This window comes from Sceloporus occidentalis, unplaced genomic scaffold (genome assembly GCF_023333645.1).
Source record: "Sceloporus occidentalis isolate IW3139 unplaced genomic scaffold, rSceOcc1.0.p SCAF_3, whole genome shotgun sequence".
Lineage (NCBI taxonomy): Eukaryota > Metazoa > Chordata > Lepidosauria > Squamata > Phrynosomatidae > Sceloporus > Sceloporus occidentalis.
The window spans coordinates 60,016,998-60,161,176 of NW_028316983.1; the positions used below are offsets into that span (position 1 = coordinate 60,016,998).

Below are 144,179 nucleotides of genomic sequence, written 5' to 3' on the forward strand. Positions count from 1 at the left end.
CCACTGCACCACCAGGGCCGACCAAAATGCATAAAACACATTGTGCAAGCTTTTGAAGCTTCACCGACTGCTTCATCAGGCAAAAAAATGTTTTTAAAAATCATATAGGAGAAGAAAAGTGAAAGTGTGGGAGTAACAAGCCTACCTTTTGTATCAGATATCATCTCTGTTGAGGTTCAGCTGGTTAGAAGGGATCTCAATGCAGCCAGAGGCCAATGTGAAGTCGAAGGCTTTCACGGTTGGCACCCATTGTTTTTTGTGGGTTTTGGGGGGCTATGAGGCTGTGTTCTAGAAGAGTTTATTCCTGATGTTTCACCAGCAGCTGTGGCTAGCATCTTCAGAGAATGCTGGCATGGAAGAGAGTGGGGTGTATATATACTGTTGGCTGAGATGAAGTCACTTACATGTTAATCTGTGTATTGTTCTGTTGTTGAATGACAAGGTCTCAGGGTGTCCATTTGTCATTAAGGGGTTTCCCACTGTCTGCTGGGAAACCCCTTCATTTGTATTTGCTGTGTTTTGATTTTGGAATTTTTCAGGACTGGTAGCCAAACTTTGCTTTTCTGTTGAAGTTGTCCAGGTGTTTATGGATTTCAATGGCTTGCCTGTGCATTCTGACCTGATAGTTGTTGGCATGATTTCAAACAGCATTTTATGCCCAGGATAGTTTATAACATGTTCTGCTACTGCTGATTTTTCTGGCTGACCCATCTGCAGTGTCACTCATGTTCCTTGATTCTTGTTTGAACACTGTGTTTTGGTGGTCCCTATGTAGACTTGTCTGCAGCTGCATGGTATCCAATAAACTCCTGCAGCTGTGAGAGGGTCTTTCCTGTTCTTCACTGAGCGTAGCATTTGCTGGATTTTCTTGGTTGGTTTGTAAACAATTTGGAGGTTTTGTTTGATCTATGGTAAAAATACTTTCCCTTTGGGTAGTTGTTTGTCTTCACTCCTATAGGTTTTTCTGGATCTGGCAGCCCTTCTGATTTCTGAACGGGAATAATCATTAGCCTGTAGAGCCCAGTCTAGGTGCTTCAATTCATCTTCCAGAAAGTGGGGTTCACAAATCCTTTTTTAACCAGTCTTCCAGTGTTTCTATTGTGCTTCTTTTTTGTCTTGGGTGATGGTTGGAGTTCTTGTGTAGATATCTGTCCGTGTGTGTAGGTTTTCTGTATACTGTGTGGCCCAACCATTGATTCAGTTTGCAGATGACCAGGACATCCAAGAATGGCAGTGTTCCTTCTTTTTCTTTTTCCATCATGAATTGGATGTTTGGATGGATGTTATTCAGATGGTTCCAAAATATGGTCAGATCCTCTTCTTCACGGTTCCAGATGGTGAAAGTATCATCCACATATCAGAACCATATTGTGGGCTTTTTTGGTGCAATCAGAGGCCATTTCCCACTTGGACATGTGGGTACTGAGATAAAATACAGTAAAATTTAAACTCCATTCGTAGCAGTAAAGTAACCCTTCTTGGGATCCAAGGAGCAGCTAGTTTAAGCCATTCATAAAACCAGAACCACATTTTTCTTGTATATGTTTGATTTATGTTTTTTCTTCTTTTTCTTTTGATTAATCTAATCTGATGTATTCCTCTATACTGACTTTTTCCAAGTAAGTTGCCCTTCCACATAATTTAGTAACTGGCGTGAGTTCCAACTTTTCACTTACTTCCCAAATTGAAATTCTGTGGGTAAAATCCAGTTGTGAGTCCTGCTTAGATTAGACCCACTGAAGCAATGAATGCTGATTTACTAAATTTCAAGAATCCAGTAGGTTTAGTCTAGTTGTGACTAAAAATTGGCTTTAGGCCTATGTTGGCATATGTTAAACAAATTATGTAAAATGGGATACCAGTTCTTAGAGTGTCAGCTGAAATCTCATGAAATTAGTATGATTCCATGGGTTTCCACTGCTCAAGGCAAGTAAATTTCAAAACAACCAGAGCTGGAAGAGGGAAAAATGCTTTCTGTGTGGTGTTGTATTATTTATTATTGTTACTTGATTCATTTCTATCCTGCTCTTCCCCTCATACTGGGACTCAAGTTGCCTCACAAAATAGTAGAACCAATACAGATGAAAATATACAAAAAAATTAGTAAAATATATATAAACGTTATTTTAAAATACAATCGAACAATCTGTACAATGTTTGAGCATTGGACTATGACTCTGGAGACCAGATTTTGACCATGGTCTACATGACCATAGAAACCTCCTGGGTAACCTTGGGCAAATCATACTCTCGACCTCAGAAAAAGACCATGGTAAACTCCTTCTGAACAAATCTTGCCAAGAAATCCCTGTGATAGGATCGCTTGGGTTTGCCATAAGTCTGAATGATCTGAAGGCCCACAACAACAAACAATTAAAATCTTTGAAAATTCATTTAAAAAATAGAAAAATCAACAAAATAGCACACCATTAAAAGCCTATTGCAGCCAAGTCCTAAATGCTTGTAAGGATAGAAAAGTTTTCACTTACCATTCTAGCCTCCCTAAGAAGAAAGTTCCAAGTCTGGGGCCAGCTACTGAGATGGCTTTTCCCCTTGTTCACACCATACCCAAATAATATAACTAGGACCAGAGGAGGTACTGTACATTAGTTGCTGGAGAACATTACTGGGAATAATGCTACTTCTCTCCATCACCTTTTGACAAATTTGAGATTGTAGGCTCCTTCAGGGGAATGATGCATCATCTTATATTTTGTAAAGCATCACTCACTTTGATATGTCCCCATGACAGTATTGCAGACAAGCTGATAAAATGTGGACTACCGGATGCCACAGGGAGATAGATTTGTACAGTAGCTGGTTGATGAACTGTGCCCAAACAGTAGTCACCAATTGTACCTTGTCATCTTGGAGAGCAGTGAAGTGGGTGCCGCAGGGTTCTGCCCTAATTCCAGTTTTCTTCAACAGCTTTATAAATGACTTTGATAAAGGAAGAGAGAGAAAGCTCATTTTAAAAATGCTGACGGGGGCCAGTTACAGGGAGCATATAACTCCCTTGTTGAAACAACTCCACTGGCCACAGGTTCATTTTCAGGCACAATTCAAAATGCTGATCATGTGTGTTTTGGTTATGTTTCAAACTTTGTCACTTTAAACTTTTTTTAGCTAGTTGATTTTAATTGTCTTTTACATTTTTTATTGTAAAGTTTTAAAATAGTTTTATTTGTGAGTTGCCCTGGATCCCTTTCTGGGAGAAAGGGGGCACAGAAATGAAATCAAATGAAATAAATAAAATTTGCAGATCGCACCAAGCTGGGAGGGATAACTAATACTTCAAAATGTGGTGGACTTTCTTTTGTTAGAGGTTTTAAAACAAAGCTGTCAGGCCAGGGGAGCTTTTGCTGTGGATGTCTGCATTGGCAAGAGGTTACACTGAAAGATTATTGGGGTCACTCCCAGTTCAACAATTCTGTGATAAATTTCCATGTGCTGTACTGGATGAATTTTTAATGTTGATTATAGGCTGGGGTGTGTGACTTTACAACAGAAATGTGTCATGCAATCTAGATAAAAAGCAAATTATAACCAGTCCCTGCTTATACTAGAAGCTATTACTGGCATGTAAAGTTATGGCGATACAATTTAGAATCTCCTGTTCCAAATTTCTTCCATATCCCGGGGACTCCAACTCTGAAAGTAGTTTGAAAATATCTCCTTTGGTACCTTACCCTCTCTCCTTTGGTACCTTACTTACTTGTCATGCTGATGAATGCTTGCTCCCATCTCTGCAGTATGCTTCCCACATAGATCTATTGCCCTGTGGCTATTTCACATCAAAGACGATGTCAGAAAATAGTCACATCTAGCAGAAGTTTCTAAAGTCAGTATTATTACTCTTGTGCTGCCAGGAGAATTCTACTTCATTCCAGAAGAATTCCTTTATAGCTATTAGCATTACTGTGCAGGGAAGAGACTGTAGCTCTTAGACAGGGTACATGCTTTGCATGTGGAAGGTCCCAGGATGAATCCTTTGTATCTTCCTTTAAAAAACCCAAAACCAAAAAAGAATGTGTGCCTTTTTGGGAGCATGTAACAACTGATGCCAAAAGCCTCCAACCAAACTCTGTCAAATTAGCAATTTTTGTCAGCTACTCTGGAGCCTTTTTGGCTGAAGGGCAGAGTATAAATATTACAAATAAATAAATAAGCAAAATAGGGTTTATAAAAACATGAGTTTCTGCTTATTGTATACAACCAATTGTTTATGGTACAGTTTGGATGTAGAGCCTGGCCCCTCTCTTGTAATCTCTATCCCATCTGTCTCCTTGTCTGGCTGATATAGGCATTTGTTCTTGCCACATCTCCAGTCCCTTTTTTCAATCTCCTTCTTGGGTGCTTCCAAACACAATGAACCATTTCAAGAATCAGCATTTCATTCATCCCAGACAGGAGTGGGGAGAACTTCTGGGAAGCCAAGGATGGAGAGGACAGATTCAGCTTTCCTGATACACAATATTTCCTTAACTGTCATGGCTACATCCCATGGAATATTGTAGCTTGTAGTTTGTTGAGGCATGATACTACTCTGGCTGGGAGTGCTAAATACCTCTCCCTAAACCATATATCCAAGGATTCCATTGGATGTTGCCATGACAGTTAAAGTGGAATAGAATTAGAAGTGTAAATGGGCCCAAATGAACTGTGTGCCCACTCAATCTGCCATCTAGATGCTAAATGATAGACCAACATTAAGGCCTCCCTTCCAACGGTTCTTTATTTTTCAAGGTGACTGGATAGACTATGAAGTAAAGGCGATCTTTACTGTTCTCTGTAATGAAGGATGCATGGCCACCTTAGTGTTGGGAGACTGAGGCGGGTTACAGACCGCCATTAAAGTACAGACTCAGTCCGTACTAGGGTTAAGAAGGGGCGGTGCTTCTGCACCCCCCTAACCCTAGTACGGACTGAGTCCGTACAAAATGGCGGCTCCCCTTCCACAAGGGGGCTGCCATGACGACGTCACGACCGCGCCGCCTCTATACGGGGCGGCACGGACGTGACGTCGTCGGTCCGCGCCAGGGCGCCTAGGGCACCCTTTCTGCGGACCAGGAAGGAGCTCCGTTTCGGAGCTCCTTCCTGGTTTGCGGCGCCACTTTGCTTCGCTGGGCGCAGCCTTCAGACGGCTGCGCCCAGCGAAGCAAGGGAGAAAGGGGCCAAGTGGCCCCTTTCTCCCCCTCCCCGCCACCGCGGGGTGTCCTTGGGGCTTCAAGCCCCAAGGACACCCCTTTTCAGGCTGCGGGGTAGGGGCCTTTTGCCGCTTCCCCGCAGCCTGAAAAGCGGCGGATCGGGGCCTCAGCGGCTGCCACTCTGCACACTGAGGCCCCGATACAGCGGGGAAAGGGGCGGGTGCAGCCCACCCCAAATGGGCGGTCTATAACCCGCTCGAGTCAGTTTAACATGTGCTGTATATAAAACTAATCTTAAGACAAATAGAATGATAATAGTAATACAAATAGTACTCCTGGACTCATCCCTACAGATAACATCTCAAGTAGATGTGATGGCCAGGAGTGCTTGGTACCAGCTTTGGCTGATACGCCAACTGCGTCCCTGTCTGGACAGAAAGGACCTTGAAACTGTTGTACACGCACTGGTAACCTCTCGTTTAGATTACTGTAATGCGCTCTACATGGGGCTACCTTTGTACCAAGTTCAGAAGCTTCAGCTAGTCCAAAATGCCGCAGCCAGATTGGTCACTGGTACCTCAAGGTCAGACCATATAACACCTGTACTAAAATCCTTACACTGGCTGCCAATTAGCTTCCGGGCGCAATACAAAGTGTTGGTGATCACCTTTAAAGCCCTATATGGCTTGGGCCCGAGTTACTTAAGGGAACGCCTCTCCCGACATAATCCGCCCCGCACTCTCAGAACATCTGGGAAGAACCTACTTGAACACCCCAAGGTGAGATTAACATCTACTCACCAGAGAGCATTCTTGGTTAGGGCCCCAACAATTTGGAACAACCTTCCGAAAGAGCTTCGACTCATTCCCACCTTGGACGCCTTCAAAAAGGCGCTGAAAACATACCTCTTCTAGCAAGCATACCCTCCTGATCTTTTATAGGTTCAACAAGTTCGCTACCTCCCGATCAGGAGTCTACCTCAGGCTGTGATAAATTTTTATATTGTACCAATTGTTTTTAGATGAGATATGTTTTATATTGTGATTTTAAATAACTGTTATTAGTATCATTGTATTTGTATAATTCTGTTGTAATCCCACCTCAATCCATCGGGAGAGGCGGGACAATATAAATAAAACTTATTATTATTAATGATGAACACCAGATTGACGTTTGCAAACTAGGTAATCAACAAAAAGCTAATTTTAAAAAATGTGGAGTGGGAGAATTTGCACCCAATAGCGATTTGAGAGAAAAATGGAGGGGACAAGGAGGAGCTTGGATGAATTTTTAAAAACCCAGTTTCTGTACTTTGCCAATACACAAATCGACTTTTGTATCATGTAAATGTATGAATTTGTGGTTTGTTATCAATATTCATTTCAGACTTCAGTGAATGAAAGGGAGGGAGAAAGAGGTAGAAAATGGAAACCATTTGATGTGTGCATGGATTACTAATGTGCTGGGATGCTTTGCCAGCTCTTTGAAGGGATGTTTGTACTACATGGAGACATGGTTGAAAAACACTATCCAGGGTGTGTTGCACAAAATGCTTGATTATTGTGTACCACCATGAAAAAGGAGGAAGGAACAGTGAAAGACAAAGGACCCGTCTGCCCTTCTTCACTGCCAACTTAACCGTGAAATTGCAATCAAAGGGGAAGCACATAATTCATTGTAATGGGCTAGTATCCTTGAATATTCTTGGCAAATCTTTGAAAATAATTTCCTTCTGTCAGTATCTGGTTCTTTGTTTGGTATTCTTGAGGATCCATAGTAAGCAGTAGCAGACAGACATAAGTAAGGAATGTGGCTGTGCTAGGCAGAGACTTTGGTACTGGACTTTAGAAAAGACTAGGATCTCTTTTCAACAAAGAAAGCTTTATAGAACTATAAGAGCAATTCAAGCATGGAACAATCCCAGGCAGATTGTTGGCCTTCCTTCTAAAGAGTGATGCCCAAGAAAGTTGGACAAGCATCTACCACAGATGCTTTAGTTGAAGGGCATTCTGTCCGGGAAATGGATTCATGTATACATAGGCAGGGAGAGGGAGGAGTTAGACTGCAACAGGAATGGCTAATCTTTCAACTTGATAAGTCTTGTGCTCTTCACATCAAAGTCAGTCTTACTGCCGAACATAAAGAAAATAAAAATAATGACCATGGTGGATCTTCACAAATTCAACCTAGATAATGAAGAAATCTGGTAAAAGAGTTCCTGTACCTTGGATCAAACACTGACCAGACTGGGGACTGCAGTCAAGAGATCAGAAAATGACTAGGAATGGGGAGAGCGGTTATGAAAGTATTACAAAAGATTCTAAAGTGTAAAGATACACAACTGAGCATAAAAGTTAGAACTGTACAAGCCATTGTATTCCTCTTTACCATGTATGGATATGAGAGCTGGACAGTAAGGAAAGTGGATAAGAAGAAAATCAATCCATTTGAAATATGGTGCTGGATAAGAGTGCTGATGATACCATGGACAGCTAAAAAGATACACATATGGGTTCTAGAACGGATCAAGCCTGAAATCTCCCTGGAAGCCAAGATGATAAAGTTGAGGTTGTTGTACTTGGGTCACATCATGAGAAGGTATGACTCATTTGAAAAGACAATAATGCTAGGAAAGGTGGAGGGATGTGTAAAAAGATAAGGAGACCACATGCTAGGTGGATGGACTTATTTAAAGAGATCACAAGTATGAATTTTCAGGACCTAAGCAGAGTTGTGGAGGACAAAGAGTCTTGGAGATGTCTCATGCACAGGGTTGCCATGAGTTGAGATCAGCTTGAAGGAGGCAACAACAACAACAAACAACAACAATCACTGAAGGGAGATGGCTGTCAGGGTGCTGATTGACTATGGAGAGGAGGCCACATTTCAATGTGCTGCTGTGGGATGTGGTAATAATTCACCTGATCAGAAATGGTAAACAAATTTTCATTTCTTAGCAGTGCCAGAAGCTTGTATTATCCCTTTCTTGTTACCTAAAGAGACAGAGGTCTTCCCAGCCTGAAATGAATATTTGGGTAGAAGCTACTGGTGAAAAACAGGATGTCTCATCTCCAGTATGGACAGAGGACAATGGGAAAAAGTCATGAATATGGGCAACTAAGGACTTATGGTTTCTCCCAAGCTTCCCATTAGTTGCAGTATGGGAGACTCTTGATATTTGAAATCCAATTGTATGTCATTTCATGTATTAATTGACAGTTCAGAATGATATGTCCCAACACCTTTCTTATAAATTACTCATTCCCCATGGAAACACAAGTCTGGGGTGGAATGTAGCCATTATTCAATGCTGATTTAAATAAATGATGAAAAGTGTGCTGTCTTCTGCTGACAGCACCTGGAGAATGTTAGGTAGGTGGAAAGTAATTACCCAAATTAAAATGTGGGATAATTATTCACAGCCCACATGTTGTCCTACCTTTGGGGAATCCTTTTCATAAAAATCTTATCAACTAGAATTGCCCCCTGAGACCAAGATGCCTGTGCCTTTAATTTTAACTTAGTCAAAGTAGATACCTAGAATTTAAAAAAATAAAAAATAAAAAAACATAACAGTGTGCCTTGTCTCACACTTTCCAATAAGATGAACAACTCTGAATCTGTGTTATAATAATTAGTGTGTGTATATTGTGAAAATGATTTGAAATGTGTGGTTCTTGAAGATTAGTGATGGAAACTCACAATTATTTGGTTGGAATACAAAATTGTTTGGCTTGATTTGCTATGGAGAAATATTAATTAAACATTGTTCCCCAAAAGTTCATTCATGGCAAGTCTGGGCAACTTACAGCCCTCCAGATGTTGTTGCACTTCCCATGAACTCTGGAAAGCATAGCCAAAGAGGAGAGCTGATGGGAGCTGTAGTCTAAAACAACTGGAGGGCCACAAAATTGACAACCATGTTCCATGACATGGCCTTAAAAGCAACGCTGTATATGTACACAGGAAGTAGTTCTAATTTGAAAGTTTCTTTAAAATTCTTTTAACAATGACAGCAACACTAATGGTAAATGAAGTCCATCTGTATAACACTTTTAAGGATTCAAGACACTTGACATTCATTATTTAGATGCTATTCTTACAACAACCATGTAAGGTGAATCAGAATTAATATGAATATGAATTAATATTCATATTACTCTTAGACCAATATACAAAGTTGTGGCTATAATTCTGGCTTCAGAAAGGTTAAAACATGGTGTTATGATACTTTGACTGGTCACTTTGGTGATTTCTTAACTTAATCATCTGGGTGGGAGACTGGAAGGGTACATATGACTAAGGTGATCACTAATGGATCCATTTAATGGATCACTAAAACTATGAGTCAGATTTCTATAAAATTTGCATATTTGTTTAGGAAGAACAGCTACCATTGAACTAAAAACTGAGTGCATTTCATAATGTATTGGATGGGGAAGACTAAGGCCACATTGTCTCATGTACCTGCTAAATCTATTGTTCAGGTGCTACCACTTCTTAATTTAAACTGGATTTAGACTGGAGGCCCCTGCGGATATAGAATACAAAGGATGTATTCTGGCAAATCTTCAAAAGGAGGACTGTCTTCTTTAATGCAGGGCACCTGGCTACCCTCCATATAATCCTCATGATTTCTTACAATTTAGCCACCAGCTATTTTCATTTTTATTGTTGTGACAACCAAGGAGATAGGGATTCTCCCTTATACTGTTAGAGACAGAGATCATCATGTTAAGGTGAATGTGGGAGCTTCAGGACAGATAAAAGCAATTGTTGACACAGCTTGTAGTTAAACTGTAGAATCTGATTACACAAGATGTAGTGATGACTGTCCCTACATCTTTTGAAAAACTTGGGCCCGTTACAAACGGGCCAGAAAGTACGCGTGGAGCGCGTACTAGGGTTAGAAAGGGGCAGTGCTTCTGCACCCCCCTAACCCTAGTGCGTGCTCCGCGTGCACAAAATGGCGGTGGCCGTTCCACATGGCCGCCGCCATGACGATGTCATGACCGCGCCGCCTCTATATAGGGCGGCGCAGACGTGACATCCTCGCTCCGCGCCAGGGCGCTTAGTGCGCCCTTAGCACAGAGCAGGAAGGAGCTCCGTTTCGGAGCTCCTTCCTGGTTTGGTCCACTGGGCGCAGCCTTCACACGGCTGCGCCCAGCGGACCAAAGGAGAAAGGGGCCAAGCGGCCCCTTTCTCCTCCTCCCCGCCGCCGTGGGGTCTCCTTGGGACTTGAAGCCCTAAGGATACCCCTTTCCAGGCTGCGGGGAAGGGGCCTTTTGCCGCTTCCCCGCAGCCTGAAAAGCAGCGGATCGAGGCCTCAGTGGCTGCCGCTCTGGACACTGAGGCCCCGATACCCCGGGGAAAGGGGCGGGTGCAGACCGCCCCAAACGGGCGGTCTGTAACCCACCTTGGACAGCTTTGAAAGGAGTTCAGCTAAATTAATGGAGGTTAGGATCAACCAGTGGTGTCACTAGAGTTGGTGTCATCTGGTGCAGTAACTCATAGTGTCAGCCCCCACATTGACCTCCCCTTATGCCACACCATACAGAATCCTTAGTAATGTTTTTGCAATAATTTACTTATAAATCATAATTCCCATATATCACCAGATGTCATGGAAATAGTTATGACATAAAGAACTAGCAAAATTAAATTTATACTCTTAAATTATATCATACACACAGAATAAATGTGTTTACATGTTTATAGTTTTCAATGGTTAAATTGAAAAATTGGTAAATGTGATTTTTTTTAAATTATTTTTTTTAAAATAAAAATTAAAAATTGAAATTTAATTAAAAAAACCCTTGGGCTTCTCTTTGCTCTTCTCACTGAGCTTCATCCCATTCACATCATCTTTTCAGCATTTTAAGGTGATACAGATGAATGCTGCAACCCATTTTTGCCAAAATGCAGCTGTCTCAGGAGCAGTGGTGTCACACACACACACGGAATCAACAATGGCTACTAATCAGGCAGAATATTTCTGTCATATGAAGTGATGTGGAACAACAGATGTAGGATATGGTTTTGTTCATGTCCTGATTTTGGGCCTCTCATAAACATTTGGTTGGTTGCTATGTGGACAGAATCTTGGATCAGTTAGACCTCTTTTTGATCCATCCAGCGCCCTTATTTTCTTAAGGTTGGTACTGCAGTGGATCAAGAAACAGCAGAGCAATGCTTTGTAGAGCTGGGCCTCATTCACTGTGTGGAGATCCTCAGCTGAGAATAGTATGATGTATGATTGTGTCACTAAACCTGTCCAGCATCACTGTGAAGTTGCTTGTGGAGAGACTGGCTCTTTAGTGACCATGTCATCATCTGGTGGCAGCAGTCCCATCAGTTGTAGCCTCTGAGATGAATTACTCTGGTGTTCAGGCAGCCGAAGATGTCATAGTGATGAACAGTAATGACTGAAAACCTTTAAACCATTATAATGTTGTGGCCTGTGTTACATCATAACACAGGAACAGAGCAATCAACAAAGGCCTATATTTTTAACACTATGCCTGTCATATTCTGGCCCCACTGCTTATTAACTGATTAACTTATTGACAAATGAAAGAGCTGCAGCTTTTGATCTGTCCCTTCCTCTGCCTTCAGCTTCCAAGCTACAGAGAATCAAAATTATTCAGAATAGGAAAAGGTATCATCTAATCATTCAGCACTTGTCAGTATGGATGATTTGGACAGAAGATGTTGAATCCCAGCAAGCTCCAAGGACTGCCAGAACTGTATACCAGACCTTGCCAACTTCAAGGTTTTGGATTACAGCCCACCGAATCTTTCATCCTCACTGAGGGAATCTGGGAGTTGTTGGTAATCTGTTGTTGGACAGTTCTGTGCTATTCTGAAAGGACATTTTGCAAATAAAACTTATTTTCAAGTAAATTTACATGGCATTTCTTTGTAATATAACTTCTGTGTGCCACATGTAATGCCTAGGACACTGAGAAACAAGGGTTGGAATCCCTGCCTGGCCATAAAAACCTAGAGGGTCACATTGGGCAAATCACATATTTATTTATAGCCTGCCTTATAGCCTGAAGGTTATGGAGGTGAGTCCCTCCAGACAGGTATTGCTGAACAAGGACTCAACAAGGCGGCACGGGGGGGGGGGGGGGGATGAATGGGAATGATAGAAGGAGGCAGGGAGAGGGCAAATTCTGACCACTTCCTGTGCTGGTGCCTGAGATATTGCTTGATTGATTGTTGCCTTTACTATTGGGGCTCACATCCTGGATGGCACTGCCACCTTGTCTGTTTTGCATGTTTGCATGTTGAGGGGTGGATGGCATTGCCATGGCTATACCCAAAGATCAACCAGAAAGGGTTGTTTCTTTCTCTTTCTGGACAGTGTGGACACATCATAGTTACCACATCCTCAGGTGACGGTGCATCTTACCAAGGTGGTGGGAGTGTGGCAGGAAGTGGCAATCTTGCCGAGGGCACCGGAAGAGTGGTGGGAATGTGCAGTATTGCCAAGGAAGCTGGAAGTATGGTGAGAAATGGCCATGTTTCCAATGATGAGGACAAAGTGACAGGACTGTCAAGAATACTGGCAAAATGGTAGGAAGTAGCAATCAGTAGCACTCATGCCTGGGGACACTGTGGCTCAGTGGTTAAGATGCTGACTCTGACAATTGCAAGATTGGCAGGTTGACAGTTCAAAGCCCAAGTGCCATGTGACAGAACTCAAGCTTCTATCAACATAGCAGTTCAAAAGTATGTACAAGTGAAAGTAGATAAATAGGTACCACTTTGGTTGGATGGTAAGAGCATTCTGTGCTGTCATGCTGGCATATGATCACAGAGTCATCTTTGACAACTCTGGTTCTTCAGTTTAAAAATTGAGATTAGCACCACCCCCTATAATCAGACATGACTTCACAGATGAAAAACCAGGGCACATCTGGCAAAGCAACACCAGCTAGAAATATTTTCAGAATAAAATTTAGACAATTTTTATGGGATTATTGCCTATCTGAGGTAGCTCCTCAGAATAAGACATCAACTAGGTGGCTGTTCGTGTTATACAAGAGGTGTGTAAAATGCTATGCAGTAAAACAGCTGAGCAGAGTGCTATGCTTTTGCAAATGATTTAACCTAGGGCTTGAATGATAGTAATATCAGTGCCAATCATACTCCTATGGAGACAGCATTCCAAAACCTGGACATCACTACTGAGAAGATTAGCTGTTAAAACTATCATGTTTCCCATGGCTTGAAGTGTATGCTGTAGTTGTTCAATTGTAGTGCATTAGTTGCTTTGTATTCTGCACACTAAAAATAAGAAGCTGATGACAAGAAAAGCAAAATTATGTGATCTTCATGCTTTCTAGGTATTAAACAAATTTGTGCTCCTTTATTTATTTTACATAATTTATTTTTCTTCTACCTAGCATTGAAGAAGAGAAGGCAACTATACTGTGCACTCTCTCTTTGCTCTTTTCACATTTAGAGACTCAAGTGCAAGTCTACATTTGCATTCATTGGGGCTAGAAGCTTTCTTTGGGTTATTTTTTAATATAGGTTTTTAAAATACAGCTTTGTTATATAAAGCTATATAATAATATAGCTTTTTAAAAAAAAATAAAAAAAGCTTCTTTGCAAGAAGTGTCTGAGTGTATTGCTAGCTAAAACTATGTTTGAACTCAGGCAAAGGATTTTAAAGAAAGGCTGGTAAGCATTTTGAGAAGCCAGCAATGTGACAACCATGAGGATCTCATGCTACCCAGGGATTTGTAAGAGAAGCAAGCCTGCCAGACTCCTGCCAGTTGATGCACGCAATAGCTGTTTGTGTTTGCCTCTCCAGCTTATTTTTCTGTTTCCCAGCAGAAGCTTTATGGATTATTTGCAGGTTGCAGGTGGTATAAATTGAAACTCTGCCTGAACTGCAGGACAGTCCTCTGGGGCCCAGTTCAGAAAAATGCACCTGTATTCTGGATTGCAAAGCAACACAGAAAAACACAATGTGATGAAGTAAAGGCAAGCTCTGCTGCTGGCATTTCTCTGTGCTCCTTTCCCATTTAGAGACTCAAGTTCAAGTCATGCTTTGGCTGCAAAAATACCTTTTGTTGGAGGGGGGATGTCTTTAAAATCAGCTTCTTGCCTTGAGAGGGCATAGCAATGACTTAAGTACATATAAAGTATTTATTCCTTTTGTGTGTGGCAATCCAGAAAAGAGTTGAGAATCTCAGGAGGCTGATACAAAAGATAAAGTTTGAGACTTAAGTTGAAGGTCTAAGATGATGGCCCTGGACAGACAGGCCTATAGTGTGCCCTCGTCATGTACTAGGGGTTGGCTGAGGGCGCACCGCCCATATGTGCCTCACCCTAGCATGTGACAAGGGCGTCAAAATGGCGGTGCCCTGTACACACGGGCGCCGCCATTTTGACATGACGGATGCTTAGCGTCTGCACGTCGCACCCCCTTGTGATGTTGTGGGTGTGCCATTGGTGCACTGTGGTGTCACAAAGGCACCGCAGAAAGAACCTGCTTTTTGCGGGTTCTTTTTTGCCATGTGAGGAAGCCGCGCGGTTTGTCCGCTGCGGCTTCTTCGCACTGCGAAACAAGGTGCCGACAGACTGCCCTTTTGGGGTGGTCTGTACCTTGCCAATGTGAAGTGGAATTTGTATACTGTGAGATTCTTGGAGTTGTAGTCTAAAAGTTAACTAATCCAAAATTGCCCCCTCTCTTTTCAAAAAACGAGAATGCATCTAAAAGACAATTGTATTGCTTCTGCATTGTTTCTATTAGACATTGTACTTATTTATTGATACTCTTCCATATACTGATCAAAGCAAGTTGAAATTTAGAAAGACCAGAAGTACAGTGTATTGACACAGGCTGGGTACTTCTTATCTGAAAATCCGAAATGTCCAAAATTTGAAATATGTGGCTAAGATAGTGACACCTTTGCTTTCTGATGGTTCAGTGTACACAAACTTTGTTTCATACTCAAAAGTATTTAATTTTTTTTTATAAAATTAAATTCAGGTTATGTGTATAAGGTGTATATGAAACATAAATGAGTTTAGATTAGGGTCCCATCTTCAAGATTAAGTACATGCATTAAGTATATGCAAATAGTCCAAAATGTGTGTGTGTGGGGGGGGGGGGAGGATGATCCAAATCCAAAACACTTCTGGTCTCAAGATTTTCAGATAAGGGATATCCAACCTGTATATATAAAGTAGAACAGCAGTTCTTCAAGGTTGCCAGGTCAGGACTATCCCAGGCCCTGATATTCAGTGCCAGAGCTTGAGAACCAGTGACAAGTCCTTCTGAAGTCACAGGAGAAGGACCCTGGAGATGTCACTATACATGATACCTTAAGCATCAAATATAGTTGCCCAGGGTATGCTACTTAAATGATCTCTCCATGTTGAACATAGCTACATATGTTGAATTTGGCCAGTACAGATTAGTGAGACAGATTAATTTCATCTCATTTTTGATGAATTTTATCATTATTAAGATGTTAAGAATTTGACTTTTTTTTAAAAAAAAAATGGAGAGCGAAAAGAAAACTGATAGGAGCCCTGGTGGCGCAGTGGTTAAATGCCAGTACTGCAGCCACTCACTCACAAACCACAATGTTGTGAGTTCAATTCCAGCCAGGGGCTCAGGGGCGACTCAGCCTGGCATCCTTCTGAGGACACTAAAATGAGTATCCAGCTTGATGGGGGCAATTAGCTTACAGTTGTAACCCAATTAGAGACTGCTCAGTATGGTATGAAGAAGTATATAAATGAAGCTGCTGCTATTGCTATATCCCCATTTCTCAGTATAATTTCCCCTTACAGATTTTCCCAGATTTTCCTCAACAGCATTTCATAGCATGCGAGCCAGTGTGGCATTGATGGTTTGAATGTTGAAGTAGGACTCCAGGAGAGTTCAAATCCCCATTCAGCCATAGAAATCCACTGTATGACCTTGACCAAGTCATACTCTCTCAGCCTGACAGGAAGACAATGATAAATTTCATTTGAATAAATCTTGCTGGGTGGTGGGGGTGACTAGGTCTGTTTTAGTCACTGGGATTTTTTTCCTTCAAAACTTGGAGGGGACAAAAGGGGAAAGCAAAGCTGGTTTGGTCTTAAAGAAAGAGCCATTCTCTGGGTGCGACTTATTACTTTCAGGACAAAAAAACTGGGGAGGGGGAGCAGAGCAGTGTGGTAATCCTCTAAATGTTGCTGGCCCAGATCTATGTGCTTTCAAATTCCTTTCTGGTTGTAGTGCATATGTTATGTGTGTTTAAGTTGTTTCAGACTTATGCCAACCCTAAGGTGATAATTTAGGACCCTCTTTTGGCAAGATTTGTTCAGAGGGGATTTGCTTTTGCCTTCCTGAGGCTGAGAGAATGTGACTTGCCCAAGGTCACCCAGTGGATTTCCTTGGCCAAGCAGGGAATTGAATCCTGGTCTCCAGAGTTGTAGTCCAACGCTCAAAGCACTACACCACCCTGACACTACTTCATTTCTGTCTACCATCCCACATTTCACAGATAAAAACTGGGATGCATGTGGCCAAGCCATGAGTGGTCAAATTGGCAAAAGTCATTAATAACGAAGAACACACAAGCTAGGAGAGGCTGTAGTAGTTTGCTTTTGGTTGAACCTACTGGGAAGGTGAAGTTGCTGTTTTTTCCTCTCCTTTCCCCCAGAGTTAAAAGAATGCAAACTATTTTTGCATTTTGAACTCAGTTTTCACCAACTGAAGCAAAATGGGGATGAAGGAGCAAAGTGGGAGAAGGAGAGGTAAAATGGGACACTTAAAAGGAGCTGAAAAAGTAGGCAGAAAGAAGATTAACTGGGACTGTGTCTATCAGGACAGTTGGGAGCGTATGTTCTGTATATAGCAAAGTTTTGCAACAGTTAATGGCAGAGGATATTTGGAGAGTTTACTGTGTTTTTCTCTAGTGCCAGGAGGTAGTTTAATATACCAGTCTAAAGAATGAACTACATGGAAAAATTGGACTATACGATATTGCAAGGTTATAATAAGGATTATTACCTGTATCTTTGTACAAATTCAGGAGCATGTACAGGGTTCTTCCTAGCCCTGCTACCTCTCAATAAGCTAATGAAGTTGTTAGACAAAAAGATGGCAACTGGCCCATACAAGAAATGTCAATCAAAGCATCTCCGACAGATGACCATCCAGCCTCTGTTTAAAGACCTCCAAGGAGGGAGAATTCACTACACTCCACGGGAGTGTATTCCACTGTCGAACAGCTCTTACTGTCAGGAAGTTCCTTCTAATGTTGAGGTGGAATCTCTTTTCCTGCAGCTTGCATCTATTGCTCCGACTCCTGTTCTCTGGAGCAACAGAAAATAAGCTTGTTCCTTCCTTAATATGACATCCCTTCAAATATTTAAACAGGGCTATTATATCATCTCTTAATCTTCTCTTCTCCAGGCTAAGCATCCCCAGGTCCCTAAGTCATTCCTCATAGGACATGGTTTCCAGACCCTTCACCATTTTAGTTGCCCTCCTTTGGACATGCTCCAGTTTCTCAATGTCCTTTTTGAATTGTGGTGCCCAGAACTGGACACAACATTCTAGGTGAGGCCTGACCAAAGCAGAACACAGTGGCACTATTACGTCTCTTGATCTAGACACTATACTTTTATTGATGAAGCCTAAAATTGCATTGACCTTTTTAGCTGCCGCATCACAGTTGACTCATGTTCATCTTGTGGTCTACTTGGACTTCTAGATCCCTTTCACATGTAGTCTCATTCAGCCAGGTGTCCCCCATCCTATATCTGTGTATTTAATTTTTCCGCCCCAAGTGCAGTACCTTACATTTCTCTGTGTTGGATTTCATTTTGTTAGCTTTGGCCCAGCTTTCTACTCTATTCAGGTCATTTTGAATTTTGATCCTGTCCTCTGGAGTATTAGTTATTCCTCCTAATTTGGTGTCATCTGCAAATTTGATAAATATGCCCCCAATTCTGTCATCCAAGTCATTGATAAAGATGTTGAATAGCACTTGCCCCAGGACAGAGCCCTGTGGGACCCTACTGATCGCTTCTCTCCAGGATGAAAATAAGCCATTGTTGAGCACCCTTTGGGTTCGGCCAGTCAACCAATTACAAATCCATATACCTTGTCTAGCCCACATTTTACAAGCTTGTTTGCAAGAATGTCATGAGAAACTTTGTCAAAGGCCTTACTGAAATATTATGTCCACAGCATTCACTTCATCTACCAAGCTGGTAATTTTATCAAAGAAAGAGATAAGATTTGTCTGGCATGACTTCTTTCTCTGAAACCCATGTTGACTCTTTGTGATTATGGAATTGCCTCCTAAATGTCCTCTGTTTAATGATCTGCTCTAGAATCTTTCCTGGTATTGATGTCAGACTAACTGGACGATAATTGTTGAGATCCTCTTTTTTTCCTTTTTGAAGATGGGGATGACGTTTGCCCTCCTCCAGTTCGCTGGGACTTCTTCTGTTCTCCAGGAGTTCTCAAAGATTATTGCCAATAGCTCCGATATTACATCTGCCAGTTCTTTTAATACCCTTGGATGTAGTTCATCTGGTCCTGGAGACTTAAATTCATTTGGGCCCATTCTACATGGGCCTTTGAGGCGCCCCCGTCATGTGCTAGGGGTTGGCCGAGGACCTAGCGTCCATACCGGCCTAACCCCTAGCACATGACGGGGGCGTAAAAATGGCCTTACCCTATACACATGGGCGTGGCCATTTTTATGTGCCAGACACTTAGCATCCGCATGTAGCATCGCAAAAATGACACGTCGAGTGTGCCATTGGCGCCTTGTCGCGTCATTTCCATAACGCAAGAAGAAGCACCATATTGGAGCTTCTTTTTAGCTGTGCCGGGAAGCCTCACGGTTTGGCCGCTGGGGCTTCTCGGTGCAGCTAATGACGGCGCAGGCAGAGTGCCATTTTTCGGCGCTCTGTAATGTGCCTTAGATTAACAAGATACTCCTGTACTATGTCTTTGCTTATTCTGTGCTGAAATTCCCCTATTCTGTCCTCTGCTCCATTATCCTCAGGTTGAGCAGCCTTTTCCTTTTCTGAGAAGACGGAGGCAAAGAAGGTGTTGAGTAATTCTGCCTTTTCTCTGTCCCCTGTTAGCTTTTTGCCATCTTCTTCACACAGTGGCCCTACCATTTCCTTTTTCTTCTTTTTGCTGCAGACATATCCAAAAAAGCCCTTTTTATTGTTCTTAACCTCTCTAAGAAGCCTGAGTTCATTCTGCACTTTAGCTTTTCTGACTTTACCCCTACACAGGGTAGCTATTTGTTTGAAATCCCCTTTGGTGATTTTCCCATTTCTGATACATGTTCCATTTAAAAGTTAGCTCAGTTTTAAGTTCCTTAGTCATCCATCCTGGTTTCTTGAGACATCTCTCATTTTTCTTCCTCACTGGAACTGTTTGAAATTGTGCCTTCAGTATCTCTCTTTTGATAAACTCCCATCCATCTTGAACTCCCTTCTCTTTTAGTATTCCTGACCATGGGATCACCCCCAGTATTTCTCTACGTTTACTGAAATCAGCTCTCCTAAAGTCTAGAATGTGTGTCTGACTATGCCTGGCTTCTCCTTTCCACTGTATAACAAACTCCCGGAGAACATGGTCACTTCCACCTACTGATCCCACCACTTGCACCCCATTAACCAAGTCATGCTTGTTGATTAGGATCAGATCTAGAATACCTGACCCCCTTGTTGCCTCTTCTACCTTTTGGACAATGAAATTGTCTTTGAGGCAAGTGAGGAATTTGCTAGAGCTTGAGGATTTGGCTGAGTTTAATTTCCAGCAAATATCAGGATAGTTGAAGTCACCCATCCCTACTACATCTCTCCTTTCTGAGTGTGTGGTCATCTGTTCTAGAAAGGCATGATCAAGTTCCTCCATCTGACTGGGGGGTCTGTAGTAGACTCCCACCATAACATCCTTGTTGTTTCCCTCACCTTTAATTTTTATCCAGATGCTCTCCACCTGGCTTCCAGTACTGATGTCTTGGATCTCTTCACTGGTGTAAATATCTCTGACTTTGTGCTATTCCTCCTCCTTTCCTTTTTGGCCTATTCCTCTTTAAAAGGTTATACCCCTTTATTTCTAAATTCCAGTTCTGAGACTCATCCCACCAGGTTTCAGTGATGCCTATTATATCATATTTGCTTTGTTGTACTAGGAGTTGGAGTTCATCTTGCTTATTTCTCATGCTCTGTGCATTAGTGTAGAGACATCGCAGACCATGGGTCCTCTTTACTTGCTGCCTGTGCAAGTTTTTTTGCCTCCCACTGCTGGGTCCTTGCACCATTTCTCTTGTTTCTTCTATGTCAGTTTGACTTTCTCCATCCCTTTCGCCTTCCTTAATACTGTCTCCCTCCCCCAAGGAAGTCAGTTTAAAGCCCTCCTGATCAAATTCTTGAGACTGTTGGCAAAAACATTTCTTCCAACTGGCATGAGATGCAACCCATCCTTTGCCAGAAGCCCCCCCTCTTGAACCGCAGCCCATGATCAAAAAATCCAAATCGTTCTCAGTGGCACCATCTGCGGAGCCAGTTGTTCACATCTCCTATTTTCCTCTCCCTTCCTGGACCATGACCTTCAAGTGAAAGAAGAGACGAGATGACAACTTGTGCATCCATTTCTTTCAGCTTCCTACCAACAGCCTCGTAATCCCTTCTGATGTTCTGAAGGCTGTGTCTTGCAGTATCATTGGTTCCCACATGGACCAAAAGGAAGGGGTATTGGTCAGTAGGCTTGAGCAGTCTTGTCAGCCTGTCTGTCCCATCATAGATCTTTGCCCCAGGGAGACAACACATCTCTCGAGACATCTTGTCAGGCCTACAAATCACTTCTTCTTTACCCCTCAGCAAGGAGTTCCCCACAACAACCACATGCCTGCTCCGAGGCTTAGCAACAGCTGTTCCCTCTGTTGGCCTAGTTCTCTGTGCAACATTCCTCCAGCTGTCTGCCTCCTGTGTATGTGAAGTGACCTCATTTGCCCCAGCAACTTCCTCTGTGTGGTTGCCATCCAAGACTGCTGCTTCTGTTTTGTCCAAGAAATCCTCTTGCTCCCTAATATACTGAAATGTAGCTATTCTGGACTCTAGCTGCTGTACTTTCTTCTCCAAGAGTGCTGCCAATTTGCACTTGGTGCATATGAAGTTCTCTTCTCCACATCTGTAGGCAAGAAGCCAAACATCCCACAGGTGTTGCAGGTGACTGCAGCAGTTCCGTCATTGTCCATACTGAGAAGTCTTAAGTAATTACTGAAACAGGATTGTGGGTTTCCTCCTCAGAAAATCCTCTGGTAAACACCAACGTTAAGGCCCTGATGACGTGGCCTTTTCACCAAACTCTGGCAGTGAGTTCAATCAACTCAGCCTCTGATGTAGTTCTCTTTGGATGAGAAAAAAAAAATTCACATGCACAGCTCTGGAAGGAGTTATATAGAGCTAGTCTGCTAGCTCCATCCCCTCAGCAACAAGCACACTCTCCTAAAAGTTTTTAAAAAATTCAAACACTCACGACTCAAAAATGGTCACCCAGCTACTTCTCTCCCTCTTCTCTCTGTGGCAGGAACTCTCCTCCCTGTAGCAGGAACTTCATTAAGGTTTTCCCATCTGTGACTTATAGATGCTTGGGGTGGCACTGGAGATTTGGATTGAATTCTGACATCATAGGATGGGGTGAGAGCCCATTATCCATATCCCAGAATATCTTTTTACAAAAAGAATTGCAAACATGAAACTCCAACATGAAATGAATATCTTGCAATGAATACCAAATTAATTATGAGACCAGAGCACCGCTGCCCCCATCATTGGGCAGAGTGGGGCAACTGCCTCAGCTGGCAGATGTTGGGATGGGGGACCTTAGAGCATTTCCTGAACTTATAGCTGGCTTCAGTATGACATTATATTCATTCTTCATAAAAGTAATTCTGTTTATGCCCTGCATAATAGGCTGCTATCTTCAGATTCAGTAGAGGACATATTCTCCCACTGTCAGTGTTGAATTAAGCTGACAATCTAGTCAGCTTCTATATGTGGAAGGGAGAAAAGAAGCGACTGCTTATCTTTTTGCCTTAGGCAGCACAATATCTGGGGCCACCCCAGTCCACAGTGTCAAAATGACCTCTACACGATGCTCCTTATATCCCTGTGAGCTCTGCAGAGGATATAAAATATGATGTCACTCAGCTAGTATTCTTGAATACATTCGGTCTCAGTCCCAGTAGTTCTTGCCGTAGTTGCTGTCCTCGCAGGAATTGCTATGGAAAGCTGTGACTCTTTCAGCAGATGGCTCAGGCCACATGCTGTGTTGCTTTTGACTGCATCCATGAGGACATGCCAGGCAGAGGTGCAATAGGTTGACTGCTGCCTTTTTTTCCTAACTCTTAGATGACACACAGTAAAACCTCCTCATGTAGAAATTATTACTGATACAGTACTGTGATTTCAGGGGCTGTGGTTTCATTTTCAGGATTCAAATACACTAAAAACATGATATTCTGTTGATCTCGGAAGCAGGGTCAGTTCTGGTTAGACTGCCAACAAATACCAGGTGCTGTAGGCTATATTTTCGAGGAAGGAACTGGCAGAATTGGCCACCTTTTAGTATTACTTGCCTAAGAAAATCTTATGGATTCATGGGGTTGCCATAAGTTGACAGGGAACTTGAAGACACACATACACAGTCATTTCAAAATGGTAAACTAACCTTGAAGAACTTTGATTATTTTAATGGGTGAGGGTTTTTTTCTTCCTGGGTCCCTTGAACATTATTTATGTAAAATCTGTTGTTCGAGTAAAACTGGGTATGGTAGGAAGACATTTGTAATATAAATGAGCATTGTGGTCAAGGTAGGTGTTTTGCTTTAGTTTTCATATTTACAGTTGTTCTGCTGTTTGCGCAGACTTTAAATCTGTGACCCTCACTTACCCGCAATAAGCAAACGGAGGGGATTAAAATGGGGCACATGCCTGAGACATGTGCTCACAGGCATGTGCTTCCATTCAAACCTATGAGGCTTGAATATGTGCAAAATTCAATTTTTGGGATGGTGGTGGTCCGGAACTGATCCCCTGTGAAAACGGAGGGCTGACTGTATGTTAAAGTATGACTGAAGTAAGGGAAACCCCGTCTCCTGTATGAAAATACCCTGATCCTGACCATCCATTTATATCAGCATTAAAACAAACTCTGTTTAATTTTTGCAAGGAAATTCCTTGGTTTCCTTGATTTTCTGCGATAGCTGTTGTAATAATGCTCCAGATACTGCCACATAAATTCAGACTGCTGCCATAAGCCAGCTCAGTGCTATAAATAAAGTCATTACCAGTACATCATTCTAGTCACCACAATGCAAGAAGGTGGGCAGCCCTCAACTTTGTTGGCCACTGTGCCTCATTTAAAGGCCATCTTTAGCCCGTGGATTTTTAGCTAAGTCACCTCAGTGGTCTATGGGTCTATGGGTGTGAATTCATCCATATTTTTTCCATCAATTCATTGATTTTCATTTGGCCAGGATTTCCAGCTTGTTTCATTTCAGCTCATTGGACATCCAAGTCCAAATCTTGCAGGACCTTGGCAGAAAAGGAATGGATGATGGCCACTGATTGCTGTACTTTCTGTTGTTCTAATTTGACTATGGGTGTGAATGTGTATTTTTCCCCCATGAAGCTCTTTGTATCTCTGATTTGCCTTTGATAGGTGTAGGGTTGAGAGTGAGGTATGCTAGTGTCAAGATGGTTAAATAATAGGTGGAGTAAGATGTCTCTGTATGTGAAATTGTCTTGTGTAACAAAAGGTGAAATGGTACTGCCTCTTTTGGCTACACCATTCAAATGTTGCTTCAGGCTCTATTTGTTACCCAACAAAACAATCATGCTTATTTCTCATTTCCATATTAAAAAGCTTCTGCTAATTATTCCACCATCATTCTTTTAAAAAAAAATGCTTGCACAGCTGTGCATGAATTGTGCTAAGTAAACAATAACATCATCAACAGAAGCAGAGTTTATCTCAATTTATATTGGGGTATTAAGAGAAGCAGATTAGACTGGGTGTTTTTTTTATCTGGCCCACTTGCAGGAGTGGGGAGGTGGAGAAAGTAACCATAGTCTTGACATTGTTGGAAGGTAGGGGTTTCTTTTGCCTGCTTAGATGGAGGAACATGACAAGGAGGAAGAAACATGATGCTTTCAATGTTTGGAGGAAGGTGTTTCCTTTATCTGGTCTGAGAGGGATAAAGAAACTGAAATCCTGCCATCTGAAGAAGAGTTTTCCTTTGTCTGCTTAGAAGGGTATATGTGGCACAAACTTGTGTGTGTGAAGAAACTACAATCTTGGGACTTTATCTGGAAACAGTTTCCTCTGCATGGTGAAGGCTGAGCAACTGGAATTTTATTGTCTGGAAGGAAGAGGTTTCCCTACTGCCCCCCCTCCCCAATTTATGTAAGTCTGATTTACATTATGAGTCCAGGAATGCAACCTTAATGTAATTTGTACCTCTTTCCTCGAGTGTATTACTTCCACCCATCCATTAAGCACCTGCTCATTTCCAACTGCTGTTGGGGAGTGGGGCCAGTACAAATTATTGGGGCCCAGTTGTCCAAAGAGGGATCTTGGGCCCATCTATGTTGCACATGTTATTTTGGGGATAGAGCAGTTCCAAATCCCATAATTTTTAGTCTGGTGAAGACAGGATGAATAGGCACCAGCCATGCCTGATGCCACAACAAACCAACCTCCCTAAATGGTCTCAAATTACATGCCAAATGCTGTTGGGCTCTTACCATACTTGAGGTGGGCTTTCTATAGGCCTGCCTCATATGTGATGGCAAGCCTTGAGCTGGCCTGGCAATGGAGAGGGCTGTCCCATGTTGTCTGAAAAAAAGGGTCAGTCTTTGAAAAAAAACCACCAGAGCCAGAAACAGCTCTTAGCAACATGACAGTAGTGCAGCCTGTGTTGTGTTGTGTTGTGTCGTTCTCTCTCTCTCTCTCTCTCTCTCTCTCTCTCTCTCTCTCTGCCTCCAGTTTGCTTGCTTGATCAGGGGAAGCTTCCTCAAAAGCATTCTTTGGCATATGTTGCAATAAGGAGATTCAGTTCAGATGACTCTGAACAACAAGAAAAAAACACCAATTCCACCATGGTCAGCTCAGAAGGTGTGAAAACAGAAAGGGTACATACTGCACAGCTTGAGAAAGTTACTGTTTGGACTATGAATCCCAGAATCCCCAGCCAGCATGGCCAGTAGCTATTGTTTTTAGCCCAAACATCAGATTTCCTGAGCTCTTGTCTTGCTGTTGATTACACCTTGCACCTGAAGCAGCTGCCTCACTGTGTCCCATAGTAGGGCCAGCTCTAATATTCAGTAGGAGAGCATCTGTGTAACAGAGGAACAACATTATTTTCTCAGTGCTAAATCAGAATGTGTGAAGCTGTCTTGGATTGTTAGCGCAATCAGTGTTATCTATTCTGACTTGCAGTGACCTTCCAAACAAGGCAAAAATATTTATAGTCCTATTACAGGTCTTTTATGCAGCAGGGATTGAGCCTTGGACCTGATGGATGTAATCCACTCTCTAATATGTGTCCTCTGCTAGGAACATGTCTCATCATCCTCTACAGCAGGGTTCCAACCCTGAACCAAACAGGTATAAGTCTACTGAGCCATCAGTCTAGATCACTGAGCTACATTCTTTGAGGTAGCAGAAAATATACTTTCCCAAGATCTTACAATCAGCAACAGATAAAAGTACTGAGACTAGAATAATTTCACACATGACAGCAGAGTGTTTTTGAGCCTCTCACATTAAAGATGTTGAGTGTTTGATGTGAATGGTATTATTTTGAATAGAAAAGGGGAATTTCCAATTAGAATGTACTTATCTAGCCCATGTGATTGTTTCTTTTGTGCTAATTGTCATAGAATCATAGAATCGTAGAGTTGGAAGAGACCACAAGGGCCATCCAGTCCAACCCCCTGCCATGCAATTTCAATGTCAATTTAAGATGCATATGCAAAATAACCCTGAACCCTATTGCTAGTCTTGAACTGGAGTAGACTTATTGAGTAAATGGGATTTTACTTAATGGTCCACTCATCAACATTTGATTCAGTGCATGTAATGTGCTCAGGATCAATTTATAGGATTCAGAACTGAGTCTCCTAAGCTCAAACAAGAGCAAATGGTTCAACCTCTGAAGGGAGGCCATAGTATAGGGAGTGAATTGTGATGAGTTTGGTATGAAACCGATTTGCTGAGAAAACACCAATATGCCCTTGCTCTAAACCATGGCCATCTTTTCAAAGTTCACCCCAGTGCCACCAGTGACAAGGAACAGGGTTAAGGAAACATGAAAAGGTAATGTTCTTGGTCCATCCTGAGAATGTTCTACATGAGGTTTGCATAGTGTTGGAACCTTACTGCACAGGGCTTCTGGGACGGCCTAAGAATGGTCCAAAAGGGGCCAGGAAGGAAACGGAATGAGTGGGTGATGCATTTTACTGCACACAAGGAAGTCCCTCACTCGTTCCATTCCCCTCTCTTCTGTTCCCATTCCGTTATAGAGGAGATGATTTTTCAGAACCGTTCTGAACTGTTCTCAAAAATCGTGTCCTCTGGAACGGAATGGGAATGAATGGGAAAGGAACCGAATGAGTGAGGGACTTCTGTGTGCGGTAAAATGCGTCCCCTACTTGTTCCACACTTGTTCCAGGTCCCTTCTGTTCTGTTCTCAGGCCGTTCCATGGAGCTTCTGTGTGGTAAGGTCCTTGGTGTAGCACATCTTTACATCCGTATATTCATATTATGCTGAGAGGATGTTGAATTGCATCCTAGGCCAGGGAAGACTCCTTTTTCTCTTGTGGAACCCAAATGGCAGTTACTGGTTTCACATCAGAATTCCAAATGGGGGCTTCCTAGAAGCAAAATAGGGAGCTTATTATAATTACTTAGGAAATATTCTTTTTTAAAAAGGACTAGAAAACAGGGGAGAGCACTCAGAAGTCATGATAAGATTTATCAAGAAAAAAATGTAGTGGAAAAACAGGAAGACCCATATAGCCCTTTGGTGGTACTGTATTGGGTAAAGATCTGGATGGCTCTGGCTATAATTCACCCAGAAAATACAAGATGCAAGAAGGCTCTCTGAGACATTGTTGCAAAGATTGCTGAGGCAAAAGAGAAAAAAGGCAGAAAAATAGAAGTCACCACTGCTAGGGCTTTTGAGAGTTTTACCATATGACCCCCATTCAACCACACTTGTTAATGAAAATTGAATTATACCTGGTTGTGTAATAGCCATTGCTGCATGTCTTGCACCTGGGGATGAGTGTAGTTGCTCATTGACAAGTTTCCTTAACCATCCTTGGGGGATGCAGCAGCTATGAGTTGAATGTGTTGTTGTGTCATAAGTATTACCAAAGCCACTTTTTTCCAGGTCTATTTGAGAGAGAGAGAGAGAGAGAGAGGTGGTAAGAAGGCCTCATGGATCCCTCTAGGAGACCACACATCTTAGAATTCCATCAGCTCCAGACTTGCTTAGGAAAGTTGGGGTATAAATGTAACTAATAAACACGTTTAAAATGCTTTCCTGTTAAATAACACTGAGCATATCCAAGAGAATACCTTCAAATCTTGTGAACCCACTCACCCTGACATCTCTTTGCTCCAGATAAGAACAAAACCTAACATATCAACCCCAATCACCTCTTGCTGTCAGTTGTGCCTCAGTTGTGCCCCTGTGCGTTATGTGTATAGAAAAGGGGCCAATACAATCAGCAGGGCAAGTTGATGGAGGTAACGTTAGATCAGAAACACCGAAAATAGCACCATCTCTTCTAAAAAGAACCTGTGTAGAGGCATCTTGTCCCATCATAGGCTCACTTTCATAATGCCAAAGCATAGCTTCTCTGCAAATGCCAAACAGAAAATAGGTTCTAGCAGTCTCAAACACCAAAACCACTATCTACCTTTTGCTCTGTCCAGCACTTTTGTCCTTCCTTCTGCTTGTTCAGCCTTGAGATTCCTCCTGTCCATGGGATTCCCCCTCCCTTTGCACTGCTGTGTATGCTGCAAGCACAGAGGCAGATGTGTGGAGGACATGGGTTCCGCCTCATTCATTTCTCCCCTCCCAGGAGCATTCTCTCTCTGCCCATAAACAGTCTCTCCTTTCACATTCCATACAACTCTCCTCTCCCTCATTTTCTCTCAAGGTCACCTTTCATGCCTGGGCGGGATTTTTATGTATTGATTACTTTTATCTTTAACAGCCTGCCTCTCAGTGAGCTTCCAGGGTCACACCAGCTTGGCATACTGCTGCTCTTACAGAGAAAAGCATACCCTTTCCAGGTGTCCCTACACCTCCTAGGCTACCATCTCTTTTTCATCTTCTCTGTTTATTGGAAAATGTGCAGTACTGAAAGCCAGAAGGAACATCTTGAATTCCTAGGAACAAAGCTAGTCTTCATTCTGCATTACAGTATATACCAGAGTTTCTCAGCACTGAACATGAATGGAGAATCTGGGTTATTATTGCAATCTTTACAGAAAAGCATAAAGCCAGGATTTTCCCAGGTCTATGTATGTATATGTGTATGTATGTATGTATGTATGTACACACACATTTGCTAGCAGAGATAACCAGCTTCATGGGTATAGAAATCACATGATCACTCACTTACCCAATACTCATTCTCTCCCTCTACTCTTTCCTATCTTCTCTGTCCCCATCTTTTTCTTGAGTAATGGTCTTTCCCTCTCTCCATTCTGGTGGTAATCCAGTCCTCTCTGCTTCTTAACTCCACTTTACCAGGCATTAGGACTCCCCCTTTCAACTGTTGAAAAAGTTTTGGGGGTCCTGCAAAGGGAAGCATGTGAAGCTGCCTAAAGATCCTCTGGAAAAACAGACATCTTACCATTCATTCTCTGAAGATGCCAGCCACAGATGCTGGAGAAACATTGGGAATAAACTCTTCTAGAACATGGCCAGATAGCTCAAAAAACCCACAAAAACCATAGACATTTTACTATTTAGCTTATAGGGAAGGTTAGAAAAGTCTGGCACTTGGTGACTAAAGATGGTACTGCAGGTTACAGACATATTTTAATTAATTTGAATTTCCTTTCAACACTAGCACAATTAAAACCAGGGCACATCTTTGTGGCCAGTTTGTGTCTGGGGGAGGGTAGGTAAGGCCCTTGCACTAAAAGAAGAGGGAAGATGGCATTATATTGTATATCCAGCATACTCACCTATACTTGCTGGAGATCCAAGTGGGTGCTGCCTTATCTCTTCTTCCTGTTGTGAAACCTCAGTTGAATGTTGACAGGGTATTCCCCCACCCTTTACCAGCTACCAATTGGCTATGGTGGGGGGGGGGGGAGACTTCAGTGTTCTTATTTATACTGGCGGGATTATCACACAAGGAGATACTGAATACCCAATTACACAACAAAACTCATGCCCTGATGTAATGGAAGCTACACTATCCTATGTCACCAACAGGATTCCAGACAGACAAATTGACACAAAATGTCTTTATCATTATAGAATAGCTGACATGTACCTGGCACTGCCAGATTCTGCATCTACAGCCACACTCAGTGGGACTGGATTTTGCCTAGAAAATATGTATTCAATTCTTAAGGTGCAGTTAATAAGCCATGGTGTTCATATGTGACTTCTTACTGTGCAAATTTTATATTCTTACCATGGGCTTCTCCTCCCCCCCCCCTCTTTACATACACCCTCCAGTGTGTCTCTGAAATAAGTGCTGAAGCCCAAATGTCTTGACCTCATCCATCCATCCCTTGTTAAGGCTCTATTGCTCCCTTGAGTCTTTTTACCAGAGCTCTGTCCAGTTTAATTTGAACTCTCTCAAATGAGTCCGCTTCCCCCACTTCCCCTGGGAAAGGCTGTTCTATAGTCTAATAGCTTTCATGGCAAGTCAGCAAATGGTTGCTGAAGCCTTGGGTTTTCTTTTTTTTAGGGCAGTCTCTTTGCTTCTCATCATGTGCTACTTGTTTGTTCCTGGCTGCTTTCCCTTGCATACTCAAGCATCTATCTGCGCCAAGGCAGCTGAACCACACCCTCACCAGAAACTAGGCCAGCCACTGGAGTTTCAGTTCTTCTAATCCTTCTCCATAAATAGAGCCCTTGGCTCTATGTAATGGTCCTCTCTTGAAAGTGCCGAGTTTCATTGGGTTTCTATACATTACTGGTTTTCTATGTAATATGTCCCTGAGATTAAGCTGCAGAGATGCATGGCTGTCACTGTATCCAAGCCTCTAAAACATGCTATATAATACGACAACCATGGGAGCATACCTTCCACTGCAACTTTAGTGCTAATTGAAACAATTGGTCAGAGCTCAGGAAAGTTCCTTTTGGTATTACAACTCCCAGAAACCACAGCCAGTATGGCTACAATTTTCTGCCAGAGAGCTATAGTCCATTGTTCTGAACTACAACACCCTATGCATCTATCTCCACTACAGAATTAAACTGATTTATTCCTCAGCTCCAATTCCTTGCACCTTCAATGTATCTCACCAAATTACAGGTCCCAGGATTCCTTAGGATGGTGCCATGATAATGAAAGTAGTATGAAACTGATACAATTGTGTAGTGCAAACACTTCTAGCTGACACTGAAGTTGCACATCTATGTTTAGTAGGATGGCCAGCTTTTCTAATTTTCTGGGGACAGTCCTCTGTTCGAAGAACTGTCAGTGAGCCCATCTCTGTCTGAAGGCATCCTATGCTTGAAGGCTGTCCAGTTCAAGGGGCGAAAAGGCCAATGAAAGAGAAAAGAAGGGACCTTGAATTGTCCATCCTGTTCAGGAAACTGCCTTTTGTATTACAGCCCTGCCTAACAACAACATACAAATAGCTTGAGGGATATTATTGAGGCGTATGCCCAGAAAATACATTGGGAAAATGTATTTTTTGGATTACAACTACAACAATTTCCCATCCAAAATGGGATGCTGCTATATAACACCTGTGAGTTTGGGTGTCTTAGCTATAAAAACAAAAAAGGTCCATGCTATGAGGACCTTAAAGTACAGTATGTTGTGAATAAAAATCATAGTGGGCTATTCTGAATATGGAAATACAAGCCACTTTTCCTTGGTGACAATCATTTCATTTACTATCTGCCCCAAATAATCTGCTCCCAATATCGAGGTGTACGGTACCTACTGCTAGCCAAATTGTATTGGTACCTGAGGCAGAAAATCTCACAAAGAGCTTTACCCATCCCTAAAAATAAAAAATCCATAATAACAGAGTAAGAAAAAATAATCATTTGCTTAATAACAGATTAAGAAAAAATAATCATTAAGAAAAAATAATCAAAATCTGTGGCTTTAATAAATCCACTTTAATCTACCTAACAGTAGGGCAGGCCCTTTGTCTAAAACAGAGCAGCTGTTGGTTTCTTCTCATTTTTTAATGCCTAGTCTCTCATCCACTCTTACCCCATTGACTACTATTTGCCACACTAGACAATGAAGGCAATGTTCAGAAATTCTTCTTTGCCACCATTTTACTCTAGGTTTCTTTTGGCTCCGGTTCCCCCCTCCCCTGTTTTGTCAATCCTGTGGCACAAGCTCCATTCAAACTGTGGGTTTCCCAGCAACCAGCAAGCAGGATATCGACAATGCTGTTAACTCAAGGGCACAGGCTCACGAATCTCATTGATTTAGATAATCAGTTTTAAATGTTCAAGCAGCAGCAGAAGGGAGATAAAACTCTAACGGCAGAGATTAAGAAAGCAGTTTATGTAGAAGTGGAGGAATATTCTGATAATATTCTTTTGCTCCATCTAGTGGCTCAAGGAAGGAAAGCAAACCGTGATTCTTTTAAGGAACTCCTCAAATCAAGGGGTTTAATTTTTGTTCCAAAGATGCATCCTTTTCTAGGTCCTAAATACTGAGTGAGGGGGGCTCCCATTGCTCACTTTAATAAATCAAGACATACGCTATTCTAACAATATGCTTTTAACATTGTTTTCCTGGATCTTTAAAACCAGGAAAAGCTTGGGTGGATTTGCAGCTGCTATGTATTTCCTTCAGAGGAAGGGAAACAGAATAAAAACCAAGGATTTAAGACAAGATCTTTCCCCTGTAAATCCTTACCCATTACCAAATGAATAAAAGTTATTCCGTAATCCCCACCTTAATGTTTCTCCCCAGCCTAGTCCTTAACTCTCCTTTCTATACAGCCAGAGCAATGGGGCAGTTAAATGGAAGTTTAGCTAAGGAGATTTGGTGGCTGTAGATTAGGAACCCACTTAAAGTGGATTTATGTAGTCACCCTTGCCCCCACATCCTTCCCTACTTTCAAGGTTATAGAGAAAATAACTGCATTCATGTGCAGGCAGCATGGCTGTGTGTGTGCTTCTTATCTATCTCTCAGCAGTGATTTTTTGCAGGAGAATCTCCTGGTTGGATAAGAGGAGATCTGTGTTTTCAGACACAGTTAGTGGTTGTTACTGTACATAGAATCCTTGCAGCAGAAAAAACCCACACACACACAAAATATTTTCCCTTTTCCCATTGCTTCCTAGAGCTACAGTGTCCAAGCAAAGGAATTATTTTTTTTCTGCATAATTTCCATCTCATTGGATTTAGCAGAAGGCTGGCATTGATACAGATTTGGGCTTGTTGTTTCTGGAGGCACCTGGCTAACTGAATATATTATTTTTAAAAGAAGTTATTTACAACAAAGAAAAATAAAGATCTGATTTCAAGTCATCTTGGACCTCAGATTTCTAACTTGAAAAAGTTTTCTAACTTGAAAAAGAGAGACTACCTCTCTACAAATCTATCAGGACTCTCCTTAAAGAAGCTTCTGCAGAAGTAGAAGTAGGACACCTTGGTTATTAATGCCCAGCACCTGGACAAATTACTTTTTGGACTACATCTCCTACGCCTAAATCCCAACTACATCCTAATTACAGTTAACCCAGACTGGGTTTCACAATGGTAGAAAATTATGGGCAAAAGGGTTTGGAACTATAATGGTAACTAATTACTTGTTAAAAGTACTTTTCCAAGTTTCAATCCTACATATGGACTTGGAAAGGCTTTAGCAGCCCCCTGTGTGAGAAACCGGGATGTGCACTGACTATTATTATTGCACAACAGAATTAGTATGGATTAGACACTAGATTGGAGTAAAGAGGCAAAAGATTGGGACCCAGATAGGACATCTACAAAGTAGGATGAAAAGGGCTAGAAGCAGTACTGTCAGCATCTGATATGTGGCTTGTGGTATTGTAGAATGAGGTGCACACAAATATCAGGAAGCAGAGACAAAGCTGCAGTGAACCTTGATTGTGAAGAAGGAAATAGTAAGGACTGATCCATTGCTAGGAACCTTTACTGATTTGTACCACATTTTTTGATGGTCACATATTAGGACAAAAAAGGATGCACAGAGTGCATGCTTCAATCTGACATTATATTTAATTCGCACTAACTTTTACATGTTTGTCAGTTCTTCTTTCTGAGGAGGACCGGGTGACGTTTATGCAGCCTAGCCCTACATACTCTTATATAAAGGAGCTAAGGTGAGAAAAGGAAAGAGGGAGTGTTCAAAATATCAGTTCAACAGCATCAACATCTGCCTGGCAGGGAAATGAATGCCAATGCCTCTTTCCCTGGCATGGATTGTGACCAGCTCCCAGCCCCCAGGCTCCCTGCACTGGCTTTACTTCAGTAGAAACGGCCTGTGGGCAGGCGAGGCAGACAGAAATAAGCATTGGGAAAGAGGCTTAGGTTGATGGGGTTGCCATCCAAGCGGATATCCTCCAGGGCCCTGCGGATGTGGCTGTGGTCTCTGCTGTCACAGAATGTGTCTCCATGCAGGGTCTGGATATTGTTATTCTAGGTAGGGAGAGAAAAGAGAAAACAATCCCAAGGGGTCAAATCAGGTGTGACAGTTCTCAGACCTAAGAATTCAAGGCCAAACCTGCCACAGGTATTTACAAACTAATGGGTGGAGAGGGCTGAATGATTCAAGGGAGGGTTAAATTAGGATTGCAAGAGCAGCTCCTTTCTATATCCCCTTTCTTTAAAGGCTCGTTTCCTGTATTGGTGGTGGAGGGTTTGAGATTGAGGGAGTGAGACTTATAGGGAGGATTGGGCACAGTGCACCCAGTGAGCAACATGCAGCATCAAAGCCAGCGGCAGACTGGAGTTTCATTGGTTTTTGCAATTCTTGAGGCACTCTTTAGGAAGATTTTTAATGTGTACAATTACATACACAGAGACACACACAGATGCCTCCAGATCAGTGGTTTTTACATTGGGAATGCAAAGCTTTGCAGGCCAGCTCTGCTGTTCACGAAATCAAAAATGAGAGTAGACATTGGGTCACTTGAATTTCTTTCTATTTAAATCCACTTTTGGATCTGGTATGGCCTGTAGAAAGTGCTGTGGGATAAAAATTTGGCCTTGAGCTCTAACAAAATTGTCCACCTCTGATCTGGAAAGTAGGGGGAAAGTTCTATACTCCTCATTCACACACCCCTTTTGTTCTATAAACAAGACCCCCGCCCACCGTTATATCCTGTATTATGATGACAAGTCATATATTTATCCAGGTCTAATTAAATGCAGCTTAGAGGCAGCTAGTGGCTCTGTTATTTCCATGAAGCAAATTCTCACTGAGTTTTCCAGGAGCAATTTATGAACGATATCCAAGGTACTGAACATAGTCAACAAATAGGTTCAGCACCTTGGATAGCTTTATACAATGCTTCCATTAAACCTGGAGTAGGTCCTGTAAGACCCACCATGGATCTATCACCTTGTCCCTGAACCAACTATGCCATTGGCTACTTCTGATGCAGCCCAGTTTCTTACACTGCAAGGTGCAGGAAAGACACTTCATTTGCAGCCCAGTTCCAAGCAGCATAGGTCAGCTCATATCTAGGCCAGACTCTGGCCACATGTTTTTGTTTTGTTTTGTTTTTGGATTACAACTCCGAGCATCAAGCAGTCATGCTGGTTGGGAGATGCAGTCCAAATAAGTAATGTTGCAAAGCTCTAGTCTAAGCCTGGCTGCAGACAGAAGGGACCTAAGTTTTTGCTGATACAGGAAATATATAGGAGCAAATCCCAACTAAATGCAAATATAGAACTGATGTCATGTCCACTATTATGCATCAGCCTGTTTAATAGCTCCATTACTTTAATAATATCCCCCCTCCAAAAATAAATGGCTGAAAAGGGTTCATTCTTTTAAAGATCCATCTTTTTTTGGCCATGGGTATCCCATTTCTGTCTTTTAAGGGCCACTTTCACCATCTCATTCACCTGTAGATGCAAAGACCTCAGACCCTCAGGCAGGGGCACTGGAATATAGTCCAATTTGTTATCAGACAGATGAAGGAACTGCAGCTTTTTCAGATCCTAAAAACAGGAGAGAGAGAAACAAACAACCAGCCCTTTGCTGCTGTTCTCTTTCAAGACAGGCTTCCTTAAATCTTTAATGCAGTCATTAATGTTTCAGAGGAATTCAGCTTGATTTTGCCTAGTGTAATGAAATTTAGTCAAAAGAGGGACTACAAGAGAAACTGCTGGGGAGGGGTGGGAGTGTTTATCATTGTAAGTGGGCAATTGTATTTCCAGTTAATTTCAAATGTTTAATTTCATCTCTAATTGTTAATTTTTGTACAGCAAAAGGAAAACAAAGAAAGAGCAAATGCTGCTTGCCTAGAAATGATGCCCATCATACAAATGAGCCTGTGGGCTGTGGTAATTAACAGTAGGATATAGAAAAGTATAAGCAGTTGACCTAGCATGTATCACAGAAACCTGGCTGGATGAGGCTGGGGGGCAAGGAGGTTAATCTCACTCAGCTTTGTTCACCAGTTTTCTTTGCAATAGCAGAGGCGATCTGGGGAGTATGAAAGTGGGGTTGCAGTGGTCTATTGAGATTCCATCCCCCTGACCAGGTGTCCTATCCCACAGTTCTCAATGTCTGAATGTGTGTACCTGAAGCTGGGTGGCCAAGACAAAATAGGGATTTTGTTGGTGTACTGCCTAGCCAGGTATTAAACAGTCTTCGTGTTAGCTGGGGTCATCTCAAGGTTGTTGCTGGACTCCACTGGGCTTGTAGTGCTGGGGGACTTCAACATCCATGCTAAGACTTTCTTTTCAGGAGTACTTCAGGTCTTCATTTTTGCTATGACAAACAATGTGTCTGGCCCACATGGTATCTGGCCCTAGTCATACCATTCAGCATACTCTGAACCTCATTTTCTGTAATGGATAGAATGTGATCTGGGAGTGGAGGAACTGTCTATAGCTTTGTTGTAATGGACAAATGATCATATTTAGAATTGCTGGTGATGTTTACACTTGCTGGGACTTTCTGCAGGGATCAAGGACCCATTTAATTATTTTTAAAATCCTGTTGTAAGTTGCCTTGAGTCCTGAATATAATAATAATAATAATAATAATAATAATAATAATAATAATGTCAAAGGGCCCTAGCACTTCGATCACTACAGCAACATTGGTTCTTGACATACATAAGTACATAACCAGAATAGTTACAGAAGAAGAACCAAACAAAGCAGAATGATGGGCTTTAATCTGTAAGCATTTAAAAAAGGAAAGACATTCACCTTGAAAGCTTCAGGTCTAATGCTTGCACTCTGGATCATGTTAAACCGAGCATCCAGTTGTACAAGGGATTTGGGTAACACAGGCAGGGAAGTCAATCTGTTTTCTGGGAGGACAAGCTCTTGTAAAGAAGGCAGCAGCTGGAAAGAGTCTTCATCCACCGAGGAGATAAAGTTGCTTGTCAGGTCAATTCGTTTCACTTTTTCTGGGAAAACAAGTTTGGGATGAAATCACACATAAATTTTCAGGAATCATTTGTTAGTTAATGTGCATTATTTCTGTTCACATGGCATTCATTAACTATTTTATATGAGAGCATACAACGTTTGAAGTGAGCAGAAGATACTGTCCAATTTGCCCACTCACATATATGTATTGGGCATTACTGTCTTGGGTGCATGTGGAGATGCAATATCATTTTTGTGAACAATTTTCTGCCTGTAATGAACCAAATGTCATTACCTTCATCCTCCTCCTTTTGCCCCTTCTGTTGATCTTTTGTGAAAATAGGGCACATCTACATTGGTCAGAATATTCTGGGCTGCTACTAGAGTATTCTGGTCCCAAAACTGCCCCAAATTATCTCTGTTACCTCCACATTCTGGAATGACACCAGATAGATATTTACACAGCATCTTGCTGTACCTCCTCACAGTGCCACCACTAGTGTGACTCACTTCCTCTGAGGCCAAAAATGAAGTGCCCAGCATTGATCATATGGATGGGTACCTCATTGTGACCTCAGAAGGAGTGACCAGAACCAGCAGCAGTCATGCTGGATGGCACAGCTCTTTCGTACCAAGCATCATTCCAGAGTGCTCCTGGAAAATCTGGAGCAAAAGGTAGTTTTTTAAAAATTCACCTTAAGGCAGGGATGACCTGGATTCAGTGAAGAACAAGCCTTTCCACATGAAGATAGTCCATACTCAAACTGGGGCTTTAGCTCTGTGTCATCTGGACAGAATGTTGTGAGAGCGGTGGGGGTTGGGAGAGCCAATGTAAATGGCCTGTGTAGAGATGCCCATAGTTATTGGGATCCCTTATCAATTTAGCAGATAACTCACTAGCTTGTTGTTTTAATCAAAACATTGCTATGCACTAGGGGAAAAATATTAAATCAGTGGATGAAAAAAGGGTTTCCTGAGTGTCAGAAAACCCTAATGAGAATTCCTTGGTGTTCAGAACCTTCAAAGATTGGGACTTCTTTGCATGAGAAATCCCACCTGTTGTTTTTGTTTTGTTTTGTCTTGTTGGTGCAGACATCTTGAAATATGATTTTCTGCTCAGAAAACAAAATTTCTCTGCAGGAAAAAAAATCCCAAACTGAATAGTTTTTGAAAAATTGGAAAAATGCGCAGTTTTCAAGGACTTTAACACAGCAGTGAGAAGAAAATTGCTAAAATCACTTGTTGGCTCTTTGGAGAACAAAATTAACAAAGACTTACATCCCTACTACATTCATAATGTATTTAAACCATTTTATAGTGTTGTATTTTAAATGTTGATTTTATGTGTTTTTAATTGTATTTTTTATTTTAACGTGTTTTACCCTGCCTTGAGCCTTGAGGACAGGCAGGAAAGAAATAACATTATTTGTCGTCATCATCATCATCATCATCATCATCATCATCATCATCATCATCATCATCACCACCATTAAGGATGGATGAGAGGTTTGTTCAATTACTTTTTGGATAAGCATTTTCAAAAATTCAATCATTTTAAATTCTTTATGAATGCAATTAAACAAATTTGAAGTTTGGGGGGGGGATGCTAAACAAAAACAAAACTGTTTCAACCCTTAGGTTCCCTTCTAACTCTATGATTCTATGGTCCACCCAGGCGTTGAATGTGCAGTTTGCATTCTAGTGTATTCAACCATGTTTGTAGTTAAATTAGGATTCCTGCCTCTTTTTGTCTGATAACATTCTCATTCTTAACATCTCTATGACAGGAAGGTGGAACATGCACTCTCTATATTAGGAATGGCTATACTTATTGGATTTGAATGGTGCAGATGAATGAAAATTTTGTAAACTTGGGGTATTTTTTATATAAGAATTTATCAAAAGCAGCAAATTTCTGCAGAAAGAAGATGCAAAGAACTTGAGATTTATTTATTAATTAAAAACCATGAATGTTGGAGAAACTGAAATGGGCAGATTTGTCTAGCCTTCCCTGGAGGAGGAGGAGGAGGAGGAGCAGGAGCAGGAGCAGGAGCAAGAGCAGGGGAGTTGTCAAAGATTCATGCAGCTAATCAGTACAAGCTTTACAAAATAAATACATTCAGCTTTGCCAGATATACTCATATTGCACTGTTGGGGGGCTATAGCTAGAAGCTGGAGAATGTGCAGCCCTTTGGTGCAGAACGCTAGAGAAAATTCACCCCAAATAGGATCATCTCCACCTTTTGATACATTTTAGTTACATTAGCTATTCTGACGGATGCTTCAGAACATCTCTGGGTCTGACTCACTGCCTCAAATTTCTACAGCCTAATAGTAGGCTTTGTGAAAAGAAAATGTTTTTTTCCATCAGTTTCCCCCTAGCATTAAACAACATTAGTTACCTATCAAATGGCAGCCTCTTATTGTAGTATGGGTGCAAATCCTTCAAAGGTGAAAAGCATGCTGCCCTTGAGATTTTAAATTGGCTGAGGATGATGCATTATGAGCTTTCAGCTGTGATCGTGTTTGTCAGAAACAGGCCAGGTTTGATCTCCAAATCCAAAAACATTCATCTGGCATTTTCCAAAAAGGGACAGACAAGCAGAGGGTTATTCATAAGGTTTTGGGGGAGTTTGTTGTTATTGCTGCTGCTGCTGTGTTCCTTCAATTCTCATTTCCAACTTATGTCAATCCTAAGGTGAACCGAACCTATCACAAGGTTTTCTTTGCTAGTTTCTTCAGCGATGGTTTGCCATTACTATCCTCTAAGGCTGAGAGAGTGTGATTTGCCCAAAGTTACCAGGGACAAATCACACTCTCTCAGCCTCAGAGGATAGTAATGGCAAACCATCTCTGAAAAAAGTTCTAGTATTATGCTCAAACCACTATGCCATGCAGCTCATACATGTTATGTGTGAGGCTCCTCCGGAGGTCTCAGAGGATTTGTGTATGTGTGTGTGTAATCATACAGTTACAGAAATACAGGTAAATGCTGCTTGCCAACATCATGCCTTTTTCCAGCCATTAAGTGACTCTTTATTTGTGTATATGGGTGGAGGTGTGTTCATTGGCATCAAAAAGGACAGTTACATGTGCATGGTTATTGTCTAAACAAGGTACTGAATTCCCTTTTCTTGAATGCCCCTAAAAGGAAATACACAGGCATAATGCTTGCATATCCACAAAATTCCAATCTATATTTCTTCATACATCAGTGTGATTAGCACAGTAAACAAAGCTTGGGGGGATGTTTTAAAATTATAGTTTTATTGTAGTTGAAAAAGTAACTTTTCCAAGATCAGCCATGATCAACATAAGTGTCAAATTAATATCAAGATGCATGAAAGAGACGGGGGGGGGGGGGATGAGAGGGACAGTGGAATTTAGCAGTGATATAGGAGCCCTGGTGGTGCAGTGGTTAAATGCCTGTACTGCAGCCATTCACTCACAAACCATAAGGTTGTGAGTTCAATCCCAGCCAGGAGGCTCAAGCTCAACTCAGGCTTGCATCCTTCCGCGGTCACTAAAATGAGTACTCAGATTGTTGGGGCAATTAGCTTACACTTTGTAAACCGCTTAGGGAGTGCTTAGGTGCACTGATAAGCGGTATAAAAATGTACTTACTATTGCTATTGCGATATAGAACCTACTTCAGATCCTTTATTGTTGTGAATATAGCCAGAAATTGAATGGTACACATAGTACACGTGGCCTATGGAATCCAAGGGTCTGTTCACTGGATCATATTAGCATTTGCCTATCTATATTGGATGCATCCAGGCTGAGTTCAGATGAGCAATAAAAATATCTATTTCTAAATGCTTCACCATACACGACCCATTTTATAATGTAACCCAGAGTTATCATACTGAACTACCATATATACTCGACAATAAGTTGACCTCATGTATAAGTCAAGAGCAGGGTTTGTGGGCAAAATTACAGATTTTGATATGACCCATGGGTAAGTTGAGGGTAAAACCAGCGGTTTGTAAGAAAGGATGTAAAGTGTGAAGCAAAGGAAAACAATGCCAAAGAACTTAATGAAATTCCAGCAGGCATAACTGTTTGTGTGCACCCTAAAGCCTGGATGGGTGACAAAGGAACTGCCACCGCTATTTTCCCATCCAGGCATTAAACAGCAAGAAGTGGCACCACAGTGGAGAAAATAGAGGGGGCTAGTGGTTCTTTTAGGTTCTCTTGGGATGGAATAAGCTCTCCCCTTTGGCCAGTCAACTCAGAGAAAGGAATTGTTCCATTTTGATAAGAGTTTAGGTACAGTATTTTCAGTGATTTGTGAATAAGTCGACCCAAGTTTTTGGGGTCAATTTTTTGACTAAAATTTCTAGGCTTATATATGAATATATACGGTACCTATTTTTAGAAGGTGTGTGATGCCACACAATAAATTAAGTTCCATGTAAGGTAAATTGTAAACAGGTCAATACGTTATTTTCTTCAACTACAGCTCTTAGAATCCTCCATTCAGCTGACTAGGCAATCGTCAGAGCTGTAGCCAAAAAACAGATGGAATTTCATACATATGCAGGAAAAAGAGTTTTGCAACATCCATATTCAGCAAGCAGCTGCTGTGACTGATGTGCAACAGGACTGATGCACAATGGAACCCAGTGCACACTGGCTAGCTGGTGTCCCAATTGTGCATTGGGACACCAGCTAGCCAGTGTGCACTGGGCTCTACTAATGCACATCAAGACACTCTTGATGGTTCCCTGATACAAATCTTTGCAATTCACTAACAGGATTTCTTGATGCCTCTGCTATGTAGCTAAGTATACATAAAGTTATGTAATACAGATTATGATAGAGAATTCTGGGCAACATTCCCAAACTCTGAGGGGAAGCAACTATACCCTGCTCTCCATGTGCCAGATTCTTCATAGATACATTCCATTTACATTGTCTAGCACACTGAGAAGCTATTCATACACAGCCATTTCGTATTTGATAGTCATAGAAGTAAATTTGTTGCAGAATTTGCTGTGGCACAGCTTTTTCCCACTGCTGTGATCTTCCTAGTGGTTATGAGAACAGTGCCTAATTTGGCCATGCAAATTCAGGCACAGAGTGGATGCACTGTAAGAACTAATGTACTATCAGTCTTAAAAGAAATAATCAAATTATGACATACAAGATCTAGCATGAAAACAAATGTCAGACTGAGACAAATGTATGGCAAATGGCCAATGATTTCATATTATCTGCAGAAGAAGTGAAGGGTGGTGGTGGAGGCATGATATGCAGGTGGCCTTGCATGTAGCAGAGAGGTTGACTTAATGGGGAGAGAAGCAAGCTGCAAGCTTCTAAGAATTGTAGCTGAAGTCCTATGGAGGAGAACATACCGAGTCCAGAGAAGTCAGTGGCTTCAATCCTGCTGATGCGATTGAACCGGGCATAGAAATATGTGGTCTCCAAGGGGAGAGATGGGATGTGTTCTAGATCAGTGTCATCACAGTACACTGAGGTGCTGATGCACACACAGATCAAGCAGGTGGGAAGACCTGGTAGCAAGAAAGAAAAAAGTCACATATACAGACTAGACATAACAGAAGAGTTTAGGAATGACCCTATATACATTTTATAAATTACAGGTTGCTAAGAGAGCATGATGACCTAACTATAACAGTCTCACATAATAGTCCTGTTTTGGTGCTCAAGTTGTATGCATTTTTTTTAAAAAAAATCACAATTACACAATTACATTCACTTTTTATGTTTTAGTTAACTGAATCTGTTATAGGAATATCTTAGCTCACCACTAGGGATGGATCCACAATGTTAAATTATTCATTATCACTGCCAGACGTCTTGGAAATGATGCAATTTTTGATGAGGTCTCATTGGGAGGATAGAGGCAGTGGGGAAGATAGATCTGTCTTTCTTCCAGGATCCTCTCCTGGCTCTCCAACTCACCAGCTCCAGAGACTAGGACCTGGAGCAATGGATGCAAGCTACAGGAAAAGAGATTAGGAGGAGCTTCCTGACAGTAAGGGCTGTCCAACAGTGGAACAAACTCCCTCAGAGTGTAGTGGAATCTCCTTCCTTAGAGGTTTTTAAACAGAGGCTGGATGGTCATCTGTCGGGGATGCTTTTATTTAGATTTCCTGCATGGCAGGGGGTTGGACTGGATGGCCCTTGCGGTCTCTTCCAACTCTATGATTCTATGATTCTAGGAGGAAATCTGAATACAGGGTGGTGGAGATGGAAAGCAAGAAAGGGGTTTGAGGAGAACTCTTCACACTGGGTGATTTGGGCATTTGAAAGGCTCCTTTCTTTTATTATTTTTTTTCTTTGAGCATATGAATATTTTTTCTAGCTAAAACATGCATAACTTGGGTCTCTGTAACATTTTGGTATTTCATGACCCTTCAGACATTTTGAAAAACATATTTTTTTCAATAGGACAAGATGTGTGGGAACATTTTTTTAAAAAGGAGAATCCCATTTTCCTGAGGGTTCCAACAGTGCAATTCCTTATTTTATTTTATTTTGAACACTTTAAAGGACTGTGGTACTGCTGAAATATGATGTGTGTTTGTGTGGATGTGTGCATCATAAAATCTTCCAGGGTTGCATATGGCATTCTAGTCATATACTATCCATCCCTGAACAATACCATATGAGAGGAATATCATGCAACAGGTGATGAAAATCCATTTATATTCTGAGATGGAAAAGGGTATGGGAACAATGTAGAGTGCCAGACTAGCCACAATCACAATTACAAGTTTAGCACAATTATGTTGCAATCATATGTGCATCTGCTCACAAATATGTCCCACTGAATTCTATGAGATTTTCTCAAAATACATGTTAGTGTGTTTAACAGCCATCCTTGATACAGTGAGCTCCTTGATAACAGCCATCCTTGATACAGGTATTTGAGATTATCACTCCTAGCATTCCTGATCATGGGCCATACAACCCTGGGGTGCATGGGAATTAAACCCAAAGCATATTGCTGAAGAACGTTGCAGTGTAAAATTCTAGCCCAAAATAATAAAAATGAATAAATTCCAATTAAAAGATGGATCACATGGTGCTGGTCCAAAGAGCTGTTTAAAATGAGAAAGGTTCAGTCTAGATGGATGCAGTGCTGATTAAGCAGATGAAGTAACCTCAGGATTTTGCTGTTGTTGTGTTTTTGTGTGCTTTCAAGACATTTCCAATTTATCATGGCTTTGCTTTGCTCTGAGGCTGAGAGAATGCAACTTGCCCAAGGTCACCCAGTGGGTTTCCATGGCTGGCCAGGGATTTGAACTCTGGTATCCAGAGTCATGGGCCAATGCTTAAACCATCACATCATGCTGGCTGTCTCAGGGTTTTGTCTGGCCCCCCATATTTAGAGAGACAAAACCGATGGATATGGATTTATATTTGCACTAAGAAACCATTGGTACTACGTCTGGAGCCAACCACTCCTTGCAGACTTAACGTGTCAGTGGCAACATGACAAGATTCTAGGCACCAATTAAAAATGCTTGGGTTATTTTTATTTTTTAAAAAACGCACACTCTGTTCAAAGCACTAACTAGACTCTAAATGCATTTGTGGAGGAGTTCAAAGCAGAAAGGCAACAATTTCGCTCACCCAACTACTTAATTTGTCCCAGTTTGGAGTGACAGAAAATGAATAAAGATATTTATCCCTCGCTACAGGATTTTAATTGTCACTAATCTAATTGCTACTCTGTCCGATTGTTGCTGCGTCTGTGCTCATTAAAGTGTTGTTGCTTTGCTGGCATTTTTGTTTATTCACAAGCGGCTCTTCTCACAAGCTCCTCCTGCATCTCAAAGGAGAAATCCAGACATTTTTACACAAAGGCTGAGATCCATTAACTCTGCTGCAGGAATGTTAAGTCTCTGCCAGCATGTTTGCAACAGTGTCTGGGGGCAAAGGCAATTCCCTTTCCCCTGTTTTCTCCCTCAGTGTACAACACAGCAGGGAATGATGGCTGCTGATTGACTACAGGGGTGTACGTGAGCGAGTTCTGCCAGTGCTTATAAGCCTGTCTCTCTCCATATGAGCCTGCTTGAGTATGACAGTCTCTGGAGGAGAGCTTTCTCTTTGCTCCACCATCCTTCCAGGCTCATCTGATGAGGACACAGGAAAAAGCCTTCTCAGTGGCTGCTCCAAGGCTATGGAACTCTCTTCCAAAAAAGATTCAGTTTGGCCCCTCTCTGCTGTCTTTTTGGTGGCAGGCAAAGGTCTTCAGCCATAACTGATCAGGGTAGAGGGCCACACAATTAGGTTGTAGAAGTATTGTTTTACTTGGTTATTTTAACTGAAGGTTTAATGCTTTTTAAACTTTTAAGCCATAGTTTTTGACTATGACTCTAGAGATCAGAGTTTGATTTTCAGTCCTGCCATGACCTTAGGGAAGTCACATGCTGTCAGCCTCAGGGGAAAGCAATGGCAAATCATTCTGAACAACTCTTGCCAAAAAAACAAAACAAAAAAAAGCCCCCATGATAGGTTCACTATAGGGTTGCCATAAGTTGGAAATGACTTGAAGGTACACAACAATTTATGTTGCAAACCACTTTGAATCCCATTTAGGAGAAAGGATACACATCAAATCAATCAATAAATTGTGCACCTAAAAAAAGAAGGAGAAGCTTACACACACACACACACACACACACACACACTATCAGTCACATGAAGCTCCATTGATGGTTACATATGACAGGGCTTTCTCTGTAGCATCCCCACAACTGTGGACCTCCTTCTCAAAGGAGGTCAGGCTGGCACCATTCCAAGTTTCCAGTGGGCAGTGAAGATTGTGATACTTTGAATTTTAAAATCTAGATCTTTGGATCTTAAAATTAGGTCTGTTTTGACTTTTTTGAAATTGGATTTAGAGCAATATTTAAAGAGAAGACTGTTAGTTTTTAGTTACATATTCAATGCTTTAAAAGTTGTTTTATTGATTGTTCATCATCTTGGTGGCCCGTTGGGTCAAGAAGAGATAAATTAATGTCTTAAAATCTATCAATTAATTAATCATTTTATTTACATTCCACCATTTCCCCAAGACCCCCTCCCCCAGTGAAACAGCCACCAGTCCTCCCTCATGTGCTACCATCAGGGCTTAGGAAAGGCACTTTTGAAGTACAGGTCCCCTGACCAGCTAGAATTTCCCAGCCCCAGCTAGAACGTACATTATTATTATTTATTATTAACCTTTATTTATAAATTTACACAGCGCTGTACATACAATCTTTTTAATTGGACGGTTCCCTGCCCTCAGGCTTACAATCTAACAAGACACGACACAAAAGGAGAAGGGAGTGGTAGTGGGGAAGGGACCTCTCTAGTAGCATAATACATATCAAGTACATGGCAATACAGGAAATGATTCAATAAAACAGGCAACAAAAGAACATCAAATAGCAAGTGACAGTTATGCAATGCCTGGGAACGCTTCCCTGAACAGGATGGTCTTCAACTCCATTTTGAAGCTGGTTAAAGAAGTGATGGCTCTTGCTCGCGGGGGAAGAAGGTTCCAGGAGTGAGGGGCGAGTGAAAAGGGGCGAATCCGAGACGGGGCAGAGGAAATCCTGGGCTGTGACAGCAGACCTTGACTACCAGAGCGGAGGGCCCGAGTGGGAAGGTGAGGGGAAAGAAGGTCTGGTAAGTAAGGAGGGGCCAGTCCATGGAGGGCTTTAAACGTGGACAGCAAGAGCTTATACTGAATGCGGAAAGGGAGGGGGAGCCAGTGAAGGGATGCCATCACAGGAGAGATGTGGTCAGAGCAGTGGGCGGATGTGAAAATGCGTGCAGCTGAATGCTGGACAGAAATTAAAGGACGGAGGTGAGAAAGAGGAAGCCCAGCCAGGAGGACGTTACAGTATTCAAGTCGTAAGACCACTAGGACATGGATCAGGATCTTGGCAGTGGAGGCGGAGAGATATGGTTGGATTTTGGCAATATTGTATAGAAAGAATCTACATGGCATCATCATTACCACTGTCATCATTTGGATAAGTCTGAGAATCCATGAGGGGGGGATGTCAAAGCCTGTGGCTACGGCAGTACTGCCACTAAGTGGCCCAAGAGGGTAGTAGCAAGCACTATAGAGAAAGCCAAAACAGGGCATCAGACCCAGAATATAGATTGCATGGACCCCAGAAGCTCGGTGCTGACTTGGTCTTCTCACACTATTTGTACTTCCTCATTATCTAGAGCAGAGGCAAGCAAACTCTAGGAGTCCAGGACCCACCATAGGTTGTACTACCCCAGGCAGAAGTGGACAGAAGTAACATTCACGTTGGTACAGTACAGTTTTCTTCTTCCTGTGCCACACAGAAGGTCATTTGGAGGACTACCTTGGAAGGTGGTAGATGTTCCTTCCTTGAAGGTTTTCAAGTAAAGGTTGGATGGCCAACTGATCTCATGACTTATGCATCACCAAGATGGTAGAATTCAAAGCTGTGTTAGTCTAGAAAATCAGTATGCAAAGTGATCTTGTAACACCTTTGTATTTGAGGAAGTAGACTTAAATCTATGAAAGTAGATTTACCATGTACTAGCAGAGAACAGTGGTTTTCTGAGAAAACTGGGCCTAGCAGAAGAAAAGCAGCATGACTCATGGACAGGTGAGTAGAGAGAGTAAGTGGGGATAGACAGAGGAGGATGCAACAGAAGCAGCAGTAGAAGCAGCAAAAGAACAACCTGTAGGATGATATAAAACAAGTTCTGTCGTGGCAGCCCCATTGATCAGTGTAGGAGGGCAGTGATTTGGGCAGGGAACCTGGCCCTGATAGACCATCTATTCCCATTGTACCACCTGAGGTAGTGGCCTCCATCCACCAGGTACAGAGTGGGTCAAATACGACAAATACTCATTTCTTTTTAGAGTGAAGCGTTGTTGGGAACATTATAGACCACTCACAAATCTATGCTGCATGCATATGGAGAAAGATGGAAGCCAATGGAAGAAATATATACATTTTGAACATTCCTCGGGAGATTAAATGCCACCCTTACCACTTGGATTGTTTGGTAGGTTTTTTCATGGCTGAAAATGGGTGTTTTACATTACCTACCCTGATCTGTTATGGACCCAAACAGACCTGGTCTCTTTGGCCTTTCTTCTGTGGAAGCTGGTGAGCTCCTCAATGGAGTTTGTGTTAGCACAGCTGTTGTGCTCAGAGGCTCTGTCATGCTCTTGATGGGTGGAGCCAAGGTGCCAACCTCAATCTGTAAATAAACCAAGGGCCATGGATCTTCTTAGTCATGAGGCTCATAGCCAGTGTCAACATTTTCAATTTCCAGACAAGTGAACCGATTCAAAAGCTTATATAGAATTCCCTAGATTAAAGAGTATTTTTTCTATCTTTCTTGAGCTGCAGCCTTGCCTTTTGATGGCTGAGTCATACTTTTTCTGTGCAGAAATATTTCAAATATCCCTAGCTGGATAAAGTAACATATAGGCCAGCTAATCAGCAAGGAACAGTTGTTAGACATTCTAATGATCCCAGCAGAGGAAGGAGGGGAAATCACCCTCATCCAGTCTGTAGACTGCTGCTGGCTGTATTTGCAATGAGTTGATTCTCACAATATATTTTTACATTCTTGTACAATAGATGCCCAAGGATGAGATTGGAACTCATCAAGTGTGCATGGAAAGGTCTGTGTTAAGCAGCACTGGAAATGCATATCTTTTACACAGCAATTGCCTAGAAAGGGCAGATCTCTACAGTATTCCATCTTGGTGGCATGAATACTAAAACTGTGAGGCAAGGCTGGCAATGGGACTGATCTCATGACCAATCTGGAAGGACAGATGACAGCAGGAGGTAGTGTTCTGGGTATGTGATAGGACTTTGTGGAGATGACAATATAATTCTGCTCCCTTGTATCATCTGCTGCCCTTTCACACAACACAGCTGTAGCACCATGATTCCACTTTAACTGTCATAGCTGCATCATACAGAAACCTGGTGTTTGTAGTCTGGTGAGCCACTAGACCTCTCCCTGGCTCAGAATTCTATATTTATTCCTCTCTAAACTGCAAATCCCCTAAGCCCTAGTAATTAAACTGGAATCATAATGCTATAATGCTTTAGGGTAAAGGGTCCTTGGTCCATTTTTACTTTCTGTGATAGTAAGCAAGGAAGCGAGCATGGCATAGTTATGTTGTACTACCACTCTGGAGACCAGCCATGAAACCCACTGGGTAACCTTGGGCAAGGCATCTGCTCTCAGCCTCAGGAGAAGGCAACAGCAAACCTCCTCTGAACAAATCTTGTCATGAAAAGCCCATGATAGACTCACTTTAGGATTGCTGTAAGTTGGAAATGACTTCAAGGCACACAACAACAACTACAGGAAGAAGGGCACTTGGACAGTGCTTGGAGGAGCACTTTACATACATGCCTCTGCTGCCACCTGCCAGAACTTGCCAACTTGATTAGAACAGTTGGTGACAGGTAGAAGGTCTCAGCCAGCACTTGAAGGAGCTGCTGTGCCCACATCTTGTTATCTCAAGAAGATTCATCTGGCACCTGGAGGATCTGCTCCCTTGAGTGTCAATCAAGTCCCAAACCAGTTTCCCCTTCATGAGTCCTCCATGATGGGAGGAGAAGTGAGAAAGGATCAAAATGGACTCTACATCCTGAGATGTGGGACAGAGGTTCCTTTCCCCTGCTCTAAGGATTTAGAAGTCTAAAACTCTTTTAATGCAGGGCTCTTTAGGAGCAATTCCTCATAGATTGAACCACATATCTCATGAGCATAAAGAGAAGTCAAAACGAGTAAACACAGTTGGCCCTCCATATCCATGGATTCTACCAGGTTGAAAATGTTTTTTAAAATAATAAATTCCAAAAAGCAAACCTTGATATTTCCATTTTATATAAGGGACACAATTTTACTGTGCTATTGTATTTAACGGGACTTAAGCATCTATGGATATTAGTATCCATGGGGAGTCCTGGTACCAAAGTGCAGTGGATACCAAGGGCCCACTGTAAATGCATTAAAAATTTCATGTAAACTTAGGAGCTAAACAGACTGGTATAAAATGCAGGCATCAGGGTGGAGTGGGAGCATGGCGACTGCACACCGCACACCTCAACTCTGTCCTGATGTTGATATCAGACTGCTTGCTCAGCCGCCCAGCAGGCAGTGTTACGCCATGTCTTTGGTGTAGCGTTTAGATGTACTGCGCCAAAGAAATGCAGAAAAGCCAATGCCACAACACCAAGGGTGTCCTTTTGCTACTCTGAAGAGAAGTGGCATTTTGCTGGTTCTTTTTGGCACAGCAAAGCACCGGATTGGGCCTGTGGCATGTGGTTGCTACAGTGCCAATTCAGCACTGAAAGGGGCAGTGTCAAGCCTCTGCTTTGGGGCCATCTGTTTTGCCCCTTAGTTTTCAACAGAAAATGTTGGCATGCATGCATACATATATCTGATCTGGGTTGGGGCTGCATGTACAGAAATTGCTTCGCCCCTGCAGTCACACATTCTTCTCATCTACAGTTTGCCTTGAAAGAGAATCTCATTGGTGCCATTGATAGCAATAGCAGCTTCATTTATATACCGCTTCATACTGCACTGAACAGTCTCTAAGCTAATTGTCCCCATCAATCTGGGTACTCATTTTACTGACCTTGGAAGGATGCAAGGTTGAGTTGACCCTGAGCCCCTGCTGGGATTGAACTCACAATCTTGTGATTTGTGAATGTGTGGCTGCAGTACACCCATTTAACCACTACACCACCAGGGCTCCATGCTAGCATCATGAAAGGTACAGAGTTCATTCCCAAAGGCCATGGTTTCAATCTGAATCCTTTCATGGTTCTTGTCATTTTAAAAGTTCAGCTGCCTATGGAGGACTCCTTGTTTTGTTTTGCTGCAGCTCCGAGGCGGTTCTGGAGGACCAGACCGGGGACACCTGGGGGGAAGGTGGGGCGAGGGGCGTGTCGGTGGCAGCAACACGCTGAAGACCAGCTGCCTGGACTCCTCCTTCACCACGCCGCCCTCTCCTGCCGGACCTTGGGCCAGGGGCCAAGCTGCTGCTGCCGGGCGGCTCTCTCTGGGGTGTCGGAGGTGCGCATCTGCGCACCGCCCCAGGGAGGCCGCCCACGGACTGTTTGGAGGACTCCAGCTGCGCAACTGCGCAGCCGCGCATTTTTAGCAGCGTAAGAACTACAAGAGGCTGTGTGGATGTCAGCCTTAGAGCAGGGGATGCCTGAAGTGGCTCACCTCTGCTCTCTCAATTGCTGGGAAAGGGGGGGAGGAGGTTATGGACGCGGGGGATGCGCGGGCTGGGGAGGAGGGGGATAACATCGGCAGGAGCGGAGCTCCCATTGAGGTAGTGCTGGGCAAGGGGAGATATGGCGGTGGGAGAAGGGACTTGCGTTACAGAGGAAGGCGGGATCGATGCGTCATATCTATCTCTCCTTCCTGTCCCCCTCCCAACCAAAGGGACCTGAGGGTCACTCCAACCATGCCACAAACCGTGTCGCTGCTCCTGTGCAATGCCAGGTCAATTACCAACAAGTCCCACATCCTCCATGATCTGCTGGAGGACACTAATTGCGACCTGGCTTGCATTACCGAGACCTGGCTTGGGCCTGAGGGGGGCGCTGTGTGGGCACAGGCCCTTCCTGCTGGGTTCTCGGTGAAGGACCAGCCCAGGTTAGGTGGGCCTTGATACATAGGAACACCTTGTCTCTCACCAGGAACCACATCTGACAGACGTCCTTTATCGAGTGTTTTTACCTGACCCTAAAGGCTAAGGACAGTCTAGGGATTCTGTTGGTGTATCGACCACCCCGTGCACTAGCGGACTCCCTTAACGAGCTGACACAGCTGGTTGCGGAGCTGATGCTGGAGACGCCCAGGCTACTTGTCCTGGGTGACTTCAACATCGCCCTCACGGCCAGCTATGTTCCATCCGGTGCGGCTCGGGAATTCATGGATACCATGGCGGCCATGGGCCTGTCCCAGCTGATTTCGGGTCCAACGCATTTTGCGGGTAATACACTTGATATGGTCTTTTGTTCGGATGCGGAAAATCCGTGGGCGGAAACAACTAATATTTCCCCCCTGTCATGGACGGATCATTTCCTCGTGGAGGCAAAAATCAAGGCCTCTACCCAGATCCCCCCCCCCCCGGGGGTGGTGGACCTATTAGGATGGTCCACCCTCGAAGGCTGATGGAACCCAATAGGTTCCAGGAAGCCTTAGAGGGACACATGGTTGGAAGTGACGGCGACTCTGTTGACGCCCTGACTGGTATCTGGAATACCGGTCTCTCTAGGGCTATACACAGCATCGCTCCCAAGCGCCCTCTCAGGCCTGCTTACAAACGTAAGCCCTGGTATACGGAAGACCTCCGGGCAAGGAAGCGGGTCCTGCGACGGCTAGAGCACCGCTGGCGGAAACACCTACGCTTAGCCGACAAGACTCTCCTAGACCGCCTTTTGCAGGACTACGGAGAGGCGATACGAGCAGCTAAGAACTCGTTCTATGGTGCTCGTGTCGCGTCCGTGGAGTCGCGTCCAGCAGAGTTGTTCAGGGTGGTCAGGGAGCTAACTCAGCTCCCTCCCGCCCCGAACCAGATCCTTGAACCTTCTAAGGCCTGCTGTGACCAATTTAACAACTTCTTCGCGGATAAAACCTCTCGGATAAGCGAAGGTCTTAACGCCGGCATTGGAGCAGAACCTAGGGTAGAGGCATCCAGAGCCTCCGTGGACTCCATTAAACTGGATCAGTTTGAGTTGGTAAGTACCGATGATGTGGACAAGATCCTCGGAAGTGTTCGGAAGACAACCTGCTCTCTCGACCCTTGTCCCTCATGGTTAGCAGCGCAGGGGGGACCGGCAGTAACTTTATTGCTGCGCCGGATTATTAATACATCTTTGAGGGAAGGGCAATTTCCATCTGAGTTAAAATTGGCCATCGTAAAACCTTTATTAAAAAAGCCCTCCCTCGACCCCCTGGTATACAATAATTATCGGCCAGTCTCGCTGCTGCCATTTCTGGGGAAGGTGATCGAGAGGGTGGTTGCAATCCAGCTTCAGTCGGTCTTGGATGAAACGGATTATCTGGACCCATTTCAAACTGGCTTTCGGGCGGGTTATGGGGTTGAGACGGCCATGGTCGCCTTGGTCGATGATCTCCGTCTGGGCATCGACAGGGGAAGCGTGTCCCTGTTGGTGCTCTTGGACATTTCAGCGGCTTTCGATACCATAGACCATGGTATCCTTCTGGAACGCCTGGCTGAGGTGGGAATCGGGGGCACTGCACTCCAGTGGTTCCGGTCCTACCTCTCTGGGAGGTTCCAGATGGTGCAGCTGGGAGACGTGTGCTCCGATAAGAGGGCCCTCACAACTGGGGTCCCTCAAGGAGCCATTCTGTCTCCCATGCTATTTAACATTTACATGAAACCGCTGGGAGAGATCATCCGGAGACATGGGGCGCGGGGTTATCAGTACGCTGATGACACCCAAATAGTCTTCTCTATGTCTCCGACTGATGCAGTGACCGAGGATGGCGTCTCTCCTCTCGTGGCATGCCTGGAGTCAGTAATGGGCTGGATGAGGAAAAACCGACTCAGCCTGAATCCAGAGAAAACGGAGGTACTCGTGATAGGTTCCCCTGGTCCAGGAATGGCGGTGGTTCCACCTGTCCTGAACGGGATCACGCTTCCTGTGAAGGACTCTGTGCGCAGTCTGGGGGTGCTTCTTGATTCATCGCTCCACCTTACATCTCAGGTGAATGCGACGGTCAAGAACACCTGTCATCAGCTTCGGCTTATTCGCCAGCTGCGCCCATACCTGGCCCAGAGGGACCTTGAAACGGTGGTACATGCTCTGGTAACCTCTAGATTGGACTTCTGCAATGCGCCCTTGTATCATACCCAGAAGCTACAGCTGGTACAGAATATGGCGGCCAGGCTGGTCACTGGTACTTCCAGGACCAGCCATATTACACCTGTGCTTAAAGATCTGCACTGGCTGCCTATTCGCTTCCGGGCACAGTACAAGGTGTTGGTGATTACCTATAAAGCCCAACATGGCTTGGGCCCAGGATACCTGAAGGACCGCCTCTCCCCATACATTCCGCCCCGCACCCTCAGAACTTCTGGGCAGCAATTACTTAGGGTTCCTGGGGCCAAACTCTCCTCTACAACGAGGAGGACGTATTCCATCGTTGCCCCGACCCTTTGGAACACGCTGCCCACAGAGCTCCGCTCGGCCACCTCCCTGGCACAGTTTAGAAGGGATTTAAAAACCCTTCTATTTCGAACTGCATTCCCCGAGTGAAGTCCTAGATGGCCTCCCTCTCAATGTTGACGGCAAGATGGATGGCTGACCGGGGGTTTTTAAGTTGTTTTTAATTTGTACAATGTATGTATTGTTTTATTATGTTGTTCACCGCCCTGATCAATGGAAGGGCGGTATATAAATAAAAGTTTTATTTATTTATTATTATTATGGCTGATTTTCTGTCTCTTGCTGATTTGCCACTCGTTACCAACCTAGTGAGAGATGTAAAGAAATAGGCATGGGATGGGCCATAGACAGGTGGCCCTTGTAATGTTGTTGGACTACAATTCCATCAGTCCTATCCAGGATGGCCAATGTTCAGGAATGATGGAACTTGTAATTCAACATGGGAGCACATAATATATGAGTTACTGTAAGCTGCAAAACAAATGCAGGAGCAAGGAAAAGACCTCTGACTGAGAACTTGCTGAAAGAAATGCACATGACTGGCAAGGATGATTGAAGCTGCTTCTTTAACATTCCTGATAGATTCCTAGAAGAAAAAAGCAAAGTCACAATTGTTCTGTTGCAGAGGGACTTTGTCTACACATGGCTGTGTGTGCACTCTGTACCTTTAAAGCCTACTTCTGCATCAAATTCTAATCCTACAAGCAGAACATGTTATATGATTTTGCATACTTTTGTTATTGTGAGCCTTCATGTTTTTTCTGATTTATGGAGATCCAATCATGGAGTTTTCTTGGTGGGATTTGTTCAGAAGGGGTTTGTCATTGACTTCCCCTGAGGCTGAGAGTATATGACTTGCCCAAAGTCACCCAGTGGATTTCATGATCGAGTGGGGAATTGAACCTTGGTCTCCAGAGTGATAGTCCAACACTCAAACCACTATGCCATGTACATTTGTATGTTATTATCCCCTCCTCAACTTCTAGATTTCAAATTTTTGGAAACTGTTTGATAAAAAGGAGTGAAATGTAAGAAGAGAATAGTATAAATATAAATAAGGGACAGAGGCTTGCAACTGGTGGTCATGCAGGGAATGAGGGGCATATGGAATGAGAAAGGGTCCTTAAAACTGTGAAAATGTAAAGTAGGACAAATTATAAACAGAGTTTGGAAAATAAACACTTTTTTTGGATATCAGCAGAATTGGTTGTGCTAAAAAAATTTTTTTTCCAATATCTATGAATAATAAATCACACTCTTTGGGGAACTGTTTTGGTCACAACAAATATGTGTGTGTATGCCTTCAAATGTATATAGTATTAATAGCATACCTTTGATGCCAGATCCCCATAATCATAGATCTCTTCATAATTACTAAGATCAATGATCTCTCCATAATTGTCCAGGCTGAGGTCATAATTGTCAAGATCCAGGTTGTCATAAACTGCAGTGTCCATGATTTTGTGCTTCTCCTTCTCCGTCTTTCCATCTTCCTTAGGCAGGGCGGGGTAGAGCTAGTGATAAAGTCAGGGTGGTGATGATTACACCCACCAAGGCTGCAGTCTGCATGCTGTGCCTGTAGAGAAGATGAGGAACAACAACAGATTGTTTGTAACATCATATTAAAACATCATGGAGCCAGTGTGATGTAGTAGTTTGAGCATTGGACTATGACTCTGGAGAGCAGGGTTCAAATCCCCACTCAGCCATGGAAACCTATTGGATGATCTTGGTCAAATCACAATTTCTCAGCCTCAGAGGATGACAGTGACAACCCTGAAGAAACTTGGCAAGAAAATCCATAAGATCACACTAAGTTGGAGATTAATTGAAGTTACATAGCAACAAGAAAATACTGTTTGAAAACACTAAAATTCTGGACCATGCCAGCCACTACCATGTCAGGATGCACAGGGAAGCCATTGAAACCCACAAACATCTGGATAATTTCAACTGGAAAGAAGAAACTCTTAAAGTGAACGAAATTTGGCTACCAGTCCTGAAGAATAGCAAAATGAGGACTCAGTAAATGCAAATGGGAAACCACTCAGTCAGGGGTTTCCCAGCAGATAATGATCACCAATTAGCAGACACTAATCCTCTTTTGCATTAGCTTCCCAGCCTGAGGCCTGCCATCAGCACAGAACAATACACATGCAAATCACTCCTGCATTCCCAGGCTCACACAGTGTGTGTGTGTACACACACACACACACACACAATTTTTTTTCAGGCAAGCATTCAATGAAGATGCCAGCAACAGATGCTGGTGAAATGTCAGGAAGAAACTCTTCTAGAACATGGCCACATAGCCTGAAAAACCCACAAAAAAACTATGGATGCCGGCCATGAAAACCTTTGACTTCAAATCATTTTATTTATAACCTGTCTTTTCCCCAAGACTGGGATTCAAGGATACTTCCAAGTGGCAACTGTATTGAAAGAAATACAAATAAAATCATGTGCATCTTTAAAAAATACAAACAGGATTAAAATTGCATTAAACTATAAACTGTAAACAAAGAAAAAAGAGAAATGCATAGGAGAAATACATCTTGCTACAATGGGGGAGACTGAGACTAGGGATGCATCTCTACTGTAGAAATAATGCAGTTTGACACCACGTAAGTGCTGTAGCTCCTTCCTATGGAATCCTGGGATATATAGTTTTCCAAGGTCTTTAGTCTTCTCTGATAAAGAGTGCTGGTGCCTCAGATCCCAGGATTCTGTAGGATGGTGTCAAATGGAATTATTTCTACAGTGTAGGTGCACCCTAGGTGGCCTGTGTGCCTGCTCACTCTGCTGCCTGGATACAAAATATGGATGCATCACTTTAAGGCTCTCTTTACACAGTTCTTTGTTTTTAAACTAGGCTTGGATTGGCCAGTCCTTCAAACCTAGAGCACCTTCACAAAAGAATGTCTTCTGACTGTCCTGTAAGAAGGGGACTAAACTCTATGAAGTTGATCTGATGACTACCCTACTCACTGTGCAAAAAGGAGCAGTACAGAGAACCACAACTAGAAAATGTTTAGGAATAAAAAGGACAGGAATTTCCTTTTCAGCATGAGAAGAACAGTTTTCTCCCAACATCAGAAAACATCACTATCCTGTTCCTACAAATCATCTAGGATCAGAAGGAACGTTCCTCTTCCATGCAAACCATAAGCTCCAGAAATTCATATTTTTAGAGTCCTTCTAGAAGTTGCTGGATTGTAACTCCCATTATACCACTGGTTATGATGGTTAGGACCAATGAGAGCACTAGTCCAACAATATCTAGAGAGCAGCCTATTCCTTACCTCTGATGTAAAGCTTAGGCATTGCTGTTTACTGGGAGAGAGGGACTAAAAAGGGTTCTTTCTCAAGGTTAAACACAGTCTGCAGCAAAGCCAGCTCCCAAGGAATCCCAGTAAGCTTTTCTTCCCCCTTAAGCCATCTTTCATGCTGCCACATCTCCATCTATGCCTCCTTGACAATCTGACAGCTGCAGCTTGTTTGAGCTCCTTATGATTACTACACCTTCCTTTGCCTTCAGAGATGTCCTGACCTTACCCAGCAGCAGTTTCAGAAGAAGCTCCTCCACAAGTTTCATAAAAAGACTTTGGGGGGGGGGGGGGGGCTTTACTTCACAGCAGCAGAGAATAAATAGTTGAAGCTTCCAGACCTAAGGGGATTATTATTATTCCCTTTCAATCATTTTCATGCATGAATGCTTGCTTGGCTGTGCTGGAGAGGCCCAGAACAGCTTCACTTCTTGCTCACCAAGCCAGCTTTGGCTGTACTTCAAAAGACATTCAGGTTCAGGGATAGCAAAGCAAAGGTATTTTCAGAACTAGGGAACTGAGGTTCACATTGCCGGTGGGAATGCCAATAGGTTATTCACAATTTGGTGAGTTACAGATGATAAGGGAAAGCTTATTGCTTAGGTCTTACTGCACATTTTCTCACACAGAGAGAAATTGTTAAGTAACGGAAATCCTGAAATTTCATCTAGCTCAAAGTGAAAGATGATTCTTTCTCTGACAACCAGGGAAACATAATTTGAGCAAGACATGCAGTCTTATCATAGAGTAGTCATCCCCCCCTCCCCAGCTCTTATGCTTTTCCTGGCATAAGAGGCAATGATGGCGTTGGGAAGGTCGACCTGATCTATTTCAATACTTGTTGTTGTCATGTAGTTGTTAAGGTCACGCGAGCCTAAGACCTTTTATTGCCTGAAGCCAAAGAGCAAATGTCAGCCATCTCTTCACTCAAGCCCAAGTGCCTAGTACTCAGCTCTAGCCATGTTATTTTGGCTCTTGAGGCAGAAAATTCCCAAATGTGTCTCTCCAGCTGCATCTATACTGCAGAAATAATGCAGTTTGATACTGCTTTAGCTGCCATAGCTTAATGCTGTGGAATCCGGGAATTTGTAGTTTTGGGAGATATTCAGTCTTGTCTATCAGAAAGTTCTACAAACTACAAATTCCAGGATTCCACAGGATGGGGCCATGACAATTAAACTGGTGTCAGACTGCATTAACCCTGTTGTATGACAGCAGCCTTCATTCCCAGAAGTAAAAATGCAGTAACAACAGATCAAATAGTTAACAATTTGCTGTCTTGCCTATAAGAGTGTTTATGGTATGATTGGAGGGGTGGTGTTGTGCCCCTGGTGTGATCCATGAATCATTACTGCTTTCATGGCACACTAAATCTGCACTCTGGAACAATGACAGGGCCTGGCCTTGTAGAACAAACAATGAAATGTGGCAAACTAAAACATTATGTAGTAGCTCACATTTAGTTGAATCTCTTCCAATTCAACTATATACTTATTTCCCAGGAGTTCATTTTATCTTGAGCTCAGTCCACAGGAATCCCAGGTCCTTGTCTCTGCTGACCCAAATCTCTTTGCAGAAAGAGGCACACATGCTTTTGGGGCATGCCACACACATGACAGTGGCAGGATCCCTGTATGTCTGACACTTTCAATTTTTAAAGCATTTTTCTTAAGAAAGAAAGAAAGAAAGAAAGAAAGAAAGAAAGAAAGAAAAGGGGGGGGGCTTTCAGTTAAATTATCTTCGTCCAAACCCCATTTCCTTATCCCACTCTTGATGCAGAATGGAAATCTCCTTAAACAACAACGTTCACATCGAGCTTTGCCACCCTAGAGCAACCAGCTTTTTCTAAAGTGAATCATTAAACTGACATATTTGAATATGAAGGAAAGGACTAAAACATCTGTTATAGTACTGATGAAATGTATATACACAAAATCCTAATCTGCAAGTGTGAAGATTTTATGGGAAAACAGTGTCTATTTGTAGTATGAAAATAGGAGGTGAAGTCATAGCTCAAACACATTAGGGGCATTTATATCTACAAACACACATGCACACATGTATCCACTTAAATATTAGGAAGAAATTTGTAATAGTAAGAGGTGTGCAACAGTGCAATAGACTGCCTCAGATGAAGGCAGACTTTCCTGTTTTGGTGGTCTCTAAACAATGACTGGATGGCCATATATTGAGTGCTTTCATATTGCATTCCTGTATGGTAGGTGGTTGAACTAGATGGGCCATGTGGTCACTTCCAGATCTATGATTCCATGGAATACAAACACAGAGTATCCTAACCACTAGCATACATTGAGAATCTAACCCATCTGCTACCCCCAATTAATAATAAGAGGTTAGAGTCTATAACTTTGGCTACCAAAAAACAAGACTCAAGGAGAATATCACACGGGAGGCTTACCATGTGTAAATAGTGAAGAAATAATCAAAAATCATGGAAAACCCATGATTGGCATTCACACACCCTGCATGCTTCTCCTGTGAGTAAATCGTAGTGAGGGATCATCGCTTGCTTGTCCTGTGAGTAAAGCATCCTTGGAGCTGCCATTTGGCAATAATGGGACCTTCCATTTACTCACAGGACAAGGAAGCAACGATGTTTCCACTATGATTTACTCACGGGAGAAGTGTGTGGGGGTGTGAATGCCAATCACAGGTTTTCCATGATTTCTGATGATTTCCTGATGATTTACACACAGCAAGTCTCTCATGTGATATTCCTCTCTGAGCTTCACAGCAGGATGATCCGAATCTAGTGTAAGATTTGCCCTCTATACAATGTGAATACAGACTGAGCCATGCCTTTTAAAACTGATTCACATTTCTGGAAAGATGATGCCGGTGCTTGGACAGCAGCCATGTTAGAATTCTAATGTGTTTGCCAAACAGTTGATTCCATCTGTCCGTGTATTTATAATTAATAATAGTTATTATTATGCATATAATACTATTGGTGTACATGATGTTTACACAAAAGCAGATAGTGAGACATTTGCAAATGTTAATACAAAGATGCAGCACATATGTCCAATGCTACAAACAGACACACCTACGTGAGCATACAAAGATACATATTACATAAGCCTTTCAGTTTATTTCAGGCACAACTTAAAATACTAATTTTAATTTTTAAAGCCACAAGTGGTCTTGGCTATCTGAAACTGCCTAGTCTTTGAGATCTATAAGAGAAATCCTTGTTGAAGAGACCCTGCTGGGGAGTAGTAATGATGGAGAGGGCCTTCTCAGTGATCGAATCACACTAGTGAAATTTCTCTTCTGCGGTAGCTAAGGAGAGCATCAACGGGTGGCTTTACAAGGATACTGGACAAATTCTTAGTAATGATGGTTGGCAGCTTTCCTATACGTGGGACACTGAATCCACTGTGAGTTGAAGTCTGGCCTTTAAAGAAACTATTTTGGGACTGCAGTTTAGCATGTTGGACAGCTCTTTTAATGTTCAGGCTAAAACCAAAATCAGATTCATGCTTCCCCCCTCCAACATGGGAGTCACTATCTGCCAGTGATTCCTGGGGCTAACAATATTGATCATGATGTAACTTCCAGTGTCAGAAGCACTCTACCTCTAAATATCAGCTACTAAGAGACACAAGCAAGAGGGTGCAGTTGTATGCTTCTCTCATAAAAACCGGACTGGACACCATGAGAACAGAATCCAGGGTGTGCTTGGTATCCATTGCGGTTTGGCTTCAGGACCCCTCATGGATATCAAAATCCATGGATATTCAATTCCTATTATGTACAATGGGGTAGTAAAATGGTGTCCCTTATATAAAATGGCAAAATAAAGGTTTGGTTTTTGGAGGGTTTTTTGGGGGGGGAGGGTGGGGAAGGGAGAATATTTTCAAGCTGTGGATAGTTAAATCTGTGGATCTGGAGGGGCAGGATACGACTCTGTACTGCTTCATTTCACATGCCATTTTTAGTGCAATTCAGTAACTAACTGAAAACTGTGTTTTCCACCATGGAAACATCTTTAAGTTTCATCTGCTTTGGCTTTAGGTTTTAAAACCAGATTGGATGTTGTATTGTTTTATTGCTGCTGTCTATATTTAATAAAGATCAAAATATGCACACACTGATGTGCTTATATATATATTTCTTCCCATAAGTATGCATAGGGTTTTCATGTGTATGCATTTATATATAACACATTTGGTGATGCACACTTATACAATTCCTACACAAGGAAATTTGTAAGCAGGTAAAAAGCACATAATGACACACAGAGGTCAGCATGCATACACATTCATTCATGTACATATTCATAAATGTAATCAGAAATCTATGTGTGACATTCTTTTGTGTTTTGTTCTTCCCCTCTGTGTACATCCATCCACACATCTGCATGCAAACTGGCCTTGCATAGACCTCTAAAAAAGTATTGATATAGTGCCTTGAACTGAAAATTGAGGGCCTTAATGCCACCCCCATCCTACCAATTTTCCACAGATCAAATGAACCACTAGGCACATAATGATATGCTTTTGAGGCACACGTGGCAGGGTGAGCTCAGGCACAGTCTAATAGCCCTAGCAGCCTGCTAGCTTTCATACTCACATGAGTTCTCTGAAGTGAGTATGAAAGTGCCAGAGCTCAGCTTGTTAAGGACACAGAGGAAGAGCAGAAAGTGGAGCAAATTACAGATGTACCTACCACTTTGTTGCTTGCTTGCCTTCAGTTGAGAGGACAACCTTTCAGTGCTCCTTTAGCAGCAGTGCAATGGGACTGACAATTTTATAGTGAGAATGATGGTTGTAGAAAAGGAACAATGGTGCAGAAGTGATGAGTGAGCAGAGGCACGACAGAAAGGGCAGCCAATCAGGGTGATGGCTGGTCATTCCATCTGTCACCATGCTACCCCCTCCCCTTTGGCCCCCTATGGTGTCCCTTAGAAAAGTCCACCAGAAGTAAACAAGCTCAGTTAACCCTTTTCTCTGAGAGGCCGGACTTCTTGTTGGGATGAGAGAGAGTCCACGGCTGAGAATAGCCTTGTCCTCTTCCACAGACTTTGCAAAGGTTATATTCGGCTTTGGGAAGAAGATGGATGAACTGTGGGCAGCTGTTCCAATTCATCTCTCACTGACCCTTCTGCTTCTTTCCAAACCAGTCCCTGAAAAGTTTATAGTAATTGCCATGGCGTTTATTATGCCAGCTCTGATGCTTTTAAATGGCAGCCTCTCAGTCTGCTATGCAGCTGAAGCTTTCCTCACAACTAACTCATGTGTGTGGTTTCTTGCGGGGGGTTTTGGGCTATGTGGCCATATTCTGAAAAAAAAAACAACTATGAATGCTGGCCATGAAAGCCTTCGGCTTCATGTGTCTGGGTGGGTGGCTGGGCAGTCATGGCCACCTTGCCTGCAGTAAGGGCTGTTCGACAGTGGAACACACTTCCTCAGAGTGTAGTGGAGTCTCCTTCCTTCAAGGTCTTTAAACAGAGGCTGGATGGCCATCTGTTAAGGATGCTTTGATTGAGATTTCCTGCATGGCAGGGGGTTGGACTGGATGGCCCTTGTGGTCTCTTCCAACTTTATGATTCTATGATTCTAAAAGAAGGCCTTGGGAACTTGCAGTCCTCCAGATGTTGTTGGACCCAAATTCCCATCAGACCCAGTCAGCTGGCCAATCATGGGGCATGATGGGAGTACTAGTTCATCAGACTAAAGTCCTGATAGTTAGTCCACTAGGCTACCAGATACAACAACTTCTTTAAAAGTGGGAAACTGGCTTAGGTGTGCTTTAAAATATGCATAACAAATTCTGAACAAAAGAATAAATATTAAAATCAAAGCTTCATAATATTAGCATGCTTGTTCAAAGATCATCTATAAGAGATATAAAGAGTCTGGGCAAATAAAAAGGTCCTCTTTGGGTAGAGAAAAGACATCAAAGGCCCGTTACAAACGGGCGTAAAGTACGTCCTCAGGACGTACTAGGGTTGGAAAAGGCGTGCTTTATGCATGCCCCTAACCCTAGTACATCCTGAGGACATACAAAATGGCAGTGCCCATTCTACACGGGCACTACCATCTTGATGTCGTGGATGCATAGCATTCGCACATCGCACAGCGGAAGTGACACTGCGAGTGCATGACTAGTGACTCACGGCGCCACTTCTGGAGCTTCTTTTAGCTGTGTCCAGGAACTGCGCAGTTTGACCGCTGCAGTTCCTGGACGCAACAACCAGCAGCAGAGCGCCATATTTGGGCACTCTGTAATGCACCAAAGTCAATACCAAACGAACTGCACTGGAGAGGGAAATCTAAAGAGAAGGCACCAACAGTGAGGAGGCCTTTAAAACATTTTCATAATATTACACATTGGGAATAGATTTTATGCATTGAAACTTTTTCTTGTCTGAATCATAGAACCATAGAGTTGTAAGAGACCACAAGGGCTGTCCAGTCCAACCCCCTGCCATTCAGGAACTCACAATCAAAGCATCCCTGACAGATGGACAACCAGCCTCTGTTTGAAAACTTCCAAAGAAGACCTCACCACTATCCAAAGGAGTGTGTTCAATTGTCAAACAGCTCTTACCATAAGGAAGTTCCTCCTAATGTTTAGGAGGAATCTCTTTTCCTGTAGCTCCAGGTCCTATTCTCTGGAGCAGCTGAAAACAAGCTTGCTCCATCCTCAATATGACAGCCCTTCAAATATATAAACGTGGCTATCATGTTATCCCTTCACTTTCTCTTCTCCAGGCTAAGCATACCCAGTTCCCTGAGCTGCTCCTGACAGGGCATGGTTTCCAGAGTTTTCACCATTTTGTAGCCCTCCTCTGGACATGCTCCAGTTGTCAATTGAACTGTGGTGCCCAACTGAGGCCTGACCAAAGCAGAGTGGTACTATTACTTCCTTTGATCTAAACACTATACTTCTATTGATGTAGCCTAGAATTACATTGGTTTTCTTAGTAGCTGCTTTATATTGCTGACTCATGTTCAGCCTGTGGTCCACTAAGACTTCTAGATCTGTTTCACATGTATTGCCATCAAACCAGGGGTCACCCAACCAGTAGTGTCACGTGTGTGTGTGTGTGTGTGCATGCGCGCACACAGACTGCACCAAGTAATGCTCCAGGAGGGGGGTGACACCTGGTCATTTCCCTGCCCTGTATGGGCACTGCTTCAGGTGCTGCTCCACCCCCCATGGGAGTTCCTCAAGCCCATGGTAGCACTCCTTGGGTGGCGCGGATGCTCCTGGAGCCTATGCCAGCACTCCCCAGGGTGCACAGGCATTCCCCGGGCCCATGCCAGCACTCCTGAGGCCACGGGGGCACTCCCTGGGCCCATACCAGAACTGCCTGGGCCCACATGGATGGCACTCATGGCTTTGGGAGTGCAGCCCAGCCTGCAAAGTCATGGCTGCAGCCTTCACAGATGCCCTTCTGGCTCCAGACTTCTGGAAACCCTATCGGAGGTCCAGGGCTGGAAGTCCCGCCAACCCCGAAGTCCTACTCCCAGCACCAAATGTGAGGGGACACCACTGCACCCAACATATATTTGTACATTTCATATTTATTGTCCAAGTGTAGTATCCTACATTTTTCCCTGCTGACATTCATTTTGTTAGTTTTGGCCCAGCTTTCTAAACTGTTAAGGTAATTTTGAATTCTGATCCTGTCCTCTGGAATGTTAACAACCCTCCTAATTTAATGTCATCTACAGATTTGATCAGCAGGCCCTCCACTGCATCATTCAATTAACTGATAAAGATACTGAATAGCACTGGGCCTAGGACAAGACCCCATGGCAATCTCCTAGTCACTTCTCTCCAGGATGAGGAGGAGCCATTGTTGAGTACCCGTTAGATTGTATCAGTTAATCAATAACAAATTCACCTAACAATTGCATTGTCGAGCCTGCATTTTAGTAGCTTTTTTGCAAGGATATCATGGGAGATCTTGTCAAAGGCCTTAATGAAATCAAGATGCCAGTGGTTTAGGCCAGGGGCTTAGGCCAGTGGTTTATGAAACGTTAGGCTGCACTTTCAAATTGGTGCCCTCATGCAGTAGAAATGTTTAGGTTTTTCAAAGTCTATGTATCATACTCTCCTCCTCCTCCTCCTCCTTCTTCTTCTTCACATTCATCTGGTAATTCAAAGTTTTTTGATTAGGGTAACTTCTTCAGAATTAAAAAAGAAGGCATGCATCCTCAAGAGGCTGAGGAAAATAGGACATAAATTTACACAAAATGTACATATGTCGATACATAAGTACAGATGCAAACTTAGAAATAATTCCTAAAGGAGAGAATCCTGTTGGGGACTTATGTCTTCACAAGTAGACTTGTATATGACAGAAGTATAATCATGCAGTTGTGTAACATCCAAATCCAGTTGTGACCTGTTGTTATGTTAAAATATAGCAGAGCCAGCAAGAGTACCTGGTGTGCAATGGTGCCTGATCCACAGTGTATTGGTCCTGATGTTCATTGAGCATGAATGCACATTGGGCACTCTCGTTGGTGTCCCATTACACATCTTCACAATTCAGTAAAGGGGTTTCTTAGCACCTCTTCTACAAAGCTAGGTTTTATACATATACATAAAGTTATGTAATGTAACAGGTCATATAAGTTTCTGTCCAAAAATTAAACAACAATAAGATATTGCTCATCTTAGATGTGAAAACTGTGGCCTGGCAGCAAGTATGCCTGCTCTACTTCCTGTTCAGGTGATAAGTTTTGGTGGGCAATTGCGGAGCCCTCTGCTCTATCTAGGTATGCTTCCTATTCTGTAAAATAAAAAAGGCTTGGACAGCTATAAAGTAGGATACATGGACACCCTACTTGTGATTAATATTAAATCCCCCAATTTGGCAATGGAATAAAAATTAAATCTCAAGTTTTTAGTGAAAATCTGACAAACTCTGTGTTTCTCTCACATCCTGGAGCTCTTCCCAGATAGCTTTCATTTACTGAAGCAGAAGAGCAACAGCATACAGAAAGAGTAGGAGCATCTCATTTCATCAGCATCCATTAAAGAGGCTTCACTGTAGCATTCAACAACAGGAAAAACAGGGGCTAGATCAGTGGGAAAATATTTATTATAATCCAGTGCATTTGGAATATTAGACCCTCTCCAGATGGGCCTTTGCGGTGCCCCCGTCACGTGCTAGGGGTTGGCCGAGCGCACACCGCTCATACGTGCCTCACCCCTAGCACGTGACGAGGGCGTCAAAATGGCAGTGCCCTATACAAATGGGTGCCGTGATTTTGAAGTGATGAACGCTTAGCGTCCGCATGTCATGCCCCCATAAGGATGTCACGAGTGCACCATTGGTGAACTGCAATGTCCTTATGATGCTACAGAAAGAATCTGCTTTTTGTGGGTTCTTTTTGCTGCGCGAGGAAGCCACACGGTTTGTCTGCTGCGGCTCCCTCACGCAGCAAAACAAGGTGAGGGCAGACCGCCCTTTTTGGGCGGTCTGTATCCCGCCTTAATGTCCTTTCATCAGGACAAAGATGGTTTCAGGTTTCAATGTGCTGTTGATGTTAGGATTCAAAAACAGAGTTTGGAAAATTTCTTGTAAGAAGAATGAATATGAATGGCAGTAGGAGTATCCAGCCAGCCAACTAACCCATCTTTTCACTTAAAAAAAATTAGCCTGGTGTTAGTACACCCTGCATACCCCATGTTGTATTTTCATATTTTCATATCTGGAGCCAGCATGTTCTTAAGAGGTCACAATGACCTTTGGAATACCAGGTGGATTTCCCATGGGAAAGGAGTGCAGACCCAGGAACATATGTTTCCATTTCACTATATTTCCATTTCAATTAGCTCTGAATGCTGTCTGTCTGAATTACTGTTGTATGTTAGATTGCATTCTTGCATATTTCTTAGTAAAACTTAAAATCATCCAAACTTGGAGTCCTCCTTAGTGAATACTGGTATATACATATACAAACAATCCTAAATTATGCAGCCTCTTGCAAGCTTAAGCTAATTCCCCCAATATGTAAAGTGAAACTGACAATTGTTGAGAACCACCCAGTCTCCCCACCTTTCTTTGTAACCTAGTTCTAGACCCAGCTGAACAGTGTCTCTCTCTGACAATGTCTTTGGAAGTATAATCTTTCTTAATTTCCTCTTCCCACAAGACACCATTTAATCCTTTTAATCATCTCCTTCCATCCTATTAACCCATTTACCTGGGTGGGTGACTGTCCTGATGGTGCTAGTAAAATGTCCCCAGTTGTTTCAATTTGTGAAACAAATACCTGTGTGACAATCCTGTGCCTGAATCTGATTTGAGCATAATGAGTTTGCCAAAAACATAATTTCTGTATCAGGAAATATAAAATTCGCCAGCATCACCTGGCAACACATACAAGCATACATCAAATGGAACAATAGTCCTTGTTTTCCACAGCAGGGGGTGGGAAAAACTGTCAGTTTCACTTTCTGCCATATCTGAATTTCTTAAAATTCAAGTCGAAATGCTGTTTGACATTTGGGCAAATTTGTAAAAAAATGAGCTGAATCAAAATTCTCAAGTAATCATAGAGTCATAGAGTTGGATGAGGTCCTATGGGCCTTAAGGTCCAAGCCCTGCTCATTGCAGGATCTCCATCTAGAACATCCCCAGATCCAGCCACTTTTTGAAGGCATCATGAGGCTTTCTTGACAAGCTTTTTTCAGAAGGGCTTTCCCTTTGCCTTCTTCTGAAGCTGAGTGTGACTTGCCCAAAGTCACCCAGTGGGTTTCCATGACTGAACAGGGATTCAAGTTCTGGTCTCCAAACTAATAGACAGGCAGGTCCAACATTATCCTCACCATACTCACCACATTCTATAGGTATATTTATTTTCAATATTGATAGGATTATGTTGAACCTGCCTTACTTAGAGGTGTTAAAGATGAGGAAAAAAGACATGATGGCCATAATACAGCAAAATTATGGTGTTTTTAAATATCTAAAGACAGTGTTTATAAGCACCTAAAAAGTGCTGGTCTTGAATGTACCAATCAATCCATTTCTGTTTCTTTCCCACTTCCTTCCCAACCATGAAGGAATCTGTGAATTTGGGCAACTTCTTATCAAAATGAATGGGCAAAAAAATTTCATTTATCCTTGAAATCCTATAACTGATAAGAGTGTGCAGTGTAGTCTCGTTTTTTAAAAAAAACTAACTAGTTTATTCTGTTTCTCTCCTGTTTCTATATGAGGGGGTCATGAAATGTGTTCTGCTCATTCACAGAGGAGCCTGAATGAATTGAATCCACTGTAAATGAGTTTGCCAACTGTGAATCTTTATCTTTCTTTTTTATTCACTACCTCCAATCATGAGAGAGGAAATGGAGATGTTAAAACAAGGTTCAATCAATAATTATAGTCAAAGGTCAGGAGGTTGTAGTGTAGAAGTTTGCTTTAATTTGGTAGATACAGCTAAATGTTCCATGTTTCTCCTTGTTTTTCCTGCTTAAGTAAAGTGTTAATATTCTTTTTTTTAAATAGTTTATTCAGTGAAAAGTTGTGGAGTTCCTTTAGCAAAGTCCTTCCCTATTTATGAATTTGGCCACCTTTCTTGGCAAGTTGATCAATTTATAGGAAGAAATTTCACTAGATAAATATCTCCATTAGGCATGGAAATAATATGTGTCCTTATCCATTTCTAGGTTGAAAATTTTGGAAGTTGGGAAAAATAAGACAGTGACAAAAATCTTCTTCAGTTTTCACTCAATACTTGTACCCCTTTAAAAAAAATGGGGGGGGGACAGTTCTGGGCAGAAATTTGCATGTATGCTTTGGGTGACAATCATGGTTTATTGTGCAAAAATTCCACATTCATTTGTGTAAAAATCTCTTTTTCCACACAGCAAAAACACCAAGCATTCTTGTCCCTCACCCAAAATATGTGGGATTTTGTTGTCCCAGCACTATGTACTCACTATCAGTTACTGCCCCAGTATCAAAATGTACTGAGACAGGGAAAGGTATAACATTTATGCTAAGAAGTAAAAAGTTGCAGTATTTGATGAGAACTTCAGGAAATGCTTAGGATAAGAGAATCATTATTTGGATCTCATAAATAAAAGCCGTAAGTACAGCAACAAATCCCAGCATTATCCTGATACATTTTGCCCAAAGTCTAGATGGGTTTTTGGTTTGGTTTGGTGCTTCTAACTGTAGTTTGATCTGCAGAAAAGCAGCTCAAAGATTTTGTTATGAAGCTTTTCCATGGGAAACAAAGTAACATTACTGACTGCTAATGACTTTGTAAGAAAGCAACAGAGAATGATGCATATATTTTGGTTGTATTGGTGTGTGTGTGTTTAAGTAAATTAAACTGAAACATACACAAATGATTTATTAGGATATAGACAGAAATCAGCAGACCATATTTCAAGTGTTACAAGCATAAATCCAGAGTAACTCAACAAATATCATTGGCATTATGCTAGTTTACACTGGTGTAACAAAAGGCCAAATGAGGCCTGTCAGGTAGACAGATTAAATTAAAAGCAAGTTTCATGGCTGAATTGCTGTTACAATAAGTGATCCCACGCATGCCCAACCCCAACATGGGTACCAGTGGGATATGCTGAGTTTTATCAGGAAGTATGTCCTGTGAACTGAGGTTGTTTAGTCTTGAGGGACAAAATCCAGCATCCCCTCTTAACTAGTAGGAGTTTTAGTTCAAGGCTCCACCCAAGCAATGGTTTGAAAGGAGGCATTTAGAATTTACATTTAGAACATTAAGCTTCTATTTAGTGGAACTTACATTTAGAACAGTAAGCTAATTTAGTGGAACCAGAAGCAGATGATAAAGGGGGAAGGGGGGATATCATGGAAGCTTTTGTGAAGGATACTTCTGAATTTTCAAGTAAAAGGAGTGAAAAAACTGTAAAGCAGGAACAGCAAAGGCAAGTGGCATAGAGAAATGGAAGCAAAGACAGTAAGAATCTTCCATTGAAAACCACCATTAAAATGCAATCACTTGTTTTCCTTTTCAAGAGAAGAAGCATGAGTAAGACCAAACCAATTTTAATTATTGCCCTTCACCTGGAAGAGAAAGCATAATGATATCTGTTTGGTTATATTGAATTCATATCAACTTCCTTAAGGGACTTGATGCAATGACTTTTTAGATTCTATATGACCAGGAGATTCTGTAGCCTTTGGAAGATAATATTCCTCAACACTGGGAAAGTGACAACCTCCATGAGATATAAGGGACATGTCAGTAAAACAGCATGGAGATAGTTTTGCCATTTGAATTCCCAGCGAGAAAGGAGCAAGAAGACAGAGGAAGACATTGGAATTTATCAGACAAGGGAAATTGGAAGTATACTCCAATGGCAATCTGAACACAATCATGGGGTTTAACGTTATTGCGTGATAACCCACTACACACAAATTCGGGCAATGGGAAGTCAGTCTGAACGCAATCATGTGGTTTCACGTTATTGTGGGATAGACTGCCATATGTAAATTTGGGCAATGGCATGCTATTTTCAGGCAATGGGAAGCCAGTTCAAATGCAATGCACATTCACATAATTGCACTAAACTAGTGACTTTAAGTGAATGTGTTCTGGCCCCACTTTCTTTTCATTCAAATTTAAGAGAAATTCCTCCCATTTGATAAACTCCGCTGAAGCTATGAACTGGTTGAAGTGAAACTCTTCAAGGTGCAAGGACTTGCTCCTTGGGAGTCAAATGCATGGTTAAATAATTTTTCTGCCTGTATTAGGGGATCTCATGTATATTTGTAATTCAAATGTCATAAGAACCTCATAGTTCTCCACCATCCAAAAGAAACTGGAGGCCTACTGTTGCTCCACAGTTTAGAGGAATGGGAAACAAAACAAAAAACAATATACACGAATCAATTTTGAAAGGCCAGTGAGTAGAATCCTCAGCTTATCTGAGTCAGTGGAGATTCATTAAAGTTTTGGAAAGCATGGGTTGAAATGTGAAAAAGAATATGAAGAGTATATCACAAATATAAAAATTTTATATAGATCCAAAGCCTAGTTTCTTTCAAGAAATCCAGAGTAAACTTAGTTTTATTCAGCTGCAAAATGATTTTAAAAACAAAACCAAACAACTGATCTGGTTTTAAAGAGCAAGAACATACAGCAAGGACCCCGGGCAGAGCATATCATGAAGCTTGAATCATGGAAATGACTTGAGCAAATTTGGCTGAATATGGGTGAAATTATTAGACTACAGGAGAAGGGGACTAGGCCATATGTTGAAGGTGATTTATACAGATCGGGAGAATAGGAAAGGCTTTGATCCTGCTAGCTTACTGGAGTCCCCATCTGATGTAGCAAACTAATGAATCTTTTAAAGTAAGTATCCATGTGAAAAAGGTACCTGGGGACCATAACATTCACTGAATGGATCTCTACATCCTCAGTGATGATCATGATGATCATGTGGATGATTTTAATGTAATGCTTTCTTTATGAACATTGGTCTTAAAAGGTTAGATAGATGACTTTGTTGTTATGCACACTCGAGTCAACTTCAATTATGATGACACTTTCAAAGGGTTTTCTTAATCCTTATATAACATTTCTATCTCAGAAAAGCTTGAAAAATCTCTTGAATAGATCAAAATTTGGTTGATGAATGCAGAAGACTGTATGTCAGCTGTCCTAGACTGCATGAGTGTAAAGAGGGCAGCATTTAACTTTCAGTTTATCAGTGGAGTCTGCTGAGTATGATACTGGACCTGAGCAGCTTCAATACAAATTCTTATTCTCTTCCTTTGAGTATGCCCTTATTTATTTGCCTCAATTCTTCTACCATAAAATAGGAATAAATGATAATTTATCTCTCATGTTCAATGAGATGTTGAATAAGGATGAAACGAGACTTGTTTAGCATTAGCATATATGCCAGAATGACATATATCCTTATCACATTACACTGTTATATTGCTATATCCCATTTTTGCTGTCATGGTAACATCCTGTGGAATTCTGGAGTTTGTAATTTAGTGAGGCCCAAGAGCTCTCTGACGGAGAATTCTAAGTGCCTCTCCCTAAACTGCAAATCCCAGGATTCTATCGGATGTTGCCATGAAAGCTAAAGAGGAATATAGTGCTAAAACAGTGTAGTGTGATATGCATGCTCTTTAGGTGTGCATATGTCTTGTTATGAACAGGGAGGAAGAATTTATTCTCCAGCATTGACCTTTGTCCAAAACCATACACAAACACATCCCCAGACAGCTGCAAAGCTCCTTTAGGCTGCTACTAAGGTGGAAGGGAAGGAAGATGTTACATTTTCTCTGGCTCTCTCTTTAGTGAATTGCAGAGGGACATGCTTAGAAGGTATCACGATGGATCCAACAGAGATGGATTGAGGATTAAATCAATTTAATTCATTACTGTACTGTACGTAGGAACTCATGGTAGCTTAGGTAATTCAGGGGAACAAAAATTTTAATTACTTCAACAAACTACAAATCATAGGATTCTTTAGAATGGAATCATAAAAATGAAAGTGATAGGAAACTAATGTAATGGTGTAGTACAGATATGTATTTAGCCAGGGTAGATCCACTGAAACCAATGAAACTTAAGTTGGTTAACCTAATTTAAACCTTATTTATTCCCCCAAGGGCTGGGAAAAAGTTACAGTATTTAACAATGTGTCTTAAAGCTGGAGAAATCAGGAGATCCCACCCTCAGCATTTATTCAGTTTGGTTGATGATTTTGCATCTAATTAAACATCCTTACTCCTATGCTGCCTATTGTGTATTTGAAGTACAAAGTATGCAAAGACCAGCACAGGAAGAAACAAAATAATGTATTGCATTGATTCAAATTCATGCTGCCCCATCATGGAGAGGTTTGCACTCTGAAGCCACATGGAGACTCTCGGCATCTGCTTATTAACTCACTCTCACATTTCAGCAGCTATCCTAAGATAATATTTTGACATTCTTTCACTCTTCTATGTTGAGTAACTTTATCAAGGAGGAAGCAAACAGCACTTCACTTAAGTTGCTTTATCAGGGAGAAAGGCATTTCCTAAAGAATGAGTAGGAGGTTCCTTTGTGATGTCTGGACAAACATCACTAGGGACAATATGTTAAGGATATTATCCCTCCCCCTCTATTTTTGGTAGCACATTAACCTTCATGAAAAGAACTGTAGTACTGGTAAACACAAAGACCACTGCTGAGAAATGGATTGCACCAGAAAGTTCATGTCAGGGCACCAAAAACAAAACAAAAACAAAAACCCTCACAGCAGGTGTGGACATAGTTTTGAAGTCATCAAGACAACATAATTATTTTTAACAGCTATTTTGGTCTGTGGCAGTTTGAATTAAACTGGAGGCCAAGATGGAGATTATCATAAAATTCCACTCATGCAGAATTACAATATGACCCCTGTCCCCAAGTGGTGGGGCCCTAGCCTTGGTCATTAAGTGACTTGTGGAGAGCAGGGTGTGTCAGATAAATATCCAACTATGTATGTGCCTATAACCTGGCACACAATAGTGAGATCATCCTTCAGGAATTATGGAGGACCAGTTAGAGGTCTCAGAAGATACTGTCATCATTCCATAACTGTCTATAGCCAGAGACATTTCCAACCCCCTCTGCTCACCACCATGGAGCCATGGAAAGGAGTCAGCATGAGGAAGCTGAATCATGCACAGTTGTTGATCATTGTGTGAAGAAGGTAGTGAATGCCTTTGTCCACAATAGTAAAAAAAAAGTTTAATAATTATTTATGGCTTAACTTTAAGATATGCTTGTGCATATCACTAACAGGAAGTCAGAGTTAAATTGTTAGAGATAGAATCAGCAATGATTCTCTTTTGAAACAGTACCATTAAAGTGCATCAAACCATAATGCCACCTCAAAGGACAGATACAGAAGGGTGATCAATTCCCTTCGCTCTCCTTTGAATCCACATTACACCTTACATGGTTCTAAGGTATACAATCTGCAGTGCCATTTGTGTATCCATTACCATCTGCTACAGAACAGAATTCTTATTGAGATTGCATTTATGACTGCTAGGCATTTGATTGCTTCTTTCTTCTTAACTCAGCATCAGATTTAGACAAATAGCACTTAACAAAGAAACAATTTAAATGCACTTGATTATCTTCCCTCTCTCTGACAGCTATGACAGATGTACGTTTTTTTGGTAAGGCTGATATTATTGTGAGGCCAAAAACTATTTGAAGCTCTAGGCAGCAAGACAGTAATGAACATGCTACTTGCTAGATACATCTATATATGTTCTATCTATTTTTGATAAAATTAAGGGGCAGTATAGAACAGGGGTAAGAATTGGTTGGCCCTCCAGATGCTGTTGGATTGATGTTCCTAGCATTCTCTGCATTGGCTATACTGGTTATGGCTACTGAAATAGCAATTTAACAATATCTGGAATAACATGCAATTCCCACACTGGTGCAAAAGATAACCAGTATTGCTGTTTTGTGGATTCTATGGCTATCAAAGAACCATCTGTGCACCACTCCTAGCAGAACAGACTCTTCATAAGATGCTGCATAATAGAAAAGTTACACTGAGAACATAGCTTCCTGCAGACAGAAAAAGAGGAAGCAGAATAAAGTAGCAAAGTGGAGGCACTAGGGACATTAGGTCAGGGTAAAGATGACAAGCTATATTTCCCCATGTCTAACATAGACTGGAATCAAGTCACTGCATAAAGCCAAGGTTCCAAAGAGTGGCAACTGCTATGAGGCTTAGAATACAACAGATTGCAAAAGTCGGAAACACATCATTAGGTCCAAGGGGATTGGTGGCTTCAAATGGTTGCCATCTAGACGCAGATAACGAAGACGGGGCACATTTTCAAGATCTGATGATGGTTCTTGGAAAGACATCAGCGATATGGGGCATATTTGAGTCCCGTTGATTTCTAAAGGGAGAAAAGAAACATGATACCAGGTTATGTGAATGAAGGTGGCCAGAGATTATTAGCTTGCCTTTTCCTTTCCCACCCAGTGAGCATCCCCCATTTGTCCATTGTCAGTTGCAAAAATTAATCAAAGTAAAAGAGAACAAAGAAACACGGGACAGCTTGACGACTAACAGACTCAATATAGCTCAGGCTTTTTTGGATGTGCAGCCTACTTTTTCTGGTCTATCAGGGACGTAGCCAAGGGTGGGTTCTTGGGGTCAGGCCCCCCCCTTCCATTAGAAAAATGAATGGCGTGTGCTGCTGTGCCACCGCACCCAAGCCCCATTATAATGGTGGCACTTAGTCTGGACCTCCCCCCCCTTCATAAAATCCTAGCTACATCCCAGGGTCCATGGAGTTCACATCTGGTTATGGGAGGGATGTACACAGTGATTTGAAATCAAACTTAAATGAAAAATTATTAGCAGTGACCTGAACATCTTTTTAATGCCACTGAACACTGCTGCTTCTAATTCTGTATTTACAGTTGCTGGGTGTATATGTGAAGCCCCAAGACTGCATTCCTGCCACCTGAGGAACAGTTGGTGACTGAATCTGCTCCAGTTATTTATCTAAATTTTAAAGGAGTTATCCAAAGTGCTGAATCTGTAGGAAGGATAGGGCTCTGTATCTGAATGGCTTCTTTAAATTTTGGAATAAAACTTAGAGTTGATTCATTGCTCTGCTGACATTGGAGCCACCACCTACTGCTGCTTGCATGTTCACAGGAGCTATAATAAATCTATCTATCCATAGCATGGCATTTGAATTTTTGTTGTTTACTGCAACAAAAACATGGCTGCCCTTTGAAAATGGCTTCAAAATATAAGGTAATATTATTGCAGCAATCTTTTCTGGTCTTTGCATATATTGTACATTTCTGTTCCTCACTGTGAAATGGCAGAAGAATCTCCACTGCAAACACACCTTCCTTGACAGTTTCTCAATTCCTATGCCTTTCCCCCTTTCATAGTACACTATCATCTCACTATCTATATAGATGGCATCCTTTAGAGGCTGGCACTATTGCTGTTGTGCATCCATACCATCCATATAGTAAAACCGATCTTGAAAAAACCCTCCCTTGATCCCCTAGTGAGAAACAATTATAGACCAGTTTCTCTCTTACCATTTTTGGGCAAGGTGATCGAGAGGGCAGTTGCCTCCCAACTCCAAGCTGTCTTGGAGGAAACCGATTATCTAGACCCATTTCAAACTGGCTTCAGGGCGGGATACAGAGTTGAGACTGCTATGGTCGCCTTAGTCCAGTACTTCTCAAATAGTGGGGCGGGCCCTCCAGGGGGGGCACGAGGCTCCGTAAAGGGGGGCGCGAGGCTCAGGATACAGTGTTATGCAGAGGTGTACTTATAACAATTTTATAGACAAATGATACTATTTACAGTCGCGCGGGGGTGCGAAATGTTTTCTTCTTCCTAGGGGGAACATGACAGAAAATAATTGAGAAGCACTGCCTTAGTCGATGATCTCCGTCTGGGCATCGACAGGGGAGATGTGACCTTGTTGGTGTTCCTGGACATCTCAGCGGCTTTCGATACCATCAACCATGGTATCCTTCTGGGACGCCTGGGGGAATTGGGTATTGGAGGCACTGCGCTCCAGTGGTTCCGATCCTATCTCTCGGGAAGGTCCCAGATGGTGAGGTTGGGGGATTGCTGCTCCCGTAAAAGGGAGCTAACATCTGGTGTCCCACAGGGCGCCATTTTATCCCCCATGCTGTTTAACATCTACATGAAGCTGCTGGGAGAGATCATCCGGAGACATGGGGCTCGGTTTTATCAGTATGCTGATGACACCCAGATCTACCTCTCCATGTCTCCGACTGATACAGTGACTAAGGATGGCATTTCTCCTCTGGAGTCAGTAATGGGCTGGATGAGGGAAAACAGACTCAGGCTGAATCCGGAGAAATCAGAGGTACTCGTGATGGGTACCCCAAGTCCAGGCAGGGAAATTTGTCATCCAGTCCTAGACGGGGTTAGCCTCCCCCTAAAGGACAAAGTTCGCAGTTTGGGAGTACTCTTGGACTCATCCTTACAACTGTCATCCCAGGTGGATGTGATGGCCAAGAGTGCTTGGTATCAGCTTCAGCTGATACGCCAGCTGCGTCCCTGTTTGGACCAAAAGGACCTTGAAACGGTAGTACATGCACTGGTAACCTCTCGGTTAGATTTCTGTAATGCGCTCTACATGGGGCTACCTTTGTACGAAGTCTGGAAGTTTCAGTTAGTGCAAAATGTGGCAGCCAGGTTGGTCGCTGGAACATCTAGGGCAGACCATATAACTCCGGTATTAAAATCTCTTCACTGGCTGCCCATTAGCTTCCGGGCCCAATACAAAGTGTCGGTTATTACCTATAAAGCCCTACATGGCTTGGGCCCAAGCTACTTGAAGGAGCGCCTTCTCCCACATAATCCCCCCCGCACTCTCAGAATATCAGGGAAATTCTTATTAGAGAGTGAGGTTGTCAACAACTCACAAGAAGTCATTCACATCGACAGCACCTACTCTCTGGAATAATCTTCCTGATGAAATCCGAGCCTGCTCCACTTTGGATGCCTCTAAAAAGGCTCTGAAGACACATTTATTTCGACTGGCATATCCGTCTGACTCTTTGTAGTCATTACTCTTGCTAGACTTGCACATCACTGACTGAAAAGACTCTTGGCTGTGTGTTTTTATGTATATTGAGATTGTGGATTTTATATTTTTAATCTGTATGTACCTATATTCTTGCTGTACACCGCTTTGATCACTGGAAAAGCGGTATATAAATAATAATAATAATAATAATAATAATAATAATAATAATATGAAGTAGCAACAAATGCTAGCAAACAAAATCATACAGTGGGCCCTTGGTATCCTTTGGGGTTTGGTTCAGGATCTCCCCCCCCCCCCCGCCTGTGGATACCAAAATCTGAGGATGTTCAAGTCTCATTAAATACAATGGTGTAAGAAAATGGTTTCCCTTATATAAAATAGTTAAATCAAGGTTTGCTTTTTGGAATTTATATCTTTTTGGAATACTTTCAAACTGCAGATGGTTAAATCAAGGGATAAAGAATCCATGGATATGGAGGGTCAACTGTAGTGTTGGGAGAGGTATAAATCTAACATTCCAAGGCTGCTTAGAAAAATGATTAATATATCCCCACCTGGTATCCAGCTTACAATAGCACAAGTGTTTTGTGCTTATTAGTTGCATATTCTAATCCTCTTTTTTTTGTAATATCCATGTCATCCCTCAATTACTAAGACTAGTGAATAAAGCTGCAAGATGCAGGTTACATTCCAATCTGATTTAGGGTATGAGGAATATGTGATAAGGAGAGCAAGAATAACAATGGTAAATCTACCCTCCACAAACACATATTTACATTTTTGTTGCCATTATTACCCATGTAGTCCCCTTCCCCTAGTGCAGAAATCTGCCATCAGCACATGGAAAGTGACAGAGATAATCGGGTAAGACACAAAGTGAATGCCCTTATCCTCACTCCTTCTTCTCACATTCATTAAACCCTAAAATGGAATTCCTAAACAGGTTAGTCCTTTCTGTCCTACCATAACAACAATACAGAATACAGGACTTGTATTTCTCCAGTCCTGCATACCTTTCAGACTAGCTGGAGAAAGCAATGTTAGAATTTCAGGTCCATCAAGTTTATTATTATTAATGTTCAAGATACAGTGGGCCAATAGGATTCCCGATCAGTTCTTGGGAGTTCTGGGTTCCTAAGCCCTAAGTGGCTTTGGACATATCAAGAATGATCAAGTCTTACTTCAATCAAATGTGGATATTCTAACGGCCCTCTTACAAAGGATAATAGGGAAGTGAATAAAACATAGGGATTATGATATGTAAAGACTAATCCACATTGTGTTGAAGATTAAAAAAAATCTACTGGCTGTGGTTCATAAAGACTCAGACAGCCTTGAATAATTCATAAATACTCTAGAACAAGGTTGGGCATCAGATGACACTCCAGATATTGTTTGACTACAAATGGGGCCACCCGCCTTGGCGAGCCGGCCCGGTTGCCACCGGGGGATGCCCTGTGGCGGATGGTGGGCCTTTCCCGGCTCGAGCGGCCCCAGAAGTCCCTGCGCGGGGCTGCTCGAGCCGCGATTGGCTCTTGGGGAGGAGGAGAGGCGGGAGTTCCGCCTGCGCCGCTGGGACTACAGGACCCAGCGGGCCCTGCAGGCCGAAGTACCGATTGATTGGGCAGCGTCATCACATGGCGCCGCCTGTGATTGGTGGGAGGCCGGGAGGCGGGCCTTGCTGCCCCTTCCCAGCCTCCCATTGGCTGATGGGCCTACAAAAGGCCCACGAGGCGCCAGAGCCGGCACCATTGCCATTCTGCTCACCCACCCACCCTCCCTATGTGGTTTGGGGTTATTGTCACAACTTTACATGGCGGTTGCATAGGTCTTGGATCTGGTGGCCGTGGTTTCCAGGGCTGCGTAGCACTGGATCGGGAGTCCATCCGGACATGGGGGTACTGCAAGCGATGCGGTGTTGCCATTGCGGGGGCATCACCAGCACAGTGTCCCCCAGTGACAAGGGATAGTTATGTGTTGATGCGCATTGGCGGAGATGCGATCAAGCGCTTGAGCGACCATTGAGCGGTAACTGATAATCCCTTGTCATCCCGAAGCTTGGCCGTGACTGGGCTGACGGATGACAGATCCAGACCTCATGCATTGGAGCCAACCCTACATTGCTGTTTTGCTTGCCTGTGTTATGCTAATAAAGTTGTGGCCTTTTCTTCCAAAAATATGCTGTCCTTATTTGTCCGCGGTGGCGTCCCTCTCAGGCAATTGCCAACAGCACTGTACAGCATAGCCAATAGTGAGGGATGCTAGGAGTTGTAGTCCAGCAACATGTGAAGGGCTGCATGGTTCCTTACTTTGCTTGTACTTTATTTCGTTTCATTTCTATGCCACCATTCTTAAAATAATAATTGTAAGCTGCTCTGAGAGCCTTTAGGGCTGAGGGGCGGGATATAAATACCAATAATAATAATAATAATAATAATAATAATTCTCCTAAGGGAGACCCAAGGCTAACAAAAATAATAAATAAAAACTTAACAAAAATTGAACAACAATTAAACATATCACATTAAAATAGTCTAGAATCATTTAAAGGGCATACAAAATTTAAAAAGGAATTTAAATAGGAAACCTTGCTCTGAGCAATTATACATTAAAAGCTTGCTTAAAAATCCCTTTGCATACTGATATATCAGACTAACACACCTATGTCTCCAAATTAAATTATCTAGGATAATTGATCTAGGAACAACATCAACTAAAAAGCATCATAAAACTGTAGCAAATAATACATTGATAAATTACCCCCAGCTAAAACTGTCAACCAGAGCGGCTGCAAATGGGCAAGGGTTAAGAATTAGATGGCATTATGAAACTTTCCAAAGATGATTAGTATCATTCTCAGGATGCCCAATGGGATTTTTTCAATTTGATAATTTTGTTATTATTTCAGCAATTTGCAGATACTTTTAAATACACAAATATATCACCACTGCTACTATGATAAGAACTCCAAAAATAGTTACTTATGAAGACCACAACTCTTCCAGTTCCCTCATTAGCATGGTCACTGACCATGGAGTAACTATATGAATGGTACTTTAGAAAGTAACATTTTCAAGCTCTGTACTTGACCCTGTGGTGATCTCTCGGCTTCAGTGCATCTCAAAACTAAAGTTGCTAATGAAGTGATTATCACCTCTCTGATTTAAGTACTAATGAGATCCCATTACCAATTAGTAAAATTTCTGTACCCACAGGTATCATGTCCCTGCTGTGCAAAAATGCTTTTATCTTTACTGTACAGATGGAATAACTGATGCTCTGAAACACATGGACACATTTCAAAAGAAAATCTTCAACCTTTTAGTCTTTTGTCAAAGAACCCAATGGGATTTAGAATTTTGAAGCTGCCTGCTGAAATATTAACATCAGGAGCATGGGACAAGTACTATTCTACTACTCTAGTAATGTAGAAGTTGATAATCACAATGAATGCTGAAGCATTTGAGAAACATCCCCTTATAAATCTCAGTTCACTCTTTTCCCTCCGCAAGCCCTCTACAACTATGTCTCTAGTCTTTGTACTTGCAAACAAAAGATATAAAATGTAACTTTGTGATAATCTTAGCCTAGAAGCCTAAACATAATTGTTCATCCCAGCTGGAGTAAATCTGAATCAATGGTATCTTGCTAGGTTAGCACTTACATAAGATTTATTGATTCAACAGTTCCACTGTAGATGGATTTAGGTCAGAGACTCCAACACAAGTGTGAATCTGATTTAGGAAGTTAAAAACAACAAGGAATCTCATTATTTAGAAGGAGGAATCATTCATTTGTGATGCTGCCTATTCACAGGAGTGATCAGTGTTGTATCAATGAATTAGCCTGGTTCAAAGGAATGTTTTTTACTTTGTGCTGTCAGATATGAATAAAGCTACTCAAAATTTAACTAGAATGTTTGGGTTCCACAGACAAGAGTTTATTGACCTAAAACTGTTGCCTCCCAAAGTGCCAGAACTTTAAACCATTGTGTAAGTTGGGGGTGGGATGGGGGTTGGAATACAAATTAAGTGTTGTGGCTTGTTATTTCCTCTGCTTGTTCAGAATTTTTGGAAGGAATTCTGCATTCCTGCACCCCTGCAGATGTTTTCAGTCAAGGCAGCAGGTGGTGAGAGTCCTAGCAATACAAACATCCGAGGTAGGAAAGTGATGTGGCTTTGTTATTCCCACAACTGTGCTTGTGCATTCTACAGAATGACACCTATTATATGAAATGACCTGAGCTTTGCCTGAAAGCCTAATGGAATTAACATTGCTGGACTCACAGAATAGATCTTACTCAATTAAGTCTGTACTCCATTCCCTGTAACTGCAGATGAGGATAAGCTTGCTTTCCCTACTAAATGTATGCTACCTTGTATACTAATATACATCTACATCTATGTCTATATAATACATATATGCATGACCTCTTCATAGATTTTAATGTGCAGTAATAAAACTGGACATCATTAGCATTTTTTCTTCATATTTCTCTTTATATTTTCTATATGTAAATAGTGGTTTGAGCATTGGACTATGATGCTGGAGACCAGCTCAGCCACGAAAACCTACTGGGTACCATGGACAAGTAAAGTAGATGATGAAAATACTCTTAGCCCCAGAAAACCCTGCAAGTTAGAAATGTTTTGAAGGCACATAACAAAAATATATTTTAAAAATTGTGCTGCAGTGCTCTCTCTTAGTTCAGTAAGGTGCATCTGCAGTACATACTAGTAGTTACATCAGTCTGATATCACTTTAACAATTATGGCTCCATCTTATGGAACATTGGGTTTTGTAGTTCTAATGAGATATTTAGAATTATTATTATTATTATTATTATTATTATTATTATTATTATTGCTAACTGTACTTCCTTGTACTACAGTTTCTAAAACTACTCTAATTATCAATTCTACTTCTCAGCGTACCTTTGGAACTGTTGTTCAGTGGAGCACAACAGAAATCAAAGTACCTCATTGCACTAAAAATCCAGGATTCCTTAGGAAGGTCCTATGACAGTTAAAATGGTATCAAAGAAGTGATGTGACTAGATACTGCAGAGATACCTTTAGCCTTTCTACAATTTCAAAGAAGGAAGTTAATTCAATATTCAAACTCCAGAAATAGAATTCTAAGGGGCAGCCAAAGAATGTGCTTCAAAAGTAGGACATGAGAATAAGATTTTGTTTTTAATTACATTCCATTTGAAGCTACTATGTTAATTAAATATTTTGGTTTTGATTATGGGTGTTGGGCCATTCATAATATGGTTCTTTTTACATGGTTTGATTTTGACACCCCTCCCAACAAATAGTGTTATCTTGTAGGACTAACCAGCTACTGAAACTATGCAAATGACTCACTTTCAATTGAATTGTCATTCAAGTAGAGATGCTCCAGCTTGTGGTTGATATAGGGGATGCTGGTAAGGTTGTTGTGTGCCAGGTGCAAGACCAGCAAGTTAGTGAGGTTGAAAGAATTCTTGGGTAGGCCTTTGTCAGAGAGCTTGTTATAGCTAAGCCTGAGGAAGGCCAGGTTGGAGAAATCTTTAAAGTAGTTGCCAGGGATGTTATCAATTTGGTTCTCATCTAGGAAAAGTTGGTGAACTGCTTTGGGAACCCCAGGTGGCATCTTATGCAGCCTGTTGTGAGCTAAGTTCAACTGCATGAGATTCTTGAGTCCCCTGAAAGTATTCTTTTTGAAGTCTGCATCATTCAGCTCATTGTGATGGAGGTCTAAGAGGATGAGATGATCCATCTTATTGAAGACATTATCAGGGATTCGGTTGATCCGGTTCCTGCTCAAACGAAGCTGCTCCAGATTGGGAGGCAGATTATTGGGCACTTCCTTAAGATGATTCTTCTCCATGTATAGAAAGGCCAGGCTCTCTAGCTTCTCCAGCACTTGTGAATCCACTGTCCCAATGCGGTTGTTGTCTAGATTGATCCACCTCAGCCCAGTGGCATTCTTGAAGGCTTCCTCAGAAAGCTTATCAATGAAGTTGTTCTGTAGGTAGACATAGTGGATCCTGGGTGGGATGAGGGGAACTTTTCTCAGGTTGCGGCTGTCACAGTAAAGGGCTGAAGGAAAATCTGGAGGGCAGTAGCATTCTCTAGGGCAATCTGGAAAAACTGAAGGGGGTCCTGGTGGCAGAGGCGGTGGCAACTCTGTAGGTTCAACTGGTTCAAAGGCTGCTGGAGTAGGACGCTTCTTTGGAGGCCTGGGGCGCCTCTGTCCATTCACCTCACAAACCAGCACAAGAATGAGTGGGAGAATCAATCTGGCAGCACCCTTCATGGTCTAGATAGTTACCTGCTAGGAGAGAAAAAGGAAAAGTTAAGAATAGATGCATATGTATATTCAATTTAATTCAACATTCTGCATCATACACTGTTGCCATATTCCTCTCTGGCAGTATGTTTGTCTGTTTTCATTGTTGTTTATTCTTTCATTAGAAGTCTTGTTAAGAGACTGCTTCTTGGTAAGAAAATAAAAAAAGTTGATGCAAATATCCAGCTTTAAGACAAAAAAGAAAGTTAAATACAGTGGATCCTTGCCAAACACAGGAGATCCATTCCAGACTGCCCCCGCCCCCCCATGTAAGGCGAATAATGTGTATGCTTGAGTACCATTGAATATAATGGGGCTTGGACACAGCAGTACATGCGCCATTCATTGTATTGCACTGTGGCTTCAGCATAAGCTGAAAGCCGCATATAGTGTGCCCGTGTATAGCGCAGGCACACTGTACTTAGGAATTTTCTTTTTGTGTTTCTAATGGAGTTTATATTTCACTTATGATTCTTTATCTCCCAGAAACCACATGGCCAAAAACAAGTAATGCCTTCTGCTACATGGATATCCTTCTGCTCTACCTTAACTGAGAACAACTATAACAACATCTTAATAAAATGTAGGCCTATGACTATACCACAGTCATTTTGTTTTCTTTTTCTCCAGTTTGATTTTTAACACCTTTGCCTAATAAAGAAGCCAATGGAGCTTTAAAAGCTTGCATCATATGTATTTTTGTTGGTACTGCTGTTCTGTGGATTTGGAATGTTATTGTACTTTGCTGTATGGCCAACATGGCTACTCCATGGATATATTTATTCAGTATTGTTATGAGTTGTTGGATACATATATGCATAATTGTTTTAATGATAATGATATGTATATTTAATGTTTTGTCCTTTAATTTAATAAAATGATAAAAAGGCAGGTTTACAGTTGAATATTAAGAAAAAAATTACACAGATGATTTATATCATTTGAAAGTAGCTAATGAAGATATTAAAATATTTCAAGATTTTCCATACCTTGGCTCAGTCACTAATCAAAGACTTCAGTCAAGAAATCAGAAATAGATTAGGACTTGGAAGGGCAGCTATGAAAACACTAGATAAGATCCTAGAGTGTAAAGATAAATCATTGAATAGTAAAGTTAAAATTGTCCATGTCATCATATTTCCCATTTCTATGTATGGTTGTGAAAGCTGACCAGTGAAGAAACCTGATTGGAAGAAAATAATCTCATTTGTGATGTGGTGCTGAAGAAAGGTTCTGCAGATACTGAGAACTGTTAAAAAGACAAATAAATGTGCTCTAGAGCAAATCAAACCTGAACTCACCCTAGAAGCAAAGATGAGTAAACTAAGACTGTTGTACTTTGGCCATATAATGAGATTAGATGACTGGCTAGAAAAGACAATAATACTTATCAAAACTCAGGGCAGTAGGAAAGAGGAAGGCCATATTCCAAATGGATAGATGGAATCAAAGAAGCAACAGCCCTGAGTCTGCTGACCTGAATAGGGCAGCCGATGATAGGGTGATTTGAATGTATCTCATTTATGGGATTTCCATAAATTGAGGTTGACTTGATGCAGTTAACAACAAAGAAGCAACATTTTCTATCCAAATTAATAAAAGAGATTTTTAAGGAGGGGGGGATTTGCACAGCTGTTGTTGTTCTCTGGTGTTTTGGTTTTTTAAAATTTGCTTAGGTGATGAAAAATAAATAAATTAATCTATTTCCTCTTGCTCTTGGCTCCTACTCAGGGAACAATAGTACCACAGTACTTGCCTAAGAAAATCCTCTAAAATTCTTCAGGTTGCCATAAATTGACAAATGACATGAAGGAATACACACACACACACACACACACACACACACACACTTAATCCATAGGGATGCTACAGGATGCTGCTTGAGTCCATTCTGATGCCTTTTTGCAGTATTCTAAGGCCACAATTCACAGATTGCCAATGCCGCTAACTGATCCACAGTTATTAGAAATGGTATAGTCATGGCCTCCAACCTGCTGCTCTTCCATAGCCTTCTTACTCATCCTTATCTCCTGCCTGCTGTGGTAGGATGGCACAGACATGGCTCCTCCGCCGCTATATCTTGTAGAAGATTAACAGTTCTTTGCCTTATACCTGTTAGTCTGAATCTGTTCAGATTTTCTAGGAGTTGCCTTGTTGGTCACCTAAGCTCCCAAGATTTCAAAACCCAGTCAGATCAACATCAGTATATCCCTTAAGTATTCTTAAGCTTTGGCCTATTGGGAAATTAACAGGAGAACAAGTTGCAGCTTTTATATTAAGATTGTTCTACTAGAATTAAATAGCACAGATAAAACACTATCCTCAGCTGTACAGCTGAAATAGGCCTTAAATCAGTCTAGGCACAATCTTACACCTCTGTTAGGATTATATACCAAAGCATTACACTCCCTCTCTTAGCATGTCAGTCCCTTTCAAAGCACCATGAGGAGTACTTTGATTGTGAGTTCCTGCATGGCTCGGATGGCCCTTGTGGTCTCTTCCAACTCTATGATTCTATGATTCTGACCATAGCTATACACTAGCATTTGGCTGGGTATTAAATAATAAGCTTCATCAAGAAATGAATATCTTGGCACATATAGGAGTTTGGGATATCAGCAATAACTTTGTGGCAGCAGCTTGAAGGTGGACCACTTTCCAGAAAGCAAAATCTGGTGCTTTGCCACTTAAAAAGTTTCTGTTTTATATCATTTTCAGTCTTCATTTAGCCACTTCTCCCCTGCTCTCTTATCCAGTCAAAAGAGGAATCTGAGGTAAGGTAGGTGTTGTTACTATTCTACTTGTTTCAAACAGTATTTATATTGAGGTTTATTTTCTCTCCCAACCTACTAGTGTCTCCTTTTCTTGTGTACAGGTGCAAAGGTGTTTTGCCAGCATGAGGCCTGTAACCTTGTACTGTCAGGATTGTTGTTGTTATAAGACAGCTATTACATTCATCTTATCTTTGTTTATAGTTAGGCTGGCTCTCTTCCTGGAACAAACATGGATTTATTTTTCTAACATGCTACTCTGCATTACCTCTCTACAGCTCCAAAAGCTGCTTTGTGCCCCTATGTTAGGAGAAAAGTGGGAAATAAGAAAATAATAATAATAATAATAAAGCTTAAATGAGGCAAACAGAATCTAAAAAGCAGCCCAACCTGTTACAAGGATAGAAACAGAGAAGAATAAGTGAATTGAAGCTAAATCTGTGCCCTCTCCATAGCTGCACATCAATAAAAGAGGCAGATGTGATTTCCAAATTGTAACTTGATAATCCTGCCTGTCCTGCTTTGGATGACCACATGATCTCAGTCCCATTTTTGCAGCCAGAGCTTGATAAAGCCACTTTTGGGAACTACAACCCCCAAATTTCCTAACAACTGGTCATGATGGCTGGGGACTTTGGGGAGTTGTAGGATAAAGAGAAGGTTTGCTAAGCTCTGCAGTTCTAGCCTTCAGTAAGAAGGTATTTCTCGAAATAGGCCATTCCTTGAAAACATGACTTCAAGCTCATGCTTGTGTGCCAGACTGCATTCATTTGTTTCTTCATCTCTACTTTTCAGTTTGACATTTCTTCTCCTTTTTTGCACAATACAAAATGACAAGAGATTTGCATAACAAACACTGTATTTGAAAATCCTTTATGTCTGTTTAACTTGCTATTGTGTTTATATTTTTATTTGCAAAATTTTATGGATGACTACCCAGTGCTGGAAAATGTGCTGGATTCCTTTACTGTTCCTTATGTATCAAACTCTCCTTTGTGAGAAATGTTATTTTATCGCTACAGGCAAGAAGTCTGGGGAGGATCACCTCCCTTTCCTTGCCCCCATCTCTTGCTATATATTGCTGCTACAACATGTATAAATATGCATATATGCCCCCCCCCCCCGATTTGTGAATTGCTGTTAGGAGAACCAATTCCACTGTTATAAACATCTGGTGCAAGAACTAAAACATTGGAACTGCATATTTTTCTTCCAAATAAGTATTGGAACTAGATACCTTCTACCAAAAACAAGACCAAGAGGCAAAAATGTTTCAATAATTGTAGGAGTAGAGACATCCATGATTCTTTTTAAAGTGACCATCCTTTGTTTAGTAAGGTTGCATACAAAGATTTCTTACTAATGGACAGTGATAATTAGCAGCTGTTTCCTCAGTCTGTACCAAAGAATGTTTTTTCAGGCACATGCATTAGTGAGTGACTATTTTCCAGTCAGGGCACATATTCCAACCAGTAGCAGACTAAGATCAGTGTTATGTAAAATGTGTGTTCATGGGTTGAGGGAGTATCTGGGAAAGACAAAACCATTTATTTATATAATTGTTCTGCATAGCAACACCATCCTTGAAGGAGCTTCACCATACATGGTTCTCCTCTTCCTGTTTTAACCATACAAGGATGTTTCACAAGGGCAATATCTGAATCAGGATTGTGAGAGGGGTGTTACACTGGTTTAACCAATGCACTAGGGTTCTGCAGTTTAGGACATGGAATAAACATGGTCCCTAGCAGAGATGAACAATCTGTGACTACATACAGCCTTGCAAGTATCTACCAATTTTTGTGCACAGTGATGGGATCCAGCATAGCCCCTCCACTGTAATATTATGCTATGTAACTGGTGAATACAGTCGGCTCTTCTTATACACAGATTTTTTTATACACTGATTCAAGCATCCATGGTTTGAAAATGTTCCAAAAAAAGTATAAATTTACCTTGATTTTTCATTTTTATAGGGGACACCATTTTGCTATGTCATTATATTTAATGGGACTTGAGCATCCACGGATTTTGTTATCCACGGGGGATCTTGGAACCAAACCCCAGCGTATAATAAGGGTCCATTGTAGTATCTTGACCCAAGATATGCCTGACTGTTAGAGCTGGCAAAAAAAGGGGGGAGATTTTGTGAAGGGAGCTTCAAATGCATGCTGCTTCCTGCATTGATCTTTTCATGGGTTTGGTTATGTCATTCTTACTGGCCATCAAGTTGACTTACCTCAACCCTATGAATGACAGACCTCTACAAGCCTTGCCTGCCAGATTGCTAGTGTATCTAAGGATACAGCCATGGCTTTCAACCAGTCATCACTTCTGTGGTCGCCAACTGCCATGCTCCGGTCTTGCAAACTCAAGGTTATGGGTTCTTTGATTGAATCAATCCAGCTATAATGTGGTCTTTCTTTTCCCACTGCTTTCCACTTTACCAAGCATTATTGTGTTTTCCAATTAGTCATGCCATTTCATGTCCAAAATATGCCAGCCTCGTTTTAGTCATCTTTCCAATACTTCCACATTTTCATCCCTCTTATATTTTTCTTTCTCCCTGTTTTTTTCCAGACCTGTCTACTTCCCATACTTTAAGAATTGTGCATGCACAGATGTATTTTAACTGCATGCCTGAATGTGTAGCTGATTACTGTATCAAGGCTGCTTCCTTTCTGTTCTTCAGGAATAGGAAATTACATTGTGGTTGCTAGATTAGGAATAATTGGGGAAGATCCACACCAGAAACCCTCTTTTAAAACAATGATCTAGAAAAGCCCTTATTCTCAAATAGCCTCAGACTTTATACAGAAGAATAAGTGAGCCTTTCATTGCCACAGCTGTGAAGGAAATGTGAGCCAATAGTAACCAATACAGCAATGTCCTTGAAAGCTATAAAGAACATGCAGGTGTAAAAGCCTTTGAAAGAGGAGAAGTGAGCAACTGACTTTACTTTATTGAAAGGTTAATGTCCTCTAGTTTTTCATGTAAGAGGGAGAAGTGAAGATGGCACAAATATACCTGTGTAATGGAGAGGAGACAATTTTGTTCTGTTTTTTAAGATTATAATTTCAGCATCTGATGTTAGATACAGCCAATTCCCCCATCCTGCCTAGTCTGAATCCTGTGCAAAACAGAGGGACTACTTTCCATTCATCCGTGCATGCAATTAACACAAAGCAGTGGCAGTTGCTGGCTTTCCTATTTGTGGGGCTTTATATGATCTGAACTTTAAAGGAGCTGCCCTATCTGTATCCCCAAACAGGTTGGATTGCCCCTTCAAAATGCTTCCATGGCCCACTGACATGTGGAGGTGAGCAGGGAGGAACACAGAAGTGATGAACAGGAAGCAGAACGAACAAAAAGCTACCTTAAATCAAAAGGAACCAACATAATTGGCATCACTTCATTCAGAAGGAAAATGGAAAGAGGGCTGAAAAAGCAAGCCACATGCAGAAAATTACTCTGACACTGCTGCCTTCATTTGCTATTTCAGTTGTTCTCCACTTGGGATATGAAATAATAATTAATAATAGGGTGTATCTAATTCTGGATCTCAGTTAATTTGTATTGTAATATAGAAGGATGCATTGGCCACTTCTTTCTTGAAAGACTGTCCTGCTAAATCATAGAATCATAGAATCGTAGAGTTGGAAGAGACCATCCAGTCCAACCCCCTGCCATGCAGGAAATCCAAATCAAAGCATCCCTGACAGATGGCCATCCAGCCTCTGTTTAAAGACCTCCAAGGAAGGAGACTCTATCACCCTCCGAGGGAGTGCATTCCACTGTCGAACAGCCCTTACTGTCAGGAAGTTCCTCCTAATGTTCAGGTGGAATCTCTTTTCCTGTAGCTTGCATCCATTGTTCCGGGTCCTGTTCTCTGGAGCAGCAGAAAACAAGCTTGCTCCCTCTTCAACATGACATCCCTTCAAATATTTAAACAGGGCTATCATATCACCTCTTAACCTTCTTTTCTCCAAGCTAAACATCCCCAGCTCCCTAAGTCGTTCTTCATAGGGCATGGTTTCCAGACCCTTCACCATTTTTGTCGCCCTCCTTTGGACACGCTCCAGTTTCTCAATGTCCTTTCTGAATTGTGGCGCCCAGAACGGGACACAATATTCTAGGTGGGGCCTGACCAAAGCAGAATACAGTGGCACTATTACTTCTCTTGATCTAGACACTATACTTTTATTGTTGCAGCCTAAAATTGCATTGGCCTTTTTAGCTGCCGCATCACACTGTTCACTCATGTTCAACTTGTGGTCTACTTGGACTCCTAGATCCCTTTCACATGTAGTTTCATTCAGCCAGGTGTCACTCATCCTATATCTGTGCATTTTATTTTTCCGCCCTAAGTGCAATACCTTACATTTCTCCGTGTTGAATTTCATTTTGTTAGCTTTGGCCCAGCTTTCTAGTCTATTCAGGTCATTTTGGATCTTGATCCTGTCCTCTGGGGTATTAGCTATTCCTCCTAATTTGGTGTCATCTGCAAATTTGATAAGTATGCTCCCAATTCTGTCATCCAGGTCATTGATAAAGATGTTGAATAGCACTGGGCCCAGGACAGAGCCCTGTGGGACCCCACTGGTCACTTCTCTCCAGGATGAAAAGGAGCCATTGTTGAGCACCCTTTGGGTTCGGCCGGTCAACCAGTTACAAATCCATGTAACAGTTACCTTGTCTAGTCCACATTTTACAAGCTTGTTTGCAAGAATGTCATGGGAAACCTTGTCAAAGGCCTTACTGAAATCAAGATATTCTATATCCACAGCATTCCCTTCATCTACCAAGCTGGTAATTTTATCAAAGAAAGAGATTACATTTTTCTGGCATGACTTGTTTCTCTGAAACCCATGTTGAGTTTTTGTGATTATGGAATTGCCATCTAGATATTCACAGACTCTTTGTTTAATTATCTGCTCCAGAATCTTTCCTGGTATTGATGTCAGACTAAGTGGACGATAATTGTTGGGATCCTCTTTTTTCCCCTTTTTCAAGATGGGGACAACGTTTGCCCTCCTCCAGTCTGCTGGCACTTCTCCTGTTCTCCAGGACTTCTCAAAGATTATTGCCAATGGCTCCGATATTACATTTGCCAGTTCTTTTAATACCCTTGGATGGAGTTCATCTGGTCCCGGAGACTTAGGGGCTTTCTACATTGCCATTTGGGACGTCCTCCGGACGTCCCATTTTAAAAAAGGGGCGTCTCTTTTAGACGCCCCATGGCCTAGTACGGACTCCGTCCGTACAAGATGGCGGCGCCCCTTCTACATGGGCGCCGCCATCTTTACGTATCGGACGCATAGCGTCCAGACGCGTCGCGCCGCTGCTGACGTAGCGAGCGCGCCCCTGGCGCCTCGCTACGTCGCAAACGCGACGCAAAAAGAAGCTCCATTTTGGAGCTTCTTTTTTCGGTCCGCGCGGGAGTCGGGCCGTCTGAAGGCTCCGGCTCCCCCGCGGACCTTCTGGCGGCGGCGGCAGACCGCCGCAAAGCGGCGGTCTGTACCCCGCCTTAAATTCATTTAGATTAACAAGGTGTTCCTCTACTATCTCTTTACTTATTCTGTGCTGAAATTCCCCTATTCTGTCCTCTGCTCCATTATCCTCAGGTTGAGCACCCTTTTCCTTTTCTGAGAAGACTGAGGCAAAGAAGGTGTTGAGTAATTCTGCCTTTTCTCTGTCCCCTGTTAACATTTTGCCATCCTCTCGACGCAGTGGCCCTACCATTTCCTTCTTCTTACTTTTGCTGCGGACATATCCAAAAAAAGCCCTTTTTGTTGTCTTTAACCTGTTTAGCAAGTCTGAGTTCATTCTGCGCTTTAGCTTTTCTGACTTTACCCCTGCACATGCCTGCTATTTCTTTGAATTCCTTTTTTGTGATTTCCCCTTTTTCCATTTCTTATACAGGTTCCGTTTCAAACTCAGCTCACTTGAAAGTTCCTTAGTCATCCATCCTGGTTTCTTGAGACACCTCCCATTTTTCTTTTTCACTGGAATATTTTAACTATTTATTTTATTTTATTTTATTTTATTTTATTTTATTTTATTTATGCTATGGGACTGCTATTGGACAGACACAATCTGTAGTTTACTCTGCCTCTATTTAAGTTCCTTTAACTCCCACTCCGGGATCTCAAAAGCTCAGGTGATTGCCCACTCACCAATGGAAACCCACTGGGTAACCTAGGGCAAGTCACATACTCTCAGCCCAGCCAGTATGGCTTAGTGGTTTGAATGTTCGCCTATGACTCTGGAGACCAGGGTTCAATTCCCCATTCAGCCATAAACCCAACTGGGTGACTTGGGCAAGTTACATTCTCTCAGCCTCAGGAAGACAATGGCAAACCTCCTCTGAACAAATCTTGGCAATAAAACCTCATAATAGGTTCACATTAGGATTGCCATAAGTTGGAAAGGACTTGAAGGCACACAAGAACAACAGTTGCATGAGAAGAAGTGGATCATTATCTACAAAAGCTCATGCTGAGATAAAAAGCAGTTGGTCTTAAAGGTGCTGATTCATCTTCCTTTTTCCTCCCTTTCTCCTTTGCAACAAACTAACACAACTACTTCTTTGATAACTATTTATTCGGGAATCAAAACAAGTAACCATATTTAACCATATAGAAACACAGCAACAGTTATGGCTAGATTTTTAAAAGAATATTAGTACCTAAAATGTGCCTTAGAACCATGCAAAATAAATGGCTGAGACTCTCCTATCCCATTGCTTTTGAAAAATTGATTTTATACATTCTCAGCAAGACAGAACCAACGCCTGAGGTCCTAAGGTTGACAATACACCAACACAATCTATCTGGCAAACAATAATGCAAATCATAGGAACATATGGAGAAGAAATGGGAAGTATATTGCCTAGCTAGGGTGTGATGAGGTGGGCGAGGAAACTTTCTTGTCTTTCCAGCATCCTCCTACTGAGTATATGGAAAACTCCTGATGCCTTTGAACCTCAACTTTTTTATCTTTCAGCACAAACAGATATTTTAACAGCACTGCCCCCAAGTGTTTGCAGTAAAATTTGCACCACACATCATAATTTAATAAAAATTATGTAAAAAATATAAATGTAAAAATGTACAAGCAGGACCTAATTAATTTAGGAGGTTTAAATAGTGCTGAGGGGCTTTGAAGCAATTCAGAGTTCTGCCAGAATGGTTTATTGGCAACAGCTCTGGAACATCTTCAGTGGAAATATTGTCTTGATTGATCTACGTTTAACATGCAAGCTGACTCACAGCACAATGCACTGCTAGCAAATAGCATGAAGTTTACTCTTGAAAGATTCTTGTCAGGATCTCAGTTGCAGCTGCTAGCAAAACAGGAACAGGTTTTCTTTTGGTCAGAGAAGATTTGGGTTTGGATAACTCCTCTGTCACAGACTCCATTCGTAATCATGCTGACACCACTTTCCCTGAAAAGTCATCCAGCATCCCTATGTGAAACATTGGGTGTGTCCACATGGCACAACTATAGCAATTTGATGCCACTATAACTGTCATGGCTCCATCCTCTGGATTAATAGTTTTATGAGGTACTAAGACATCTGTGCTAAAAAGCATTAAGTCATTCTGCTGAAATACAACTCTCTAGATATCTTGATAAAGACATTTTAGGGGCTGCTCAGACTGCCCCAAAAGGGTAGGCTGGAGCTGCCCATTTTTGTTCCTGAGGTACGCTGCAGCAGCCAAACTGCACGGCATCCCTCCACACCAAAAGGAACCCAGTGCATCTGTGATGTGCAGCGAGGTGCAGCAATGTCTGTATGCTGCGCACTGCTTACATCATGATGGCAGCCCCTGTGTGGATGGGAGGCCGTCATCATGGTGCCGCTGTTACATGCTAGTGTTCAGGAGCATGCAGTTGGTGTGCACTCCTGAACCCTAGAATCGGCGCTGGCACACCGCTTCCCACTCGTCTGTCTGTCTTTTTATTCTCTGGTTACCTTGGAAATTTTAGTTCAAAGGAGTTAATTAGAGCTCTCTAATGGAGAATTCCAAGCATCTCATCACACTACAAATCCCATAACTCTATAGGATCCAGGCATGGCAGTTAAAATGGTATCAAATGGCTGTCAGTGTGTAGTTTGGATCTAAGTTATATGATCAGTCCTGCTGTTTGCTCTGAGCTTATCCTGAATGAATTACTAACATCTGAGGGCAAGAGACAACTTAAGAGATCTACTTGGAGCTTTCAGTCAGGAAATTTAGATCTCACATGACACAGATTTCTCATTCTTGCATTAGATGCTTGTTTCAGAATGGCAGGAAAACAGAGGGGGAGAAGGGAAGCAGGGTGAACAAAAAGCTGGATTAAACAAAAGGAAATCAATTTATTTGGTGTTATTGAATCTGATAATGCACCCTGCTTAATTGTGCCCACTTTCTGTGGGTTTGATTTTGCCCCATGGTTTCTTTATTGTGTTGCCCATATGTGAGAATTTTGTCTTCTCTGCATTGTTTCTTTACCAACAAACCAGAGAAACAAATGTAAAACAAACCATGGATTCTTCCACTTCTTTTTTGGTACAGATCATGCCCCATGTTTAAATACCACAAAGTTTTTAAAGCATGGCATAATGTTTATGTTATCACTCCTTTTAATAATTTGAGGTAACAGATCAGCTGTTATCACACAGGTGAATAATATAGCCTTCTGGGAATTGATGGGCCACAGTTGCCATCAACTCTAGCCAGCATGGCCAATTGTGAGAAGAGATAGGATCTGCAGTCCAACACATTTTGTTTTACAAGTACTGCATGGTAAGATGTTCTCCACCATGTGAGGGATGAGTGTCAGAATGTATAATATCTTTCCAGAGATACCCTCCCTCCCTACAATCCATAATATGAGAAAGGACATGCCCCCAAAGCTAAAAATTGGTGGTTCTAACTGGTTAGTTGGGTGGGTAATAGGCCTCCAATTACAAACTCTGTTTATGCTAATAGTTAGGCACTGCTTTGTGGCAATGACATTTATGGAATTTAATAGCAAATGACCTCCTTTCAATGACCTGTTAAGTCAGCAGATAAGCTTCCATAACTAGCAGCGAAACAGAAGATGGAGTGGGGCTGTGGTAAACACACTGCAGCCCTGATTTGCCTTGAAGCTGGCCGAAAAAAGAGCAGCAAAGATCCACTCCTTTTTTTGGCCAGTGATTTAACTGCCAAGCTTTTCCCGTCCCGCCCCAGCCCCATGGCTGCTTCATGATGCCCTGTCGGCATGTGGCATGTAAACACTGTGCCACTGAAGCGTCATAAAGCCACCCATGTCTGGCCAGCTGGATGGCTTCATGACCTCTTGGGGGCATGTGGCATCTAAACACCATGCCCCAAAGCCACCAGGAAGCCAGCTTTTAGAGCCGGCCTGTTCCAGGTAAGTGGTGGCTGCTTATATGTCATTCCCCCCCCCAAAAAAAAAGGACAAAAGGAGGTGCAGATTTGCATAACAGTCATATAATCATTGATATCGATATAGATTTAGAAATTATCACTATGATTTAATAATCATTATTTATGTAATAATATATCAAACTGCATTCTTCTTTTCTTCATTGATTTGGTGTTCAGTTAATGACTCCCCTCCTCTCAGTTTATCCTCACAACCATCATGTGAGGTAAGTCAAGCTGAAAGAGGGTGACTGGCCCAAAATCATTTGTTGAGTTTCTTCACTCATTTACAGTAGAAGCTGTATTTCCCAAATTGGCAATCTAACCATTATACACACTGCATCTCTCTCTATAGTAGAGAACACTATAACCAAGTCACTTGGACACTTGCTGTATCTGCTGTCCAGATGCTATCTGCTGATGAACAACTTTAAGTCCTCCTTGTAGTTCCTGCCTCTTAGACCAGACTTGAATTGGACAGCCCTTCAAAAAGAGAGCTGTCATCAGTACATTACAAGCAAGCCATTAGGTTGCCACAGAGGCTTGTTCCATGATTTTACAGCCATGGCTTTTTAAAAGGTAATTGTGTTTAAGGAGGCCCAAATAACCCCAAAAGCACCAGGCCAAATCTGACCTTAGAAGCTAAACAGAGTCAGCCCTGGTTAATTCTTGGACAAGAGTCCACCAACAAATACCAGGTATTTGTGATTGCTGGAGGCCAAGCCTCTGCTCCTGTGTCACTGTTTATTGGAGTTCCACAGGGCTCTGTTTTGGGCCCATTGTTATTTTCTCTTTATATTTTGTCCCTAGGTAATCTTATTGGCTCCTACGGTTTTCAGTATCACTTATACACTGATGACACCCAACTGTATTTTTCCACTCCGGAACTCTCTCCAGATGTTGAACAGCAAGTGTCATCATGTCTATCTGCTATTTCTGCATGGATGCTCCATCGGCGCCTTAAGCTCAATATGGACAAGATTGAGCTACTTGTTTTCCCGCCAAAGCCAACTCTGCATTATTCTTCTCAATCACATAGTAAATGCTGGAAAATGTGTTCACAGTTAGTGGCACTAACATTTATCCTGTGAAGGAAGCGCATAGTCTCGGTTTCATTTTCAACTCTTCCCTTTCATTTGTTCCTCAAATTCTGGCCATGGCAAAGTCATGTCGTTTCTTTCTTTATAACCTAGCAAGAATCAGGCCTTTTCTTTCTGCCTCGATTACTGTAATTCTTTGCTAACAGGGCTTCCTCTTTCCCATCTTGCCCCCTTTATTTCTGTACAACACTCTGCTGCCAGGATAATTTTTTCCTCCCACCATTATGATCATGTCACTCCATTATTGTCATCCCTTCGCTGGCTTCCAATCCCATTTAGAATCCGTTATAAGTTGTTATTACTAACTTTCAAAGCCTTCATGGTTTGGCTCCCACCTACCTGTCAGCACTTGTTTCCCTCTATCTTCCTGTTCGCTCTCTATGCTCTGGTGATTCGGGACTGCTGATTTAGCCAAGGATTTCCTCTGCCCCTACTCAGATATGCCCTTTCTCCCATGCTGCCCCCTATTTTTTGGAATCTCCTTCCCATGAACTTGTGGACCACCACATCTCTAGATTTCTTTATGTCTAAACTAAAGACTATTCTATTCAGGGTAGCCTTCCAACATTCATCTTGATTTTATGTTTATATTATTTGCACTAATTTACATTTTATAGTATTGTTTTAACCTTGTTATAGTAATATTTTATTAATTTTATAATCCTCTTTGTGGTTTTAGATTGTGAGCTGTAGGCAGGCTTTGTTTTTATTTTTGGGTTGTTGTTTTCCTCCTTTGTAAAGTGCTATGTAAAGCCTATGGCGCTATATAAAAAAACGTACCAATAATAATAATAAGAGGAAAGAACTGGCAAAACCACCTCTGAGTATTCCTTGCCTAACAAAACTCTATGTAGTTCATAGCATGGCCACAGGTCAACAGGCAACTTGAAGGCACACACACAGTTGTGTTCAGTGCTTTCTTATTTTGTCCGGTGATGGTAGGACAGAAATGAGTTGCTGAGCAATCTGACCCTGTAGGGCTGGAAGCTACTCAGTTATTACAACTCTTTGGTGTCTTTGTGCAGCTGTCACTTATAGACAATGTGCATTGGTGTAGAAATGTTCAGAACAATACAGTTAATGTAAGGAACAGGGTTGGGAAACATTTGGTGCAAAGCATTAAATTCTTTCCTAGAGTTTATTTATCATGAGTTTAGAATCCATGTGGGACAAATGATAAACAAAGCTGTGCATCAGACAGCCCTTTCAGCCCCTTCTCCTTTCCAAAACATCCCTGGGATTAAGTAATAAAAGGAAGTGGGAATATTTAACCTTCCCCTGCAAGTTGCTCTCTCCTCCCCAAAACCTCCTTGCCGTACACAGCTGCTTGTATCCCCACTGGGTTCCAGACATGGATCTGTAAAATAAACCCAGGCCCAAAACAATGGTAGGGATAAAAACAGCGAAGGACTGGCAGGGGAAATATTAATCATTTCCTTTCCTCCCCTCCCTTCTCAAGTGAATATCCCCTCCCCTAAAGGTGCTTAACATGCTTTGTAGCCTCTTGGGGCCTGTAGGAATGTCTCCTCCCACACAATCTTGGTTATTCACTCAGATATTCAGGAGCAGATCCTATGCTTCATGTGACATGACAGGAGAACCATTATAAGGGTATATCTACACTATATTTTAACTGCCATGTCTCCATTCCATGTAACCCTGGGATGAATTGTTTGGTGAGAGGCTTAGAATTCTTTTCCAGATAGCTCTAGTGCTGTGATTCAGGAGTGTGCAACAAGAGAGTAGGCTAGAACTCTCTAGCAGAAACTTCATATCACCTCACCAAATCCCAGGTTTCCATGGGATGGCATCATGACAGTTAAAGGGATATAAAACTGATATAACTGTGGAGTGTAGATGTACTTTTTGTGATGACACAGGACAGTGTCTAGTTTTGCCATGAGACCCAGATTGTGGAATTTTCTGCTCTAGAGGAACAGATTGTCCCACTCTTTTATGACATTTAGATTTTTTTCTTAGAGCCCATTCACACTACACAATTAAAGTGCTATTATTCCACTTTAACTATCAGGGCAGCATCCTATAGACTCCTACGATTTGGAGTTTAGGAAGGTGTATTTAGAATTATTTGCCAGAGAGCTCTAGTGCCTTCCCAAATTATGAACCCCATAATCCTATAGGACATTTCCATGTCAGTTAAAATGGAAGGTAGTGCTGTAATTGTGTAGTGTGAAAGGACCATCAGTACTGAAATGAACTGTCTCTACTGTCTGAGTCATTGTGGGTTTTTCTTGAAGGCTGTTTATCGTTTTTCTGAAACTGAATGTATATTGTCATTTCAAGCAGGCTAATCTTATGTTTTATTTTCAACTGGATTTTCCTCTTCTTGTAGGTTATTGATTTGTAAGGCATTTTACAAATTTAGATACACAATGGCCAGAATCCTATTGGTGACAGCACATATTTAGGGATACTACAGATAAAGGCATTTAATACTTCCTTACACAACAATACCCCCCCCCCCCATGTGAGAAAGGCAGCATCCATAAATGTGGGAATGCATCCAACACAGCCATTTAGTGGATGGGGGAGGCTGGTATGTGAATGCCCTGTGTCCAGCTGCAGTTTTGCATCCAGGAGATAAGTCACTCTCATATATCTCTGCCATGTACACACATAGCAATCTGGGAAAGTGACATCACCTCTCATCCTCTGGCTGCACAACTAGGTACCTTCCAACACCCCAACACTCCTACAACCACTAAATTGTTATGGACATGCACCCCCATGCTGTTAATGTTGCCTTCCTTTGGAAGAGAAGGCACCCCAGTCATACTGCATTGGTGCAGTGTTACACTCCATCAGTAGCCCTATAGAATCCCAACTCATGTCTAGAATAGTGTGTATGAGTGTTCTGTAGTATTGTGGGTCTGCAACACTATAGCTTTGACAGCTTCAGAAGGTCAGATGACTGGTGAAGCTAAGAATAGTGGACACAATTTCCTTCACTGATTGTGGTAAGCTCCTCTAAGTTTGAGAGTATTAATAGAAAAGAGAAAAGGGAAAGAAGATCTGTGCCCAGGATTTATACACAATTGTGTATAAAGAAAAGAAAGCCTTCCTTTCTTTTGTAGCTGATGGCTACTCAAATCATCTGCCTGTTTATGCTTATGCATCTTAGCTTGGAATAAGAATGAAAGATATCCTTAGAAAATTGAAAGTGTTTACTGAAGAAATTACGTCACACACATTTACACAAGCATCCGCTCATGCCTATGTGCACACATAGCTGCTACATGAGTAAAACAATGACCAAAATGTACGTCTCTGCCAGTGTACTTATGCTGGTTAGCCAGGGACCGAGACAGTTCCTCCCTCCTTCTCCATCCCCATAGCCACCTCCACAAACCCCAAGCTACTGAGAAACTGCAAAGGTGCACCTGAACACAGTCTAGTTTCTCTTGTGCCACAGAAAAGAAAATGCAGTCTCTGTCCATTCTGTTTCATTGTTCTAATGTGGTTGGAATGCGCCTAGGTGCATGACCACAGTCATCAGTTGCTTGGGGTGGGATAGAGCTGTGCCAGGTGAGCCCCCCAGCTGATACTACACACCCAGGACAAGAGTGTTGCAGAATGAGGTACTGGATACCTCCTTCTACAATGCCCTCAGAAGTATATATAATGGCATATGTCAGCTAAAATCATCTTATAGTCAAGGAAGCAACAGAACACAGAAGATAAAACTGAAAACTCCAGAAAGCCGTAACTACCTGTGTCTACCTCTACCACCTCCTGTAGATGTATAGTTGCTTCTGCAAACAGGGTTGCATTCTCCACTTCCAACACTGCTACCATGGTAGCTTTGATGGGGCCACCATCATTAATACTTTATGGATTGTAGAGTGGGGTAGAGGTTTGTGTGTTGGGCAACAACTCTGGAGACCAAGGTTTGATTCTCTGCTCAGCCATGAAACCTACTAGATGTCTTTGAGAAAATTACATGCTCTCAGCCTCAGGGGAAGACAATGGCAAACCTCCTCTGAACAGATCTTGCCAAGAAAATTTCATGATAGGTTTACCTTAAGGTCATCATAAGTTGGAAATGACTTGAAGGTGCACAACAACAACGAGGTCTTTAAACAATTTGGAAGCTTTCTGAAATGAGACTCTTTGGCCTGTTACAGACAGGCCAAAATAAAGCTGCTTCGAGTCACTTTGGATGTATGATATTTCAATGATACATGAGTCCTAAGAGTCTGGAAGCTGCACCAAAGCTCCACTCCAGTCCTTAGGACTGGAGCGTGGCTTTGGTGCGGCTTTTGGACTCTTAGGACGCATGCATCATTGAAATACCATACCTCCAAAGTGACTCGAAGCAGCTTTATTTTGGCCTGTCTGTAACAGGCCCTAATGTTAAAAGATGGCTTGTTCTTCAAGGGTACATTTTGCACCGCAGGTTGATTTCTGTCAGAGTGATCCAATATGAGTACACCTAATTTCATCAACTGTTCAGCAAACAGCTAGGAGTACAGCTGCTCATGATAGCATGTCTGCAGTCAACCAGCCAGTTAACCAACTGGCCTCCACCAGACATCTTTCCTATTAACAAACAGGGCTGTTTTGGTTTGGTCTGTGGGGAGGAAATGTCAACAGTATTAAACTAACAAGCAAACACTGCAGACTATGCACTAACAGTAGACAGACAGAAGTCAAAAAGACCTGTCTGAAAAACTTCTGGGAAATTGTGAGATCTATCAGTCAGCAGTCCTGCCAGAATACACTTTCTCCCATGCTTGCAGATCATAGCAGGGAAATGTTATTTTCTTCCACTATAACTCCTAGAATCCTAGTCATGCCAGTCAGAGGATTCTGGAAGTTGTAGATTAAAATAATAATAATAATAATAATAATAATAATAATAATAATAAAAATAAAAATAAGTGATGAAGATATTGCAGTAGGAACATTTATATAAGTGTCTGGTAAGTTCCAGGGTCCCTTTCACACTACACAATTATAGTGCTAGGATCCCTTTACAATATTCTATGGAAGCCTGAGAGCTTCAGTTTAAGGAGGGGTATTTAGAATTCTCTGTCAGAGAACTCTAGTACTTCACTAAGCTACAGACCCCATAACCATAGGATTCAGCCATGAACATTAAACTAGAATCATAAGTTTATAATTGTGTAATGTGAAAGGACTCCTGATTGTTATTGCAGGGCATGATATTTAGAATTATCTGTCAGAGGATTTGAGTGCCTTACCACACCACAAACCCCAAATTCCACACATGGCAGTTAAAGTGGAAACATAGTGCTCCAACTGTGCAATGTGAAAGAGCTTGTTGTTTCTTGTTCCATTATCACTGAATAATTATTTTATGCCCATCTGCACAAATCCCCACAGAGAGAGAGAGAGAGAGAGAGTGCACAAAATATTCTGACTGTGGCTGAAAGAAGTAAGGTGTGGTGTGTTGGGTGTACCACAGAGATGTTGGCATATTGCATTGGAGGAAAACTTGGCTCCCTCTGACATATTTCAGCTCAACCGACTCAAGACATTCCTTGACATCTAAGTAATGGACTATTTTCATAAAGAGATTCTGTGCCTTCATTATTTATTTTTGTGTATTTGCTCGCATCTGTCTCACCTGAATCATAGAACTCTTTGCTCTCTGCTGCTTCCAGTCAAAGTCATGGCATTTGGGGCAGTTCAGAGGGAATAAAATGGCCAAGGGAGCATTGAAGTCAGCAAGGGCATTGTAAAGCAAGCATCTTGTGAGAGGACAAGAAAAACTAATGAGCACCTCAGAGATCAATTTCCTTAACATCTTTTCTGCAGGCCAGTGGTCCAGTGATATAGTGAATTGATGGCTCACAGGACGAAAGCACCAGGACTTTTTGATTACCCCCTGCCCAGGTTCTCTATTCCCCTAAGTTCACCTGCAGTTCTGCAAACAGCTAGGTACTTTTAGAGCTGTGCTTGTTGTTGTGGTAAATATTTTTGGGTAGTTTGAAGAGGCTCATTGATTTTACAAAAAAAAACTGCTTCTGATGGAGAGGACAACCGCTATAGCTGGTTTTGTTGATATGGACTGATATAGGATCAATGTTGATATGATTTTCTTTGGTGCCATCACTAGGTGGACTCCTAACAAGAACATCTGCACTTCAAAATTTAACCACTACATTGCTACTATAATTGTCTATTTTCTTCTTTTAGGATCACCACTTTTTCCTTCTAACTCCTCTCTCTTTGTTCCTCTGTATTTTAGTAAAGAAGGTGAGGAAATGAAAAGTACTCAAAACAATGCTCTTGCAAGAACAAAGGAATTCAGATGTTAAACTATGGTTCATCCTAGAGGAGAACAAAACAAACACGTGCATTTAATCTAGGGCTTTCCTTAGGGGTAGAATTTTTTTAAAAAACCCTGCCAATCTGTTTTAAATTAAGTTAGAACATTATTGTTGCGATGATGTAACTTGTGAGTATGTAATTTGTTTCTGTTTTTATGTAGTTGAGCTAAACCAAAAGGAGCACTACCTTTTCATTCTAAGTCCTCCCTCTTTGTTTCTCTGTATTTTAGCACAGAAGATGAAGAAATTAAACAGTGCTTAAAACAATGCTCTTGCAAGAGAGAAGGAATTCAGATGCCAAACTATGGTTCAACCTGGATGTGAACAAACAATTGAGTACAAACATGTGCTTTAATTCCAGGGCTTTCCTTAGAGGCAGAAGTCATAAAAGCTGCCAGTCTGTTTCAAATTAGGTTAGAAGTTAATTGTTGCTGATGATGTAACTTGTGAATATGTCATTTGTTTCTATTTTTATATAGTTAAGCTTTCAACAATCTAATTCACATTTGTCTACTAGTTTAAAATAGAAATAACATATTGTGAGTTAAGTTCACAAATTATAAAGGCCAAAAGACAAAAATAAAGATGAGAAGACTGTAGATAAACTATCTATACCTATATTTACATACACAGATGTGAGTATGTATACACATACAAAATAGTCATCCAAATAAGATCCAGGGAAACATATCAACACCATCTGTGATATAAGCACACCTGGCACTGTAACTACAGTATTTGTTCACAATTAAAAACACTGAGGGCCCAACACACAAGTCTCTCTTGCTTTTGTCAAAGTTTAGTAATACCTATTAGCCAAATAGGTGTACCAATTCAGGATTGTCCCAAAGCCCTGAGAGCTATGAGCCAAAACCTGACCAAGGGATGGCCACTGGTGATTTTTTTTAAGCAGTAGCAATAGCAGCTTCATTTATATACTGCTTCATACCACCTAAGCAGTCTCTAAGCAGTTAACAACTGTAAGCTAATTACCCCCAACTAGCTAGGTACATTAAGTGTTGTGCATTGAGTACCAACTACAGTGGCTCACAGCTTGTCATCCAATCCTACAGAGAGTAAGAGAGACAGGGAGGGAGGGAGGGAGGGAGGGAGGCAGGACATATGTTTCTGTTTAGAAATTAAAACAGAAATCTTAGCTAAAGTAAGGGATTTGACAGACCACCCCGTTTTTACTCCTGAGGGACGCTGCAGCAACCAAACCGCACGGCCTCCCTCTGCACCAAAAAGAACCCACTAAAAGCAGGTTCTTTTTGGTGCGTGCAGCAGACACCATGAGTGCACCATTGGCGCTCTGTCGCACTTCGATGATGCAAGCACGGCGGTGCGATGTGCAAATGATGTACCATGCTTGCATCATCATGGCAACACCACATTCCTGAGCCCTAAAATCGGCCCCAGACTGCCACTTTCAGGCAGTCTGTACCAGGCCTAAGAGAGCCGTTTGAGCATTGCACTACAGATCTGTAGACCAGAGTTAGAATTTCTGTTCAGTCATGGAAACCCCCTGGGAATCTTGGGCAAGTCGCACACTCTCATCCTCAGAGAGAGGTAAAAGCAAAACCCCTCTGTACAAATCTTAGGGTTGCCATAAGTCAATAATAACTTGTACACACAACAACAACAATTTAGCCTACTCCCACATCAAAGGTAAAATCTGGTAAAAAGGTAAAAAAAGGTCTGTCCTACTCCCACATCAAAGGTAGAATGAGGAGATTATTTGTTCTCACCTACTTAATGATAAGGAACATTCCATATAGCTCATTTGCTTTTAGTCAGAAGGTAGATTAAAGCGCAGAGCAGAGGATGAGCCCTGGCACCACAATGACTGGGAAGGAAGGAAGAAACTAGCAATGTAAATATACAGATCACTCTGGAAAGTCTTTGAAAGTTGAATCAACAAATCAGTTAAATTTTGGAAATTATAGCGGATTACAGCAGCAAGGTTGCTATAGGGTTCCCAGAGCTCAGGACTTGGTGATGACACATGAAAACGAGACTCAGGGCCAAGTCTGGAAACCCTATAGCTAAGGGATTTGAACAAAGTGGAGCTGCCATTGACTAGAAAACAGATCTCTATCTCTAAATTAGCCAATTTAAAGGGAAGTACTACCATTCCTTTTCCACAGTAGAATCATAGTTAAAATAAAAACCTAGCTAAAGGCACTTGCCCTCAGAAGAACTCATGCTCTTTGTTTGATAGCATGGACCAAGTTGGTAAGATCTGGGGCTAGAGAAGCATACTTTGCAGCATGCCTACTCAAAAATGTCAGAATGTTTAATTGAAAAGGATTGTTGCATGGGCCCAACCCTTCACAACATTACAGAAAACAAAATAATTATTTTTCTTCCCATACATAAAACAATCTGGCAGGCATATTCATAACAGTAGATAGGAGATAAAACACCTTGCACTCTTAAAAGTCAATGTTTTTGTAGGCAGAGATGCTTTCAGTTTGAACAGCATACTTGTCTTCTAGAGGGAGACAGGATATTATTCAACCCAACAGCATTGATGAGACTGAGACAGAAGTTTTGCTTTCATTTAATAGGAAGAGATTTTCTCACGATCATGAGGGGATGCAGACAGTCTCATGGGAATAGGAACTATCATGTTTTGCATGTCTACTTTTGGTCTCTTTGATAAGAGCATCTTACAGATCCCAAAAGAGAAAAGAGCAGAGAGAGAAAAGGTGAGCCAGAAGAAACTTTGTCTTCCTGCCAAACAAGACACTTAAACAAATATACTGATGTGCAAAGGAGGTAGTATGATTGCTGCAAAAAAAGAAAACCAAAAGTAATTTGGTGTGATGAGAACAGGAAAGAGGGATACTTAAGAACAGAGCTTTTATCCACAGGTTCATCATAAAAGGAGAGAGATCTGGACTCCCCTGCCCCTCTGTAATTTGAGTTTTATTGAGTTTTTGTAGAATGTGATGGTCAGTTTCTTTTCCTATGAAGAGTGAGAACACCTTGAAAAGGTTAGTCTTTGGACTACAGCTTCTGGGCACGCCCACACACACACACACACACACACACACACACCACACCACACCAAGCTAGCACGACCAGTGGGGAATTCTGACAATTGCAGTCCCAAAAGTAATCTTTCCAGGTACTTGGAGTGAGTTGCCAGCCAAGCTATATTTGGGCAGGTCTACCTGCAAAGCTGGGCTAAGACATTTTGCTGTTTGCAACAGACAAGATAGCAGTGTCATTGGGATATAGCCCAATAAAGTTTCCTCTGACTGGTAGCAGATTTCTTGGGTTTCATACAGCTGGAGATGCTGGCAAATGAACCCAGAATCGTCTATGCATAGCATGTGCTCTGACACTGATCTAAAATCTTTCCAATATCCAGCATTCACTCACCCTCTAAACTGCAAATCCAGGCCCCTCTTTGGAAATATCCACATACTGTAACATAGAGATGCTGCTGATGCTGCTTGTATATAGTTCAGAAAAGTTGCTCTTTTTGCACTACATGTCCTAGATTTCTCCATTCAACATTACCAATGACTAGAGGAATCTGAAACGTGTCCATTTCTATGCTTTTGGCTATTATTTGGCTAGTGCTCCTAGTGTATAAGGACTGCTGTGTCTCACTTATTCAGCACAGATTCAAGATTCTTGCCCATTTATCTTTCACCATTTATCTCTCTGCTTAATACTTATTTTGCTTTCCATTGTTTATATGAGTCATAATCCTCCAGTGTATGACAAAAACATTCAAATTCTGGAAGGACATACACACACACACACACACACACACAGGCAGGCAGGCAGGCAGGCAGACAACAACAATCACAAAACAAACATGCTAGGAAGCCAAAGTAAAGCCTCCAAATTCCATGTGCTTGTCTAGTATTTATAATCCCCAGTTCAGGACCATTAGAGATTTCAGTGAATGGTTTTTCAAGCTACTTCTTGTCAGGAGAATTAGTATCTTATCATGCTTCCCATCTCTTGATAGCATTAATATAATCTGCATAGGGTGTACCTGGAATCTATGGCAATAATAAGATTTTTATCCTTGTTATAAAAGTCTGACAAAGGCTCTTTATCTACTTTTGTCAAAAGATTTTGAAAGGTGGAAAAACACTGCTGAGGACCACCTTTTCTCATGGCCTCTGGAAGGAGAGAAAAGTCAAGCAGGAGAGCATTGTTTGCACTAAGCTGGAACCATCACACCATTAATTGATCCAAATTATTTTGGGGTGTGTCAAGGAACAGGGTTTGACTGCCACAGTCTTTTTCTGCAAGAAAGACTCATGTGTATTCATACAGATGGGGTATGTCCTGTGCCAAAAGCATCTGGAATCAACTGGCTAGCTAATTCCTGTGATATTGCAACACAGAGGGATTTTTCAATTTTTTAAAATGCTTAATCTTGTGTTCTTTTTCATTCCTTAAGGCTCATGCGAAGTCTCCATCTGTCTCAGTCTACACACACACACACAATGAAAATAATAATGCAAACATCATTTGGCGCATGTACAATTTCCAGACAGGGTGTATCATTAAGGTGAAAAGCTGTCATTTGTATTTTCCCTATTCAGTTTCACTGTATAAAATGAGAAGATTTGACAGTTCAAAACAAGGACACCGTCGGTCTCTCCGGGCACAATACTGCATGTATTTCTAGATGGGAATTTTCTGCTTTGCTGAGATGGAGTTGTTGCAGACATAACCTGTGAGTTCAGAAAATGTGACTATGAGCCATCCTTTCACACACACTGTTCAGTGCAAAAGGTACATTATAGGTATTGTGAGGTTGCTAGAACCTGTGAAATTTGAATTAACTTATATTTTAGGCATATGGAATGCTAAAGCAGTTTTCCTAAATCCTGGACTTGTAAATATTACTTTTTTGGATTACATATCCCAGAACCTCCTATCCAACTTGGTCACAAAAGGTAAGGCTACATCAGCTTTTTCTAACTTGGTATACCTGCAGATGTCATGGACTATGAGTCTCCTTATTCCCAGTCAATAGAACCAGCTCAGAATCATAGAAATTGTAGTCCAATGCATCTGTAGGAGATCACTGGGCAGGTAAGGCTGGACTGAAAACAAAACTGCCTAATGTGCCCTGGGAGGTGCAGACTGGACTCTGAGCAGCTACAATAAATAGCTATAATAAATCACAATGAACATTCATATAGCTTTGATCAAGTGTAAAATGTCTGATCTCAGTAGTCCTCACAACAGCCTGACAAGGATAATCAGTGCTCATGACTGAGGAAATACTGACTTCTTTGTAACCAAGAAGAGCTTTGAAACATGGGTATTCTGAGCCAGAGCTCAGAATCCAACATTAGCCGGTTTAGTATGTCATTTATTTTTAACAAATGTGCCATCCCTGCATGTGTTTTATTCTTGCCATTGACTTGACTTTCAAAATTACTTGGTCCCAGTATTTGTGTTGTTCTCTGTCAGTCACAAAGAGCAAGTAAGTATTTCCAAAGCACTTACAGCCCAGCTACTATATAGCTACTTTATTTGAACTATTTGTAATTCTACTCTGCTGGTTGAACTCTCCCTTTTCCTCCAGGGGTGAGTGTCTGAACAACTTTTTCTCACAAAATTGCTTATGTGCTCCTCATATTTCATTCCCAACTATTCTTGCTCCTTTTTGTTTTATTAGTGGACGCAAATTTTCCCAACCTCCTCTCCTGTATATTTAATCTCTTTCCAAATCACATGAGTTGGGTTTTGTTCCAGTGGGAAGGTCAATGCAAAATATGCACATGCTGCTGGAGAGCAATTCTTCTCCTAGTGGGCACATGATTTTCTAAGACCACCAAGAAGAGAATTACTTCTGATTGAAAGGGGGTGTTGCAAAGAATGCAGTGCAGTTGAAATGAATGTAATGGACAAATGTCAGATAATATCGGACTGGTTGCTCAGGTCATAAGGGAAACTTGGACCTTCAGTGGGAACACATCTCAGTCACACATACTGTATAACCAACCTATTTATCCAGGGGAAGCTTGTACTGTACAGATGTATATTCTTAAAACAGAGCTTATAAATATTATTTTGGACTACAGCTCCCTAATGGCAAGCTGGCTGGGGAATTCTAGGAGTTGTAGTTCAAAAATGTTATATTTTCAAACTCTGACTTAAAGTACATGTGCTTTGAACACATGAGCTTTTTAGTCAGTTCTTTCTCAGTTCTACAAGAACAGAAAAAATAGGACAGAATAAGTACCTGAAACAACTTTCACCAAAGGAAGGGCTAATCCTATCAAATATTAGTATCTGTGTTTAAGATCCCAGGTATATTCTCTAAGAAGCTTTGAATTCAGTCTATTTATGTCTGAAATCAAACTACATAGAGGCATGTATACTCATGTATAAGTCTAGAAATTTTAGACAAAACATTGGCCCCCAAAAACATTCTGCTTTAATTCGTATATAAAAAAGAACCATCCTCTGTGAAAGGCAAGAATATAATTTGTCTTGGGAGCATTAAACCCACTCTACTCTCTCATCCATCCCATCTTTAGTGTGAACAAAATCAGTTATGCCTGATGAAATTTTGTAAGTTTTTTGGCATCATTTCCCTTTGCTTCATCTTTTAAATCCTTTATTTCATGCCCCTAAATTTTACTCTTGACTTATTCATGGGTCATATCAAAATCCCTAATTTTGGCCCCTAAATCTGCCTTTGACTTATACATGGAGTTGACTTATAGCTGAGTATATACAGTATATCTGCTAACCTGGCAGTAATAATAATAATAAAACTTTATTTATATACCGTTTTTCCAGCAAGATCAAAGCGGTTTACAGATTCAGTCAAAATATATATGTATCACATCATACCACAATATAATTGCAATTACAGATACAAATTCCAATAAAAGAGTTTAAAAACAGCATATAAAACAGTCATAAACTCTATCTGTCATAATTAAACATCTTGAGATAAACTTCTATTAAGGAATAATTTCTTTATAAAGAGTCAGGAGGGTACGCTAACCGGAAGAGATGAGTTTTAAGTGCCTTCTTAAAGGCATCCAAGGTAGAACTAAGTCGAATCTCTTCCGAAAGTTTATTCCAATACATAGGAGCTGTCACTGTGAATGCTCTTTGGTGTGTTGCTGCTAGTCTCACCCTGGGGTACTCGAGTAAGAGCTTCCCTGTTGTTCTGAGGGTGCGGGGCGGATTGTGTGGGGAGAGGCATTCCCTCAACTCGGGCCCAAGCCGTGTAGGGCTTTATAGGTAATAACCAACACTTTGTATTGACCCCCGAAGCTAATTGGCAGCCAGTGGAGAGATCTTAATACAGGTGTTATGTGGTCCGTAAACCGCATGGAACTCAAATAGTCAGTGTATTTGCTTTATGCAACTTTGCTTTATTCAAGCTTTAATTGGAGAGTAGATAATGAAACAAGAAAAGGTTCAAAGGCATGCATGTATATAGTTGTTGTTGTTGTTGTTGTTGTTGTTGTATGCTTTCAAATTGTTTCTGACTTATGATAACCCTAAAGTAAACTTGTCATAGAGCTTTCTTGGCACAATTGTTCAGAGGTTTGCCATTGCCTTCCCTGAGGCTGAGAGTATGTGACTTGCCCAAGGTCACCCAGTGGATTTCATGGCCGAGTGGGGAATTGAACCCTGGTCTCCAGAGTTGAAGTCTAACACCCAAACCACTATGCCATGTGTGTGTGTGTGTGTGTGTGTGTGTGTGTGTGTGTGTGTGTGTTATTTGGAATTAAAAATGATCCAAATCAGTAAGACCGGTTTCCAAATAAATATGTTGATATTCGTTTATAACAATAACTATACATGGTGTAAGCCCTGCTGAGTTCAGTGACAGTTATGCTTAGGTTATGTACATAGAATTGAAACACAAATATTCTCCCCTGTAGGTGTATAAAACATTAGGATATTGAAAGTGGGGTTGTAGTTTCTGTATGTATGGATGTTTGAAATTTTTTTCCTTCTGGAATATCAGTTAGTTGCACTCCAGTGCACTCCTTTGTTATATCTTTAAGTTCTCCACCTCCCAGAAATGAAAAGAATTTGAATCCCTTCCCACTGAGAGGAAATAAACATCACAAGATCTTCTCAGATGTAACTGAATCTTCATCATTAATTATTCAGGAATGTTGAAACTCTTTCTTATCCTGTTTTACAACTGTAAAATGCTTTGCAATCCTGATATGAATTAGCAAACACATGCTTCACATACACTGCAAGTACAATAAACAGATGCTGCTCAGATTTTCTTAATTATAAACTCATATCCTTGGAATCTGTCTCATCCCCCACCCCTCCAAAGTTTTGACTTTGGAATCAATATTACTTATGGTAAACCAAAAAAAATCTTATATGCTCACCTTGCTTTTTCATGGGTAGACACCATGTGCATGAGAGATGTATGTGGGTGTGTGCAACACATGGAGGGGGTTCCCTAAATTCTGCTGCCATGGAAACGATTTCAGCATTTAAAACACTACTGTCACATGCAATTGTTCATCCCCTTGTTTACTTGACATAACTCTTGTGACTGAGTGAAATAAAAGCAACTTTTGAAGAAACACTCCTGAAATATTTGATGAATGACAGGGAAAAAGGCAGACACTGAACAGCCCCAGCTGACAATGGGCTAAGGAAAAGGTGATTCCTAGTCTGTGTTAGGTGAGGCCATCCCCAAACAGGACACCTGTCCAGAGCTTACCTGTCGCCACCTGACCTTCCTCCTCCTCCTCCCTGTCTGTGTTTTAACTTCCAGGGCTCTTCCTCCCTTTCTTCCTCTTCTTTGTCTTCTTCTTCCTCTTCTTCTTTACTCCAGTCCGGTTTAGATACAAATGAGCAGCCTCCAAGCCGTATGTGTTTTCTCTGGTTCTGTTCTGCAGAGATTCTCTGAGAGAGGGTTGGTGGGTGGGAGTGGGAGAAGGAGGAGAAAGTCACAACAATAACGTCTTTCTCTGGCAGCCAAACTCTTCAGGATTTAATCCACACACATGTCCTTCTGCCTGCCTGCTGAAAGACTCATGTGTAATAACGTTTCCTTCTGCTGGGGCAAGAGAGCTCCCCTCCAGAGTTATTAAACAAATTACACTTTTAAAAAAAAAACTCCTGGAACTTTCACTCCCTATAAGTATGATGTCTTCTCCTAACTGTACAGTAAATCGGTGTGTGTAAGCTTTTCAAGCACCGTGAAGAAAATGTTAGCCTGCCTGAATGGGCAATAAATGGGATCCTTATGTTTTACAATGAATAGCAGTAGTGCATATATGCCATATCTTTTCTAAATATAGTGATTTTATTCTCTTGATCTCTCTTTGTTGCTGTTATTCGAATTGACAAATGTTGGATTTGCCTACTTGACTGTTAAAAGCCCCTCCTTCTGCTTCAGGGGATTTTGTCAGCTTAAAGGGTCAAAGGTTTCCCTGGGAGTTGGCTTAGTGATAGACAGGAGACAAAAGGCCCAGTGGCCCAGGGCAGGGGTGGATCTGCTCTGCCTGTCAGATCTACTTTGGTCTTTTTGACTAGAACCCCAATATCCATAGCCAGGTGCAAAAGACATACACACCTAGAATTTTAAAAGATGATGTCTGAGCATGTTGCCAAACTAAGGATCTTATCCCACGTGGCTTTTAAACTGCAATTAACGTTGGGGGGAATGCCTTTAGTGGTACTTATTACACAATGTCACCTCTGACCCTTCACTGCTGCTCATCCAAAGTGTGGTTAGAGCACACCTTTTCAGTGATGGAGAAAACCATCAATAAGTTCCTAATTGCCCTGCTGTGCCATTAGTCTTCAAGTGTGATAAGTTCATCCTGAAGCAGTTCCAAGATTGGGCAATCATGTGGTGTCATGACTCACTATTTCCAAACAAGCCAATTTTCTTTATTTTTCTTCTTGTTTTCTTTTCTTCCATCTTTGTTTCACTAAATTATGTTGCCATAACTCTGAAATTGCATTTCAAATAAAAATAAAAACACCCCAAAGTCATGCTAGATATGGAATAGGTCAGGGAGGCAGGATTAAGAGTAGTGTGGAAAAGAATGTAAGGGACTGTCAATGGCAAAAACAACCCCCATTGTGCTAGGGAAGGGGTGTGTAATAAGGAAAGCTCCCAAACCGGTTAGTATCCATTTTCTTTTACTAAAGTGGCAAGAATGAGGCTTCAAGAATTTATTAAGTACAGTGGACTCTTGTTATATGCTGGGGTTTGGTTCCAAGATCTCCCATGTATAACAAAATCAGTGTTTGCTCAAGTCCCATTAAAAATAATGACATAGCAAAAAGGTGTCCCTTATAAAAAAGTCAAGGTTTGATATTTGAAATTTATCCTTTTTTTGAACATTTTCAAACTGTGTATGCTTGAATCCGTGTAAAAAAAAAATCCATGTATAAGAAGGGCTGACTGTATAAGAAGTGAGGTGAGTTCCCAGTCTTTTCACAAAATAATCCACTCCTGGTTACCCCATGATTTCTCCAATTGAACAGCCTATTGTTGTTGTGTGTCTTCCATTTGTTTCTGACAAGATCCAGAGCCCTCCGTTCCCATGTCTGCATGGGTGTCCTGCTGAGCCACTTGGAGTGTCTGCTGCCTACATGCTCTGAGGTCAGAATGAGGCACCCAGTGACAAACTGTGTGCTTCATTCTGTTCACAATCCATACATTTAGAGAACCCTGGTGGTGCAGTTGTTAAATGCCTGTACTGCAGCCACACATGCATGAACCACTAGGTTGTAGTTTGATACCAGCCAGAGGCCCTCCGGAGCAATTCAGCCTGGCATCCTTCTGATGTCACTAAAATGAGTACCTAGCTTATTGGGGGCAATTAGCTTACACATTGTAAACTGCTTAGGGAGTGCTTAAGTGCACTGATAAGCAGTATAGAAATGTACTTGCTATTGCTACATTTAGGGGATACATAGGGACCATGAAATCCCCCCAATCCCCACTTACTGGTCAGAAGCTGCTGAGATCAAAGGGGATCTGACTGATGTTGTCACCCAGCCATCCCTGTTTGAGTGTATTCTACTGTGAATGAAGACTGTGATAAGAACCCTGTTTCTACCTGTCACAACAGGGGTCACTGTTACTAATTAATAATTCACTTCCCAAGTGACAAGGGAATAGACCCCTGTCAGTCGCAATGGCTGCTGACCTGTAACTGGTGATTGTGGGAGTTGGGTCAGGATTCATTGTGTAGCTACAGTCATCCTTCCATTTTCACAGACTTCGAGTCTGTGGTCTCAGTCCTTCGTGAACCGGCAAGTGGGGACAATTAAAATGGAACGTGTGTGCAGAGCCACGCACAGTAGCACACAGCCATTCAAACCAATAGGGCTTGATTATTTGCAAATTTCCATTTTTCCAGGGTGGTGGTGGTCTGGAACAGATCCCCTGTGAAAATGGAGGGATGACTGTACAAACTATTGTGGTTACAAAGCAATATAGGGCATCGTGCTTCCTTGGATTCTTCATAGGGAGAAAGGCAGGAAATAAATCAAATAAATAAAAACAAACACTGTAGAAAATTCTGGCCACTATCTTTCAGTTTGCCCTACTGGACAGTTTGTTGTGATGACAAAAATGTGGATGGATTTTATCTTGATATCCTTAGTGGGAAAGCAAGATAACAAAAGATAACAAAATTAAAGAAATAAATGAACAAGTAGAATGCACTACTCTTATCTCTTTATGCCTACCAAAGTAAATTTTATTTCTAGAATGGTCAATTCCATGCATTTTGTTAATGTGCAGTTCTCCAATCAGAATCTGAACAAGATTAGAATGCACAGTTAAACTCACATTGCATCCTTCAACTTTTTTCTTCATCCGAAAAAGATTTGAAAAGGTATTAACAAGCTGGAATGTGTCCAGAGAAGGGTGACTGAGATAATAAACAGTCTGGAAACCATTCTTCTTATAATGAATGACTTAAGGAGCTGGAGGAGACTGAGAGGTAACATAATCTTTAAATATCTGAAGGGATGCCATGTAGAAGATGTAGCAAGCTTGTTTTCTGCTGATCCAGAGACTAGAACATGAACGAAAGATTTCAATTTACAAGAAAAGAGGTTTCATCTGAGAAATAGGAAGAGCATTTTTACTATAAGAGCTGTTTGCCTGTGGAATAGATTGCCTTGGAAGGTGGCAGACACCATCTTTGGAGGTTTTTAAATAAAATTTGGATGACCATCTTGTAGGAGTGCTTTAGTTGTATATTCTTGCATGGCAAGGGGTTGGACTAGCTGGCCTTGGTGGTATCTTCAGATTTTAAGATTGTATGATTCTATGATTCTATGAACTTTATTAGTTATTACTAAGTAAGTTGTGTTACAGTAAGCACTGAGGCCCACATCAGTTACCAAAATGGTCTTCTTGACATGACACAGTTATAATTCTGATACCACTTTTGTTGCCATTGCTTCACCTTATAAAATCCTAGGATAGGTAGTTCTATAAATTATTTAGAATTCTTTGGCAAAGGCCTTCGGTTTGCTGCGGCCTGGGGCCAATTCTAGGGTTCTAGAGCATGCAACATCCACACGCTCTGGAACCCTAGAACATATGGATGGCGCCATCTTTATGCAGTGCCATCCATATGGGTCACATGTGCATGATGCAAGCACAGTGCCACGTCCGCACTTCCAGGCGCAGCACTCATGTCATAGATGTGTCACAGTGCACACTAATGATGGCATCCTCATGCACCAAGAAGAACCTGGTTTTTCCAGGTTCTTTTTGGTCTGAAGGGACGCTGCGTGGTTTGACTGCTGCAGTGTTCCTCCGGAGAATAACTGGGTGCCTCCAGCCCACCCCTTTGAGGTGGTCTGGAGAGCCCCAAAGAATTCTGTTGCCACACAAAACGATAGATTCCAGGATTTCATAGAATGGAGCCATAGAAGCTAAAGTGGTATCAAAGTGCTATAATTGAGATATAGATGTTCCTGATATGGCCCCTTAATTTAGAAATTATTTCAATAGGATTTATTTAGAATTAATAGTAGTGATGAGGGGAAATAATTAATCTAACTGAAATTAGTCTCTTTCATGACTTCACCCCATTCTACTAGCCCAACTTTCAGTAACCAGAAACTGTTAAGTACTTTGCTTGCAAAGCACTTAAAGTGACTGCTTTCCCCCACTTAATTACAATGAATCTTTATTGCCGTGTCTTGAATTACAAATCTTGGAGCATGTCCCAAGGAGATTACATATTTTTAGGTACCATTGCTTTCAGTGTGAGATCAGAGAACCCCATTTAAAAGGCAAGAAACTCTGGTAACAACTGCAGCTGTGATGTACAGGGACAGTCTCTGTGTTGACTGGAAGACATCCATTTTGCACACACAGAGCAGTCCACTGCCAGAGATGAATCATATTCTGGACTGTGGACTCAGCCTGTGCTAGAATGAACAGTCGCTGGGACACTCTGAACTTAGAGGAAAGTATGTATTGGCCCTTTTGCCATTTGTACACAGTTCAGCATATTTCATGATAGGGTTCATAAACAGAAAGGGATGAGAAGCAAGTCTAAAGACAGGGAAGCTGGAGGGCTGGTATCACTTATTCCCTTCTGCTCCTACACAGTGGTTCTTTTCTTCAGCTTTCTCATAGTAGGTGTATTTATAGTGCAAACTTCTTAACTAAACTGGGGGAACATGGGCTGACTGGTAGTGCAGAGCATCAGCTGGCTCCCCGTAAGAAGTGATTGCTGGGTTAATCAGCTTGCTCTCTCCTTTCTTGTATGCATAATTTTCAAACTTAGCTGCTCCCCTCCCCTAATGAGCTTTCTGAGACATTCCTGTGGGATTGTCCTTGCAGCTTTATATAACTTATACCCCATTGACTTTGATGATTTTACCAAAGTACTGGCATGATCTCCTTCTCTCTGCTTCATTCCCCCTCCTCCTCTTTGGGCCAGATTTCCTTACTAGGCATGTGGCTAGAGGAGGCAGTCTGCTGTAGACAGTTTTTCTTCTGAGCTTATGGCAGTTGATACACTATTAGAGAAATAAATTGACCCATGTAAAGTCCAGCTAAAAAGACATAATAACTTTAAAAAACTGAAATAAGTGATCGTGCGGTTTATGATTAAAAGCAAAAATCTGTAGAATTCTTCATCAGGCTACATGGTAGCAAAAGGGAGAGGGAAACACAACAAGTACCAGAGTCTTAACACACATACACACGCACACCAGGTTCTAATTTTTTTTTAAAACAATATTTTTGATCTTTTCTTTTTAAAAATATTTAATTTTTTATTCTTTATTATTAAACTTTTAAACAAAGAAGATAAAGAGGACAAACAGAACAGAACAAAAAACAAGACTGCACACAATAAAACTTACACTAAACAAATAAAACATTAAAGACATTAAAAATAATTTCCAATTTATACCTACTACAAACATGTAACACTATATGTCATAATTACTTCCCCTAATGTAAATAAACATAACCTTATCACCAAATTATTTATAACCTCTATAACCACTATAAATACCAACTAAATTTTATACTTAAATCAATTTACAAAACTGTGGCCCAATTTAAATGGGCCTTTGTGCTGCCCCCGTCACATGCTAGGGGTTGGCCGAGGACGTAGCGTCCATACCGGCCTCACTCCTAGCACGTGACAGGGGCGTCAAAATGGCAGCGCCCTGTACACACAAGCACCGCCATTTTGACATGATGGACGAGTAGCATCCGCATTTCCCGGCGTTTTGTGACACCACAAGTGTGCTATTGGCACCTTGCAGCGTCACAAAGGTGCCACAAGAAGAACCCGCTTTTTGCAGGTTCTTTTTGCTCCATGACAGAGCCGTGCAGTTTGTCTGCTGCGGCTCCCTCACAGAGCAAACCAGGGCGGCGGCAGACTGCCCTTTTTGGGCGGCCTGTATCCCACCTATAATAACTATACAGCTGCTCAATCCCTGTACTAAAGTAGCTCAATTTTCACTCTTCAAACCCTGTTTCCTGTCTGGCTTTTCCAGAAACTCAAAAAGGAAATAGCAAGAAGACACCCTCCCAGCAAAGATGCCTTAGCTAAACAAGTCCCCATAGCCCTGGGAGGGCATCCCTCCTCACTCACTGGTTCTCTGGCTTTCTGGCTCCCTCCCTTCTGTTCCCGCCTGCCTCCTTTTGTCAGAGCAAAAAAACTATTGTGCAAAATGACAGCCTTTGGCAGTGCCAGTATGTGTAGAACTGGAGGTGAAGGGAGATGGCAAGAGGCAGGTGGATAGACTAGCTGGCTGGCTGCTGTAACCAGCGGTGGTGGGAGCACCAGCAGTAGCAGCAGTTCTTGGGCAGAGAGAGCCATACTCTGGATATCTATGGGTGAGAGAGTTATTAAGTGTGTGTGTGTGTGTGTGTGTGTGTGTGTATGTGCACTTACGTGTATGCATCTGCCTTTCTGACCCTCTCCCCCACATGCATCTAAGCAGTGCATAGGGTGGAGAAATGAAAAGCAAATTTGATCCCTGATGGTGCAGTCATTAAATGCTGGTACTGCAGCCACAGTTTGATCCCAGGGCTCCAAGGTTGACTCAGTTTTCCATCCTTTTATAGCTTGGTCAAATAAGTACCCAGCTTGTTGAGGGCAATTGGCTTACTGATGGTAAACCACTTAGAGAGTGCTGAGTACACTATTAAATGATATAGAACTGTAAATGCTATTGCTATTGCTCCCTATCTCATGTGCACACACGTGCGTGCCCAGCAAGAGTGTGTACATTTATTTATTTCTCTGTTCTCTTTAAATGTGAAGATCCTTGATGAGCTAATTCAAATAAATATTTAATGCACTTTAGGCTTTTAAATCTTGAGTTAAGTCTTGATGGCCCATGGCAACAAAATATATTTAAAAGGGGTCCATGGTAAAGAAAAGATTAAGAACTGCTAAGCTAGAGCATGTAGCTCTGAACCTCCTTCCATGTGATGTGAGAATGTCAAATGCCAAATAAGCTAAAAGGAAATTAGACTATGCATGCACATATTGTCCATATGACAACATGGTGGTCTTCACCTTCTTTTCATATCTTCCTTGATGTGAAAGATCTTCAGATGTTTCCATCATGCATACAGCATTTCCATTTTGCAGCTGCAACCTGGCACCCAATCTAGAATGGCCATTTTGTTTGTTACTTCAGTCCCATGGTCCTTTCTTGCCTCCCACCCGCACCATCTGAGGACTGTTTGTTTGTTTGTTTGTTTGTCTGTCTGTCTTCAGTTATCTTGCCTTGAACTGACATTCTGAATGCAAGTGATTCTAAAATATTATTTTGTTGCAGTCTATCGGCTGTGCATGCACTGTGCACTTTAGTCTAGAAAAAGATCTGTCTCCAATTACAAGACACAGTACTACCCTTTCCAACCAGACACACGATGTTATTCCAGTATAAACAGTACATTTCCACGATTTAGATATGTAACTAAAACTGAATGTTGACTTTTGGAACAATATGTATTTAGCTTGTACCTAGTTCTTAGTATTCTCAGTATTCTCTAAATTTGGTTGCTGGGTGTAGCAACCATTATTATTATTATTATTATTATTATTACTACTACTACTACTGTTACCTGCTTCTCCCTATGGATAGAGGCAGGGAACAACTACAGATTAATATACAACATATAACATTAGTTAAAACACACACCATCAGTTAAAATATACAGCATCAATTTAAAAGAACAAGCAAGACAAATTCGTATTAAAACAACCAATTAAACAATCAATTAAAATGATCCATATTTAAAATAAAGTGAAAAACCCTACAAAATGTAATCTATGATGTTATTGTGAGTTCATGATTGTATATGAATAACCCTCATCTCCACATGGGTGTATGATCAAGACAAAAACCTAAGACAATTGATTCAGAAACACAGGCAAAGCATGAACTTAACATAATACGTTTTGGGCAGAATATTATTAGTGATGTATGTACACATTACATATGTAATTCTTTTGTTTTGGACAAAAAATTGATGTGTGTCACATCAACTAATTTTTTCCCCTCCACATTTGACATTATAGGATCTTCTTTAGGACAAGTGTGGAATTCTCTAGTTCTACTGGGCTCAGCACGAGGCAAGAAAAAGAAAAAGGCTAGGTGCAAATCTCCAGCCCAGTTAGTAAAGGAGCAGCTTGCTACAGTTTGCAAGGTTTAATTGACTTCTTGCTGCAACTTGCAAAGACACTTCAGGGAGTTAATTATTTTACTGAGTCAGCTTCCTTCTTCCCTTCCAGTCACTGTGCTGCTGGGGCTCACCCTCCACTCTGCTCTGCATTCAATTTCTGGCTGAAAGCAACTCAACTAAGGGTGAAAACAGATGTTCAAAACAAGCACGATTCCAGACAGCTTTTTTTTTTTTTTTTGGGGGGGGGGGGGGGGAGGGCATTTAGTCAATACACAACTTGAAGCCGGCCAGAAAGGGAGAAAAGCTGGACTAAAAGGGAATTGGATTTTTCTACTTCTTCATGGAAAGTGCACAGCTTTGCATGTACATATAAATGCGCTGACACTGACACTAGGGTGGCTAACACTAATAGTGCATATAAACGCCCTGTTGCAGGAGCGCATTTAAAAGGGCAAACCTGTTGTAACCAACGGCGAGGGTGGCAATGCCTAAAAGAGAAACCATGACATCTTTCATGGAGATAACTACAACATACACAAAACAGACAGAGGGCATGGGGTAAAGGGCGGGTGAAGGGGGGCATGATTGTACTTTGCCGGCATCTGCATGGGCACACCTCTGCTTCAATGCCCTGTCCTGGTGAAGTGCTGCACATGTGAATGTGTTCAGGTTCACAGGAATGGCCATCCAATGGGCAGGGATACTGGTGGTGGTGGGAACAGTAAAAAATAAATAAATACCCAACACGTTGTAATTATGACATATACACTCCAGCCGCCTTGGTAGCATGCGGTGCAGTTGGTGGGATTTCAATGTGGCTTCAGAAAAGGCAGCTTCAAGCTGCTTTTTCCTGCCCGTCTGTTTCGCCTCAAGGTCCAAAACACACTGCAGAAATAATCCAGTCTGAGACTGCTTTATCTGCCCTGGCTCAATGCTAGGGAATTCTGGGAACTGCAGTTTGGGGAGACATTTAGCCTTCTCTGTCAGAGAACTCTGGTGCCACAATAAACAACAGTTCCCAGAATCCCCTAGCACTGAAATAGGGCAGTTAAAGCAGTCCCAAAATGGATTATTTCTGCAGTGTGTTTTGGACCTAGATTAACTTTTCCTTGTCCTGGCTGCCTAAAATAGTTAGAAAGAATATTCTTTTATTTCACTTTGATGTGGCAGTATCCCCTTTACCTAAAGTGCCTGTCTTAATTTCTAATTAGGAAAATATGAGTGTGTATGAGTACATTTGAATGACAAGTTGTGAGTAGGGTTGCCATATCCCGCCGGGGGGCGGGACAATCCCGGTTTGGGTGGTGCCATCCCGGTCCCGGTCCGGTTTGGCGCCCAAACCGGGACGGCCCCGCCCACCACGGCCACCTCAGCCGCCGCGGCGGCTCCAAGGCCTTGCTGAGGCCTGGGAGGGCTCTCCGCGGTTGGAGCTCCAGCTGCGGAGACGCTCCCTCCCGGGCCCCAGCGAGGCCAGGGAGGAGGAGGAGGAGGAGGCCGCTTCCCACCGCGGCGATCACCGCGATGAGGAGCAGCCTCCGCCTCCTTCCCGGCCTGGGAGCCGGCTGAGGCTTGCTCCCAGACCGAGAGGAGGAGGAGGCCGCTTCCCACCGTGGCAGTCACCGCGATGAGGGGCGGCCTCCGCCTCCTTCCCGGCCTGGGAGCAGGCCAAGGCTTCCTCCCAGGCCAGGAAGGAGGGGGAGGCCGTTTGCCACCGCGGCGATCGCCGCGATGACAGGCGGCCCTGGCCCTCCTTCCTGGCCTCTGTGGAGGCTTGGGCCTCCATAGAGGCCGGGAAAGGGAGTGGGGGCCGCCCGCGATCACGGGCGCTCTCCTCCCTCCTTCCCGGCCCCTATGGAGGCCCAAGCCTTCACAGAGGCCGGGAAAGGGAGTGGGGGCCACCCGCGATCGCAGCGATCGCGGGCGCTCTCCTCCCTCCTTCCCGGCCTCTATGGAGGCCCAAGCCTTCACAGAGGCCGGGAAAGGGAGTGGGGGCCGCCCGCAATCGCCGCGATCGCGGGCGCTCTCCTCCCTCCTTCCTGGCCTCTATGGAGGCCCAAGCCTCCACAGAGGCCGGGAAAGGGAGTGGGGGCCGCCCGCGATCACGGCGATCGTGGCGATCGCGGGCGCTCTCCTCCCTCCTTCCTGGCCCCTATGGAGGCCCAAGCCTTCACAGAGGCCGGGAAAGGGAGTGGGGGCCGCCCGCGATCGCGGCGATCGCGGCGATCGCGGCGATCGCGGGCGCTCTCCTCCCTCCTTCCCGGCCCCTATGGAGGCCCAAGCCTCCACAGAGGCCGGGAAAGGGAGTGGGGGCCGCCCGCGATAGCGGCGATCGCGGCGATAGCGGGCGCTCTCCTCCCTCCTTCCCGGCCTCTATGGAGGCCCAAGCCTTCACAGAGGCCGGGAAAGGGAGTGGGGGCTGCCCGCGATCGCCGCGATCGCGGGCGCTCTCCTCCCTCCTTCCCGGCCTCTATGGAGGCCCAAGCCTCCACAGAGGCCGGGAAAGGGAGTGGGGGCCGCCCGCGATCGCGGCGATCGCGGGCGCTCTCCTCCCTCCTTCCCGGCCCCTATGGAGGCCCAAGCCTTCACAGAGGCCGGGAAAGGGAGTGGGGGCCACCTGCGATCGCGCCAATCGCGGCGATCGCGGGCGCTCTCCTCCCTCCTTCCCAGCCCCTATGGAGGCCCAAGCCTTCACAGAGGCCGGGAAAGGGAGTGGGGGCCGCCCGCGATCGCGCCGATTGCGGCGATCACGGCGATCGCGGGCGCTCTCCTCCCTCCTTCCCGGCCTCTATGGAGGCCCAAGCCTTCACAGAGGCCGGGAAAGGGAGTGGGGGCCGGGAGGAGGCTGCTTCCCACCGCGGTGATCGCCGTGATGAGGAGCAGCCCTTGCATCCTTCCCGGCCTGAGAGGAGGCCGAGGCTTCCTCCCAAGCCAGGAAGGAGGAGGAGGACAAGGTTTTAAAATGTAGGACCTTTAAAAAAATGGTCCTACATTTTTAAGCCTTGTCCTACATTTGTCCCGGTTCGGAGCTCCTCATTTATGGCAACCCTAGTTGTGAGCAACTGTGGTTGGTACTTAATGCATAATGCTTAATGACATTTCCAGGGGTCTTCCCCAAATCTCAGATTCTGGCTTGGAAACCTCTGGGCCTGGGATGATTCTGAACTGGTAAGACTTATTGCCTGTTATCTGTTTGTCTATGATTGTGCAGCCTCTACCACTGAAAGGCATCAATTGACTTGATATGATGCTTCTTGAGGTATAGCCATATTGAAGCATTCAGTAATTGTATCCAGGGGAAAAACAGAGAAATGCTGTGATGCATTCCTCCCCAATCTGCATCCTTGCCATATTCCATTTATCAGAAAGGCCTTAAGGCAAAATGTTACAGACATGGCAGCCATCCCTGTTCCCCTCCGCAGAAAAAAAATTACTGGGTACCTCAATAAAGCTTATGTCACACCTGATATAAATACACTAAAATATATATTTTTAATAACACATTCAGATTGTTCAAGGTGAAAACATAGTCGGTAGATAATCAGTACAGCTACTCTGAATATAATAATAAGACTATATAGTTGGTTTGGTAAATACTGTGCAGATGCTAAAGACGGTCAGCTAGGCAAGGAAAAACATTGACAAGGAAAGGTGATGTGGAAGCCAAGGAATCTAGCCAAGTATTCAGGAATGGAAGGATGCCAGAGGCAGTCCTCTGAGATCTGAATTTCCATCTTGAACTAACAAGAGCAACATTTGGCTGCAAATCTGTGGTGTAATAACAATTCATTAAGAGTACAAAGGCAGTCCAATTTATCAGCATTAGTACCTAAATAAATTCCAAATAATCCCAACAGAAAAGTGCTTAAGCTTTAGGCCCTTCCACAATTTCAGCTAAATCATGTGAGAACTCAAAACATCTATTGCTTGTACAATCTGCATGAAGAATCTAAATTGGCAATTGTATTTAGAAAATAAGTTTCCTTCTTTATAAAGAGGAAACGGAAGAATGCAATTCTTAGTACATTTTTGTGAGTATCCATGATTGTGTGGGAAAAAATAATAAACTTTCTACTGCTGATGATTTGGGGTGGGGGGGATAAAGAAGTAGCTGGGATGAGGAAGCCATTTAATTATAGCAGAATTAGGAAAGGTTTACAACAAATAGATTTGTGGGAAACTGTGTTTTATTTAAATTGGAAAAAGAAATGTAATGACTACGAAAAAAGAAATGTAATGACTACGAAAAAAGAAATGTAATGACTACATTTTGTTCTTGTTATTCAGTTGTCCCTCTATATCCATGGATTCTGCATCCACCTATTCCAACATCTATAACTTAATTTAAAAAAAAAAATCCCCAAAGCAAACCTTGATTCTGCTGTTATGTATAAAGGACACCATTTTACTACACCATTGTATGTAATTGGAATTGAGCATCCATGGATTTTAGTATCCAAGGGGGCAGGGGCTGGAACCAAACCTCAGTGGATACCAAGGGCTCACTATATAAACTTTGCTTTCTCTATGACTTTTTACCAGTGTATAAATAAATAAATAATCTAGATATGTGTCAATATAGCTCTGATGTCCTTGATAAATGGTGTCTAAAATAAAAGCACGCATCACATCTCCACTAAATCTCTTGATTTCACATAAGATGGCCCATTCGTGTCCATTTTAACTCACTCACTCCCAATACTTCTATGTTCATACCTTCTATTTGCATTTTTACTATGGAGATTATCGCACTGCGTTCTGAGAACGTTCCTATCATCACGTGATGAGAACGTTCCTGGAACAGATATTACTGCATTAGTAAACTAGAACGTGATCAGAACGTGATCAGAACTGCATTTTACCGCACAGCGATTCCTGAAACCGTTCCGAGAACATATTCCACCAAGGCCGCCTCCGTCTCCTGATTGGCTGAAAGAATGACAGGCAGGGAGGCAGTGAAGCAGGCAGGCGAGCAACTGCAGTGAGGGAAGGGGTGTGTGTGAGAGAGAGAGGGGGGAAAGGAGGAGGGAGGGAAGGGAGGGAAGAAGGAGGGATCGGGAGGAAGGCAGGGAGAAAGAGAAATGAGGAGAGATGAGCCTTGCAAGTTACATCCCAAACCTCCTTTGCAAGGCTGGGAAGAAGGAGGAGCTCCATGCAGGTCTCTTCAAGCCGAAGAAAAGCAAGTTGCCAGGGAGGGGACTGGGCCAAGGGCAGAGCCCCGGCAGCCATAGCAGCTCTTTAAACCGGTTAGAAAAGAAGAGTCCTCTCCTGTCATCCCAATTCTCCATTTTGGCTGCTTGTCAGCCTTTTGCCTCCTGTGTGTGTGCGCATGTAATGTGTGCCTTCATAGAATCATAGAATCATAGAGTTGGAAGAGACCACAAGGGCCATCCAGTCCAACCCCATTCTGCCATGCAGGAAATCACAATCAAAGCATCCCCAACAGATGGCCATCCAGCCTCTGCTTAAAGACCTCCAAGGAAGGAGACTCCACTACACTCTGAGGAAAGAGTGTGTTCCACTGTCGAACAGCCCTTACTCTCAGGAAGTTCCTCCTAATATTGAAGTGGGATCTCTTTTCCTGGAGCTTGCATCCATTGCTCCGGGTCCTAGTCTCTGGAGCAGCAGAAACCAAGCTTGCTCCCTCATCAATGTGACATCCCTTCAAATATTTAAACAGGGCTATCATATCACCTCTTAATCTTCTCTTCTCCAGGCTAAACATCCCCAGCTCCCTAAGTCGTTCCTTGTAGGGCATGGTTTCCAGACCTTTCACCATTTTAGTCGCCCTCCTTTGGACACGCTCCAGTTTCTCAATGTCCTTTTTGAATTGTGGTGCCCAGAACTGGACACAATATTCCAGGTGGGGCCTGTGAGCTTCCCTCCCCGCTTTAATTCTTGTCTGGCTCTTTGCTATGGAATTCTGGGAGTTGTTTGCTTGCTTTTGTGTGTTGCTCCAAACAGAGGAGCTTTTGTGGGTTCCTTCCTGGAGGGAAGGAGGAGAAGGTCCTGGGCATCCCTGACATCCTTGCCTCCTGCAGGCTGCCAGCACAGGAGCCCCGCTGGACATGACACTAGAGGCCCCCGCAGAAGCAGCCAGACCCTCTCCCTCTTGCTCTCTGCTCTGGCCCCCCTGTTTCCCTCTCTCTTTCTCTCTCTTTCCCTTCTTTCCTCTTCTCTCACTTGTCCCAACTTTCCTCCCTTCCCTCCCTCCTTCTTTCCCCCCTCACACACACACACCTTCCCTCACTGCAGTCGCTCGCCTGCCTGCCTCCCTCCCTGCCTGTCATTCTTTCAGCCAATCAGGAGACGGAGGAATGAGAGAACGGATTTGAGAACAGATAAGAATATCGCACACACCTCTGTTGGAACGTTCTCATCACGTTTCAGCTCTCTGGGAACACATTCATATCTGTACCCTCCTGGAACACATTTGGAACACATTTAAGCGTTCTGAGAACCCGATTGGAACACATACGTGCGGTATACTCAAATGCGTTCCGTTCTCATCACGTGATGAGAACGGTCTCAGAACGGAGTGCGATAATCTCCTATATCTAGTTTCCCTGGGCTCATGCTTCTTACATTTCATTTCCCTATTTTATGTCTGATGCTGCTTTGATAGTATTTGCCTTTCTGAGCATTATTTACTACTGATCTTGTCACCTTTCCCTGCCCTTAGATGTTCTTGCAAATGTGTTTTCTTTTAGTTTCTACCTATCTGTCTTAGGCTTCTCTTAAAACTGTTTTAGGGTTCTGTTAAAAATGCAGCTCAGATGGCACACTGAAGTTACTTTCAGAAAGACAATCCAAGCATAACAAGGTGGCAATGGGGAAGAAGCAAAGGAACAGAATGTGATATCACGGAGGTGCTGAGGAGCAAAATATGAGTATGCAAGGAGGAGCCTTAGTTTGTGGTCAAGAAATTTGGTGCAAATACTGAAATCTGTTCACAAGAAGGCACAGCAAAGAACAGAGACCAGTTACAGGGTCCACCTAATTCAGAGATGGACAGGTGCCTTTGGGTTTTTTGGGAGTGGGGTCATGCTGTTTCAGAGTGGGGCCTTTGAAATAACGTTGTGTTGCATATATAATATATTAAATCTAGCACAATCCCTATCTCTGAGCTAAAGGATAAATTTAGCACCTTTTTTTAAACACAGGTGCTGCCACAAGTGGTGAAAGACATCTGTTTTCAAAGTTTTTTTCCTATAGAGATCATATACTTAGTACAGATTAGTTTGCAATTGGTGATTAGAAAGTAAACTTGATTTAATTTGCAGATCTAATTGCAAAGCATGCATCTCTAGTGAAATTCCATTGCAGGAGAAAAAAAGCAGAGGGAATATACATTCTCTTTAACATCTAATTTGACACACAGTAAAGAAAAGGAGAAATATGTTTTTATCAACTGGACCCTAGGTGGTCTGTGAAATAATTTCAGGAGCAGGGTTCCAACTCAGCTTCAGAATGTATTTTGGTACAAAGCCACACATAGTTGATGAGCCTGAGAAGATTAATTTCATTTCACTTCATACATATCACTGACTCTACACACACATATCCAGATATTTAGAGAGAGCTATGGGACACCCTGTCAGGAAAAAGCAACATGGGATATATAGTCACAAGAAATATAATATGTATATGAATGTATTTGAAAGTAACATGACACAGCAAAAGCTATTGAAATGGCACATAGGTGTTGCATATAATGTAATTAGAAGTTCCTGAAAGCCAAGGATACATGTGGCAAGGACAAAGTGAAAAGGTGCAAATTGATATCACCTGAAAGTCATTGAGTGGACAGGAATGTATGATGCAATGTGAGGTAAAGATTGAGCCAAGTATGATATGTCAATCATAATGTATGTACACGCCCAGGAGGTGGCAACTGTATAATGAATGGAGAGTAGGGTTGCCATAGTGCCGGACCTCGAAACCGGGAAAAATGTAGGACAAAATTTTCAAATATAGGACACACAAAAAGTGTGTCCTACATTTGAAAATTCTGTCCTACATTTTACCGCAATCGCAGTGGAGGCCAAGCGGCAAGGGAAAGCCTCCACTTAAGGAGGCTTTCCCTCCCCGCCTGGGCCCCGCCACGATCGGAGGCCAGGATCGGGGCCTCGCCTCGTTCCTGGGACCCGCAGGGACCAGGAAGGAGGGGAGGAGGCCGGCGGCGATCGCCCCGGCCTCGCCTCCTTCTTGGCCCCCGCGGGGACCAGGAAGGAGGGGAGGAGGCCGGCGGCGATCGCCCCGGCCTCGCCTCCTTCTTGGCCCCCGCGGGGGCCAGGAAGGAGGGGAGGAGGCCGGCGGCGATCGCCCCGGCCTCGCCTCCTTCTTGGCCCCCGCGGGGACCAGGAAGGAGGGGAGGAGGCCGGCGGCGATCGCCCCGGCCTCGCCTCCTTCTTGGCCCCCGCGGGGACCCGGAAGGAGGGGAGGAGGCCGGCGGCGATCGCCCCGGCCTCGCCTCCTTCTTGGCCCCCGCGGGGACCCGGAAGGAGGGGAGGAGGCCGGCGGCGATCGCCCCGGCCTCGCCTCCTTCTTGGCCCCCGCGTGGACCCGGAAGGAGGGGAGGAGGCCGGCGGCGATCGCCCCGGCCTCGCCTCCTTCTTGGCCCCCGCCTCGCCTCCTTCTTGGCCCCCGCAGGGACCAGGAAGGAGGGGAGGAGGCCGGCGGCGATCGCCCCGGCCTCGCCTCCTTCTCGGCCCCCGCGGAGGCCAGGAAGGAGGGGAGGAGGCCGGCGGCGATCGCCCCGGCCTCGCCTCCTTCTCGGCCCCCGCGGGGGCCAGGAAGGAGGGGAGGAGGCCGGCGGCGATCGCCCCGGCCTCGCCTCCTTCTCGGCCCCCGCGGGGGCCAGGAAGGAGGGGAGGAGGCCGGCGGCGATCGCCCCGGCCTCGCCTCCTTCTCGGCCCCCGCGGGGGCCAGGAAGGAGGGGAGGAGGCCGGCGGCGATCGCCCCGGCCTCGCCTCCTTCTCGGCCCCCGCGGGGGCCAGGAAGGAGGGGAGGAGGCCGGCGGCGATCGCCCCGGCCTCGCCTCCTTCTCGGCCCCCGCGGGGGCCAGGAAGGAGGGGAGGAGGCCGGCGGCGATCGCCCCGGCCTCGCCTCCTTCTCGGCCCCCGCGGGGGCCAGGAAGGAGGGGAGGAGGCCGGCGGCGATCGCCCCGGCCTCGCCTCCTTCTCGGCCCCCGCGGGGGCCAGGAAGGAGGGGAGGAGGCCGGCGGCGATCGCCCCGGCCTCGCCTCCTTCTCGGCCCCCGCGGGGACCAGGAAGGAGGGGAGGAGGCCGGCGGCGATCGCCCCGGCCTCGCCTCCTTCTCGGCCCCCGCGGGGACCAGGAAGGAGGGGAGGAGGCCGGCGGCGATCGCCCCGGCCTCGCCTCCTTCTCGGCCCCCGCGGGGACCAGGAAGGAGGGGAGGAGGCCGGCGGCGATCGCCCCGGCCTCGCCTCCTTCTCGGCCCCCGCGGGGACCAGGAAGGAGGGGAGGAGGCCGGCGGCGATCGCCCCGGCCTCGCCTCCTTCTCGGCCCCCGCGGGGACCAGGAAGGAGGGGAGGAGGCCGGCGGCGATCGCCCCGGCCTCACCCCAGGCCTCAGAAAGGCCTTGGAGCCGCCGCGGCGGCGGAGGTGGCCGCGGTGGGCGGGGCCGTTCCGGTTTGGGCGCCAAACCGGACCGGGACCGGGATGGCACCGCCCAAACCGGGATTGTCCCGCCAGGGGGCGGGATATGGCAACCCTAATGGAGAGACAAATGCCTATATAAGCAATAATGTATGGCAATACTTTTTGTGGGTATTGAGGAGTATAGTAGTGTGGTTATTGAGGAGTATAGTAGTGTGAGTTTTGTGAGTAGTGAATTGTTTTGTGCATAGTGTATATATTAGAATAAAAGTAGATCTTTTATAGAAGACTACTGTGTTGACTGGTGTCTTGAGAGCTGAACAAGAACCAGCAGACTCCAGAGAAGATTGGAAAACATCTTCAGCCAATTCTCAGAGCTACTGGTCAAACTGGTTGTTCTTCCGCTGACCAGGGAGATGAGAGTGAAAGCCAGGAGAAGAGCTGCAACTCCCATCATCCCTAACACACCCAGTGTGATCCCTAGTGACAATGATGGACGCATCATATATATTGAGCATATTTTAAAGTCAGCTGTCTAATTTCTCTGACATTTGGGCAGCTTTGTGCCCTTCACCCATGAGAACTTTTATATCACTGCCATAGAGTGTCTACTTAAACAAGATCCAGTGCATCTTGAGAGGCCAGAAGCAGCACCAAAGCTGTGCTCCAGTCCTTAGGACTGGAACATGGCTTTGGTGTGGCTTCCAGCCTCTTAAGGCACATGCATAATTTAAACAGCATACTTCCAAAGTGACCCAAAGCAGCTTTATTTTGGCCTATCAGTTCGGGTCCATAGTTACCATGAGCAGAGACTTGCATAAGTAGATTTTTTGGTGCTGCATGTCCCAGAATCTCATGCTCCCTCTGGGATCTGCAGTCCATAAAGTGACATTTCCAATCTCTGTTAATATGGATGGACAAACATGTTAGGACCCCATCTGATACAAGTAATCAGAGCTACATACTGACAATGAGCGGGACCAAAAGGGAAAGTAGATGGGAACACTTCCCCTTTCTCCACTGTCTTTCCCATTTTTGCCCTCATTTATCCCCTTCCCTTTCTCTGGGAATCTCTGTCTACTACTTGTCCCTAGCCAGTTTACCTTCATCCTGCCACATTGCTTCTACCTGTCTGAATTTCCTTTCACTGTGTTTGCAGCAGCAGTCATTGCTGACCAAAGATGAAGAAAAAGCATAGCCACTAGAGAAAGGGATCAGGCAGAGTTGAGAGTGTGTGTGTGACCAAAGCCTGCACACCAGTTCTAGAGTATTGTCCTAAAAGGTTGCTCTTGCCTCTGTGCTGTGGGCTTCAGCTGCATATATGCATGGCTGTTTTCCTGCCTTGCAGCCACTGTCTTTCTCTGGTCACTATCCACCTGGACTAGAGAATATGTTTCCATATGGGCTGCAAATTTTATTTGTGTAGGTTATAGCTTGTCACATATTCTGTTGAAACCAAAACAGTTCTACTATTTATAAATAGGCTTGCCATATCCTGCCTGGGGGCGGGACTTTCCTGGTTTGGGGTGGGTCTGCACAGTCCCGCCCCGGTTTGGCCCCGCCCCCAGGATTCCCCCCACCCAGGGAGGCCCTGGAGGCGGCTCCGTGATCGCGGAGTCCTCCAAGGCCTCCCTAGGGCTTGGGAGAAGCTGTCTCCCAGGCCCCAGCGAGGCCCTGGAAGCGGCTCCGCGATCACGGAGTCCTCCAAGGCCTCGCTGGGGCTTGGGAGACGCTGGCCAGGTAATTTTTAAAAAAAGGTCCTACATTTTAAAACCTTGTCCTACATTTTTCCCGGTTTGGAGGTCCTCAGGGATGGCAACCCTATTTATAAAAGTCTTTATTATTTCTTCTATTTCTATGAAATTTGACATGGAAGAATTAATGGATGTCATTTAGGTATGAAACTATCCAAATGGGAGAGAAATTAGATGGCTGACCTACAGATATTTAAGATTTGTTCATTTTACATGATGCATCCATAGCTGCTACTAGAGAGAAATGGGAAATGGGAAATGGCTTCTGAATCCATGTCTGTCTTTGATGGTCCATTGCTTCTGGTAAGTAGCTGTTTCAAACTGAGCATCTATTTGCAAAGAAAGATGGCCTTATTATCTAAAGGCTTATACAATGGAAGCAACATCTTTCAAGATTCAGGTAACTAACAGGAGAAGCTTAGGTGAGAGCAAGCACTCACTTGTCTTGTTCTCTCCTATTTCAAAAGACAGCAGTAACACATGAACTTTGGGCCCTGTGCGCTCTGGCCATCCTTTCATCCCACTCTCAGTCATCATCAACCCTGAGATTACAAATGTGTTATTAAAATTCAGCATTGAAAAACAGGGAGGTCTTTACTTTGCTCTGCTAGTTTCTTTCAACAGGATTTCTATGGTATAAATGGGCACTCTGGCATCATAGAGAATTTCCACAGTTGCTAACTAATTTTGGCAGCAACTGTAGTAAAAGTGGTTTTTTTAATTGCTTAACTGTGTTTTATCTTGAGGGTTTAAAAAAAATTTAAATTTGTTATAATCCACTTTGAGTTCCAATCTGGGGAAAAGGTGGGATGGAAAGAAATATCATAATAATATTAAGGGGGGGGGTCCTTTAATTTTTTTAAAGTTTTGTACATTTTAAAATAATTTTATTTTGTTTTAATTGTGACAGTTTTAATTGTTTTTAATTTGTACTGGTATACATTAATGCCATCTATGAGCCACCTTGGCCCCCACTCTGGAAGAAAGGTGGCATAATAATAGTAGTAGCATGCAGCAGCACAAACCACCAATAGTTTTCTGTATTTGATTTGCAACTACAAGCCATTGCCTGACAATGTTGCCTAAAAGTTACAGTCAAACATTGTCCAGATAGTCTGTCTGCATCCAGGTGCAAGAAAATAATTGACCCTATACAGACAGGCCAAAATAAAGCTGCTTCAAGTCACTTTGGAGGTATGGTGTTTCAATGATGCATGGGTACCAAGTCTGGAAGCTGCACCAAAGCCACGCTTCAGTCCTAAGGACTAGAGTGCAGCTTTGGTGCAGCTTCCAGACTCTTAGGACCCATGAATCACTGAAACACCATACCTCCAAAGTGACTTGAAGCAGCTTTATTTTGGCCTGTCTGTATCAGGCCATTCAAGAGAATTAGGCCATCTAGAAGTTTATCGCATGGGGGTTAAACCGCTCCCCAGCGCGTTCTAACGGGGGCGAGCGGGGGCGCGCACAGAACGCGATGGGCACCGGATGGGGCCCAAAACGCGACTTTATTGCACGGGGGGACGCCGCAGCCGCGCGTTCCCATCGCGTCCCAATTCGGTTCCAGAGGGTGCCATTTCTGGGAACTGTTTCAAAGCATCCCCAGAAATGGCGCCCTCTGGAACCGAATTGGGACGCGATGGGAACGCGCTGCGGTGGCGTCCCCCCGTGTGATAAAGTCGCGTTTTGGGCCCCATCCGGTGCCCATCGCATTCCGTGCGCGCCCCCGCTCGCTCCCGTTAGAACGCGCTGGGGAGCGGTTTAACCCCCATGCGATAAACTTATTAGTTTCTGCCCATAGAGGAACCCACAGCAGTACAGCAGATCAATTCAATACAATAGGGGACTAAGCAGTGGGAAGTCACTGGCCTCCCTGACGTCTCTCCCAGGACCTTATGAAGTAGTCATAGGTCCAAAACACACTGCAGAAATAATCTAGTTTGAGACAGATTTAACTGCCTTGTCTTAGTGCTAGGGAATCCTGGGAATTGTTTATTGTGACACCAGAGCTATCTGACAGAGGCGGCTACATGTCTCTACAGTTCCCAGATTTCAGTAGCATCGAGCCAGGGCAGTTAAAGTGGTCACAAACTGGATTATTTCTACAGTGTATCATGACCTAACACCCAGCTATTATGCTAGGATTTCTTCTCCTGAATTAATTTTTTATTTTATTTATTTACAATATTTATATCCCACCCTTCAGCCCTAAAGGCTCTCAGAGCAGTTTACAATTATTATTATTTTTAATTAGATGGTTCCCTGCTCTCAGGCTTGCAATCTAAAAAGACATGACACAAAAGGAGAAGGGAATGGTGGTGGGGAAGGGGATCAGGCCCAGCAGTTCTTCTCTCCCTCTGAGGCCTGGACCAAGGCAGATGGACTGGAGGGACTAATAATAATAATAATAATAATAATAATAGGTTTTATTTATATACCGCCCAATCACTGGGAATCTGAGCGGTTTACAATAGAGGGGATAACAGACAGTTCCCTGCCCACAGGCTTACAATCTAAAAGACACGACACAAAAGGAGAAGGGAATGGTGAGGGGGGGAGGGAATCAGGTCCAGCATTCTTCTCTCCCTCTGAGGCCTGGACCAAGGCAGATGGACCGGAGGGAGGGCTCTTCTTCTTCAGGCTAGCCCCTGATGGTACTGGGCCAGCCTTCTCTCTCCCTCAGAGGACTAGGGCTCTTCTTCTTAGTTCAGGCCAGGCCCAATGGAGCTGGGCCTGCATCTCTCCCTCCATGGCCTTTCAGTGACCCTTCCAAAACAGTCCCTGATTTGATTTCCTCTGTGTTCTGTCTTTTTCCTTATGGCTTCTAAACAGCTGTGTTCTTGGCCCTTGATTAACTTTAATGACTCACACAATTTTTGTTTAATTCACTCATCTGTTCAGTTCCTGGTGGTCTTGACTCCATGAGACATGGATTACCCCACATGTATGCATACAGAGCCACATGCACAAACACAAAACCATTTCTGATGAGTTACTACAATTCATGTAAACAAGCATGAGGCTTTAAGAAGGTCTTTCTGATCCATTCATTGACATAATTTCTGCCTCAAATTATCAAGGAGTCCTTTGAAGTACTATATTCCCTTTTTTTTTGCAACAGCAGTCTAAATTCAAATTCTTGTACATTTCGTTGGGCTTCCCTCTTTGTCATTCTAGATACTTATTCTCCCTGGAAGACTACAAAGTCATAAGTGATTTTTTTAAATAATTAATTTATTTGTAGCCTTTGTCCTGAGATGGGAACCATAACTGAATCTGACAAACAACATTGTCCCAATAAACTGTAAGCTTTTCTCTTAGGGGAGCAAATTGCTGTATAACAAGGACTTTAAAGAGTGTATTCATACTACATACTTATAACAGTTTGACACCAGCTTACCTGTTATGGCTTCATCCTGTGGAATCCTGGGATTTACATTTCAATGGTTTTTATTACAATTATCTGGTAGAGAACTATAGTCCACTCCCCTGAACAACAGCATTAGAGCTCGCTAGCAGAGAATTCCAAGTCCATCAGTGAACTACAAATCCCAAGATTGCAAGGATGGAATCATTGTATTAAGGTAGTATTGACTGCTATAATTTTAGACACATGAAAGGATTCCTTGAGAGGCAGTAAGGGCAGTTCCTATTCCCTTGCTGTTGTACATCCTTCAGTTTCAGGAAAGTGCCTTATTACATACTGTGGACACTACTAGATATAGTGTCAATTATGTCATCAAACTTTGCCCCTACTTACTTATAACCACAATCTGAAAAATTAGATGTCTGTTTTCTGGAATTTGAATGAACACCTTCTCCAGTTTCAGCTGAATACCTGCTTAAAAAATTAAAAACAAAACCTTCTATTAATAGACTGCATCAAGACTACCCTTCTCTTTCCTATTAGAACCTAAGCCCAGATTGTGAACTGAATGAATATAGATTCAGGAAAGGTAAAAATAAGTAATTCTACATATTGTGGTAGAATTCAAAGATATAGCCATGTTAGTCTGTAAAATCAGTGTGCAAAGGGATCTTGTAATACTTTTGAAACTAACTGAAAGAAAGAAGCTGGTGGCATGAGCTTTCGTAGACATGAGACTACTTCCTCAAATGCATGTATTCAACTTACTGTGAATAAGTAACTTGTGGAATTCACTTCTGCAAGATCCAGTGATGTTTGCCAATCTGGATAGTTTTAAAAGATGACTGGGTGACTTCATGTAGGATGAGACTATGGCTGTTCTTCACAGTGGAGATATATATATATATATATATTACCAGAAGTAGTATAGCTAAGCATATCAGTTACGGTGAACCACAAGCAAGAGATGGGTTAGGCTAGGGTGCAGTTGGACTCACATCCTGCTTGTGGGTTTCTTATAGGCACCTGGCCACAGTCAGAATGCCTAGACTCAATAGTTCTTTTGTCTTATGTTCTTAAAAAGAAATTATCTACCTTCTCCTTTTTATTACATGGAAATGAAGCAGCCTGAACTTATGTGCAGACATCCCATAGACCTGGATTGATACTAGAGGTTTGCAAGGAGGGGATCATAACAGAGGCTGGGTGGCCATCTGTAGAGTATGCTTTGATTGTGATTTCCTGCATGGCAGGGGTTTGGACTGGATGGCCCTTGTGGTCTTTTCCAACTCTATGATTCTATAACCTCAAACTAAAAGGTTCATCTCAAACTCCCTTAAGAAGTGAACAAACACTCAATGAAGCTGTGGCCCAACTTCCAAGGGACCTGTTACTAACCAGCGATCCTTCTTGAAATCTTTTTCTTTCAAGGTGGGACAAACTGGCAGTGCAGTTCGATGGGCTATGGCCAAAATCTAAGCATATGTTAGTGGCAGTGTTTGTTTGGGGATTGGACATTCATACCACAGTTCTATCCCATACATACTATCTCACAAGCTAAGAAACAGAATTGTCTGTATTAATTCTGGAATTACATTTTTAACATTTTTAAAAAATTATCCCATAACTCACATTGCAGTTTCACTACCTTATCCAGATAGCTATGCCTTTCCCCTCCTTTCATCTTAACATAAAAATCAGCCTAAAGACACATACATAGCTGGCTGACTGCTTTTTGCAATGTTGTAGTTGCTTCTAATAAAGGCATAAATCGGTTGATGTTTTCAAATGAACACATCTCACACATCATCATTGGGCCTGGCTATGGCAAAGTTATTGGGGGGGGGGGGGGGCATGAGAATGATTGTATCCAATCTTTCCTTGTGTGATAAACTGAACTGGAAACTATCAAACACTGTTATTTCCATGCATCCTGGCAAGAACAGTCATTCCCAGACAGGAGCACCCAGTGGTGGCTGATGGTGCCCACATCTGATGGTGCTCACATTAGTGAGGTGTTGCTGCTTCTCTGAATTTTAGTCCAAATTAATAGGAGATATCCAGCGTACTGAACTCTATCCCCTATTTTGGTCCAGTACTTTCACTTAATCATTTAAAGTTTGGACTAATACCCTGAGCAGATTCACCAAGCCACTGATGTGAAGTCACCAGTATTCAAGCTATAATGGCCATCACTAGGTAGTTCTTCATTACATCAGCACTCTCTCCTTCCTTTACTAAAGCAGCAGCCACATTGTATTGCATTCCCCCTATAGTTGTAGAATGAGCATCTGATTCCTATTGCGATTATAATCCTTTCCTCTAGCCCCAGTCTTACCAATGATTACCTACATTATGCAGCTGCAAAGTTTAGGAGAGAGAAGTGTCTACTGAGGTCAGCCATAAGTACACAAAACATTATTTCTCTCCTCTGTCCTCAATGTAAGCTATGCTTGTCCTTCTGAAACAGTTTTGGCAGTCTCCACATGTGGCCTCCAATGTATGAAACAGCAGCAATTTATTATTATGAGACCCTCCTGCTGATGGAGTGTTCAACTGGAAGAGTCCACCAACATAAATATTCCATTCAACCCATTCACTAGCAATGACTGGCAGATGATTTTGTATTGGCTTCTATTTATTTACACTGGCAACAAATTCCATCATCTAAACATCACAGCCAAGAAGAGAGTACAATGACCAACCCAGGGTGGGCAGATATAGCAATGTGTTTTAAGACTTGGTGAAGTTGCTTGCAATTCCTCTTGTTTTCCCACAGTTGGCCTTGCATTCACTGTTCATCACAAAACACCTTGCGCCAGGACAGCTTGGGCTTATAAAAAGTCATATTTTTTTCCTTCTTCACGTGGATTGTGCTATTCTGTTTTTCTTAATGGGATGGGATGAGGAGTGGTGTTGCTTGAGGAGCTGGAAAGAGTGAGGTTACACTTTGAGAATGCAGCTTGTCCTTCATACTCCAGCCAGGTGCTTAAAATAACAAAGCACATGTTTTGAACGTTCCTTGGATGATTTGGTCATTATATCCATAACCAAATTTGCCCCAGGAGAACAAGGTAACTAAATGCACCCCGTTCCATGCTGACGGAAATTGAATAATGGAAAAAATTGGGTAAATCCATTAAGGCTTATAAAGATTGCACTCAATATACAGCTCATTCTCTTTGCCTGGGTTATTGCCTTCTTCTGACACCCACTTAGAGCTCTTTAGATCTGGCAGTTCCAAAATAAACAAGGGAAAACAGGCAGGTCAAAGGAATTTACTGCTTAGGAGTGACATTCACCATTCCTACACACTCTTGAAGAGATGGAGCCTTTGAATCCTTAGAATAGATGAGCTAAGACTTTTCCTATGGATCCTGTCATTTTATAACATCTATGTCCAAAGTTTTGCAGGGTATGACATGATGAAATAAAACCAGAAAAGCACCTGTTTACAATTGATATTGATGCCACAAGGTATAATGATGGTTGCCAACCTGGATAATTTTAAATGGGAGGGAGGGTGAACAACTTTGTTTATTACAGTTTGGTAATTTCTTCCACCAGGGCTCTCAACATAATATTAAATACATAAAAAACATTATTGAAGAACAGAATGAAGATGTGGTAGTTTGTTTGTTTTTAAGTGTTAAAGCCAAACCAAAATACCATGTAGGATAGTAACCCTTTGGCCACCCAGCAGTGGCTCAGCAATGATGAACACAACCATGAACTACTAGCAAGGATGAAGCCAGCCTGACTGAAGAAGTTCCACCAAAGAGTTGCCACTATATATTTACCAGTCAAAACCTCTTAGGCTGGCAGAACAAACAGCAGGATCTCTGTTGAAGATCTGAAATTCAGAACAGGCAGAGACAAGATATCTCTCTATATCATTTTCTGGACAGCATGATGGCAGGCAGCTGCTCCACTCTAGGAATGTAATTCTTCATTAATTTTCTTCTTAAAGGAAGAAATAAGTAATTTTAGCAATTTTCTTCCTGCTGCAAGAAACTCTTCGAAAACCAGTTTTCAAAACCTATTCACAATCTGGGGATTAGGAGATTATCGCACAGAGAAAAAGACCTGAAATAGATTTGGGATTGCAAACTCAAAAGCAGGTGTTATTGCATGTAAAATCACCACTGCTACCACTAGGCAACTGCCTCCCGTTTTTTGCAAAGCAGCCAGCTGAGTGCATCTGGGACCCAGGATGTAATCATCTGGCAGTAGTGGTGGCAATTTTACATGCAATAATACCCACTTTTGCATTTGCAATCCCGAATCTATTTCAGGTCTTTTTCTCCATGCGATAATGTCCATATTCAGTGCAAAATTCGCTCATGCTTGTTTTGCACATAAACCACCATTTTCTGCATTGAAAATAATATTTCTGTGCAGAAATACTAGTCTATATGCGCAGGAAAAGGCTGTTTTCTGATCAAAGCTACCATGTGTGAATTTTGTGAAGAATAAGAACTAGATTGCAAAGCTTCTCATCAATGCAGGATTCTTCTCATCAGGGTTTCTCAACTTGGAAAAAAACATGTTTTTGACCATTTCTGAATATTTTTGAATATTCTCTCCATCCCTATTTCATGCACACTCTGCATGTGGGCTTGACGTGAGCTTCTGTTTGGCCACAGTGTGAACAGAATGCTAGATCAGCTGGTGCTTTGGGCTTATCCATCTTAATTCTTACATTCTTAGGTCTTTGTGGAATTATACAAGTTAGTCATGTAGAAAATGAAAAACATGCAGTAGAAAGAAGTACCTTAGTGAGGATATTTATGGACCATAATAGAAGTAGAGCATCCAGTCCTTCATTGACACAAACATCCAGTTTCAGCACTTTAGAACTTATGTTGTAAACAGAATCCCTCTATCATTTTCTCCTCTCTTCAGTATGCAAACCACATTCCTTACTGAAAGGCCCACCTCCTCCTCCTCCTCTTTCTTTGTGGTATTGCTGAGAGAACTTGGGAGGTCTGCCCTACAAGGGAATAATCTCATTTGCTATGGGAGTGGGAACCCTCTCTCCCTTCCACCCACTGAAATACACAGTAAGTGTTTTTGTGGTGGGTTTAAAGTACAAAGAGAAAATAAAAAATTCATTCCATTTTATGTTTCCCCAGCATGAATGCATCCAAATATTCATCTGGTGTTAAAACATTTATAAATGCCAACTCTCTCATCATCACCATCAGTTATTGAAATTGTTGTTGCTGTTGTGTGCCTTGAAGTTGTTTCTGACTTATGGCTAAGGTGAACCATGGGGGGTTCTTTGCAAGATTTGTCCAGAGCAGGTTCACTTTCGCCTTCTCTGAGGCTAAGAGAGTATGACTTGCCAAAAGTCACCAGTGGGGTCCCAAGCTAAATCGGGGATTCAGGACCCTGTTCTTCAGAGTCATTGTCCAATGCTCAAACCATTACACTACTACACACCTAAATTCCACATCCATGGCCTAGCCTTTGGCCTGGCCTGCTATCCCTTTTTCAGTGATATCTGGGATTTCTTTATCACTGGGGTAATGGATCTGTTCCAGGGTTTAGTCCAAACTTTAAAGGAGCTGAGCTGGTTAACCCTATCCTCAAAATAGGTTCAGCATCTTGAATAGTTCCATCAAAGTTCATACAAAAACCTGGAATGGATTCTTTGCTCCATTGACATGGAAGCTATCAGCTACCTCTGTCCTTTTCAGTTCGTCAGCCTGTGGTGATAGAACACAGATGGATGGGGACAGAACATCAAATGCACTATCCCTACACCCACGTCCACTCATTTGAGGGCAGCATAGAACCTTATGCATGCAAATGTGTATTCTGCCTTACAAATGGACATGAATAGTTCCAGTGCCCTGCTAATAATAAAGAGGCCACATCTCTTAATTCATGGAAGGAAGTTCTCTGTTTGAAGGTGCCCTCATTTGAAATGCCAATCTAAGATTCTGGTTTAAATATAAAGAACTATAAGAAGCTGAGAGAGATGAGCCCTTGGACTTCTTTCCAAAGATGCTCAACATTTGAGCATTAGACTGATGAAGCATGCAGATCACCTAACCACAGTCTCCCTTGCTATTGTGGCATGGGTAGTGTTTCCATTTAAATTATTTCTTAAATACACGTCTACACATAAATATTAGTATGTGCAAATTTAGTACAAGTTGGTACCCTCTTCTCAGAGGGATGTGTTTTTATTTTCTTTAAATATTTTCTTCAAACCCAGTTTGTGGGGAGCAATTGGCTTACACTGCTTAGGGAGTGCTAGTCCAGTGATAAGCGGTATAGAAATGTAATTGCTATTCTTTAATGACACAGAAGTGTCCCCTCAGCCACTAAAATCTTACTCCTCCATTACCTGTGTATTTATTGACCACACATTCAAGGACTGAAAGGGCTTTATGGTTCTCAGAGCTAAGAGTCCTATGCAGATGTTCACAGTATTCCTGGCAGCCTCCCAGAATTTCATGGACTGAATGCAAAATCTGTTTAGAACTCTGTAACTATGACCATTCAATGCAGTTACAGAGCTCCCATGACAAAGGACTTTGATACATCCAAGTTCCTAGTCATGGGAGCTCTATAACCATGTTCAACTGAATATTGTTATAGAAGCCTACAAAAACTTTCACATTTGACATGTGAATATTTTGGGATGCTTCTGGGTGTGTCAATGTTCAGAAGTAGGGCTTAAATGCTTGCTCAAGTCCCATCCCCAATTTAGATGGAGATGTGAGTAATTAAACACCTCTATAAGCTAAGAACTTCACTGAATGGAGCCATTCTGTGTTATTTGTTAAGTGAGCAAATCCCACTCAAGACCCTACAAGGAAGTACATCATTATGCATGCTGTAATACAGTGGTAGGAAAATGGTGTGGCGCTTCAAATATTAAAGTGCACTTACTAGCATCCCTCACTATGGACTGTACTGTTTAGGACTATTCAGAACTGCAATCTAACAACATCTGAAGGGCTGTTACACTTTCCAGTCCCACTCTAATATTTGCTCTTGAATGTCCCATTACCTCTCCTAGGGGCTTCTTTCTACATATGGAGTCTTCGTGGAAAGAGCTCTGCCTGTTCAGAAGTTCATGGCACTGAAAAAGAAAGCGCTGAAGAAATACTCTTCAGTTATATAAAACTAAAAGTGCCCTGGAAGGCACTAGAGCAGCTAAGTGGAAATGCATCATATGCCACTTTGAAAGGGGAAAGGGGCATTCTAGATTGGAAGGGAACTGGAATAAAGTAATGCACATGCCAAGAGCTTTTTGATGACTGTGGAGCTTTAGGGAAGATGACAATAAATGCTGAAAATGTGTAACTAGGGAGCTTATCAGATGAACATTAAAACTACTTTATGCATCTCAGACTGGAGCTGGGATGTGGAATGGAGGCTGTGCTTATCGCATGCTAAGTTGTTGCCTAGTTGCCGCCCGCCAGAAGGCAGCTCCAAGCCGGGTCCCAGCTGTGCTCTGCCAGAACATTTTTGAGGCTAGAAAGCTTCTGACTTGGAAAAAGTGCTGGCGGAATGCAGCTGGGACCCATCTTGAACCCAGACTGATGGCAGGCAGCAATTTAGCATGCAAAAATCCTCGCCTCCATCACGCATCTCAGCTCCAGCTAGGGATGCTTGAGCCAGTTTTAAACTTCATTTGATAAGCTCCTAGGGATCCTGCATATGTTAGATCCCATTTCACTCAGTCTTGATGCAAATGAATCCTTTTTCATTCAGAATGAAAAGAAATGGTAAAAGTACTAATTATCTTGATGTTCATGATCATCATTATTTTGAAAATATTCAGAGTTGTGCAGGATACATTTTATTGGATTAACGTCCAGATTAGTTTCTAGGTATTAAGGGCTCTGACAGTAAGGAACTGCCCAAGTCCCTCAAGATTAAGGATGACAAGCAGTTGACTCCAAATCCTTGGGGGTCCAATAAATTGCCTTCCTACATAGAGGTAGTCAGAAGAAGCTGTTTAAACCTTGCTGTTCGGCTCAGATTACTTAGGCACTTAGGAAATTCTGCTCACTTCAAGCCTTTCAAACAAAATCCCTATTGGAGTGTTTGCCAAGAGTTCTTTCACGCTACACAATTATATTATTATGGTTCTACTTTAATGGCCATGACTGGATCTTATGAAATCCTAGAGTTTGTAGTTTGATGAGAAACCAGAACTCTCTGAGAATTGTGAACTCTCTAAACTATAAATCCCAAGATAGTATAGGATGTTGCTATGGCAGTTAAAACAGACT

At 42.5% G+C, this 144,179-nt stretch overlaps 2 protein-coding genes and 1 long non-coding RNA gene across 5 annotated transcripts; all 3 read right to left on the reverse strand.

Annotated features, from left to right (window-relative positions):
* Window positions 1-2,862: 2,862 nt before the first annotated feature.
* LOC149316004 (uncharacterized) lies at window positions 2,863-28,269 on the reverse strand. Of its 2 annotated transcripts, none has more exons than XR_016280693.1 (3): window positions 28,140-28,269; window positions 27,454-27,609; window positions 2,863-2,940 (listed from the first exon to the last, which is right to left on the reverse strand). It is a non-coding gene; the product is annotated as an uncharacterized LOC149316004 (long non-coding RNA). The 2 variants fall into 2 exon arrangements; XR_016280692.1 differs by lacking the exon at window positions 2,863-2,940 and adding an exon at window positions 26,932-27,086.
* Window positions 28,270-33,590: 5,321 nt separating this feature from the next.
* On the reverse strand, window positions 33,591-55,759 carry LOC149316005 (opticin-like). The gene is given in 7 exon segments (XM_089518583.1): window positions 33,591-34,061; window positions 35,496-35,591; window positions 36,813-37,015; window positions 42,341-42,499; window positions 48,050-48,203; window positions 55,522-55,698; window positions 55,700-55,759. Coding segments are annotated over 7 exon segments (1,020 nt in total). The 3' UTR covers window positions 33,591-33,890.
* A 14,095-nt stretch (window positions 55,760-69,854) lies between these two features.
* LOC149316006 (prolargin-like) lies at window positions 69,855-112,943 on the reverse strand. Of its 2 annotated transcripts, none has more exons than XM_089514609.1 (3): window positions 112,751-112,943; window positions 83,464-84,412; window positions 69,855-75,430 (listed from the first exon to the last, which is right to left on the reverse strand). In XM_089514609.1, exons 2-3 carry the CDS (start codon window positions 84,395-84,397, stop codon window positions 75,255-75,257), a joined length of 1,110 nt encoding a protein of 369 aa, XP_089370735.1. In that variant the 5' UTR covers window positions 84,398-84,412; window positions 112,751-112,943; the 3' UTR covers window positions 69,855-75,254. The 2 variants fall into 2 exon arrangements, with proteins under 2 accessions (XP_089370735.1, XP_089370733.1); XM_089514607.1 differs by having other exon boundaries at window positions 83,464-84,415.
* Window positions 112,944-144,179: the final 31,236 nt, after the last annotated feature.

Bases quoted from the DNA above. Each gene is read 5' to 3' on its own strand.
- LOC149316006 (XM_089514609.1), bottom strand. From the start codon at position 84,397: ATGAAGGGTGCTGCCAGATTGATTCTCCCACTCATTCTTGTGCTGGTT. The intron at 75,431-83,463 runs GTGAGTCATTTG...TTCTCCCTTTAG, and splicing joins GAATGACAATTCAATTGAAA to AAATCAACGGGACTCAAATA.